General features: G+C 41.2%; 1 protein-coding gene across 7 annotated transcripts; it reads left to right on the plus strand.

Moving 5' to 3' along the window:
* Positions 1 to 29,352: 29,352 nt before the first annotated feature.
* fat1a (FAT atypical cadherin 1a) lies at positions 29,353 to 113,211 on the plus strand. Of its 7 annotated transcripts, XR_012593260.1 has the most exons (31): positions 32,040 to 32,221; positions 33,739 to 37,028; positions 50,610 to 50,924; positions 63,654 to 63,715; positions 70,125 to 70,454; positions 71,590 to 71,806; positions 73,061 to 73,129; positions 73,717 to 73,856; positions 82,762 to 83,037; positions 83,328 to 83,538; positions 84,118 to 88,191; positions 88,792 to 88,988; positions 89,112 to 89,265; positions 91,283 to 91,516; positions 95,386 to 95,772; positions 97,719 to 97,933; positions 99,265 to 99,402; positions 99,600 to 99,743; positions 101,361 to 101,558; positions 102,212 to 102,808; positions 102,997 to 103,219; positions 103,309 to 103,440; positions 103,579 to 103,736; positions 104,556 to 105,024; positions 105,709 to 105,862; positions 106,194 to 106,304; positions 106,405 to 107,039; positions 108,282 to 108,419; positions 108,703 to 108,767; positions 110,135 to 110,170; positions 111,605 to 113,211. XR_012593260.1 is itself a non-coding variant. In XM_074629548.1 (30 exons), the coding sequence occupies exons 2-30, from the start codon at positions 33,764 to 33,766 to the stop codon at positions 112,273 to 112,275; spliced, it is 13,950 nt and encodes a 4,649-aa protein (XP_074485649.1). In that variant the 5' UTR covers positions 29,353 to 29,959; positions 33,739 to 33,763; the 3' UTR covers positions 112,276 to 113,211. The 7 variants fall into 7 exon arrangements, 6 of the variants coding, with proteins under 6 accessions (XP_074485649.1, XP_074485648.1, XP_074485652.1 ...); XM_074629548.1 differs by lacking the exons at positions 32,040 to 32,221; positions 108,703 to 108,767 and adding an exon at positions 29,353 to 29,959; XM_074629547.1 differs by lacking the exon at positions 108,703 to 108,767 and having other exon boundaries at positions 32,041 to 32,221.
* Positions 113,212 to 131,903: the final 18,692 nt, after the last annotated feature.

Below are 131,903 nucleotides of genomic sequence, written 5' to 3' on the forward strand. Positions count from 1 at the left end.
ATGGACTATATGTACAATATGCAACTATGACAAAAGACAACAGAACTAATATTGTTGAGTCCAGTTTTATTTTCATTTTGTATTTTTTATGACATAATGTGTTTAAATTTTTTCTGTGGAGTTTTTGATCTCTTGTAGCATTCATTTATTCAAGCTCAAGGATACACACTGTGCTTTGGAGAGTAACACTGAATGTAAACATGATGTTTTTTTCCTTACAAGAAAATTCCACAGAGCACCTTTAACTTGTGCTTTTCAATTAACTACCTCCCGTGTATAGCTTCCTCGGCTGAATGCTGGTCTAACTCTTCAACTGATGGTCCGTAAAAGCCTGAATGATCTATAAAATGCACGATCCTGTGGCTCCATAAACACACAGTAAACACACTAGAAGAAGGAAAATAAAAACATTAGTATTTTTTAAATCCATAGCCGTATAATCTTCCAATAATATTCAACCACAAACATCTTCCTCACTTAAGACTAACAATGAATTACTATCCAAAACAACTATTACTACTGTATAACTTACATGATACAGCAATTTACACTGAAATAGTGCCGCAATACTTCAGCCGAGCCATGTCAACCAGTCTAACTACCTTACAGACACTTATTTTCAAACAAAGTAATATACGTTTAAAAAAAATAGCTCAATATTCAACACAATATGAAACAAAATAGTGACAAATCTTGTCATGAGAAAGCCTGCATATTTAATGCCCTTGGAATGAGAATGGGCTGGAGACAAGCATGTTTTGCCAGTGTGAGCCTAACGTTCCCTTGGAAGCAGTGTCACAAAATGGATCAGTTTTTGAAACGAAAAAGTGATGCGGGAGACAACCCTGTGCCAGTAAAAGCTCCAAAGTGTGTGGTGAGGAAATATGACCCTGAATACATTTCAATTTGGATTCATAATGACAGGAATGATGGGTGAGGGTAAGCAGAATATTTATTTTGGTCATTAGAGCTGACAGAGGCATAACACATATAACACGGGACCATACTAACACTCGGCATACACAACACACAAACCCACTTGGTCATATAAGGTGAATCTAAATGGATTTGAATAGGCCAGTATTCGCTACGTCAGTTTCACTTCCTAGTTTAGTCTTGTGCAATTTTTTGTATTTCTATATAGAAAAAGTGCCTAGTAAAGCTTTAACCCCTTCCCTCGGTGTGGAAACAGCTGTGGTCACTGCTGTACAAACAAAACACGCCGTTCATTCAGAGTCATTAATCAAGTGAAGCCGGTAGTAGCAGTATCATATATCATTCACCATAAACACACTCCCTGCTTTGTTACTGAGTAACTTAGAGGCCGGGGTTTAGAGCCTGTATGAACATCATTGGACATGCAAATTAGACTGTATGATTCATTATATTTGTGGTGTCAGGACATTTGAGAGACGTGGAGTTTATGGCAGTGTGGATGTTCTGTGAGTAACATATCAAACAGCAAAAGAAACCTTTTGTATGGCAGATAAAAGATTATTGCCTCAGTGAGTAATTGCCTCACCTTCTCCAAACGTCCCTGCCCAAAAGGTGAGGCCAGATTCTTATCAGAGAAGAGAGGAAAAGAGAGGAGCTTTTCTTTCGGGTGACTTGTACTGTTATTTGATCCCTGTGGAAGGAGTAAATGAGCTGTGAAGGTGAGGTAAGAAAAGAGAGGGATTGACACCTTTCTGACCAGGGAAATGTGTTTACACTAAACCCCCCTTACGTAAGTCAGCAGCTGGGTAGTCCACACAACACAACACACACACACACACACACACACCTTTCCAGCAGATGGAGACTTCATTATTGGAGGAAGAAGCAAGCCTTTGTTTGGAGCACAAGCACAGCCAATTCAGACCATAGTGGAGGACTGGCAGTCTATTTCCTTCAGTAAATGAAGTCAGTCTGCGCCATGAGATCTGCTCTCTGTGACAGCCTATTGTAGCTTATAGATGTGATCAGAAGGATACTGAATTATTGCTTCACTGTCTTGTTTTTTTTCTTTTGGAAAAAAACAAATATGTGGGTACTTTATAGAGACATTTCACAACATTCTCTGCTTGCAGTGGTATTGTTTATTTAAAAAGAAATCCATGTTCTGTTTGAATATGTGTGTGCTTTCCTGTTTCCCTGTCTATCTGCAGCTCTGTAGTGTACGGTTGACGAACAGCACGCTGCTCTGGGATTCTGGTCAGATGTTGCTAACCACAAATCTGTCCCTACGAGCAAGAAACAAGCAAGGAAATAGATTCTTCCTTCATCCTGGCTGCAAGCCTGAGACCATAGAGACTATATTTTATTACAACCATACAGATTTCTATTGCAGTACCTCACTGGGGCCCAACATAAATACAAATATGTGATGTAGTCCTTATTCACAGAAGACCTACAGTACCTTGTAAGAATTTTTAAAGAGACATGAGTGTAGCTTAGGAGAGCAATGTTCCAACAGATCTCATCAACTTCTTATGTCACAAGGAAGCATTGGTGTGATAAAATCTGTGATCAATATTCACTCAAATATGCACTGGAGGCATGGTAAAGCAAGGCGAGGCAAGTTTACTTATAAAGAACATTTCATACAGGCAATTCGAAGTGCACTTAACACTTAAAATATAAAATTACTGTAAGCATAAAATGATAAAGAACATTTTAAAAGTAATTAAAAAATTAAATTAAATCAAAGGTAGTTCATGATGTAAGCGCAGGGTGGATAATGATGAATTCTTAAGGTTCAGTCAAAGGCAGTGAAGACCTTGAATATTTTGAATCTAGTTTTACAGGTAGTTAAAGTTGGGGCTCATCAACACAGTCTCACGGCGGTCTGTGACATAGTCACGAAATGTAATCTATTTGATATGTGCACATACTGTAGACATGAATTTCCTTTTCCTTTTTTTTTCTTGACGCTCAGCATGACTTTCAACAACGTATTTTTCATACAAATGTCCAGCAACACGTGACACACGTGTCAATTTCTGCTCCAGTCTTTTCAAAATAAAACTACTTAATTAGGTTTAGGAAAAGATAGCAGTTTGGGTTAAAATAACACCGGAAATGCTGTAACTTAAGTACAGAAGTTATGGGACAAATAAATCAGCTTTGATTTGTGGTTTCACACGGGACACGAACACCGGCCTCCTGGGCAAAAGTCCTGTGTTTTTTGACTGGATGGATGGATGGATGGATGGATGGATGGATGGATGGATGGATGGATGGATGGATGGTAAACCAAGCTTGAGGAAGATGGCAGGCGAGGGTATGAGTGGTTTGGCTCCACTATTATCCTTTTATCCTGCTTCCCCTGCTACTACTCGCTGTTTTAGCCACCGTTCTTAAACAAACACTCACCAGTACAAGCACCAGTCTAACACATAGAGGTAATTTGGACAATGAGCACAGAGATAATGGAAATATTTACTCACTGCTGTTTTGCTGGTGCCACTTGGACAGTGCTTCAGTGAGGACAAACAAACTCCAAAAAAAATAGCCGGCAATTTTGCATCCTTTAATGAAAGGCCAGGATTGAATTTCCTCACACATGGATACCTTGTAATCTATTCGATCACCAGGCTTCCCTCGGCACACCAAGCAAAACAAAACACTCAAAGAAAAGCCAAGTGGCATGCTCCCAGTACTGATCCTGATCTTATTATCCAGAGAAGTATAATTAAACCCCGGCCCATCAACCAACCATTCCTTGGAGCAGGCACTGGCGGACGGGCTGACTGAGGGGCGGCTGGTTGCGGACCTCGCTGGAGCGGCGAGCTAAGTTGGAGTGGCGTACCTCGGAAACACATTCTCACTTCCAACTCGTCAAATACCGCCGCTTGGTCAGTGCCTCTCGGCATCAGAAACCGACGCATGGGGTACCCCTCTTGCGTTACTTTTGGACGGACCAGGGACAGTGTCAATATATGCACGTTACATGCATAGTGTCCTTTCAAAATAAACTTCTATTTTCACAGGAAGTTAGGTTAAGGCAACACAACCACTTAGTTAGTGTAAAGAAACGGTTGTGGGTGATGTTATCTTCACTGACTAGCGACTCACGTGACTCACAGGACTGGCGATACCGACGAGTTACGTGACAAGTCAACGTTATTTTTATTTTCACACTGGACACGGTCTCCTGGTTGAAAGTCTTGTGTTTGTTTGACCCATCCACCCCTCCCGCCCGCCCTGAGCTACTCTCATGCTATTAATACTACTTCACTTGCTCTGACTGTCGAATAACGCCGTGGGTGGGTTTACATTGGAGTTAGTTGAAAGCCCGGCCCGTCACATACTGTCGCTGAAGGCTGCCTCCGTGCGTCGGTTTCCGATGCCGAGGGGCACTGCCCAATTGGCGGTATTTGACAAGCTGGGATTGAGACCAGGTTTGCCTCGGGGACTGCATGTAGATCGACTGGAGTGACGGACTCGCTGCTGGGCCTGTTCGAACTGCTTGCGCTGGACATGTTTCATGAGGAGTCTGACGGAGGAGACCCCGATCCACCTGTCAGCTCGGTTTTCCACCTAGAAGGACATGAACTGTCTGCACAACAATACTCTCAGAGACGACCTCAGCCACCAGAGCGGATAATGGATGTAAATGGATGGAGGGAGAGACCTACAAACAGACGGATGGTTAGATGGATGGCTGGACGGATGAATGAACTGATGAATGACTGACTGAATGGAAGGACTGAGGGATGGTTGAATTATTGGATGCATGATTAATGACAGATGGATGGACGGACAAATGAATGGATGTATTGATGCAATAATCGTCTTTGTCTCAGTGAGAGATGGACATCAGTTACTGTGAGTCGTTGAAAACGAGGGATGGCGTGCTACTTGTGTGTATAGCTGCTGCCCCTTGAGTACCATTGTATCTTAACAAACCTCCTTTCTCTTCTTCAGAGCGAGCAAGTGATTATGCAGCTAACTAAGCTTACAGGCAGGATGAGGACTCTGAGTCTCTGAGGATATGTGTCTCACCACACAGAGCAAAGCTTTGTGGTGTCAACACAAACACACATAAATGTAAGAGGGCTTTCTGTATAATAAAACAACCTACCGGCTCTGAGAAGACGGCCACACACATTTCTCTGATCTCATTATTTTTGAAAAAGGTATGCAGGCATATTGCTGTATAATATTGAGAGGTTCCATATCTGTAGTTGATATAGCTTATCATGGGTAGCTATTCAAAACACTGACTGATAAATCTCAAGCAAATATGTCCACAATGGATTTTTGGAGTCAATTTCTTTTGGTAAAAGCAAGTGTACGTCTGTGTGTTGTTGTGTAATGCTTCACACTAACTAGTGCAGTGTGGATGCTGTGTGTTAAATGGTCCACTGGAGGTGCAGATGCTGAGAGGTCAACTGCGATGCCCTCCGATTGTTTTTCGCACTCTTTTGCTGCATACACGCGCCGACAAGCCCTGCCAGCTGCTATCTGCCACTGCCACGACTGCTCCTGTGTGTGTGCAATGCATTTTGTATGAGGTTATATATTAAAAGGTAAACAACTATAAAACAGATTTAGCTCAATATTAGGACATTTACATACATTACATACATTAAAGCATTTAACTTCCAGAGGAGTACAAGTTATCAGTGTGGGTCTTAAGGCCTTTACGCACCTTTGACGTATATCACTAATACCTTTGGAAGTCCGTGAACGGCCGCAACGAGTGACGCAGTACAACGAGCGATGCACAGAGCAGGTGAAATAATATATCGAGCGGTGTTATTGAATAATGTGTTTAAAACGGCAACAGTAATCATGGGAGAAAATACGTTACCCTCAAAAAGTATTTTGGTTATGCAGTTTTAATTGTATGGGAACATAATTTTGTGAGAGACAGGGTTGAATTAAATTACTAAAATAGTACAAGGTGTGTGTGTGTGTACTTGTACAGCTATCTTTGTGTGGACCAATTTGAGTTTTAGACCTTCAGAGTGAGGACACATTTTGGGAAGTAAGGTCCTCACTTTGAGATAAAATAGTGTGTGTGTGCGTGTGTGTGTGTGTGTGTGTGTTTACGTGCTGGAGAGGGACAAGAAATAAATCTCCTCATCCTATTTGGCCACTCTACAAAAGGAAATTGGATAGTTTTGAGAGTTAGTAGCTGTTTAAACAACTATGTAGTTTTTCAGCTACAAATATGTAATATGTTATTATATTATTAATAAGAACAACTAACTAGAGACTGTTGTGCAATGGGATCACACCAACCACGACGCCAAATCGTGCCAAGGGCATAAAATGTGTATGTGTGGTGTGGGTGGTGTTAGGGGGACCAGTAGGTGTTTCCAGGACCACATTTTCGACACACACACAGACTCACAAGGTGAAAACAGCGAAGCTGTCGAGGCTGGTAATAATTCTGACTATTCCAAGGCAGCTGGCCAGTTCTGTGACTGAATCAGACATCAATTTCCACTTGTGTATCTCCAAACTGCCACCGTCAGCTTACATGTTAGGACTGTACTTTGATGTTGTGCCTTACAGCTGTGACTCTATGATCTTCATGGCTCAACCACCACCACGATTCACTAGATATTTATTACTGAAACATACACTTTTTGCTTTTTGATACCTTGATACTTATTTCTTGTGAACTTCGCCATTGGAAGCACTAAAAATAAATTGTACCTTGGCTGAAATGTTTAACTATTTAGTATCTGTACCTCCTTCTGGACAAGATGAAATGTTTCTGGGGTCCCCTTTCTTAAATAAAATAATCCTACTAAAATTGTAGTGCTGCGAGCCCTCCCCAGCTTTTAATGCCAAGAATCATCTCTTCATCTTTAAATCAAAGCCTGACACAGTTACCTCCACCAAGGAGGTTAAAAGACAAGGCTGGCAATAATTAATATTATTAGCAACAAATGTCATTTGAAGACTAGAGCCAACAATGAAGTGATCCTGCTAACAAGTATTGGCTGTGTAGAGCTTGATATAGCAGCTTAATAGTAGCTTATTCGTCTGTGCCATAGTTCTCCATTAAAAACTTAAAAACACATCAATGAACCGCAGCATTGACTGGATGAAATGTTCCTAAATTAAAATGAAAATAGGTACTACTGTTTGGTTTGTGGTTTGATTCTGACTCAGTGCCGTATACAACCTCCTGATGCTCCTGATTGCTGGTTTGTATTCATCCACAGCTGAAAATAGTTCCCGGCAAACTTATTATATCCTCGTCCTGTTTGAGTAACATTTGCTAAATTGTGCCCAGATGTTTAAGGAAATTACAGATTACATTTTTTTTAACAGTTAAACTACATATTTGTGACCATTGTATATGTCTTCAATGGCAACCAATGGGTTTGGGGCTGATTGCCACAGGATATATGTATAGAAGATGGAAATTGTTGATTTCCGAATATAACATTGTTGGTTTTGGTCTTGGCACCAGCAACTCATTTTTGGCTTGAACTATATTTAGTATGCAAATCTGAACCAGATGCATCGCAATAATGAATTCAGAGCATGGTGCACCCTTGGCAGAGCCATGCAGTGTTCTCTACTTTTGGTCTGTGTTCATGGTCACAATGGTTCAAGTATTAATTTTCCCAAAAAATATTAACAAAGAAAAACTGGCAAAGCTGGATGCTGGTTGTGACCACAAAGTCTCAAAACATCCATTAGTCAGACAGTGAAAATTATCATTCTGACTGCAGATTTGGAATCAGTATTTCTGCCCATACTACCCATGATCCTCTGGCACCACCATTACAAACTTTTACTCTCCAGTACTGGTATCCTGCCTTCAGGCATAAAGCACCAGGGCTGATTTTCTGTGTCTGCACCCCCCTTCGAGTTCAAGTTCAAGCCTATCGGGCTACATTGTAAAATAATAGCCCAAAGCAAAGTCCGGATCTGGGAGCAGGCAAGGCGTTAGGACTTCTGATGATAATAGTATAACTGTGGGATATACAGTGATCACATACACATAGGGGGCCATGAGCAGCACTGCTAAAGCTGTTATCAAGTGCAATGGGGTGTAACGTCACTGCCCTTACCAGACCATAGTGTAATACAGTTTGTGTGTGGGAGTTACCAACAGCTAATGCTTCATTTTCTCTCATATAGCTTCCAGCATTGTGTCATATCAGTGACCAGCCTGTGACTGGTCCACACACACACACACACACACAGAAATACAGACATCACACGTACATACTGAGCAGCTGTCTTACGGTTTCACACTCCTTCCAGGCTTGTAGATGATGGATGTGAGCAGAGCGTAACCTTATTTAGAAAGCAAATAACATTCTATAGATGGGAAAAGCTGACATTTTCGCTATCTTAACACAAATCTTTTAATGTTTTTGAATGTGATGTCAGCATCGCTTTGAGGACACATTACAAACACTGTCTAAACAAAATCTGCGTGATTTTACATATTTTGTGAGAAGCTCAACACTATCTTTAGTTGATCTATCTGTCTGTTTGAGGAGTAATCTACAATCGACCCCCGTCTATCCTTTCATCTCTCAAACCCAATTTCACTATAACTTCTCATTTCCATAACCAAAGAAGATCACATTAAAACCTCATACCACATATAGATGCAAACACATAAATGTGTTAATGAGATGTTTTCTGACTCAGGCACAATGAGGTTGACAGGAAAGACCCCAAATGTTTCTCCAAAAGATGAATGATGCTGGATTTTGTATCTTTATTCTGTCATACAGTTTACAATAATAACAGAGCCAGATTTACCACCCAAAATTCTTAGTAATAGTTGGAACAACGGGACTACTGCGGCAGACAAAAGCAGTCCTCTCATTTCTAAATGGAAACTGTCGATTTTGCTGGCTGAACTGTCGTTAGCTGGTTTTGGCAGCTTATCGTAACTCAGTCAGATGGTTGAAAATGCTGTCTCCCACTGACTTGTTTCAAAACAAGAAGCCCGTAAAAGGGCTTTCTTATTACAGGGCATGCACACAAATCCAAAGTTACAGTTGCTAAGCTATGATTGGACAATTGCTGTTCTTCGTCAAATAATGACAGAATGTAAAGCCCATGTTAATGAAACACTTTAATTTTTTTTTTTACTTTCTGTAATATTAAATACAAAAGGCATATTATAATCACTGGTGTAATGTAATGAAGTTATAATACTTTGTTACAGTACTTAAATATTTTTTGGAGTAGCTGTACTTTACTTGACTTTTTATACTTCTGTCAACTTTCACTTTTACTCCACTACATTTCCTAAATAAAATGTGTACTTTTATTCCGATACATTTCCCCTCAGCATCTTCGTTACATGTCATTATTACAAGCATGCAGGTTTGGCAAATCACTAGCCTGCAAGTTACATCATTCACATGATGGGCAAGTGCAAACAAAGTGCTCTCAAATCCATAGTTAAGTTTCGATTTCTGCTCAAGTCCAGGCAGGCTGCATGTCAGTCAGATCATGCTACAGTACATGCTATTTGCGACTACGAGGGAATTTTTAATGGATTTTGTTTCTTTAAATCCTTTAAGTTGTGAAGAGCTCGTTTTTCTTCAAGTGTAATGTAGCCTCCATTTTTACGGTGGTGTACATGTTAAGAGGAATAAACTTCATAAATATCAAAATTCTGACTTGCTTACTTTTTTATTAACAGCATTTACTTGTACTTTTACTTTCAATACTTAAGTACATTTAACATCAGAAAAGTAATTTTGATACTACAGTCAATATCAGACAATTTAAGACTTTTACTCATATAATAATAAATAAATTATATAATAATATAATAAAGTAATATTCTAATAGGTGACTTTAACTTCTATGAAAGTAATTTTCTGTTTTTTTACTCAAGTGTGGCTTTCAGGTACTTCATCCACCGCTGATTATAATTTATATCGCAATTAATACTATTCTATGAATATTATATATAGTAGTAGAAGTGGTAGTCTGATTGTAACAAACATAGTCTGGTCTTTTTAATAGAGCACACTGTTATACAAGCAGTGCTGATCTTTAGATCTATGGCATTTATTTATGGGTATGTTTGCTAATGGTGTTGATGTTAACTAACAAGCCCAGTGAGTTGATGTCACTTTATTCTCCATAGGATAGATTAAAGCAGCTGATCAAGGGATCCAGAGAGCAGAGATCACATTAGAATGAATTGTTAATTAATTAGGTCTATCTGTCATTGCCGTACAAACGTGCCGCGGGACTGCACAGAAACTGTACTTGTTGATTCTGGTAGCTGCAGCTGTGGGCGTATCAGATTTCCCCGGAGTGTACGTGAGGCTCAGGCGGGCTGAGAAAAGAGCGAGCGTCTGGTGGCTGAGGCGCAGACAGCCACGGCCCGCTGACCTTTGAGCCAGTTGCTGATTCTGCTGGTGGTGGCATGAGGGTAAATAATGGTGACGTGCCTGTCACCTCAGGGTACAACTGCTCGGAAGTTTGGGGGGAGGAAGCTGTCATAAATTCACCAGGGGCCAGATTGGGTGGTCCACTGCCTTAACTGAAGGGCATTTCCATTTAGCTGTATAGTGGAGGCTTAATGAGCTAAATGCAATGACAGGAAATAGGGCAATTTCAACACATCTTTCACCATTAAACATGGCTGCTGAGGCATAAGTAAACAGAGTGGCTGCTTACAGTGCAGTAACCACCAGGGAGGCCAAATGAACAAATTACATGTTCTGTTTTTATTTTGCCCATAATTTAAAACTCAATGAATCAATATATTTTATATTAACATTGAATCAAACGATGTGCAATATGAAAAGGGGTCGCTCATAGTGACGAACCCACCGATAAATATCCAGCTTTATGGAGCTTTTTTTTTGCCACTTCAAGCTCATTGCTTTGCTTTTACTGTATGTTCAGGTCACATTGTTCTCATCAAACCAATTTCCAGCAGCAGCAGACAGCTGTTTTCAACAAACAAGCTCTGATAAACTACCCTTTCTGCCAGCCAAACCAAACGGCAGACAAATAAAAAGACATTTCCTCCACATAAAAGTGATATTTTTTTAAAACATAATTTGGCCAGTTTAAGACCACCATAGCTAATAAAGGTGACAACATCGGAAGACACAAAAAATTGCATCTATTGCACTATGGCCTCAAAAGATAAATGCCTAAATCTAATTTACAAAATCAATTCAGTTCATTCGTCTTCTTCGTTTGCTAGAATGGTCCCAGCACCAACATGCTACCTAGCGACTTCAGTAATCAATAGAAAATAAAAGCCTGACAAAGATTTATGGTGGAAGCGCCATGTTAAGAATAAATGAGTTGGAAGAAAAAAGGAAGTGTGTACCTTTTGTTCACAGAATGTGGTCAATACAGGGGATAAGTTGTTGGTGACAATATAATTGTATTGTGGCTATTTTCTTCTGCAAGCAAACAGCGCCATTTGTTCCTGTCGCAGGGGAAATGGAAAGTTGTAATTTCAGATTCTTATCATTGATATGGTTGAATTGGGGACTCTAATTGTTTGATTTTTTCACTCTGCAGATAAAGCTCAGACGCCATTTGGCTGATTTAATCTTGATAGACATTGACAAGGAAGTCCAGTTTTGGAGATAAATAGCTTGTGTAAAAAGCTGCTACTCGTTTAGTGGCCAGTGGGCAACTGCAGTATATTACTGACAGAACAGCAGATGCTCTCACCTTTATAGGTTGCTATTATTTCACATAATAAGGGCCAGCTGACAGATAAATGGATAAAGGCCAAAAGGAATGTGGTTTCAGGACATTTTCACATTTGTTGCACATAAAGAAAGACATTCTATACCAGGGGTATCGTTGAATGGAGAGGTTGCCTTTAAAATTCGTAGTGTAACTTATTATCCTCAAGATTTGTAATAAATAAAATCCCATTTTTGATGCTATTTGTGGACTGCATTTTTTCAGCATTAGCCATTAAATGTATTTACTTTCTGTAATTACGTCTCTACATAAGAGTTTTAGAGGCGGAGTCCCCCATTCCCGTGCTGGATTCAAATTACCTTTCTACTCACAAGGGATTCACAGGAAACTGCATGCATGCAATCTTACTGTTTGTAGATTCATCCAGATTCGACTGTTGTCAGGCTATTAAATAGGCGTTATCAGTCGCTATACGCCCCATAGATGTGGATCAATAGGGGCTTACTACACCCACTAGTAGGTTTTATCATCAATTCACATGGTAGATCACCCAAAGAAGGAATAAAAGAGCATGACAGCGACCTCTAGCGACCGTAGTAATTATGACAGGAGTAGAAGCAGAAGTCAGTCGCTGTAGTATAGACACTTTGAAACTCCATAGAAAGTGGAGGTTGGTAACGATGGATGGAACACAAAACACAGAGTTTTCACCCAGGAGACCGGAGTTCCCATCCTGTGTGAAACCAACCTGAGGTTGTCTTTTGTTTGTAGTTATTTTAACCCAAAACACGATGTTTTTCACTAAACTTTACCAAGTGTTTTTTGTTGCCTAAACCTAAAGAAGTTGTAGTTTTGTTGCCTAAACCTATAGAAGCCTTTTTGTTTGTGTTAAAAACGTGACATTTCATTCAGATTTAGAAGATGTTAGAACGTGTTGCTTTTAAGTTTTACTTTCAAATGGCCACTTGAGGCTAGCTCCAAAAGCGAGTCAATCCCCATAGACGTCCATGTTAAAATGCTCACCTTTCCAGCAGAAATAAACATGTTTACAGCCCGGTACAAAAAAAACTGTTTTGGTCTCTATAGCTAATTTCCCTGTTCATGACAACTGTACGATGGGGACATTTTTATATAACTCACCAGTTTCAATTATATTAAGGCTTAAAGATCGGCATAATTAAAGGCAAGGCCGCTTTGAGTGACAGGTGGGTGCCGTCTCAGGTTGCCCGCCACTAGCTATCTGCTCTGTCACCGGGGCCCGCCTCAGATCCACCTCTTTGCCCATTTTCGGATTAGTTTCTTCACTGCCAAGACGGCGACTCCCATAGCCACCCACTTTTAGCTTCACAACAGCTCTTCAGAAACCTATGGGTGACATCACAGCGACTACGTCCATATTTTATAGTCTATGGTTGCCACCAGTAACCACGGGTATCACCAAATCAACCAGCACTGAAGTCTTAAAGGGGAAGCCCACTGATTTTAAACATCAAAATCTGTTTACTGGTCTTGGGCAGTGCTACTGCATATGTGAAAAAATACCATAAAGCCTTTTGAGGCTCCAGATGGAGCCTTGCAAAAATAAAATCTGGGGGTGTGGAGTTAGAAAGAAGTGAGCTTACCAGTCCTCTGTCTGCTCCTAAATACATTTTATTAAAGCCATCAAAATAGCCACTAAAGCACATCATGCCTAGCATTTAAATGTGTTATTTTTAGAAAGAACCTAAATAAAGGAACATATGGCCAAGCATAATGCCCAGATGTCACCGCGGACGCGTTGCCCTCCTCTTGACTTGTGGGTCACAACATGAGCATCTGTGAAATGAATAAATGTATAAATGTATATGCAATTTGTTGTGTCTTCTTACCATGAACCCAAAAGCCTCGGTTATGTGCTCGTGACCCTTTAATGACATGCCTTGATACCCGAGCCCCGGACGGTCACACAATGAAAAAAGACTAAGGGCATAAACATGCCAGAAATTTTAAAAGGTTGGAGATTGGACTGCATGTGTCACTAGCCAAGGGCAATTTCAGGGTGGAACTAAATGAATGATGATAATAACATCCCGGGTCACCCCTGCAGTTCTGTGAAATATTTCCGACTTAATGTATTTTTGATTCTCCAGTATCAGTTATATCCAAAGGATCTCCAGTCGCTGGCTCCCAGTTTGCTATATATTGTCGGCCCGGGATGAAATGAAAGAATTAAATATTCACTTCAGTCTCACTAACTTTGCGAAGGCACTGCAATTTTCATGACGTCTTTACTGCTTATGATAAAATAGTCATATTATTCTTTATCAATATTTTAACTTCTATGCTGATGATTTCTTACAAAAAAGATACAGATTCACATGCTGCACGCATTATTATAAGAATATTATTCTCTTTTAGCTGAGCGCTTATTGTGTACTAATGACCGTGCGGATGAAATAAAAGCCATTTGTTAATTCGGACACTTTATAACTGCGATGACTCAGTGCTGCCTGCACTGCATTACATTTGCAGCACATTATCCCAGTACAAAGACGACTTCTTGTCTCCCTCCTTAAGGTCCGGATCTCCTCGGTTTGTCTTCAATCCCAGAGGAGTTGGGAGATAACTCGGCCTGATCAAAGCATTTGAATGAATCATTCTGTAGTCTGTGGGCCTTTAGCTCCAGGGAGAGTCACAGCCTGATTGGATTTTCCACTTTCAGGAGCAATCCTCTGTAATGTCACTGACACCTCACTAAAGCAACACTGTCATAGTCTGTTATCTGGTTCAATATGCTCCTATTGGCACTTTCCTGTCGGCGTAGAGCAGGGGGCACACCAGCAGAATGAGACAAGTGAAGGAATATTCCCCTTGTTATTTCCAACCAGCGAGTAAGGGAGGAAAAAAAAAACTACACTGACAGAAATACGAAACGGCCTTTCTCTGCAGGGAGTCGACTGTAACAGCATTTTGATACAGGTAGCATTACAGAGAACCATATCAAACTGTTAGATCCACAAGTACAACAGCACTTCATCAATTATGCTCAGAGACTAAACATGCAGGCTTATTGACTCTCATGGGAACGCTCAGTCTGCTCAGTCTGCTCAGTCAGCTCGTGTGTTTGTGTATTCAGATCAGCGCATAATAGAATACTGTACGTGTTGTATTTGTTTATGCAAGAACATAAATCATGAAATCTCTAAAGGAAATTTTGACAAGCCCTCTCTATAGGGGAACTCTTTTAGGTGGAAAATTGACAGACTATGCTTTTTGTGACTTGAGCATGCATGGTACATAGATGGTAGAAAAGTAGTACAATTTGCCCCTCTTGTATTTATCCACCTGAAATGTTCTGCAAGTTTAAAATAGTAGATGAAAGCTCTCCAGGAGACACAGTCTGTCCATTGTACTTATGTTGCCTTATCATTTTCCCTCTCAGTTGGTATTCTACCTGATCACGATACATGAATATCTGGATCTCGATGAATTTTGCTATCTCCGAAGGCAACATTTCATTTATGTAGCTCCGAGGCATTTAGTCTGATGAGGAAGTGCAAATGGTTTCACATTTCCCTGTGAACATCACCAAAGTTTTACCAGGAAACTCTACACCAAAACCACTGAGACTGTGCTGCTTGTGTCAAAGTAAAATAATAAAAACTATTGCTAATGCACTGCATGCATGAAACTTTAAGTGTCTGCTTAACTAAACAGGTGCACAATCAATTTGCATGTGTAATATATTAAAGAAACTTAAGATCTTTAATGCTAAACCATTGTGGATTTCATACAGTATTAAGTATATTTAATCTAAAAGTACATTTGTATTTTTTCTGCAGCAGAAGAGAATGGACAAGGGGAAAATAAATAGTTAAAGTGATCTGAACATACGTACATCAAGGGCTTTTTCTCTCTCTTTGTTCCATAATGTATTCCATATTACAACATTCTCACTGTAAGATCACAGCTGGGTAGTACCCTATGTAATAATATAAGATATGTTGCAAGGCTTTTTGAATTAAAAATGAGTTATCAGCCAGTCTGCACCATTCATCTCTTATATGATAGCTGCGATGCAGTTATTCAGGCCTTTCAACTCTAATGTGCCTGATGTGCATCAATTCCAGTGTTGGGCAGCAACACATTATTCAGGAAAGTGTTAAAGTAATGTGATTACTTTTTTTCAATAACTGGTAGTTTGAGGGGTGATCAAGGGTTGATATCAATGTCTTCTCTTTGTATTCAGAGGAGCTGGTTCAGCACGCAGTGCTGTGGCATGTGTCTTCTTAGCTGCCAGCTAGAAACCAGTAGCTTTGCCTACATTCACCTCAGACATACTTGTACTGGTCGCGCATGCGGTTCCATTCATACTACAATTGAGGGTCCGCGCTGGTCTGGTGTTCCACGCCGGCACATTTCCCGATCCACGCTCCATTCCAGTTGGTGGCGGTATAGCACCATAATGTTGTTTGCCAACCGCCATGAAAATCAAGAAGAAGCATGCGCATTAGGAAAGACAATGGCGACTTCACGACAGCAAGTAGAGCTCCCATGTTTGTTGTTTTTATGCTGAACAACAAGGAAAACGCAAAAAGAGAAAATATCGCTTAACGAGAACAAGACCAAGGGATAGTACTACTGATGTGAATGACACAATGATGCGCAAGGCAAAAAGCGTGTAATAAGAACGCGTGTCATTTCCTGCCATGTATTCTGTACTGACTGCAACGTAAATGCATTTGTGTGAATATGCTCAGAGCTAGTGATGTAGCATAAAAATTGAGAAAGACTACTTCCAACCAGGAGACCGCTGTCCGAGACCGATGTTTTGTTTTTTAAGTTACATTAGTAACATTTGTCACATGCTTTGTAGTGACGTTTGTGACGTGTTTTCCATGCTGATCATACGTTGTTTCTGCCTTAACATAAGCACGTAAACTAAGTACTTAGTTTACGTGCTTATTTTAAGGTCAACGACGATGTTTCTCCTAAACCTAACTAAGTTTTGTTGCCTCCTGCTGGTACTGCACAACAACCACAATGTTTAAATATTTATTTCTACATGTGTTACTGTAAAATAAAGATGTGAAATGTGAGTGTGGAGACTTTGGAGCTGTTTAAAGGACCGATCTGTGCTGAGTGATGAAGGTAGAGTAGCGAGTAATGTAACTAATTATCTTTTCTGTTGAGTAAAGTCATGGAATTCCTTAAATAAATTAAAAAAATAAAAATATAAACAACGAGTAAGTGATTATATTTTATAAGTAACATGCCCAACACTAATCAAGGCACACATTTATTCTCATATTCTCAACCAACATGTCTACTTACTATTACACATCTATATGCTAAACAGTTCCTAATATAACGTGTAGTTTCAACTTGCTGACTTCTTTCTGGCATCCGTCTTTGCACATCAGCTTCATGACAACACAAAGACCAGCCGGGCCTCTGGCAATTTCATGAAATGAGCACAATTTCTTAAAATGATAACCTCCCCTGTGCAAGAAAAATGAAAGAATTACAGTATTCATTCCCAACAGGATTGTACCAGCTATGTACCTAGAAAAAGGCAATAGTTTGACATCACAGCTTTACTTTCTACTGCTCTATGTCAGAGGTCAGGGTGATGGATGCTTTATATACGCTGGCATTCTTACCGCCTGGTTCAATTACAAAACCTTACCTTTACATATACAAAGTTGCTTAATACGGTTGAAATATTGCATCTATGCAGGCTGGTTTCATACACTGCTGTAGCAATACCTACGAAAAGTAATGCACTGCAATTTGTATATATCCCATGAAATCCATTTGTGTGTAATTCACGTAATCGTGAACCAGGAAATATAAAAGATTGGTGAACGGAGGAGGTCGGGGTGGATGGGTGGGTCAAACAAATACCAGTCTTTTGCCCAGGAGACCGGCGTTCGTGTCCCGTGTGAAACCAGAGGTCAACGTTGTTGTATTTGTCATGTAACTTACGTATAAGTAACATCACATCCGGTGTTATTTTAAACCAAACCACGATCTTTTCCTAAACCTAACTAAGTAATTTTGTTACCTTATCCTAATCAAGTCGACTTTTTTTCTTTAGCCTAACTAAGACGTTTTATTGCCTAAACCTAAGGAAGTTGTTTCCTGTGAAGATGGAATAAGAAAAGACTTTATGCATGTAACGAGTGGAAATTGACACGTTTTACCAGATATTCGTAGGAAAGCGAATGAAAAAGGAGGAATAACTTTTTCGTTAGATATCAAACGAACTGTTGCATGAGAATACGTTGATCTATGTCATGATTGGTGCATAATGGATTTTGTGGTAAAGGAGCATCTTTACACCCTTGCAACAAGACTTGTTTTACATTTCAGGGCTCATTCCTCTAACTCTTCCTGGCTGTTTTGTTGTACTGACAGTGCTGTCTCTTGGACTCTGGGAAACTGCCACTGCACAGAACAGCCCGTTCCCAGGTGCAGTCATATCAAGGCTTGCACAGGACAGCGATGTTTGAACACCCTAATCCTCAGCCTTCATTCTTCCCAAACTTCAATAGCCGCCGCTGTTGCCGCTTCCCCCACAACAACCGCCCCTGTAATGTTTTGCACACAAACCCGAAGAGCTGCAAGAGACATTCGTTAGACCTTCAAAGGGGAGCCGAACATGCTTGATGATAAAACGCTGTTTTGACCCGTCTCTTTGAAGAGTGTTACAATACATGAACTGTAACTGTTACGGCCGTGGAGCCGTTTGTGTATTGGAGGTGATCCTGCCCTCTGCCTCTCTTCCCCTGTAGATGCCCTTCCCCCCTCTCCTACACCGGTGTTTCAACTTAGCAATCAGGCTGTAGTTTAAAAGGCTGCGGAGAAGGAGCCAGCAGGGCCAGTGTGCCAGTTCGGCAGTTCCGTGTTGTGTGTGTGAACCGACTCGAGCCGTTTCCTCGCGAGAAGGTGTTTTTTTCTTAGTCTTCTAGCTGTCTTAATTTGTCAGTAAGCTTGTCCTTAGTTAAGTACTTTAAGTTGTGGGTATGAGTTTGTAGCTGTCAGTTTTGGTTCCATTAATTCTTTGCTGTTTCATCAACCTCCGTTTCCTCATTTCCACTTTTCCACCCAATTTTACTTTTCATTGTTCATAGCCTTAAGTGGGGTCATAACAGTATCAAAAGCCTGAGCGCACATACTCCGTATGTACACACATGCACACACATGGGCATACATACGAAATGACGCAGGAAAAAGATGGATAGCAGGAGCAAGTACAGTCCATTGTGCAGCAACCTTCAGATCAATCCAGAAGCGAAAGGGCAGGGTTCTCACCCCTATCAGTATAACAGAGTCTGTTGACCTTTTTAAATGAGTGAAAGATACGCTAAGGTAAAGTAAACAGTGGTTTGTTTGCAGCATCATGGCAAGCTGTATTGATCCCTGTTCTCAGAAAAGGTCACGCACTTGAGAGGTGATTGTTATTAGATAAGCAAAAAAGCAGACCGTGAACTTTTCCGTTTTTTCCAGTGTAGACAATGACATTTAATTGCATCAGCTCCATATTATTTCCGCACTGGAAGTATATTTTCATTCATGCACATCGTTGTGTTAGGTACTGTACTTTAGCTGGGCTCTGGCTGGACATCTGTGCTGACTCAGCAGCAGAGTTGTGCGTGGCAGGTCATTAGCTAACGAGGGCCAGTCTAATGTCTGCTAAATAGCTAATAACTGCAGTCTGAGGGAAGACAGCCAGAAAGGGATGAATGTACTCTCAGCAGTCTCCACGTGGTGCATTTAATTTCTATAATGCTGTAGTCCTTTAGGCGATGAGGTCATCAATGAGGCTTGGGTTGAAAATGTAGTCAGGAATGTGATATTTGCACAAAAACAATATGTCATTTATCTGTCTGCCTCTCTCTTTCTTTTTCTCCTTTCTCTTTGGATCTGGAGCTCAAAAACAGAAATGAATCATAACTACAAAATTGTCCAATAGGCATGTAAAGGTATCTTATGGTTGTGTCTAGAAGGTAGCCCCCAAATTGCAAAAACTCATGCGAGACTCGATGCCGGGGACCTATCCTAACCTTAAAGGCCCTGACACCAAGCCGACGGTCGGCCATTGGACAGTTTGGGGTTGTCGGTGAGCCTCTGTCACCCTAGTTTTTGCAGTGTTTCCCACATCCTCGGCTCTTAGCCTGCCCGTGTCAGAGTTTTTTCATTCAACTCAGCATGTTGAATCGGCAGCGGAGCTCGTCGGTGAGAGAATCACTCTAATTGGCTGCTCAGCTTAAACAAAATACAACTTAGATATAAATTAGTTGTGCATTCAAAGATTACTATTCTTACACTTAAAGTATACTTAGAAGTATACTTTTATAAACTAAAAAGTGGGCCAATTTAGCCCCAAGAAGTATTGAAGTAGTACACTTACAATTATACTACTAGTACATTGATATTAGCACACTTACTACAAAAGTATAATAGTTTACTTCATAATAATAACTTGAAGTATACTTCTTTTTCATAAGGGAGCCTCAGAAACCTTCATCTTCAATCCCAAGACTCCTGGTTTAAAGACCTTATGTGATTATGCATTACACCTATATTGCCACAAGGCATTATTCAGTCAATATGCTGCATCATTATGCTGATGATGTGTTGTGTTGATAATAAGTTGACTGACTTGGCTGCTGTGTGCAACTGCCTGAACTTCTACATCTTAATAAGCCTTATATTATGGCAGCATTTCTACTTCCAGGGTTTTTTTAATACCAACAAATCAAAAACTTTACAAATGGATTACTGAGTAAACCCACTCCAAAGGCGACAAGGCTTTTCTGCAACAAGTGTCAAAATGTCAGCAAGTATTGTGTGTGATGTCATTCTCTGAGGGGCAGAGGGTGGAAACTGATGTGTTAAAAATAATCCCGAGCACTGCGAGCAGGCACATTTTACCCCATTATATCTAATTGAATGACAGACAGTGAAGAAAGGGCTTTCACTCATAGAGCGACTGACGAGCTCCCGCGGAGACGAGGAAGTTGATGAAAATGGAAAGGGTTATTCTTTCGAGGTCCTTTCATTCTTTTAAAATGTTTACATATGGAATATTGATTTAGTCAAAATGTGACATGATAATGGCCCTCTGCGCAACGGTTTGGCTGTGTGTGCTTCCTTGCCTCTTGTTCATCTCTTCGTGCTGTTGTGACTTCGCCAGACTGCCGCTAAGAAAGAAAGAAGCCCATCAAACATTGATGAATGCCACTCTCCACCTGCTGCTCCACTGATTTGCATCTCTGTCCTGGCACTGATTTCCAGCTCTGGGTCTTGCAGAGGGACTTTAACACGCAAATGCACGTCAATTATAGTCAGTATCTAGAGCCAGTCATTTATATAAAGTGTTACACATTGCAAAACACACAAGCATGATACAAAGACACACACACACACACACACACACACACACACACACACACAGAGGAACATATTGCCTTATTACGATGACAACGCTGTTAGGCCCACCAGCGCAGCCCTCTGAACATGTCCTGAGGGTAGATTATTTGCCAACGAAGCACTTTGCTATTTTCCTGCTGCGAGTCTGTGAGGAGAAGAGACAAGGCTCACGTCCATCTCACAATGTCAGTTTCATGCACATAATACACCATAAGAATAACATTCCTCATGTCCTATGAATGTTAGTAACTCATGCAAACATGAAATAATATTTCTGGCTGGAAACCTTGCCACCAAAACCTGAAAAGCATACTCGGACAAGCAACACAGAGGTTATGGTGATGAGTTTTTTTGATTGATTGATAGATCATAATATATTATTAAATTAACTTCAACTCACGGTGTTAATGGTACTGAACTGGTTGGTTTAAAAGCTACTTGCTTAACAGGAAACAATATGTAAGTTGTTTCCTGTTTCTTATATACACCAATGATTTGCATTCAATATCAAAATAAGCGCTTTTTATTTTATATGCAGATGATACCAATATTTTTCTTACAGATAAAGATGAACATAGGTTGATGACTCGTATGAACAATGTTCTAGACAGGATGGCTACCTGGTTCAAATGCAATAAATGATCTCTTAATGTTAAAAAGAGTGCTTATATGATCTTAAAACCAAAAATCAGAACCCTATCAGATCATCCTTGCCCCATTCTTATAGCTAATAATTCACTTGAATATGTTTCCCACGTTAAGTTCTTCGGTAAAATCATTGCTAATCAGCTTAACTGGAAAAAAAACACATCAAGAAATCTTGTCAAGAAATTTTTTTTGATTTATATAACAATGATTTATCCATTCATATCTTACGGCAATGTAGCATGGGCAAGCACATATTAAACCAGTCTCTTTCCATCTTTTATTACAACAAAAAAAAGTTTGTTAGAATGGTCACCAACTGTAGCTGGAATACTCATACTGTACCATTATTTCAAAGTCTGGAGTTATTAAACATATTTGACATTAATAAACTTTAGACAGGTACTTTTGTATTTCAATTACTTAACAATTTACTACCCATTTCCTTTCACAGTTTGTTTGTAACTAGGTCTCAGATCCACTGTTATCACACCAGATCTGTTGATCTTCTATATGGTCAGTTCTACAGAACTAGACTTGGCCAGTTTTCAATTCGGTACAGAGGTCCAGCTATATGGAACAGCTTCCCTGCTTCACTCTGCAGTCACTCCTCATTTTTATTATTTTTTTAAATAGTTAAACAACTTGTCTTGACAGAGATCAGTACTATGTAAATGAGATAGATACACTGTATAAAAGCAGTGAAAACATTTGTTATTGTCATCCTGTTTTTATTTTTTTTGTCCACAAAAAAACTGTCTGGGTTGTCTTCTTTCACAGTTTGTGGGCTGGTAGGCACTCCAGATACCCAAATGTATGTACACAAGCACTGGAAAAGTGAGTTGTTCCCATAATATTTCCCCCTTAAGTGGATGTCCTATCCTAATAAGGATTATCATTAACATTATCCTTATCTAATGTATCCTGTTACCCTACCAAATAAAGTAAGCTAATGATATGCTCCTTGATCTTGGAATCAATACTGGATTAGGTGTAGAGCGCTAGTTAGCCAGACGTACTAACATGTACAGCTTAATTTAGATCAGTTTAATACATTCCTTATCCTTTTCGGTTTTGAAAAGGCTTAAAAAAAAAAAAAATACTCCACCTTCCAAACTAACAGGTCTGCTGTGCCTAGTTACGGTTGCTAAACTACGATTGGACAGTCACTATTTGGTAAATTTAGCTTAAAAGTGATCCATAGTTGTGGGTTACACGTGGTAAAGAACTGGTGATTCACAGACTTCAGCAACAAGACACCTACAATTACACTACATTGTAGTGTAATTTGTAGCTGCCGTGAAAAAGGATACCGTCTGAACGTGGCGGCCTGTCTGTTTGCCGCAGATGTGATTACACAAAATATTGTCTGCAGGCAAGGACCAAGCATCCATCCACTGCTGCGACTGTGCCAAGGACGTACACACATCATTCCAGCACTTAGTCACACAAATGTTCTCTGTTTTGTACACAGGGTGGTGAGAAAAAGGGAACAAGGCAAACTTTGGTCCTTTTAGGTCCTTTTATTCACTCCCAGGAGAGATATGACATCCCCCAGATCTGTGGATTAGGAAGCATGCGTGCGGGCCTCAGGGCATTCCCTTAGCTGTCTAAATCTGAGACGCGTTATGGCTCCTATTAGATAAGCAAATGTGTCTGTAAATACATAACACATGACTCCCAGAAGACTATGATTGGCTTGTTTTTGCACAAAGAATGCGATTGAAGAGCGAGGCGGTGTCTTGTGGAGCCCAAATGAATACACTGTGAAGGACTTAATGGTTTCGTTTTATTTGCAATTTTCTGTTTTCTTAGCACCGGATTGTTCAAGGGAAGATGTGGGCTGGGTGAGAGTGTAAGGAAACATCATCCTCAGGGGGCTCAAAGCACTCCCAATCCTCTGTATCACTGTCTTAAAGCCCTAAAAATGCAAATGAACATACAGCATCGGGTGTCTGCTGTTTTGAGCGGCTTGCTGACATGTGAATATGTCCTTGTAAAGCAGGACGTTTCTGACTCGGGCATCTGTTTCTTGCTGATATATACAAATTCACAACTTCTACAGCAATGGGAAATTATCTGTGCTCCCAGGGTGGGAGATGAGTAATGTGTGTTAACATGAAGTGGAGCGCAGCATCATTTTAAATGTGCGACAACAAGAGGATGGAGGTTTCTCTACAAATGCGAGCCTCCATTACAAGGCTTTACTAATCCATCCATGCAAATCCATGTCCAAAATGCGCCTTTTGTGTATAATCCCGACACAATTTCTGTGGGATTAGGATTTAGTAAGGACAAAAATGACTGGTGGAATCAAAAATATCAGTCAGTGTTGTGTTCAATTGGTTGTTCATCCCCCACCGCCTTTATATATTACATCACATCAAAGAGCTGGCCTCTCAGGAGAGAAAGCTGAAGGAGGTGTGCTTCAGAAAAAAATGCAACCAGAGTCGGTATGTTGACGCGCTGCATGTGTGTGACAATAACATACAGTACACAATTTATTCTACGTCAGTCAAGCTTTGGCTTGCACTGACAGTGCGCAGATAGACGGCACTAAGCAGTCATGATATGTTTAGCAGAGATATTATCTCCCCAAGCCACCTACTCTACCGGCCAGTCAATCAGCACTCCAGAGTCCAGAGTCTCTGGAGGAGAGGAGGAGACGGGATTTAACAATGTTTCAATGTATCTGAGCTACGAAGACCAATTCCAATATTTCTCTGATGAGCTTAGCGTAATAGTTTGACATTATTCACGTTCTGGTTGAGAGGCAGGTTTTGTTGCTATGCTAAACTAAGCTACAGTGTCCCCAGATGTTTGATAATTATCGGATTTGTACGGCAATTTTGCCCTCTGTACGATGTACGACCAATAATGCGAAAAGGGCCATAATGTACAATAATTTGACCATTTTGTGACCCTTACAATTAGCAGCTGATTTTAGTCTGAGCTGTCTCATTTTAATTAATTTCCAGACAGCAAAATATGGATCCGATACATCTGTGTTTACTATGGCTGCCCCCTCTTAGTTGATTAGTCAACTAATCAGTCGTTTTGATTTTAGTCAACTAAGATTTCTTTAGTGGATTAGTCATTTTTTATGCTTTTTTCATGCTGAATGACTTATTTCCAAGAAACTTGTGAGCACATCTCTGGTAAACAAAAGATTTAAAGTGGTGCTTTTGTGTGATTCTTTGTGGAGAAACTCAGTTTTACAGATCCGTCGATTAAATCAACTTATCGATTAGTCGACCAAGATTTCTTTGGTCGAGGACAACCCTGGTGTTTATGCATCTCTTCTCACGTGACCTCCTTCCAGTTAATCATGCTTAGTGTAGGGCTATGATGTTGATGAACGTAACTCCCGAGCACGGTTGTCATTCTCTCTCCCGCCACTCAATGCTCATTTGAAGAGAGTTAGATAGCTTTGAATGCAACAGTAAGCCCAGTTATTTATTTAATGAGCTCATTTTATGGCCTTATGGTCTTTTAATAATAAGCTATTACAACAATTGTTAGACTGATTATGGTAACAGACCCTCTTCCTCGCTGCGTCAGCTTGCTTTTCGAAAAAAAAACAATGTGGGTAGATTTGAATGCGTGTCAAAAAGTTATTTAAGTGTTTTGTAAAATTACACATTTACACCTATTTGTTCTCATGGTTATGATTCACGTCTGATAATTTTCCTCAAAATATGATAATAAAGCCTCTGGTACCTTAGTTTAACATTTCCCATCTGGCAACGCTACCCCAGCTACGTATTTATCATACATTTGCACAAGAGTGTTATCAATCTTCTCATCTAACCCACAGTTTGTTTTTGCACATTTCCCAGAATAATTTGTCACGTTGGGAAATACTTTTTTACACTTTGGTTTTTGTTAGGATAAAAGGTCAAACGTGTTTACTTGTAATTGTCAGAGCTCCTAGTAAGCATATTTTGGTAACCTTAGGACATCAATCTTCTTATCTAACGCTCAATAAGAAAGTGAATAAGCATTTTTCCCAAAATGTTGAAGTATTCTGTATAGTAGTATTTATTAATAAGTGGTTAAGTATCTCTTCAATAGATGGCATAATTGTGTCACGCGTTTCTGTATCGATGAAATACAAAAAAAAAGAAAAGAAAAAAGATATAATCGTCATCAGTGCCGTTTCTCTTCTTGGGTGACTAGGCGGACTCAGGGTTAATAAGGCGAACAGTCTGATTACACTACATTTTGAATGCACTACTGTGATCCATCTGGGGACGTCTCCAGGGACGGACATCTTATTTGGCTTATGAACCGTTGAATAACAAAGAGCTTCGAGATGCAACCCAGTCTGAGTCAAACGTAGAGTTTATAAGCAGGCGGGAAAAAGCAGGTTTATTGATTTCCCCGAGGACACGGTATACAGGTTTTCATGATAACCTTGCATGCAGAGAGAAGTGCACTAATCTATTTCACACATTTAGTTTTTCACTCACATGCTCTCTTAAACCAAAACACCACCAGATAAATAATGCAGTAATGTTAACTCTCCAAACAGGTTGCTCCAGATATAGCACCGCTTTTTTTTAGGTAATTACGGAAGCTTCTACAACCAAGGGGCTTTGCTAAGATAATCTCCTGCTTTGCTTGAGGCAGCATGAAGACTTTATTTTCAGAGCACAGCAGTTTGTCTCCAGCTGCAGGGGCAATGTCAATTGTTTATTATTATTCCCCATAAATTTCTCATGTTATTCTCTAAAAGAAAACACTTAAATAGTGTCAGGTACATTGTGTGACCAAATAAAGCTTAATTTGGAAGCCCAAAATATACGTTCTTTGTGTTCATTTTGCAATAACGTGTCCTCTTTTCTTAAGAACAGAGGCACCAGCTCTAGGAGGGGTCAGCCTCTGTACTTGAGGACTCTACAGCAGGGTGGATATTGAATTATTCTAATCTCTCTTACAGTTAAGCTCTGCCTCAGGATTCAGATTCTACACAGATTGGTTGGTGGGAGAAACAGATACCTGGGTGCTCCATTGCTGCAGGCGCACTACAAATCATCTGTATCTTTTCCTGATCTCATTCCAGTTTCAAGTTGCAGGGGAACCAGCATTAGTCACAGGGGGGGAAAGGAGAAGTAACTCACTCAGCACGCTGGGCCGTGCCTGTTCCTAACATCTCTCAACGACACGAGGACAATCTGTAGCGGATTAGTGTGATTTTAAGAGGAAATTGAGCCTGCAGTGTGTTACATGAGAGGAAATGTGCAGCATACTGTAGACTCTGTCATAATGAGGCTTTTAGACTGAAGACTGGAGCGACTTCCACACCAGTATGACACCGGAGACATAACTGAGTCATCAAGCTATCACATTAAACGCAGTCAGAGCGACATAAAAAAAAGAATATTAATCTCCTGGATGTTATTCATCTTTCTATAAAGTTGATTTAAAAAGGACCTATATAGCTGGCCCACTGTTGTAATTGGTCAACCGAACCAAACTCTTCAGACTCCTCTCCAGCTCCGCTCAAACTAGCTTTATTTGAGGTCGTGCCAAACTAACTGCTATAGGCAGCTATTATGTAAATGTGCTACTTGGCGACATCACCACGTTACGGAAGAAAAGGCAGAACTTCAAGCAAGGTGTTTCAGGCAGTTCAGGAGCAGTGTTTCTGTGGGGGAGAGTAACTCCCTTTAACGTGGACTTTGGGCTTTGTAACTTTTTACATGCACAAAAAACTCAGCCCAGTCGCACAGCAGAGTTATTTTGTAACACAAAATCAATTTGTATGTAATACACGTAATTGTGAACTGGCTCCCTAGAGATGGGTGGATGGGTGGGTCAAAAAGCACAGGACTTTTGCCCAGGAGACCAGTGTTTGTGTCCCGTGTGAAGTCCATCCATCCATCCATCTGCAACCGCTTATCCCGTTAGGGGTCGCGGGGGGGCTGGAGCCGATCCCAGCCGACATTGGGCGAAGGCAGGGTACACCCTGGATAGGTCGCCAGTCCATCGCAGGGCTGACACATATAGACAGACAACCATTCACACTCACATTCACACCTACGGGCAATTTTAGAGTCCACAATTAACCTAACCTGCATGTCTTTGGACTGTGGGAGGAAACCGAAGTACCCGGAGAAAACCCACGCTAACACAGGGAGAACATGCAAACTCCACACAGAAGGGTCCCAAGCCGGACTCGAACCTGCAACCCTCTAGCTGTGAGGCGCCAGTGCTAACCACTGCACCACCGTGCAGCCCCCGTGTGAAGTCCAAGTTGATTTATTTGTCACGTAACTTCCGTACTTAAGTTACACACACCCTAAGCCTAACCAAGTCAATCTTTTCCTAAACCTAACTAAATCGTTTTATTTAGACTGGAGCGGAAATTCACACGTGTGTCACGTGTTGCTGGACATTCGTAGGAAAAATCACGAAAAAATATGTTGTTTGAAGTCGTGCTAGGCGTGTCTATGTACACAAATCAAAATAGATTCAATGTTGTGGTCATTTTACGAACTGCCGTGAGACTGTGTTGAAAAACTATATAACACACTAAAGGAAAGGGAAAAGGCACAAAAGCATACTAGTTCCCCTGTAACTTATAATTAAGGGAGTGGAGGTGCTCCCCAATGCAAACACTATACATCCTCCCCATATACCTATAGGATCTATAAGGCGCTAGGACCTGACCCCCAGCAGCCAGGACTGCAAACACTTGGTGAGATCAAAGCAGCGGAGCCAGCCCTGGGCATCACCTGACCTGAATTCAATTAAAGCTTTACAGGCAGATCAGAGGGGAGGCTAAGAGAGGGAGAGAAGAAGAAGAAGAAGAAGAAGAAGAAGAAGAAGAAAAAAGGCTGTTTAAGATACCAAACGTTGTCTAGGACAAAAGTGGGAGCGAGGTAGAGGGGAGACCAGGAGAGATGAAACATTACACACTTGCTCTCTGACACACAAGCTCAATCTTCCTCTCCCTCCTTCATTCCTTCCTTCTCTCTTTCTCTTTCTAACGCAGAGGCACACATGCACACACACCAAACCCACAGGTCTCGTTCGTTTACTCAGCCTGTGGGCAAATGTGACTTTAATGAGCCAGTTCTGAATGGACATTAGGCAGAGATTCTCACGCTGGACCGCCAGCTCCAGCGGCCCCCTCTCTCCACTCCAGCATTCTCTGGCAAGCCGCCTCACAGCACGGTGTCGAGTTTAGTTGTTAACCACATGTTCGGAGGAGCTGAATGAAGACATTTGCTTCTCTGACGCTCAAGTGATCACTATTAAACAAAACTACACGGTGGTTTTCCTTAAAGGGCACAAGAACACAACCCATGACCAGAATGAATTAAGAAAGCCATGAAAAAAAGAATTTAAAAAAAATGCAGTGAGGTTGGTTTGCTTTGATTTTGGGAGAGGATAAACATGGCTAAACTGCAGGCAACCCGCTGAGCTGCTGCATGCAGGGAATGAGAGAGGCATGTGACGTCAGAGCTGAAGGTGTAAGATCCTTGGATGCCTTCAGGGAGATCAGATAATGCTCCTACTTTCAAACTTTGTGGGTTTCTCAAATGACTTTCATGTGATTTTTTGGTACGGAGGATAATTTAAAAAATGCACCCTGTGACAAAATGTGTTTTAGTTGCTGCTGTTTATTTAAGAAATGCATCAAACTGAAGGATAAAAATATGCATCAAGCATACAATTCATTTTTTAATTAATTCAAGTGAGATTTATCTGCATAAAAATAATCAGATAAGCAGAGAGCCACAACATAAAGGCTAATAATCAAAGGCATCACTTTCTCCATCAGTTGTTGACTTCCTTTCTCTCCGCCCCCCTCAGTATAGCTATGTGACTTTTCCCGAATAGGAGTATACAGACGAGCAACAAAAATCACGACTTTGCCATTTCTTTACTGTTTTTTTTTTTGTCTTCTTGCGCGCTCCTATCAAGGGTTACCATATTTCCGATACCACCTGAAGGCAGCAACAGTATGCAACTCCACCTGAGCCGTAGTGGAGGAGAGGAGCGAGGCAAACCGTGATAGATAGCCTACAGCTCTCTACAGTATATCAAGCCACCAAGAAGAAGTGGGATGACTCTGAGCGGATCGGGGATAGATAGACGGATCTGAGAACTACAGAGGAGGAATAAGGTGCCGGATACTCGCAGAATAACAGAAGCCATCCCTTTCCATCTGAGAGATGCTCGCGAAAAAAAATATTTACCAAAACCTGCCAGGATTTAATGTGAAGTGAAGTTTTGGAGAGCAGCAGCCGGCGATCACTCAGCTGGTCTGGTGAGTAGAGCTTCTGAGTGGAATTAGAATTAGAATTAGAATTAGAACACGGGTTTTGTTTCTAAAAAATAAAAATGACTCTTGAAACTTTTGTGCCTCAACTCGGAGAATATTTGAGATTGAGTTGAAGGAGAGTGGGAGCGTTTCTGTCTGACTTGTGCCAAACAAATTACGCACAATTTACGCACTCAAAACGCACCCTGCGCGCACACGCCAACACACACACACGCACACACACTGGAGCAGCAGTACAAGTTGACAAGTTGTTATAGCTGCATGCAGCACTGTATGTAGGCTTTCTGTTGGGCGCACCAGCTGGATCGCTGCAGTCAGTCCGGGCAAGAGCAGTGAGACAGCGCCATCAATCGCATAGCAGCCACACTCCGGAGCGCATGTGGAGGGATGTGGTGCAGCTTCTGGTCTGAGAGAAGCAGTCAGGATGGCTGTGTGTGTGTGTGTGAGAGAGAGAGGAGAGGGGGGGTCGATTGTACCTCCACCATCAGTCACCCTGCTCTAATGCCAAAACACAGACCCTGGGACGCACTGCTGGACACTACATTCTCAGCCTTAGTTAAGCCAGGCTATTAAAAGACAATTTAACATTAGTGAGAATAATGAGAAGAAGACATTCTCCAGAATTGATGCTTAAACACCGAAATTGGAAGAGGAACTTTTGTATTTGCAAGTATTATTAACCTATTTGTCATCGTTAGGGATACCCTGAAATTTGAGTTTATCCACCTTCTTTTATGCTGAAAACAAAAAATGATGATGTGAATTCTCAAAGGGTCATTTTTTTCAGCACAGCCAGCATACATTCCTGTCTAATTGACACTGTTGTATTAATAGGGATTGTTTGCTTGCCACCAGCTTTGAGGTCAAACTGAACTCACCTCTTTTTTTTCATTTATTTGTCTCTAAAAAGCCTCGTCACTGCACATATACTGTAAGTGGTTTGGGCTGCAGCTGAATAACTGATATTGGATTAGTCCAAATTTGGGCAGGATGAGGTTTTGCCCTTTGTGATGGGGATGTCTCACGTGCCATAGTGTCCTGACGTCAAGAGGACTTTGTTGTAGGTTATTTGAATTTTCCCTTATAGCAAAAGATGAAGAAAAAAAAACATGAAATTCACCTATATTGAGAACAAAAAGTCACACCAGTTAGTCACATATTCCTAAATTACACCTGGTTATAATGAGCAATTTGAGCAAATAAGGTAGGTAGGTAGGTAGGTAGGTAGGTAGGTAAGTACTTTATTAATCCCATATAGGGGACATTTCTGTTGTGTGCTTGTTCTATCTTTTACAACAGCAAAAGATAGAACAAGCACACAACAAGATTGAGAATAGAATAATAATAAATAATAAATAAGATAGAAAATAAGCATTAGCAATAAGTACTTTTAAAAGCTGGTTAGCAAATGCCAGTACTAATGTCCAATTGTGATGCATGTCTGACTGCACTGCTGGATGGATGAGTGACAGTGTGTGTGAGTGTGTGTGAGTGACTGTGTGTGTTTGTGTGAGAGAGAGAATCAGAATCCTGTTTATTGCCAGGTGTAAGAGGTATACACTAGGAATTTACTTTGGTTTTGTTGGTGCAGTAAACAGTATAATAACAAAAGAATAGATAAAACGTTAGAATAAGATAAGAATGAAAAAATTGAATTTCTACCAATATACAATATACAAAATAAGCTATAAACAAAAATAAACATGATATAAACAGATAGTGCAAATATGGTCGAGAGAGGGGGTTTGTTATTTATTTTGTCAAGAGAAATAATAATGTAATGACAGCTATATAACTAATTTATGCCATCACAATGTAATTCCAGTAAAAGGACGCTCCTATAATAAAGAAAAGGCTACCTTTGGGGCCATGGGTGAAGTGGTGATTAAGATTAAGATTAATCTGATTTATTTATTTATTTTTAGTTAAATATAGACTAAAAGCAGTCAGAGTAAATGAAAGTAGGGTCCTGGGTTCAGAGCAGAAAGGTTTTATCTTGCTGCCAGCATGGTAAAGTAGATCCGGACGTGCGCAGCGCGGAGAGATACATACCGAGCAGCAGCTCCAGAGTGGGAGAGAAAGGGAAGCAGAGAGAGCTGCTGGCTGATCTGAGCTGCTGCTGCTGCTGGTGGTGGTAGATGGAGTAACGGAGAGAGAGGAGGCAAGTCCACGTACTACCATGCCGAGATTTGGACTACATGAACTACACGCAAAACCTCCAAATATGCGCACTTAATAACAGAAGAGGTAGGTGAATCGTTGCTTATGCACTAGGTGGTCCTTTGAGCTCTTTTAGCGCTCGAAGTGAGCGAGTGAAAAAGTTAGTTCGTTGCTATTGTGAGCTGAGAAAGAAACCAACCGTCGCTCTGCTTTCTCTGCCAGTCTTTGGGGGAAGTTTAGCCTCAGCAAAACTACTGGTTTAGTGTCGTTTTTGATAGCATGGTATGTTTTGTTGTGTATTATTCAGAAGTTTATGTGTTATTTTATATGTGTTTGAAAAGTGTAGTGTGTCTTTTCTAGCAAATCTGTGCTATGAGACCATCGTCTCATGGAGTGAATGGCTGTAGTTGGGGGATGGGGGGGTTTGACATGAAATAGTCTTTAACTTACTTTCTTGAAAGATTTTTTTTTTTTTTAATGAAAAAATAGGTTAGAGTAGCAGAGAAACAGAATTTAGCAAATTGTATTTGTTATATGTGTGTAAGAATAAGTTTTAGTTGCTGGAATTTTTTTTTTTTTTACAATGGTCGCCCTGCAAGCAGATGGTTCTTTTGTATACCTGCAGGCGATATAGTTTCAGATTTAAGGTATTTGCTAGTTAGACTCTGTCACTTATTAACCACTACATAAAAGCAGTAATAACTAAACCCTTGCTCGGGTCATTTTGACACGCCAAAAGTAAATAACGTAGGTTTTTATACCCAGCAGACAGCAGCGTCTTGCTTTTTATTTGTCTTTGTACGGACTACCTACCACGCAGCCCCGAGACGTTGTTAAAAAAAGCGGCTGTAAACGGATGAATCTGCAATTTTAAAGCACTTTGGTTCATCTCCTCTGTGGTTTTTATCACTGATTGATGCTCGGTGAGATAGAAAGGAGCTATCTTTGAATTTGATTTACCACCAGCAGGATTTCTAATTACTGGTTTTACTGGCAGACAAAAGTCCAGTTTAAATTGCAAGTTATTCTATTACATAGTTGTTGCTGCTTTTTTAAAATCCTTACAGGGTGACCAGAAATGTCATTTTGATTGCATTTCTATACATGAGAAAAAGAAGGGAAGTTTTAAATGTGCAGTCTTGCATTAGCATTTTTTTTTTTTTGCATCAACAAGGAAATTAAAAATTTACATCATGTGTGTTTTTTATTGCCAGTTCATTCTCTGAGCTCATTAAGCTGATGTTTGGATGTTGTGTCTGTTCTGAAGTGCACATATTTGGCATCTGGCATTGTGCAGACTTGGGGGCAGTTCGGGCTTAGATCTTGTCACCTGACTGCTCTGCTCTATCTTATTTCCACATGGAACCTATTTAGCCATTTATCAGTCCAGCCATCACTTGTCATGACATTTAAAGGAGTCTGGGGAAAGCGCATGGTGAAGAAAGGAATACGGTTTTCAGTGTCTTTCCACGAGGGATGATAGTAGAAAATGCTGATTTGATGTGGTTATTTTAATGTTATTAATTGTAATTACTGTTATGTACTAAATGCACTTGCGTGATAACGTGTTGTGATACTAACAGTCATATTGTGTTTGTTTCCAGGTGGTTCTGTGAAGATCACGGTACGATGATGGGGAAGCGCTGGGTTTCACTGCTTGTGCTGCTCCTGCAGCTCCTCTGTGGCTGCGCAGGGAACCAGAGGACGGCGAGGGACGCCTCCATGCAGTTCACCCACTCTGTTTACAACGCCACCATATACGAGAACTCTGCTGCTAAGACTTACTTAGAGAGTCACACCAAGATGGGGATGTATATCACGGACCCAGCCTGGGAGATACGGTACAAAATCATCTCTGGGGACAATGAGAACTTATTCAAAGCGGAGGACTACCTGCTGGGAGATTTCAGTTTTTTGCGAATAAGGACCAAAGGAGGCAGCACTGCCATTCTGAACCGGGAGGTTAAAGACCACTACATGCTGACTGTTAAAGCTACAGACAGGAACACTAATGTTGAGTGTCGCACTAGAGTTAAGGTGCAGGTACTGGACACCAACGATCTGAGGCCTCTCTTCTCGCCAACATCCTATAGCATCTCTCTGCTGGAGAACACGGCCATACGCTCGAGCGTGGCCAAGGTCACGGCGACGGATGCAGACATCGGTACGAACGGAGAGTACTACTATAGTTTCAGGGAGTGGACGGACATGTTTGCAGTTCATCCAACCAGCGGTGTGGTGACACTGACTGGCAAACTGGACTACTCTGAGACAAAACTGTTCGAGTTGGAGATCCTCGCGGTGGACAGGGGGATGAAGCTGTACGGCAGCAGCGGCTTCAGTAGCATGGCCAAACTCATGGTGAGGGTGGAGCAGGCCAATGAGCATGCACCTGTAATCACTGCCGTCACTCTGGCCCCCTCAGATGCAGACCACGACCCCACCTATGCTATGGTAACGGTGGAGGACGGCGACCAGGGACCAAATGGAGAGATAGCATCATTGAGCATCGTGGCCGGTGACCCTCTTCAGCAGTTCAAGGCTGTGAGAAGCAGCCCCGGGAGCAAGGAGTATAAAATCAAAGCAGTCAAAGATGTAGACTGGGACAGCCAGCCGTTTGGATACAACCTCACTTTACAGGCCAAGGACAAAGGCAGCCCCCCTCAATTTTCATCTGCTAAATTGGTACATGTCACTTCTGCACAGTTCAAAGTGGGCCCTCCTATATTTGAACAGGCCGTTTACAGAGTCAACCTGAGTGAATTTGCCCCTCTTCTTACACCTGTCACTATGGTAACAGCCGTGCCAAAGTATCCACAGCTAAAGTACGCCTTTAAACACAAATCTGACAGGAACAAGTTTACCATCAATCCAGATACCGGCTTAATCAGCACGGCAGGACCAATCAACGCTGATTCTGCTCCCCGGTTTGAGCTGGACGTGATCACCAGTGACAAAAAAGCGGCAACAAAAGTGATCGTTGATGTGATTGATGTGAATAACAATGCACCTGAGTTCCAGCAGACGTCTTACAAGGCCAGTGTTGATGAGAATGCAGCCGAAGGGACCAGTGTGGTAACGGTTAAAGCCACTGATTTAGACAGAGGCGAGAATGGCTACGTGACCTACAGCATCACCAATATGAGCCCTCAGCCGTTTGTCATCGACTACTTCTCCGGTGTCATCATTACCTCAGAGGTCCTGGATTACGAGCTCATGCCGAGGATTTATAATCTCAAAGTCAGGGCGTCAGATTGGGGGTCCCCTTACCGGAGAGAGGTGGAGTCATCAGTCACCATAACATTAAATAACCTGAATGACAATAAGCCCTTGTTTGAAAATGTAGACTGTGAAGTGACCGTGCCCAGAGATCACGGCGAGGGAGAGCAGATAACAACCGTGTCTGCTATAGACGCCGATGAGCTGCAGCTAGTGCGGTACCACATTAAAGCTGGGAACGATCTGGATCTGTTTGAACTGAACCCAAGCTCTGGCGTGCTCTCACTGAAGCAGACGCTGAGCGAGGGAGAGGCAGCTAAAGTTTCCCTTCATAGTTTACAAGTCATCGCGACGGACGGCGAACATGAAACCCAGCCGATGTTCATGAACATAACTGTCATCACAGCGCGCAAGCCCGTCCAGTTAAAATGTGTCGAGACCGGCGTTGCGACCATGTTGGCTGAAAAGCTACTGCAGGGCAGCAGAATCCACACGCAAACTGAGCCAGAAGACAACTTTAATGACTTTCACTCAGTCAACCGGTACGCTCCTCAGTTTGCAGAGTCTTTCCCCAGCGTTATTGAAGTTAAAGAGGACCTGCCCGTCGGGGCTCGGATTGTCCATTTAAGCGCCACGGACTCCGATAGCGGCTTCAATGGGAAGCTAGTGTACGTTATTTCAGGAGGAGACGTAGAAAGCCGCTTCGTACTCGATATGGAAACCGGTTGGCTTTTGGTTTATTCTCCTCTAGACAGGGAAACAACAGACCAGTACACCCTCAACATCACGGTTTATGACCTTGGCATACCACAGAAATCCTCATCACGCCTCTTGGGCGTTAAGATCCTAGACGCCAATGATAATAGCCCGAAATTTTTGCAAGATTCGTATTCAGTTGAAATAAGTGAGAGCACACCTGTTGGGATGGAAATCATCCAGGTGGATTCGACAGACCGGGATCAGGGAGATAACGGAGTCATCAAGTATTCGATTCTGGGAGGCACAGATCATTTCGCGATCCACGAGGAGTCCGGCGTGGTGACTGTGACGAAGCCGCTGGATCGCGAGCTCCACCCGGTTTACGTCTTGAAGATCGCGGCGCATGACCAGGCGTCGAACGAGCCTCAGTTAGTGTCCACGGTGCCGCTTAAAATCACCTTGGAAGACGTGAATGATAACCCACCTAAATTTGTCCCTCCTAACTATCGCGTAAAGGCGAGGGAAGACCTTCCTATCGGTACTGTAATCATGTGGCTGGAGGCTCACGATCCCGATATCGGACCTTCCAGTCAGGTACGATACAGCCTCATTGATAACGGAGACGGGAATTTCGAAGTAGACAAACTCAGCGGTGCCGTGCGGATCGTGCAGAATCTAGATTACGAGACCAAACAGGTGTACAACCTGACGGCGAAAGCTAAAGACAAAGGGAAGCCAATGTCTTTGTCGTCAACCTGTTTCATTGAGGTGGACGTGGTGGATGTGAACGAGAATCTCTACAGGCCTTTGTTCCGATCGTTTGTGGAAAAGGGATATATAAAAGAGGACGCACTTGTCGGGACTTTAGTGATGACTCTATCAGCTGAGGATGAAGACAGAGACGGAGATGGAGAGATCCGATACTCCATACGAGATGGATCCGGCCTGGGGATATTTACCATCGACGAGGAAACCGGTGAGTCTCTTATCTCTGAGTTTCTATAGAGCTGTGTGACGCTTGTTGTTTATTTCTGAAATAGAGATGCATCAGCTTGAAATGATTTGCATAAGGGAAGTTTGATGCAGCTACAGTTTATTCAGTTCATGTCGCTGTGTGGAACAATGAGGTAAGGCAGTCTTCCAGGAGACGGGTAAGGTTCCTGATTCCAGTCATTTTTCCTGTTTGGGAGAATTGAGCAGCAGGAGCAGATGGACCAGCTGTCTCTCAGACCTGTGTGGACATTCCTGAGAAGTTGCTGTGGTATTAAGAAGAGTCTAAGTGGTTTCACCTCCTCTCACTGTATAAATACATGCTCCCTTTTAAAATAGTATTAATTTGGAAAATGGTCACACCTGTTGGACCTAAAAACATTCTAATAGCCTTTTAGAAATAAATGCATATTTTCAGTATTGTTCTGAAGGCTTGCGGGTTTCTTATTATGTCGCAGAAAATATGTTAATACTTGCTCAGCTGCCCGGAATGATTTTAACAGCTGACTCAAATTAGTTCAAAATAAGCAGTCTGGAATTCCAGGAGTTCCTTCCCAAAACCCAGCAATCACCTGATTTTGCTGTTTTGGACTTGGCTTGCTGCCCCCCTGTTTAAAACTTGCTAACCACATTCTCGGGCGGCTAAATGTGACTTTTTTCCCCCCCTATTTGAAATTAAATTTCTCTCTGCATTCTGCATATTTAATGTCTAAATGAGGCAGCGGAACTTAATGCATAATGCATTGATTTCTCTTGGTACATGTAGGCTAACCTACAGGTTCATATCTAACACAAGAAAGCTGGAAATGCAATTTATTGGTGCTCTGCAGACTTTTACTGCTGTAAAAGCGGTTTATATTTGTAGTTTATTAAGAACCAGATGTATGTGAATTATTCAATCAGTTGACAGGAAGTCTCCTCAGTGAACATGTAGGGAAATACTTTCTTCTGCCTGGTAAATTTAGCACGAAGAGACGAGCCTTTATGAAGGATCGGTCCTCCAGGGCTGTGTGTGTCGGCTGTGGTGTGTGTGTGATTGTTTCTGTGGTGGTGGTCGGACTTTGACTTGTAATAAGGTTTTTTGTTTATGAACATACATGCTGCGAGCTTCAGCTATATGCCTTCGTGCAAGAATTTCAAGTGCTGCTCTATGTTGTTTTAGCTAAGTTTCTTTCTATTTATGTTCTAAATTAACTAATGAAAGTTTTGCAAGGAATAGTGCAGATTTAAGGATGGTCTGCAGTACTACAGTATTCTTGATAGGACCACATGCAGGCAAACAGCTAGTCCGTGTCTAACTCTAAATCCTGTGTAGGGTACAGAGTCAGGGAGCCTGCTGGTCTGATCTTCTACTAAATCCCAGAGGCCTATATTAAGTGATTATCAGGAGGTGCAATGATAGGATTGTCCTGGGTTGGGTCCTGTTATTATGGATTACATCTGAGGTCAGTAGACAACTAAATACAGCCAAGGTGGTAATGCCCCTCCTATGATTTCACTAGATGAAGGCTGTGGTTTATAAGGCTACCATATGCATTTAGAATATTTTGCTTCCAAAAGGAAAATATAAGCACTGGTGCACACATGGCCCGCCGCTATATATTCAGCGCTGCAGCTGCACGCTGTGAATCTTAACCAGAATGTTTTAAGACAGTTCAAAATTAGAAAACAAATGAAAAAGCGATGCGAGGAAAAATGCCAGGAGCCGCACACCTTCAGTCATTTTGGGAAATTGTTTTTCAGGGTGGGACGGAGTGACTGAAAACCGTTCAAGTCTTTTCCTGTTTTACTTGACACTTGTAATTCTAAACCCACGCAGTTGTGTTTGTTAAGAGCACACCAGTTTGCTGCATGGTTTTATCCATGTTGTAGTGTTTTGTTTGTTTGTTTATCACCGCAGTATAAATCACTATTCGTTCAGCTATTCCTCTTACAGTGGCATCCACAATAGCACAGTAACTACTTTGTGGGTAACAAAGTGTTGCTGTGGAAAGCAGCGTCTGTGGTGGTTGATGCAAATAAAAACAGCGAGTTATTCTCCTAGAGTAGGTGCATCTAACAAATCTGAACAAAGCTTGTATTTTAGAACAAGCAAACAGACTGACATTCCCAAACCACACGAGCAACAAACAAGTTATTGGTTTGTGAAATATAGTGATTAAATTTAAAAGTGGTGTCGATTATTGCTGTTTATTGAATGCCATAGTGTTCTCATTTACAATTTCAAGTAAAAGAATACCATGCGAGCTTCTTCTCCAGATATGGTTCCTATTGTGTCAGACTGCTCAGGGAGTCCATGGCAACTGTTTGCCCAGACATTCTCTGTGTTATTAAAAGGTCTGTGGTCACTGGCTCGCTGCCATCTTAATTTAAACTTATCAAGACTCTTTTTCTGGGCCCCTTCCCATGCCGTAGACCAAATTTACCATTCCTCGCTTTAATGGGAAAAAATTTGCTCACAGTTAAGTGATTTTTGACTGACAGGGACCTAAAAGACTCAGAGCAACAAAACTGAACTTTGAAACTTTCCAAGTGCGTGTATTTAACATATTAACCAACTATGAGATTCACCAGAAATAAAACAAGATTTTGCTGCTGAATATAAGTTCAGCAGTAGCTTTTAGCCCTCAACCAAATGCATCTCATAGTTTTGCGAGACGTATGAGTTCCTTCACCACCTACCAGTGTACTTTTTTTCTCCACCATTTTGTGCCGGAGAGGAAGCATACACTTTACTTGTGAGGGCTTGTAGGCCAAGAGGCTGGTTATAGTTTTACATGTTTGGGCCCTAGAGGTCAACTGATATGGATTTTCAAGGGCTCATGCCAATTTTTGAAGAGGCAAGTGTGGCGAATGGTCGATGTAATTTCCTCTTCAGAAAGGCCTTGAAGCTAGTGCTATAAAACCATGGAAAACTATTTGAAAAGGTGCTAGCACTCCCGGGCGGCTGAACACACACCCTCAGCTGACAGTATGGCTGCAGAGTAATCCAAAAGAGCACTGGTGCATACTATATGTGGGTCAGTAGTGAAGATGTGAGGGTTGTAACTCTTTGTGCAGGACCCCACCATTGCACACATACTGTAAAAGGTAAGAGGAGTAGAAAACATTCAAAGAAACAACAAACACTACGAACAGTTGCAGTAGTGTTGAGGTGAATCAATACCTCGAGCTTCCGGTGGTAGTTGAAACAGACTAGTAATAAAACAATTCTTATCATGTTGAACCTAGGCAAGTCTCCACTCCTTTAAGCACACCTGACTCACATTCACCCAGACACACCTGCAGACATTCGGCACCACATACAAAAGCTGTATTTTTTTATTGCCAATGAGTAACCGTCTCTTAATTTCTTTATACTGGGATGACTAATGGAGATTGTGCAAATCAAGATGCTGAGCCCTACTTGATCAAAAGCTCAGGTAGCCACTTGCAGGAATATGGGAAAGTCAAAGCCAACCTCACAGGAGGCCTTTTCATTTCGTTTGGATAAACCATTGCACGACTTCATCCCAGGCGGCAGGATGGTGTAATGTAAGATGGAAAATGTCCTAAAGGTTTGAATTGAAGGATGCTGGACAGTAATGTCCTTGGCTTTGCTTTTGGGCAAAGGGAGCCACACTACTCAGGAATCTGCAGTTCAGAATGTCTGTAGACAAACACTGTTATTAAATTAGCCCTAGAAAAGTAATTGGCAATTTGTTGCATATTTGGAGGGGTAGGGAGGAATGATGGGGTTTGCGTGATTGAAAATAAAGGAAGAGTAAAGGTACACTGCTGTCAAGCAAAGATTTATACCTATATTTATTACTTATATTATATAAAATGCCTTACCATCTGTAGATATTGAATTTCGTTACGTATACAGTATGTATTACCTATACTATAATTAGGGCTGTCAATCGATAAAAATATTGAATCGCGATTAATCGCATGATTATCCATAGTTAATCATGATTAATTGCAAAATAATCACACATTTGTCTGTTCAAAATATACCTTAAAGGGGAGTGGTCAAATACTCTTGCTTTATGCAAAATGTATGTATATATTTATTATTTGAAATCAATTAACAACACAGAACAATGACAAATATTGTCCAGTAACCCTCACAGGTACTGCATTTAGCATAAAAATATATGCTCAAATCATAACATGGCAAACTCAAGCCGAAACAGGGCTAACAGCTGTCAGTGTGTCAGTGTGCTGACTTGACTATGACTTGCCCAAAACTGCATGTGTTTATTATAAAGTGGGCATGTCTGTAAAGGGGAGACTCGTGGGTACCCATAGAACCCCTTTTCATTCACATATCTTGAGGTCAGAGGTCAAGGGACCCTTTTGAAAATGGCCATACCAGTTCTTCCTCGCCAAAATGTAGCGTAACTTTGCAGCGTTATTTATCCTCCTTTGCAACAAGCTAGTATGACATGGTTGATACCAATGGATTCTTTAGGTTTTTTAGTTTCATATGATGCCAGTATCTTCACTCTAGCTTTACTGAGCCAGCTACAACCTAAAAATCGCAAGTTACGCATTATTGTTCACTTTGACAGCCCCGATTATAGTACCTTACTATCTTTCTTCTTGTAGATTTTGAATTATGTTACGTATATTTACTACCTATATTATAATACCTTACTCTCTTTCTTCTGTAGATTGAATTTTGTTACGTACCTACATGAACATTAGGTATGTAGATGCCTAGATGGATCAGTCTGTCTTAGATCTATTTAGATAGATAAATGTAAATAGACATTTTATGCCAAATTACCCAATCCCTCAGTGAATATCAACTGAAGTAGGCCGCAGCACAAATAATTTGTGCGTCTCCACTGGAAATTAAAGAGTAACTCAAGGCTATGTTGCCGTAGAGGTGATGGTATGGAGCCTGACACAACTTACTTTGAAAAATGTGTTCAAAGCAAGTTGTGTCTCAGTTGGAAGCAAAATTATCCAGTTTACAAGGTGACCAGAGCAGAGAGTGTTCAGCCTAGATGAGACGCAGAATGCTGATTGTATAATGTATGCATTGCCCTTTCTTGTTGGATAATATATGCAATGCCCTTTCACTTGAAGCTGTTTGCAGCCTGTGCTGTAAATGCGTTCTTTGTGAAAGCAAATGAAACTGTTTGATGCGTAATGACAACGTCCTGTTAGCGTGTTTTCCAGTTCCACCATTTCCTTCACTTATTTTTCCACTGTTAAATTAAACAGATTATTGACAATATTGAAAAGACATATTTGTTTATGGTCTGTCTTCTGGCATCAAGTATAGTTTGCTAAAAGTGAGAGCTGTTGCCCTCTGTCCCTAATTTTCTATTCAGTGCCGATGTGTGTGAGATAAAAGTGGGACTGCGAAGTGGCACATGATTCCAAATAGTCTTTGCTTGAGTGCTGTTACTGTGGAGACGGGACCAGGAATGTGCAGCAGGACGAAGTTGATTGTAGGTTGCTAAATGAAAAACACACTTTCCCTAGTTAAAAGTATGTTGGTCTCTCAGTCCATTAAATCTTTTTAAAGAAACTCAAGGCTGCCTTGTGCAGAGGATGTGCTTCATTGTGTGTTAATTCTTGTCATGCTAACACTCTCATGAATTAGATCTATACTCTATTCCCGTTGATGTATTGCAGACTTTACACTTTTAGCAGTCTCTTTCACGTTGGGCCCCGAGGAACATTCAAAAACCAGTTTCATTAAACTGTTTTAGTTTGTTGTTATTTAATACTGCAAGCCGCTGGTGCTAAACACAACCACTGCCATAAACAGCAGTGTATAGCATTACTTAGTACAAACAGCAGTGATATTTTGAATAGATTAGCATCTTTCCCCACAGACACATCTGAGAATCTTCACCAGGGTCTCTCATCGCTAAATTATGGCAGAGATATAAGAGATACTGACATGCTTTTATCCTTTTATTCAAATTTCAGCGACTATTTCAAGTATTTGGAGGCAATTTCATGCTGTCTGGTACTTGACAAGTGACAGCCCTGACCACAAATACACTCAGGTACAGGGAAGTGGGTGTACTGAAATACATTGGCCTGTCTGTCGACCAATGATTTACAATATATGGCCATGTTGACTGATACTAAAATTGGAGGATTAGGGGTCGAACTGGGGACTTTGTAATCACATTATATGGTACGTGTCTTAACCAGTAGGCCACCACAATGCTCCCATGAGACAAGTGTTGTTAGACATAGGCTACATTTATTTTTGCCAAATCTTTTAAAGCTGAGATGAAATGAAAAATGACTTTTTTTAACCCTTTCAGATTACATCCCCGTCATATTGTGCACCTACAGTATTTAACAATATACTGTATGCATTTCTTTTAACACAAAATAAATTTCTTCATAATTGTGATTATATCACAGCTAAGGGCCGTTGTTCGGCCTGACGCAAAGCGAGCCCGTGACTTTGCCTTGCATTTAAGAAATAGTTCAAACTCCTGGAAATTTGCTTATCCACTTTCTTGCTGAGAGTTAGATGAGAAGATCAATACCACCCTCATGTCTGAATGTTTGAATTTAATCAATACATTATATCTTATTTGTTTGTGCAAAAACGACAGGTTGTGGTTTTACATGGAGTTATGTGGTGATTGTTTTTTTGGCTGGGTGTAGTCTTGGTGTCCTGTTGTAACCGTGAGGTTGGCAGATTTGTTAATTATTAAGCTTCAGAGGTCCTGGTAGGTGGATTTTGTTACCTTACTAAGGTTGGCTGGGTTTCCCTCATTTCCGTGTTTAAGCTTATAGTGTTCTGTTGTGTTTTGTTGTAATTAAAACCTTTGTTGCAGCTGTTCAAGAGGTGTTGATCTGTAGTCTAGGGCTGGAACTAACAAATATTTTCATTGTCGATTTTTTTCTAGATTAATAGATTAGTTGTTTGGTCTATAATGTGTCAGTAAATGGTGAAATATGTTTCTGAAAGCCCAAGTCGTCGTCCTCAAATGTCTTGTTTTGTCCACAACTCAAAGACAGTTTACTGTCATAGAGGAGTAAAGAAACCAGAAAATATTCACATTTAAGACGCTGGAATCAGAGAATTTTTTTTTTTTTCGTACTCAAACCAATTAATCAATCATCAAAATAGTTGCCGATTAATTTAATAGTTGACAACTAATCGATTAATCGTTGCAGCTCTACTGTAGCTGTGTTCCACGATGATTGGCTTAGTTTCATGGATGGGAAGCCAGCAGGAGATCATTTTCTGAACAGTGCAGTCGTACCCGGGGAGATAGCATGAATCTTCATTCATATGAAGGGGAAATTATTTGCTGTCAGCTCAAAGTCTACATCCTCCTTAGGCCAGCTGGGGTTACCATGTACAATGGGAATATAGAGACAGCTATAGTGTAGGAAGATAGAAAAATCTTCAGGGGGGTGGGGATATAGAAGGGAATGAAGACGGACCCTGTGTTTCCCTCATTGTTACCAGAGGCTCAGGCGGAGAGCTCTTCGGGGCTAGGAGGTAAAGTAACTGCTCCTAAATAACACTGTGATATTGAATCAAGGAGTATTGCTCTGAGATCTGTTCAAAGGCCTTTGAAATAACGCTGTTCCCTGTAACAATGGGGGCTTTGTATCGTCAGCTAAGTCCCAAAAAGCTATCTCAACTGGAATTAATAGGCAATTTTTTTTTTTAAATGAGGAAAGAAAAACCCATTCAGACATGCACCACAGACATGTAACAAGTGTATCAAAAGATGTTTTCAGTCTCTTTCCAACGTCATTCAGTGCACAGAGAAATTATTTTCATGTTTTCTTTAGTCACTCTTTTACATTATGGCTAAAAAAATTCTGAACTCATCAGTAGTGGCTGTCAAAAACAAACAAACAAAAAAACACTATCGGATTACGTTGATATACAGAGAACCAGTGTTCTCCATTGTTAGGCTGGTGAAATGATGGAGCTCGTCTTAAGCAGCATGTTCCCTTAAGCCAGCTGTTGACAGCCATTTCTCTGCCTTTACTGACAGTATACAGCGTGCACAGTGATGCATGAAGTGGAAATGGCTCACTGGCTTAATAGGCCGGGATATTGAAGGAGATAAAATAGACATGGTTTTTGTGTGACACTGTATCACCATTATGATTATCTCCGAGACCTGTCCCGATGCATTATGACCCCTGTGTGCCCTTCAAACTAAACAAAGACGTGAGTCAGAGAGCCATGACACCTACTGTTCATAGCAACACATGCAGTATTTTATGCATGCAATTGTAACACGAAATGTATGGAAAATTCAGCGTAACGTAGAAATCCAGGATCACATCAGATTATTTAAAATCTAATTCCAATATCAATTTCTAGGAAAAAGAAAATTATTGCTAAAACAATCAGCTCAGTTTAAGTTCAAACTTAGCTTAGTTATAATGTGTTTACTACACATTGCTAAATTAAAATGGGTTGCACTACACAAAGTAGTTCTAACAATGAGATTAGCTGTTGCTAAATTTTGACAGCCATCAACTGTGAGGTGTAACTGCTACATAGCTAACTGAATTAACTGACAAAGCTAACGTTAACTCGCTAATATGGAATCAAAATGCTGCCAAATAATGATGTAAACTGGGATGATTTTAAATTCAAAAAATGAAACTTACATTTCACTAAAACAACACAAGATACCTCAAATAATAAAACTACATGCTACTAGAGCTGCAACGATTAATCGATTAGTTGTCAACTATTAATCGCCAAATATTTTGATAATTGATTAATCGGTTTGAGTAATTTTTAAAGAAAATTCTTTGGTTCCCGCTTGTTAAATTTTAATATTTTATGGTTTCTTTACTTCTTTACTTAGATTAGCTATCAATCAAATATTTCCATCTCATGCTAAACTGCATGAATACTACAAACTACAAAACGGAACCAATTATTTCTCCATCTTCAGTTTGAAAATAGCTAGTAGTTACTAAGAACTTTGGAAGGACACAAACTCACCAAAACCATTACACATGCACACAAATAGCCTACGCAACCCAGTCCACATGCATTTTTGTTTTCATTTACAGTAACTAAAGGTTTTAAGTCTTTTTTGCCTTTGACCAATAACCCCCTAACCATATTGCACTGAAATTATGAAATCAATGCTTCAGGCAATGCTTTGAATATACAACACCATTTTTGCCTTTTCGGGCATTAATTCCAAAAGGCTTGATGTCTCTGAAACTTGGATCTTGGCTACAGATGTCTGGGAACTTTGGGATGCTGTGATATATTAAGTTGCCGGGTAACAGAAAGCTTACTTTTAGGATTCTTTCTATTACACTAGGATCTACAACGTGGTGGTGGAATTTGAAGCATTTTGCCGGCGCTGTGGAAAGAGAAGGGGGGGAAAAGCACTGAGAAAGTTTATGTAAGCATGTGAGCGAGAGGCCTGAGAAGGCTGAGGAATGTGGGGTAGGGGTGAGCGGAATTACCGGAGGTAGTTCAAAGCAAGCCCCGATTTTCAACTGCGGAATGAACAAGGAAGTCCTGCAGCTGAACTGGCAGCACGCAATCACAACATTTTGGGTTGAATGCATGTTTCCAAAGTCAGGGCAGAAATTAGAAAATCAGCACGACCAACAATCTGGATTTTGTGAGTCTTAATCTTGTATTGACAGCACATACTATATTTAGTGTTTCACTAGGCAACTTGTGACATGCAGTGAACGGTTTGAGGCAGCTTTTCAAAAGCAAATTTCACCCTCTTCAAACTGTGGCTTCACTGTGACTGGAAGTTGTTAAAGAATAAACTCATTGTGTGTCTGTACAGCACAAAGATTTAAGCACACTCGTACGTGAAAAAATACCTGCTGGTCTTGATAATTTGAAATCCTTCGGCTCCAGCACACTGCCACTGTGCTCAAGTAACTTTTGAAGAACAAAGCCAGAGGGAAAAGAAAAAAGAGCAAGGGGGAAAAAAAGCGGAAAGCAAATCTGGCAGAGGCTGTTGCACGGTCTGTTTTTTTCTTTCGTGTGGCCTTAGGGCAGGTTTTGCTCCTGCCTTAGTGTGTAGCCTAGGTATATGGGACGGGTGTGGCAACTAAATTCTTCAGATTTGTCTTTCATGTGCTTTTATTTGTAACTAGTCAGCCAAAGGCCGTGGCAGATAAATATGAGCAAAAAAAACCCCCGGTGACATTGACATTTAGTTTGAAAAGGCAAAAATGTGGACAGTACATTCCTGTTAAAACCTCCATTGTTGTGTTCATGTTGGGAGTTTTTTAACTGCAACATATGAAGTAATCTCGTGTATGCTGATAGGAACAGGGCGAAGAACTGCGAGCAAAAAGCATGACCCTGGAGAAAGTGGAATTGTTCTGCTATGCTGGTGTCTGCCAGTCAAACACAGGTTCATTCAAGCATAGGCATCTCCTTGGCACTGGCACAAAAAAATGACTCATACTTTCCCGGTTGTCTTTTCTTTTCTCTTCTACTTTGTCTTATAAATGCACCTTCATTCTCACCTTAAACTTTCTATGTTTAATATCCCCTTTTCCACTAATTCCCTCTCTACGGGTGTCTGAAACATAGATCTTCCTATCCTGTTGTGTTTCTGCCTCACATAAGCATCTGCATTGCTTATTTATGTCCAACATTTGCAATTTCCTGCACATCTTTTCTTCCAGCAGGGATCCATTCTGAGTTGTCAGCTTCAATAAGATCATAAATTAGTCAATAATGTGTTATTTTATTTTGAAATGATTGCGATCAAATTATCATGTTATATCTGTTAATCTTATTTTATGTCTCCTCCAAATGTTTGGTTGCGTTTCTCTCTCTGTGTATTGTAGGCTTTAAGCCATTAGTTTGATTATACACAGTCATCTCATTTGCATTCTCGATATACCGGTCGATGTTGTTTTCGCCATGGGGCTCTTGGCTTTAGGAAACATTGGGGAGCTACCTATTTTCTCTTTGCCTGACTACCCCTCTTATTACATGCCTCAAGCTAAGTTGAGAGAGCTATAATGATGAGTGGAACCCGGGTCGAAAATGCAGGGACGCTAAAGCAAAGCAGGGCGAGAGAATAAATGAGCTGTACAACCGAACTCCCCTCCCGTGTTAAATTTGAGAATTTCGTGAGAAATCATTTGGAGTGTTGTCTCTTTCCTGAGAAATCTGTTTTTACCCAAGGCAAGAGGTTTGGTTGCTCTCAGTTACACTCCTTCATCGCACTTTATCAAGTTACAGTGCGTGAACAAAGGCAGCAGCAGCAGCAGCAGCAAAGAGATGGCCTTCTATGTAAACTATTTAGAAATTTGTCCTTATGTGTATGGCTTTATGGCGGCTCCCCTTATCTGGGCCACCAGTAAGTGTGTTATAGATTCAGTCTAGAAAATGGACAACACCCTTACCCGGTAATGATACGGGCGTGCCTATACCATGATTCACTTTTATTAGTTTCAGATACTAATAAAAGCAAATATACCTGTAAAGTTCCATTGCACTTATCAAGGTTACAGAGGTATCGCAAATAACACAAACATGGAAATGGCTGTTATTATAAAGGTTGTCAGGGTTTCCATTGTCTGGAAGATATTTGTGTGTTTATGTTGCCCTTCACTTTGTGCTTGTTGAAATAATGGGACATCACATCTGCAAGTTATCCAAATAATATGGTGTTGATTCATTATCAGCTGCTCATTTGTTTTTCGGTTTATTGCCCTCTGAAGATTTTTGTTTTTGTTTTTGTCCCCACTCTATTCTAGTGACAGGAAAGCATATCAAAATGTTTAGCATCAATCAGTTTGGTTATTCACTGCAATCATTGGTAGCTGCTATATTATGGCGTCCACATACCTCACAGTTAATTGATTTCCCCACTTTTTCTTTTTGTTTGATCGTCACATTGCTCTGCATCAGGTTCACGTTGTGACTTTGTTTCGTGCTTGTATTGAATAAAAACAGAAACCTTAGTCTGGTTATATTTGCATTATTAGTGCATTAAGTAGCACTTTTCACAAGCAAACTAACATATAGGCACGTGCACACACCATCTCCCTCAAACTAAAACAACCGTACACATATTTTACCCATTTGTGCCCCAAGAGTATATTTAGTATGATATATGTGCATATATTAGGGCTGGGCGATATGGAGAAAATCAAATATCACAATATTTCTGACCCATTATATTGTAGGGTTGACTATTGGTGCTTTCACAAAATATTTACATAATGATATGTTTGATAAAAAATCATCAGTAATGTGGATATAATGACTAAGTGGGTAAAGGCAAATAATAGAACAGCTGGAACAGTCTGGTACGTTCAGACAATGTCATCACCTTACTGTAATGCAGCTTTTAAAACCAGGAAAAGACAACACTTATGCCATATTACGATATCCAAAATCTAAGACGATATCCAGTCTCATCTCACGATAGCCCTGGCATATATTTGATATTCAACTTGTTATGAGTTCATAGAGACCAAATACTTGATTGTGCTCCTTGTAGTTTCTGAGATACAGCCATTTTCTTATCATACTATATGTAGTCTCTGGGCACATGGGACTATGTTTATTTTCCTAAAATAGAATGAGTCTATTGTAAAAACAGCAATCCCATGTGCCCAAATACTAGATATAGGTTAGTATGATAAGAAAAACTTTTCCTGACCGAAATTTCTTCACATTTGTGCTTAGACAAGCTCAGAGAACACCAAAGGAAAAAAAAAAAGCAGTTGCGGGCACAAATGGGTTAAACACACACATGGAAACTTACACACTCACACACATACACACTTCCTAGAGTTCAAATGTACCTACTGAGCACCTGGTGAGTGCTTGTAAGTGGACTCAGGTGGGGATGAAAAGCACTAAAGCAAATTCACTCCTGTGAACTTTGCCGTTAGCTTTTCCTCAGAAAGATCAGAAAGAACATTCACACTGCTTGCCACTTTCAGCCATTCAAACATCTGAAATAGTGTCAGATGTTACATTTACAGGTCAAGTATGTATATCTTTGTCCAACAGAACTGCATTGTTTTTACAGACCAAACCAATTGCATAGCCTTTTTATGACAATAAAATATACCCTGTGATACAAAAGTTGCGCCTCTGGTCTTTTGCCCTAGTGCATTGGGACATATTTACACAAAACATCTTTGTGCTATTTAACCAACTTTTTTTATACTCTCAGTCAGTCCCATAATTTCTTATATCCCTCTTAGTTCTTTCAGATTGCCAAACCTACCCATCCTCCACTCTTCCATTTAACCATTGTCAACTCACAGACCTCTGAAAGCTCTTTTGTTTGCTCAGCTGAAGGCTACAGCCCCCACATGGCAGTAATAAAAACTTCCCTGCCAGTGAATGTAAACAGGAGAGCACCGACTGGCTGTTGCTAATATACCACCATGACATATTCCAGTCAACCAACCCTTATATCCGCCTTTTCAGTGGCAGCTTATGTTCAAACTTCTGTTATCTTCTCAATGCTAGAAGTCAGTGTCAGAGATCACTAGCAGTGATGTGAGACTCATGGCATGTGTTGCTCATAAAAACTTTCCCTGACAGAATGCAGGCTAAAAATTTATTTATGTCTCTCTCATCTCATAGGTATTATCCGAACACAAGAACTGCTGGATCACGAGACAACATCTCACTACTGGCTCACAGTCTATGCGATGGATCGTGGCGTGGTGCCGCTTTCTACCTTTGTCGAGGTCTACATTGAAGTGCAGGACGTCAACGACAACGCACCGCAGACCTCAGAGCCTGTCTACTACCCATCTGTCATAGAGAACTCCCCTAAAGATGTGTCAATCATCCAGATAAATGCGGTTGATCCAGATGCCAAGGCCAGTGATAAACTCACGTACAGGATCACCAGCGGCAATCCCCAGGGTTTCTTCGCCGTCAACGCCAAGACAGGTAAGATTGCTGTTACTGTGATGGAAATTGATGTCACTATAAATTGCTTCCTGCCAGAGCAGGGAGTTCCTGCTCTGGCTCATGAGCTTACATTGAATTCCAGTTAAAATGGTAAACTTGAATTGGGCTGCTAGCTTGAGAAAGAAACCTTTAACAACTACTGAAGCCTAGGGATGTCACAGTGAGGAAATTTGCCCACCATTTGATAATATTATGACAACACCGGTGTTACCAATTACACTGGACATTTTACAGGAAATGGCGACGCTCAATAAATGTAGAGCGCTTACTTTGATCTTTACTGTTGGATGGTTGTGTGTCTGGACTCTCCGGTCAAGCTTTCGCTACGAGGCCGCAGGTTTCCACCTAGTGTCATTGCGCCGCGAACACCGGCTGTGACCGCAGCAAGCCTATTAAAGCCCTGTTTCCACCGCAGGAATTTTCCCCCAGAACTAAGAACCTTTTCAGGAACTCATTGCGGTTCCACTGCAAGGACCAGGGTCTAAATTAACCTCTGGGGACATTTTACAAGGCCTTTTTACCTCTGAAAAAAGCCCTGGTCGTGGGGTAGTACTTTCTGAAAGTAAAGGAACTTTTTGGGTGGAGTTTGCAGGGATGATCAGTGTGTGTTTACCCCTGCGACCACCAGCAGCCCTCGTCCCATGTCATGTTTTCAAACATCAGCGGACTAATTTGCCTAATCTTCGTGGGTCTTTAGACCGTGGTGGAAACGCAGACAACAGTGGGCTGAAGGAACCTTTTAGTTCCTTGAAAAGGGTACTAAAAGTCCCCGGAACTACTTACGTACTTAAACTACGGCTTAAGAATTCAGCTCATGGGATAAAGCTTTGAAAGGTTGCCCTATTTCCAATGTACAGTTTATCCAACCAATGATTAAATATGAAAAACAATAGCTTGTTGTACAGTCTCACATCACCATGGTCACATTTTATTCTGAAATGCCAGGAGAATTTGCCTCATCTAAAGCCATCGGCTACTTTAAAGGTCACGAATGTGGCAAATGTACTGTACATAAAGAACTGTGCTGCATATTAAATTATCCTTTGAGACTCGAGGCCAGGTTTTGAGATATACCGTAGTGCATTGCTGCTGTGAGCTTCCTGTTCCCGTTCCTGTGAAAAGGAAGAGCTGTGTGAACACCATATTTTAACCCAGGACAGGAGTGGGTTGAGCCTACAGGGGTTTTTTCCACTCTAACACTCTAAAGTGTGTTCTCATACGGCGCTCTGCAAATGGTGTGATGATTAATATTTCATTGGGCTCTTTTAAAGTTGCAGGAGCCGGCTATGTTTAGTTGAATAGCAGAGAGAATACTTTGTAATAGGTACAAAGTGAAGCTCCATGTACGTTCAGAGGCTCTCTGTAAATTTACAGATGTATTCTTGTTATGCTGGACTTAATATTCAAGTGTGATTCCACTGAAGAATGTGTTCCACACACGTATATAAACCCACTCAGAGCCATTAAGTTTATCTCTGTCGTTATATAAATATAAAATAAGTCAAGGGCATCAGGAAGAGTACATTTAAATGACTTCCATTTTAACTAACGATAGCAAAATGAAAAGGTTAAACTATGTATGTCTCTGAAAGTGCCAATTACTGATGTATTCTTCCTTACCTAGCTTACACAAAGGTGTCTTATTGCTTTGAATGCAAGTGCTCATTAAAGTGAAACGAGGAACGGTCAGTGAAGCAGTTGCTCCGGTCTGTCTTCACTGACGTGTGTGGTCCTGTTTCCCAAGGTTGTCACATCAACAAACTGGAGTTATTTTTGTTGGAAGTGGCAATGTGAATTTTCTGACCAAATAAGGATTTGTCGTGTAGCATGCCTCCCGAACAAGCCTCACAGTAATGCTGGGGGCACTCAGGAAATGAAAGAAAAAATAAATGATAAAGAAAGTGGAAATCTTAGGTATGCGGACACATAAGGTTGGTGTTTCGGCTGCATGCATGACAAGATCAGCTTACATGCGCTGATAAGAACTCAGGGAGGCTGGAAAAGTAAAGCGCCGGGAAATCGAATATTTATCTTCCGACAAAGCAGTCATACATAACGCTGTTTTAACAACGTAGGCAGACCTTGAGCTGTGAAGAAAATATCTTTGCAATGATGTGTCTTCCAGATATATACAGGTTTTTTTTCGCCCTTCTATGGACGAGTAGTGACAATATAGGACCATAACTGGAAAGGAATGTTTACACTGAAGCAGCTGATCTTTAACTGAATGGCATTGCTTTTTGTTATTTCTTCTTGCCGAACAATTTGCATTTTTATCTCTTTTCCCACTGGAAAATATTCTTTGATTCTATTGTATGTATAGTTTTCTTCATCCAGGCCTACTGTGCATATGCCCACAGTAAACTTACAGTGAATCACTTTAAGGAGTTGAAAGTCTTCTTAGCCCATATATCTGTAATTATTTCCCAGTCGTAGGATTACCGAGTTTTTATGAAGCTTATGGTCAAGTCCACTGTGGGCAGAACCTCTTTACAGTAGAATTGGCTGTATCTTTGCATGTTTTTTTAAGTAAGTGTCAGAAGAGCGCTCTGTAAAAAAAAAAAAAAAGGTTTTACGGAGGACACTGAAGCATAAGGATAAGAGCCATTCATGCATATCAAAGCATGTTAAAACTTTTATCAGTGAGACACAAGAGCCCCTTGCGTCAGGTTCAACAAAGAGTGGTTTGGACAAAGAAAACTTAATTAAATCACTGCTCTGTTGCTGTGATTTTTCTTTCTCTCTTTGTTTTTGAAGATTGCAGCAGAGAGTGGAGGTAGACAGGTGGGTGTGGAGAGAAAAAGCAGAGAAAACAGGGAGCCAAGTGGAGCTGCCTGCTAGAGAAGACAGTGATTTATGCAGAGCGCCAGCTGAAACGACAGCAACATGTTTAACAAGCCAGTGTTTCTAGTTCAGAATCGGACTGAATGTCTTGAGGAACGATTACAAATTATATTTTATTTTCAATATCTGTGGTATTAAATGAGATGAAAATAGGCCTGATATCTCTCCACATTATCAACTCAATATGGCGCTCTCACCGCATATTACAGGTTTTTGAAAATGTTTAAATTTACGACATGTAAGTCTCTGTAATTACACGTTCTAAAATTGCATTGGAAGCATAGGCCCTTGGCATATCTACAAAGCTCCGCAAAGGGGTGGGAAAAAAGGAAAAGACGTTAAGGCCTATGTTTTGTGTGTGGGTTTTGGAAACGTGCATGTGTTCCAAGCTAACTAGCTAGCTAGCTTTCCCAAGCAGCCTGTCAAGCTTCAAACACATATGAAGGCTTCGCTTGACGCCTTGGGTGGCGTTGGTTGCCCTTTTTTTCCACACAGACCCACATTGGCTCAGTAAAGCTCATGATGAAAGGCTCAGGCCTGCTTTATTTCTGCCAAGTAAACAAAGTCCTGCTGTTTGGGCTGTTCTCTGACTTTAGTTTGTCATTAAAGTGCAAGGCCAGCTCTTCTCTCTAGCAGACACTATTGCAATCCCAACGTCTGAGAGCTTAGAACGTACCGGTTTGATATAGCCTTGCTTTTGAGAGGATTGAAGCAGAGAGAGAAACAAGGCTGAGCTGTGTGGGGTGAAAATCGTGCCAGTCAGCTGGATAGGAATTATGTGCTCTAAATCGGTATGAGATCAGTGAATTTAAATAATGATGTTTGGGTATGCAACTTTAAAAGATGAACCAGTGCTCAGATGCCTGATGGCACAGATCTCATCCCACCCACAGACATGACCGCGCTCCTTCCAGCCTCCTTCGTCTTGATTTGGTGGCTGAGGAGAATTGTGTTCCTTGGATAAAGACAATGTGTAACTGTAATCAAATGATATTTATTACTTGGGTGCAAATGAGAGCGAGGATGGTTTGTCCACACATGCAGCACTCGAGACAGCCAGCCCACTAGCCGTCTAGTTGTATTTCCTATATAAAGGCGTTGTTGTCATAGCTCTGAGCTGGTTCATCTGAGGTTGTTGACACGACTTGCCCACCTTTTCTGTGGGAGAGCGAGCAGTGTTCATTACCTGGTGAATCACTCTCTCTCTCTCTCTCTCTCTCTCTCTCTTCTCTGAAATGCTGTTACTGTGCCATGACTTACTGGACTTTGAGCAGAGCTCTTACGCCAGAACATGCATGTGTTACGAAAGGGCAACCGAGCAGAACATACACACACTGCACACACAGGAAGTTATTCATACCTAAGCCAAGGCGAGAGATCGGGAGCAAAGATCACTACGATAGCTATCTTATCTTACTAAATGATCATTACTCTACTTCCTATTGTACCTATTCTTCCTTTCTGTGTGTGGTATTAGTGCTTTCTAAAGCTTTTCTAATTATCCTATTTTTGTCCATTGACTTTTTAGAACATAGTATCATTAGTTTGTGGTGACCTGACATATAAGATTTGTGCTTAGGTCACCTAAAGCCTGTTGAAATCTCCACTCTATAATGATGGCGCCTATCTGTATCCGTCACCAGACAATGGTTTAGTTAGAGCGGACATGAGCGTGCCTTTAATAGGATATGGCTGTCTATACCTGGTTGTGTTTGCCCTTTAATGGTAGCTTTCATTCCAGTGGTGAAACCCAAATGATGAAAGATACACCCAGGTGAATTCTTACAGTCGTATTGAACAATTTTGGCCCATCCCTTTTTCCTTGCCTGCAGCCAGCAGCTCATTGTCATCAATTGAAAAGGAGTGCCGTGGGTAATGCTTTGGCAAGCTTGGATACCTCCGACAGGTTTTATGTGCATTTGTCATCCCCAGGGTTGAATGAAAAGGTAAGGGAAAACAGCCACTGGGACTGCAGCTGCGAATCATCCACTTTTTTGCGGTGCTCATATCAACTTTCAGTAACGCCTTCTCTGTTTTGAGGGAGAAAACACACACACTGGTGTTATCAGTGGTTAACCAAAGCCCCAACCACTATCAGGGGAAGTGAGATAGGAAATGGATACTTCCAACAACTTCCTGGTGTTTCCGGTGATTCGGGGGGGCCAAACAATTGTTACGGCTCTCAAGAGAGATTGTGAGAGGAAAATGTGGAAATGAAAAATTGCTGATTGTCCTCTTGAAACTTCAAAGGGCAGTCATGGTGGCTTAGTTGGCTAAGCTTCAGTTCAACCACAGTATCTTTGAAACACATCCAATGATGCGGCATGATATCTTTTTTAAAAATGCCTTTTCAAAAAGTAAAGAATGCCACATCTTGGCATTCTGGGTGTCCAAAGTTTTCATTGAATCTTGACAGATTTCAGTGAACATGGAGCTTGAAAGTTCAATTGAAGGAAATTCTGTCAAAAAAGGATAAGTAAACATTTACTCACCTCTCAACTTTATAAAAGCTCCACAGGAGAACTGGGATTTATTCAGTGCAAAGTGAAGTCAAACCATTATGTGCAGGGTGACCAACCTCATGACCTAAAAGCAAGAAAAACAAGACCTGACCCAGTAGGCTTGTTCTTTCTGAGTAAAATGAAGCCGAGTAACTATGACAACCATTTGTGTCATCAATACGGATCGAGTGGCACCTTTTAATTTGACTTTTGATTGGTTGAATTGCTTGTATTTTGAAAGACATTATTTGACAATGGCAAACCCATGTGGGTTTACAGAGGCTACGGTCAATACAGTGTATTGACGAATCTGTGCTGTGTTTTAGTTTGAATGTTTTATCTCTTAAATGTTCCTGCTCAAAGCTTAATGTGGAAGCGCACTGAGAAAACTCCCTTTCAAAATGCCTCACATACTCAAGTGAACCATATAAAAGCACTTTAAATGTGAAAGGTGTAAAAGTGCCTTGAAAAAATGAACAGTACAAAGCTACAACGTGTAGACCACTGTGTGTGCAAATTTGTATTTTGTATTCTTAATATACTGTTGCCTTCAGGCCCCATTCATATGGGGTATATGTGATACCTTGTAGAGACCCGGTCACACCATAAGTTGGCACAATGAATGTCATTCATGCATTTAGGGATGTCACGATAACACAAATTTACAAGTCAATACCAATACCAGTGGAATTCTACGATTGTCGATACCCATTCCAATACCACGGTACAAAAGAAAAGTAAAACAATAAATCCCATGTACTTCAACATACACTCCTTTATTACTGTTTGCATACTGTTTTTTGTTGGGAAGTTAAATAGGTCATAATTCCCTCTCTATTATCTACTTTACATTGTTGTGAAAACATCTTCCAACAACTGGATTTATTCAAGTTTCTCGCAAAAAAATAAATTTGACCAGATTACACTGGAACACATCATGATAACGTTACAATTTACTTTTGCCCAATACTCATTTATACTGTATAGAGCCTTAACGACTCATAAACTCAACGTAAAAAATTGACTTTGCCTTAGCGAGTGTATCCACCTGTCATGGCAATTGGAATAACATTTGCTAAAGGACTTCATCACCCAATGGAAATTGTGCATATGTGGTCTCTGTCCATGTGAGTTTATGCTAAGGATTACATTTTTTATCAATTACCTGCCCTTCCGGAACTCTCTAGTTCAACTTTTAACATCATTATGCTCAACAGCCAGCATTTGATTGACATGTGGTCAACAGTCTGATTGGCTTTGCAGATTTATTCTCAAGACATGACCACAACTATACTACTTTGGTGGTTTTATATGTAAATTTGACAGATGAAAATGGATGGAGAAGGGAAAATCACCCAACAAGATATAGTATGTAAATGTTCTGGCTGCGATCTCAATATGCATACATTTCTCCCACACAGTCTCTTACTGTTACTATCTGTGAAGCCTTGTCTTTAATACCACCTAGATTCCATGTATACTTATTAAAACTGACATAGGTCAAAACTACCAGTAAGCTCTATGGTACCTCAGCTGCTCCACTGCCTCCAAGCATCCCATCCATTTACACAACTCCCCATAACATTCACTTTCACCAACACTTGGGAACCTGAATCCCCCATAGCCCTAAGTCTTCCATGACGTGCTTATCTTTTCAGATTACAAATAAGCCTTGCAGCTGTGAGGTGCTGAGATATCTCAATCCTAATGCAAACAATGCTTCTCCTCTAAATGCCTTTTACTCATTTTCACAAAGACCACATGTATGTATTAATGTGTGTTGTATTAGCTTTTAAGGCCCATTTCTGTTGCATTTGTCAAATTCTGTGTGTTTCTGGACAACAGAACAGGACGTTAGTTGGACCACACTGCCTTTTAAATGGCATACCAAGCATTGCTTTCCTCCCCAATAAAAGAGAACAGTCAGTAGCTCTTGTTCAGAAGCATTTTGGAGACTCGGTTATAAAGAAAGCGACAAACAGCTCCTACTTTAATGTACCAATCCATTCTCAAACTCCCACAGTCCCTTGGATGTTGGTCTCCCACGGTTTTCATTTGAGAGTTTAGATGGCATCATGATCAGTGGAAACTGATACTTTTCACAGTGTTGTTTTAGGCTCGAGTGGCAGACACTTAACTCATAATGAAGCTGCGAATATTGATATAGCTGTCTGGGGTTGAATGTTGGGTTTCAGGATAAGAAATGTTGCAGCCTGTGTTTCATTATTTTCCTCACATGGGAGAAATAGCAAGCACTTTAAAAATGGATTTTCATAGCATAGTGTTAGTTCATCAACAACTATACTAGTAAATACCTCAAGGACTTTAAATTTGCACAATAAAGTCCAGCCACTGCAGACACCCAGCACATTCCCGATTGTCTGGTGTTACGGCTAAATGTGTGTCACATAAATATGTGTGTCACTCTAAAGACTGCTAATCACAGCAGCAATGCCCGAGTATGAGCCGGCCCAACAATGTCCTGGACTCCTTAACTCCCTCCAGGCCTCCATTTTGGAGCCGTGGTTGTAGCACTCAAGGACATGGTTGAGAGTGCCACCGCTGCTTTGCTGTTGTTTTTCTCCCCCTCTCAAAACAGCATGGCTATAATTACTGTCGGCCCAGCTCGGCCCACGCCTGAGGATGGCTTTTGTGTGTGTGTGTGTGTGTGTGTGTGTGTGTTGTGACAAAGGCTGCGGGTTGGAAGTGCAGACTCCTCTGGTGAGCTCTGACTTACCAAGCAATCATTTTACAGTTCCTTAACATTTAGGTAGAGACAGAGAGGTATGCACCTTTATTGGCTGGAAAACTAGCGCCAGCACAGTCCTACATAAAAGGACCATTCCTGGGGAGCATGTAGCTTTTTTTATGAGTGGTCGATAAGGGCGGGATGACTTTAAATAGATTTGGATTTTCTAAAGTTTTGATTTTTGGTAAACAAGTTGTTTCCAAAAGTGAGATCAGTGCTCGGATATTAGAGTGGGCGACAAGTCCCATGGTCGGAGATCTGGCAGCGAGCTGGCAGCGTGTCAGACAAAAATGGAACAGAAGCAAACAAAAGCAGTTTAAGCCGCAACACAACAGGCATCAAAATAGCTTTACTCGTCCACACTGGATGCACCATATTTTTTTGCATTGCAGATGTTTGATTCTACTCCCTGACATCTCTATTCTCTACATCTTGAAGTGGATGCTGGTTTTATGCTCCATCAAAATTCTAAAATACTTTAATTTAAGAAAAATATGAGAGAGCTGTAAAATTGAGCTTGTGGTTCAAACAATTTTCACCAAGAGGCCATGCCCCGAAACCGCTACGGTGACTATTGTAGAGCTGAAGCAGTTAGTGAATTAATCAGTTTATCGAATGTGCTATTGATAACATTGATAACATTCAGCGATTAGATGTTGCATTCTCCCTCCCCCGTTTAATTGCATTTACTTCACAACAAGTCATTGCCAGGTACTTACCGTCAATCTCAGCAATTCAGCCGTTTTTCCACTCTAACTGATGACCCAGAGATACCACGTGATACCAACATTGTTTTATTATTGGTTCACAAGCCTTGTTAGAAGTGGTAACCAGACGTCAGATATCTTCATCAGAGATAAACAAAACATTCATTTTGGACCTGCCATAATTATTAAAATGATTAATTCACAATCATGGTAATTTTTTTAAAGGAAAAGCCATACTTTTATTCGCCACTTTGAAGATGATGCTTTTCTTTGTCTAACATGACAGTAAACTGAATAGATATCTCAATGAGTTTTAGAATATTTTTTTACATTTTCTGGAATTTGACAGACCAAACAATTAATCTGTGAAGTGAGAAAATAATTGCAGGATTAATCACTAATGACAATAATCATTTGTCGCAGCCCTGGACTACTCAGTACACCTGTGGAACACACTTTACGCGATTGAAAAGAAGAACCTGGGACCATATGATTAAAGGCAGATGCTCACTACATGACGGATTGTCTGTTGAATGTGAGAAGTGTATGAAGAATACACAGTTTGGCAGAAAATGTTGCCACCCTGCTGCGAGAAGTTCGGCGCCCCGCTGTTGCCAAAGGCACGAATGTATCTGGACAGAGTCCCACATTTGTCAAACGCGCTTGATATTTATGACACGTTGCCAATTGTATTGGCTCTTTGGACACTGGAATTTCAGCGGGGTGTAGTAAATGAAATCCGAGCATGCTCACTACCTGGAGGTTTACTGTTGCTATTTTTACTTCAGCAAGTAACCACAGTGAACTAACGACCAAAAAACTTCACTTCCTCTTAAGCTTTACTTTCTTGCTTGCCCGTGCACTCTCTCCCAATTTCCTGTCCCCATTTTCTGCTGGAGGTTGCAGTGCTAATTAGTGTCAGGTGGAGAAAAAGAAACCGAGAGATTACACCTCAACCAAAATATAGACGATTTTTGAACAAGCACGTATACCCATAAACAAAAGGCATCCAGTGATGTACCACCTGTGTCATTAACTCATCTTCTGGTGTGCCTGCTGTTGCTGCATCAAGGTGTAAATAGTGTTTGTGAAATGGGACTTCTTTGCAGGCTTTTGCAAGGCAGAACTAAAAACAAATTTCTATTCTACAGAGTGGGTTTGGGATTAAGGCCAGTCATTTTGTGATCGGTTTGTTACAATGCTGTGCTTCTGTACTGAGAGTATACTGTTTACATTGCAAGCACTGTATCTGTTATGATACCTCGCCGAGCTTCGATTAGGCAGCCGGTTTGCAGGGGAATTATAAATCAGAGACGTAGACTCGGTGTGGTTAATGCTGTCATCTGTATTCTGCTCCATAATACATGTACAAAGAGAGGAGTTACCTAACGCAGCACACAGGGGAGCTTAAAAACATTCTCATCCATCAGCTCCAGCCTTGCTAAAGCACATGAATAATTAGTCAGCGTGGTCTGTTTTGATGTGGCACAGCAGAACTATTAGCTCTGATGGTAATAATCTACAGCTCGCTAACTCATGTAACCCATGCTGATCCTCTGCAAACTTTCTTGCAGACATCATGCAACACTGCAAAGGGTAATTCCCGCATGTCATATGAATTTACTAAACTTAATTTGTGTTGTCAGTGTTGACACACCATTTTCCACCTCTCTCTGCTCTAGCACACCTGCCCCAATCTAACAGTAAGGGTTGCTGAGTTGCATCAGGTGCTTCCGGTGTTCAAAACATAACACGATGAGTATGTTACCAACTACTATTGGAATCACAGTGTATAGAAAGTTAATATTTATAACATAGACATACTTTAGCGGCAGTCTTATTCGCCAACTACGTAGCTATTTAGCACTACAAGATGTTTCTGAAAACATTTGAGGCAAGAAATAGGCATTACAGTAACAGAATATTGATTCATATTTGATCAGCGCTGCCTAGTTTGACCGTTTGATCGGAGTTCGCGAGGGATTGACTCGTGGCTTTCATAGACGGAAGCTGGATGGCAGACTCCAGATCAGCTCTGACTGGTTGTTTTTTTCCGGTCTTTGAAATCTTGCAGATGTCATTAGGAACACCGGAGGACACAGAGGCACATGATTTTTTTTCAGATTACCTGTCTCATGCACTTCTGTCAGAATATAGTGACCGTTTTATAAAAATAACTTTTTTTAATCATATTTGCACCATTTCTACCCACTGCAGCTTTAAAGCTTCGAAACTTCGAAACTATTCGGTACAGCTCTATTTGTTGCTCATCAATATGTAGCAGAGCAAAACAATGAGTTGCACCTACGGGAAGTGTTTGGTGTTCTCTATTTTTTTCCAACCAAATATCAGTAGACACATATCCTTGCAGCTCACTGTGAAGATTAAATAAAGCCTAAGAAGGAGAGGATAAAAAAAGGGGGAGCAAAAGCGCCTCGCTCAAATGCCTCAATTGCAGTGCTGAGGGAGGGCTATTTCAGGACCTGTAAGTTGTGGCCTGCTATTCTCGTTGCAGGCATATGTGCCATTGATGGGTTTGGGTTTCGGAAATCCTTTGCCTTATGCTAATCAGGCGCAGTGTGGCAAGCAGACATCTCTGGTGCGGTTAAAGTTGGCATGTCTACTCTACACTCAGCGTCTCTGCAAAGTTGCAATTACATCGGTAGTGAGAACAGAACGCTGCTTATAACGTAGCCATGTAGCAATAGCCTTCCCCCCTTTCTTCTCTTTTCTTCCCTTGTTTGTGAATTTGATTCAAAATTGGATTAGCCAGGAACTCAAGCTTGTTTTATTTTTACTTTTGTCAAACCCTGGCTTAACAAAAGTCCCTTCTGTGTGATTGACTGGTCACACAACATCAATCCTCCACTTAATGTGAACAGTAGATCTAAAAAAGACCCTTGGAACATGTCAACTAGCAGCAGGATCTTTTCTGAAGTTTCCTCCTCTCTGTTTCAAAGAGTGCTCCGGACTGGGGGCGATGTCTGACTGGCTCTCTGTTTATTCAGCTTGTGGAAGAATTAAAAGCAGGGTGTCGAGGCTACGCTGCTGTTTGGACACTATTTGCAGACCTCTGTGATATTTCACATATGTGAGGCGGTGTGGTGGGCTGTCTGGAAACTGGTTTGAGCTAAAACAGGGTAAACCTACAGGGAGAGCACTCCTCCATATGCAAACTCTTAACTCATGAGTGACTGATGAGATAACCAGCAGGGTTCAGATAATGTCACCCAACAGTGAGTGGGAGGAGTTGTATTAATTGAATTTTGTTTTCACTGCGCCAGTGTTTTCTAAAAGCGCCTCTTTGGCTCTCAACCTGATAACATGAGCTACACAGTTAGTTAGTCCACCATGTAACCTACTGATACTGGATATCAGTATTCAATATTAATATATGAGGGTTTAAAAAATCCAATATATCAACAAACAATATATTGGCCAATATATACTGTATATTTATTTCCATTAACACATTTCTAACGAGGATCTCTAAAATTTGGTTATTAAAGAATTGAGACCAAGATTTGTGCTGAGCGACAATTTCTTGTTTTTTATCGGCCGACACTGATATCGATATATCTGCAATAAGCTAATATCAGTCGAAATAACAGCCTGGTCCATTGATCTGTCAGCTTGTGGTCCAGCATTTCAGAGACTACTGTATGTATGTAAATGGGAATATTAGTGGAATATTCATTTTCATTAGCTATGTAAACTGCTTCGTAGGAATATTCTCTTTTCCAGAATAAGGTAAAAAAACTGAATATTTTGTACATGTTAACGTAGTTAGTGATATTTAGCCTGTGATTTTATGATTGCTTTATCATGTAAAATATGAGTGGTTATTGTTTTGTGTAATTGATTCTATATCCGTATAATTCATATTATTATTGATTGTCTCCAACAGGTCTGGTTACAACTACTTCTAGAAAACTGGACAGGGAGCAACAAGATGAGCACATTCTTGAGGTAAGCACTTGATTTAGTTAGATTTTCAACTCTAAAGAAAAGCTGTGGACGGATCAGCGCCAGCCAGCCTCTCTTATTTATGTCAAAATGAATTATTAACACGATAATCAAAAGCCTTAAAAAAAATAGATTTTCTGTCTCTGTGGTTTGGCATTTCCAGCTGACTTTGGCCGAGTGCCACGTGTTGCCAACAACAGCATGTCCTCTTGTATATGCAAGAAAGGTCATTTTGGAATAATTTCACCTTGTACTGATTTCCGGATGGGGTTGGACGGAGAGGTGGGAGGCGTGTGGGAGATCCCGGTGACTGTTCCTTTGTTCTTTCCCACTGTTCCGTCTCATGGATGGAACAAGCTAGGACAGGAAACTGTTGTCAAACCAACAGGCCAATGTCTAAACTTGTGGGTTTTAATTGAGCTGGGCTCTGTTCTCTCCTGACGCTTCGCTCCCTCTTTGTCGCCACAGAACCGAGGTTGATAATAGCCGTTTTAATTGTGTTTCCGGTGCTGACAGGGAGCAGATTGGACGCCTTTTAATTATTGTTAGAAGTTACACAATCCAGTGATCACTGGGTGACGGTTAATGCCGGTGCATCTGGTGCCAGAGCAGTGTTGTATTTCATACTCTGATTGTACATGCACTGCGCTAATTGCATTACGGGGCTGAGAGTAAATGATAGGGATGAAAGTGGGGGATAAAGGAAGACTGTGTCGCTTTATAGACATATTTTGCTGATGAAATTAAATTGAATAACAAGGATGTTAGAGAAAAACAACAAAATTAAATCTTTTGTACTACACCTGTTGAATTTTTGAAGTTTTTCAAGGTCAGAAAAAGGTTCCCATACAAACCCAAAGCTCCTCCATCTAGCGGTTTACTCTAGACGTAGAATTGCTACTTTTGAATAACAAGGTTGGAACTGGTGTCTGATTCAGTTGTCTGTAAAAAAAAAAAAAAAAAAATTCCCACCTAAACTCAGCTAAGCTGAGTTCATGAATTTTGTTCTTTTTTTCAAAATGCCTCCAGACAGACATCTAATAACCACATTAAACACTCAGCTCAAACTCAGCTCGACTTTAATGACACGCCAAATTCAACACGCCTATTCTCTTCATGCTAATAGTCTGCCTTTTCTTTGTAATGTTTACTACTAAAGCTTACAGATACTGTTATTCCAGTGCACAAAGAACCAACATTTTCTCTGGAAAATAACGGATAAAAGATCTCTCTTGAACATTCCTGTTTAATCTGAATATGAGTTGTAGGGATAATTTGAAGCAAGTAACTTTTGACCTAAATGGGTAGAAAGTGGCTGAGTGAACACAGGCTGGAAAGAACCGTGTAGCCATGGCAACTTAAGAAGTTTGTGTGTGTTGGTCACTTGGTTATTGGGAATCCAGCAGGAAGTTCTATATTGGGCCAAACAATCAGGGAGCAGCACAGACCCCTAAAACCGTGCAATTTGCCTTCTCCACACACACTCACACACACACACACACCTTAGTGTATCCTCAGGGCAGCTAATCAAGGTATAATCATGACTCAGAAGAATATATGTGTGTGCGCACATTCCTTTGTGTGTGAACTGTGTGCTGGCAGAACAAATCAAATGTGAAGTCCATACCAGTGTTGAAGTTTTTGTACGAGCTTGTTGTAGGGGAAGAAGCGAAACATGTGGGGCCATGTGGAACATGTGGAGCAATTAGGGTGGGGGCTGTGTCAGCATTGTTTGCACCAAATGCCGAGAGGAGGTGGAGGGAGCACAGGGGGCCTTCAGCTTTTATGATGAGAGGGATGGGGGTTGGTAGTCGTCGTGTGCCTGTGTGTGAAAGAGAGAGAGAGAGCTAAAGGCAGAAAGGCAGCGGGGGAATTTGAGAAAAGGCAAAGCCGCTCCTGATGGTCTGAGTGTGGGCTCTAGCGGCAGGATGAGAGGCCGCCGTCCCCGGAAGGAGGGGGGTGGGTAAATAGCAAAAAGTAGGACATGCCAGGACATGCTTAGGATCCAGGCCTTTGACTGAGAACATTATAATGGAAAACCAGAGGTGAATGGGCTGTTAACATCTGTTGTCTGGAGCCTATCCCAGCAAGCAGTTGGCAAGACGCAGTGTACCTGGACAGGTTGCTAGTCTGGCCTGTTTGACTAAGATAATAGAACCTACTCAGTCTATTTTTTTCTGATTAATCGTTTAATCTATAAAATATAAAAACAACATTGTGCATCATAAGTTGAACAATGTGGCGACTAGATTGGTTGTTTTCTCTGACCAGCTCTCCAAAACCCAAACAGTTTACAATGATACAAAACCAGAAATCCTCTATGTGAGGAATTAGAGAATATTTAGTATTTTTTTCTTTAGAAATGACTTAAATGATGAGTCCATTATTGATGGTTGCTTATCAAAATTGTTCAATATTCTGTTCATCAATTAATCACCTGACACATTTGACCACATTATATTAAAGGGGACATCTCATGCTCATTACCAGGTTCATACTTGTATTTTGGGTTTCCACCAGAACATGTTTACTTGCTTTAATATTCGAAAAAATACATTATTTTTCTCATACTGTCTGTGTGAATATACCTGTATTCATGCTCTGTCTGAAACGCTCCGTTTAGCGCTGGTCTCTTTAAGCCCCCCTCCCGAAAAAGCCCAGTCTGCTCTGATTGGCTTGTGAGAAAAATATGGTACACCTTTGCAAAGGTAGTTCTCAAGCTGTTGCCGATATATTCTAATGAGTCTTTGTGACATAGGAAGGGGAGCCAAATCTTTCTCATTTCACAGTTTGTGGGTTGGTAGGCACTCCAGATACCCAAATGCATGAACACAAGCACTGCAAAAAGTGAGTTTTTCATGATATGTTCCCTTTAAGTGACAGCTATGATACCAAAACAGTGTAGATGTAATTGTATTTTTGAGGCAAAATGTATAGCCCATGTTGACCAGTAGCTCCAGGAACTGTGAAATAACTTATAGTGTGAACTAAAATCCACCTTTGAGCATTCCTGTTTGGGTTTCCACTGCATCTGAACAACTGTGAGGATTAAACTCTTCACCAACATGAGTTCCTCTGAAGGTTGCTGGTCCCCTGGGAAAGTTTCTGCAGTGGAAAAATCCTAGGAGTAGGAATATTGTGGCAGCGATATATAGTTTTCTTCTCTATATAATTTAGCAGTTATTACAGCCGGCAGTAGTATCTCCTCTGAAATGCTCTATGGAAACAGGGCGCTATGCAAACAAATGCTGTGGAACTTCAGCTTCTGTTAATTCTCCCCAACATTATAGTCAAGCACAATAGACGTTTGTATAGAAACTAACTACACAGATTCCCAGGTGATTTTAATCAACATTGAATGCATTAAAACAACATTACGAACATATGGTCGGTCAGAAGAAGTTAAAAGTTTTGCAATAGATAATCAGAACATAATGGATTGGCTCGGTTCACAGCAGCGCTATACTGATGCAACGAGACACACTCCCTCTGGTGTAGCTTCTCTGTCTTTTGTGTGGTTTGCCTAATTATCAAACAAAGGCTTTTGATGAACATTTCCCAAAGACAGATGCACGGGGATGAATAGTGTCCATGCACACAGATACACACATAGCAGTGTTGTTGAGGTACTGTGCAGCTGAGACATTTAATAGGCCTCCTTCCACAAACAGCTTGCCGTTTCAAGGCATTTTATATAATCAGGAATATCAGGCACTACACCGTCATATGTAAAGCTCATGTGGTCATAATGGAAATGTTCATTACACAGTGCAGGATGAGCACCAACATATCCTCCCTGAGAGAGACATTCACACTAAGGTTTCTTGTCATTCTGTTTAATTAATTCTGCTCATGTGAACAGCACGGACAGCTGCAGACACTGCGAGAAAAACAAAAAACACATTACTTTAGTAATTGAAACTATAGCACCAAATAGTGTGTGCCTGGCCCCGGACTCCTGACGGTTTTTAGTGAAGCACTTAGCAGATGGTTTTAAATGACTGTGACATTTGTTCTGCCCTTCTACAGTATATAGCAGCTTGAAGCGAGAAAAATCGCTCACATCTCTGGCTGCGCTCAGACGCGCAACCCGTGAGCCCATTTTTCTGGGACTACATGAAAATTGTTTGTTTAGGTCAGCCCGTAGCTCTTAAGTCTTGATTAAACTCCGCAAACTGTGCACTCAAATGTCCGAACGCACATCGAAGTGTTAAATCATGGCACAAATTACAAAGCGTAAGCACGCCACCAGTAACGCTTGATGTCATGACTTAAATTAAGGCCCCATTAATGATTCAGTTGTGCGACGCCGTCTTTTATACTGAGCACTTGTGGGGTTTAAAAAAGCCTCCCGGCCTTTATATTAGTGGAGCGCAGTAAGTCTTAATGTTTATTAGCAGTGCGAAATCTTTGTTTGCAAGTTTGACACACAGCAGCAGAGTCGGTGCAGCTGGTGCTATCGGCGTGAAGAGGTGCAGCTAATTAAAAATAATTAGCTCTGGTGGGTTGTTCGTGTAGCGACCATTCAAGCTACCGTCATCATGATCACAGGCGAGCACACGAAACGTTACTTCAGATTAGTAATGTTTTTAGTTCACCATAACAGCCTCCAGATTAAACAAACCATGTTTACCTGAATACACCAACCCGAGCTAGTGACTCCCCAGGGGCAACAGTGGATACAGTATTATTTTACAAAATAAGAAAATGTCTCTCCTGCTAATTTACATTATTTCATTTCTAAAGTGGTCTTTTAATTACATCCCAGTTTGCATGAGAGCTGATACTGAAAGGTAAACTCAGCATTTGGTATTGTGCCCCAAAATACCCCCAAATTGATTTGGGTGCTTGTACCTCAATGCATAAAATTAAATCTACACTCCGAAAGTCAATTTTTACTTGTCTTATGTATTAGCCTTTATCAAATAACAACAAAGACTAAAGTTAATTGTCAATTTCAATTTGTATTTAAAGGAACAGTATGTCACATTTCAGATGATTTATTAGCAGAAATGGAATATAGTATTCATAACTATGTTTTCATTAGTGTTTAATCACCTGAAACTAAGAGTCGTTGTGTTTTCGTTATCTTAGAATGAGCACTTCATATCTACATAGGGATCGGGTCCTCTTCACAGTTGCCATGTTGCTCTATCATGTTTCTACAGTAGCCCAGAACAGACAAACCAAACACCGGCTCTAGAGAGAGCCTTTCGCGTCTTTACGTTACCTGAAGGCCATCGTAGTTCTCCGACACGCTTGTAAAACTGCAGTAGGTCTTAGAGTGCAAAAAACGTGGTATTGCCAGCTACCGTCTGACTTCCGTTGCTCCTAAAGTAGTGTTAATATGTAAGGATGGCCTCTAAGCGAGGTGAATGGCGTTACCATGGGTTTGAGCTCGGTGGCTCACGTTACCGCAGTCTTAGAAAGGGAGGGGTGAGCGGAGGGGTACTAGGTTGGTTACAATCTGCAACCCCACCACTAGATGTCACCAAATCCTACACACTGTACCTTTTAAGGAAATGAATCAGAACAAGGACATACTGTAGTGTGTCATGGGTGCAAAGCAACAAATATTCATGCATATAATCTTTATTGTTGATCCCTGCAGTAGTGTCAGGCTGCTCTTTACATTCAACCAGACAAAGTGGTTTGAACCAAATAATCACACAACCAAGGGACCAAAGTTGCTGATATTAAAGTCCCGTAGCAGGGATGAAAATACATAAAATCCAATTCAGTCTTGTATATTCCTGCTGGAGAATTTTGCCTTACAAGACTCAGAGATTTGTACTTGTAGTTCTGAAAAAGTCTCCCTTTTTACAACATCATTAGACAGGGAAGGAGCATGCTCTATGGATTACTTTATGACTAAGCATTTGACTGGATTCATTCATTACACTGCGGAGACTAGATTATTAGATAGCAGCTTGTTACTGATTTGAGTTGTGTTTTTAAGTAAAGTGTGTGTTAGAAAAGACCCCCTGCCAGCAAAGCTCAGAAGGAGTTGCCTTTAAGTTTGGCTGCTAGTTAAGTTGCTGAGAAAGAAGTGGAATGAAAGCATGATGAAGGGAAAAAGCACACTTCCCCATTTCATCTCTTCTTTGATTATTTTAGGCTTTGGAAATGATGAGTTTCTAACACAGCTCTCTTGATCTTGATAGTTTAACATAGTTTGCAATGATTTTGCTGGAATTATCAACCCTTTCTAACTTATTTACTGCATCTTTCCCAAAACTTTTAACATTTGAAGGGATTCAGGTCTTTACTGTAGCTAAAGAAAACAAAAGGGGCATGAGAGAAATTGAATGTGATTTGAAGTTCACTGCATCAAATGGTATTTGCTTCCTTTGTTGTCAGCCCCGAGCCTTTGAGTCTACGTAGTTCTGAAGCTTTTATTCCTCCTCCTCAGATCACAGTCACCGACCACGGCGTTCCGGCTAAATCCACCACTGTCCGCGTCATCGTCCGAGTCCTCGACGAGAACGACAACAGGCCGTTGTTCCTGGAGAAGATCTACAAGATCAAGCTCCCGGAGCGGGAGAGGCCGGAGAGAGAGAGAGCCATGAAGAGAGACCCGGTGTATCGGGTCATCGCATCAGACCGCGATGAAGGACCTAATGCCGAGATCTCTTACAGCATCGAGGAGGGAGATGAAAACGGAAAGTTCTTTATCGAGCCCAAGACCGGCATGGTGTCTTCCAAGAAGTTCTCTTCTGCTGGAGAATACGACATTCTCACAGTGAGTATCCAATCACAGGGCTTCACCCTCAGCCTCATAGTCTCTCAGTGAGCAGTAATTGTTTACAACAGATGCTTGTTTATTGTTTTACTGTCGTATTCTCCTCTTTGTCTCAAGTTTTTTTACTCCCTTTGTTTCTCTAACTTCCTTTTTCTCAGTTTTTGTGTTAAATATGTAGTAAAAAGTCTCTGTAGAAAGGGACCAAAAGATAATTGGTCCACACACATCATGTTGGTCCACAAGTGTAGAAGGCAATTACTTGCAAAAAGCATCCATTTTAAGTTTAAGGGCACACGTTCCAAACACACAGCCCACACTGTCCAATTAGGATCTCATTGTTACAAGGATGTACAGTTTTCTGCTTTATTACCATGGTCTTATTACTGTGGTGCCTTCGTCATCGAGAGCCAAGTTTGTCAATCATTGACTTCTTTTTGGCCGTTTGTTACGGCGTGCGGCACTTTCTACTCATCATGGCAGCTGTTTTTTTAAGAATATCTTAGAATGACTGAGGAATATATGTGTTATGTGTGTGAAAAATTAATGCTATCTGTCAGTCTTCCACCTGGGAGACAAAAAAGCAAGAATTAACCCCTTGTGTAGTCATCGCAGATGGCTGTGAAAACTGCCGAGGTGATACTTGACGCTCGCCTTTTTTGGTGTAGACTGATTTTTACCCAGATTTTACGTCCCCACACATCCAAAGTTGTGTCTCCTGCTGCAAGAAGACACTGCTCACTACAGTTTACAGTCATTGAAGTCCACACAAAAGGTTGAATCACAAAAGAGTAGCACACAAAAGGTGTTTTGTTATTCAAAATGCACGGTTCTCTTTGCCATGTTGACAGCTCAGAGTACGGAAAAGCTTTTACAATTGAAACACAACCCATTCTATGGATTTGTGCCATAAATCCGTAGTTCTACTTATATTATGTATGCACTGTGCATAAAATGTAATATTGGCATATTTTATCTGTAAGCATTAACTAGCAAGCTACATAACCAAACTTTTCTGTATATTTACTTCTGAAGAGTTTCAGGCAGAGGATCCGCCAGAGAGCTGTACAGAAACTCATTTCCAACAAATTGTTGCGTAACACTGTGTAACGTCTTTCATTCTCTGCCTCTCTCTCAGATTAAAGCCGTCGACAATGGACGCCCTCAGAAATCCTCCACTTGTCGTCTGCACATCGAGTGGATTTCCAAACCAGAATTGCCGGCCGATGCAGCTCCCCTGCTCTTCGAGGAGTCCCCCTTCACCTTCTCTGTAATGGAAAGCGACCCTGTAGCACACATGGTGGGGGTCGTCGCCACAGAATCCTCTGATGTTCCCGTGTGGTTTGAAATCACAGGTATTGCCTTCTTCAAATGCTTCTCTGTCGTTGTGTGTGCATGCATACTGTAGAGATGTTCCATGTCATAGAAATGCATTGTAGGTATAAAATTAGGACTAACAGTGTTTGTGTGTGATATGTTTGAGAAATATGGAAAATTACTTAAAAACTTTTCATTATTGGTAGATAATTTATCGGGCCTGATATATATTGTGCATCCCTAATAGAAATTTATTATTTTTGTGAAAACAGCATATAGTATTGTCACAGAGCGACAGACAATTAGACCGCTAAGAGATATATCAAGTGTAGCAGGGAAACAAGACATGGCTAGCCTTCGCTAAAGCTAAAACCAAATTTACTTTTATGATGTTTTCCTGGTTGTATTCTGTAATTGAAAATATCCATTCCAGTCATGATGCAGAAACAAACTAAACTCCTGCATAACTAGCTTTGCATCAACTTTTGATTCCAGTAGATTTCATGTGAATTATTGCGATTAAGCTGCCTTTAAATCACATATTAAATATAGTAAATTGTAGATTAATTTATAATTGATTTAAATGAAGTGTAGATATTAATAGTATAGCATTTAAACCCTAAAAAAAGTGAATAAGAAAGGTTAAAGAACACATTCTGTTTGTAGATGCTGTGTTTTCCCTGAAGATTGTCCAAAGGCAAAGTGCAGTAATCACATTTTTTAGTGCGTATGTTGGTATTTATGGCATTTACTGTATGTAAGTTCTTAATCAACCTAAACATGAAGAAAAGACCAGTTGTCATTGTGGAACAGTTTGTCAGCTAGCTTCAAAACTTTTAAAAAAAAACAATTTCCCTCAATTTCATTGTTTTTCTGTATTACTGTGTGTTGCCTTTGAAGAGCAGATTAGATAAGAATCAAAAAATAATAACTCACAAACAACAACTATTGATACTTTTCCTAGCTTCCCTGTGTGAGCCGACTGAGATGCAGTATATTTCCTTACACTTTTAATTGGCAGCTCTGTTTTGAAGTGTTAAAACTTAATTCATTCTCTCTTGTTTTTGTTTCTAACTTGTGATAGGCACTGTATGCATGAGAAGATTTAAATTGACTGCTTTCAAAAGTGCTTGCCTCTTCTTCTTCCTTCCTCCCAGCCTGTCCTCCCTCTAATCAATGTCTGACTGACGCGTCTCTTTTTCTTTTCTTCTCTTCTCTTCTCTCTCTGTGCTCGGCTTACCGCTTTCCTCTATTCCTCTGGAATGTTCTGTTTGGTTGGATTTTTTTGCAAGACGGCATAGAGGATGCTGAGATGTTTTACATCCTTCAGATGGCTTGTGACCACAACTGTACGGCAGAAGGTAGCTGCTGGGATCTCCTAATAGGCTGTGCTGTATTACCAGATCATCCTCCATTGTGTGTTGGTGCTGCCTGTTGGCTGTGGTTGAATTGTGTTGTGCTGCTGGATTGATGTTGTGCCACATTTCCCCCCCTAAACCTGTGACCTGATTAAGTGTCTCAAGAGAAAAAGCAAAGGCTCCTCTCCTTACCTTGTGTGAATTAGAGCTCCATTTCCACTGTTGTTGTGTGGTTGAAACATGAGAGTTAAACTCATTTCAATCGCTATATAAAAGGATGTGTTGTGTTGTTGTACATTCATCATGTTTATGTACCCATCCTGTGCGTGTTAGGGTGAATTGCATGACCTAGCTATCATGTGAATCATTTTTAGATAAACAACAAATCTGTACCGATAGTTAATGATATCAACGTCATCTTTTCATTATTATCTTCGACATCAGCACAGCAGGAAATTGATGTTTGTATGCTCATCTCAGCGCCCCCCATTTCCGTGTTTGTGTAACCTTGCTACATGCGCACAACTAAGCGATGATCTGTCACTAATCTTTTGTCCTTGTTGTTTGCACAAAAAAACATAATTCCACAGGTGGTAATTATGACAGCCGCTTTGACGTGGGCAAAGCCAGCGGAACCTTGATTGTTGCGCGGCCCATGGACGCCGAGCAGAAATCAAATTACAACCTGACGGTGGAAGCCACAGATGGGACACGAACTGTCAGCACCCAGGTAATTGAAACACTAATGAAACGGTTGGAAGCTGATGAGGCAGTTGTCATGGTTCTGCTTTTCTCTTGTGAGGAATAGCAGCGAGGAAAAGGGGACGGGTAATGAGTGAAGCATTGGCCAAACTGTCCTGTTTGTTGTGATATGTTTATGTTGTGATGCTATCATTGCTCCCAACTGACAGTTAATAGGTTTGAGTCTCATTACGTCCCTACATGACCTGACTTCTAACTGTAAAATTGGACAGATAACACAAAGAAATATGGGCTATGGTATGGTGAGGCTGTGCTGTTTTAAGAGATCTTCTGATATTGTCTGGTGCAGCCTGTGGGGTGTGGGTCTCGATGTGTTTTACTGCCAGATTTACTGCTGTATTATCATTATCAGCTCATCAGTTAGGGAGAAAGAAAATATTCCAAAGCAGACTTAAAGGTACAGTGTGTATGATTTGGTGGCATCTAGTGGTGTGGTTGCAGATTGCAACCAACTGAGTAACCCTGCGCTCCTTCCTCATTCCCTTTACAAGACTGCAGTAGCGTGAGCCGCCGAGTGCAAAACCATGGTAACTAGGGCTGTTTATTGGCAAGAATCTGGCGATACCATACGTATCCTGATACAGGGGTTACGATACAATATATTGTGATATACTGTATTGCGATACTGCAAGCAAGGCGAAATATTGTGATTTTTTAAACCTAATTTTAGGAAAACTGTCCTAGATTTTATGCATATGGTGGTATGTTGTTTATACTGAGTAAAAAAATACTTTTTTTATGCAATCAGAACCTATGGGACCTGCATTTGCATTTATCACAGTCCCTTTGAGAATCAATACAGTATCTCAAAACATAGTATTGCGTTACTCAATATTTTCAATATTTTCTTACACCCATAGTAGTAATGCAGTTCGCCTCGCTCAGAGGCCATCCTTATCACAATAACCTAAAGTAGTTTAGGAGCAACACAAGTCAGACGGCGGCTGGCCGCAGCACGGTTTTGCACTCTGCGGCTCAAGTTACTGCAGTTTCATAAGTGTGTCGGAGAACTACGGTGGCCTTTAGGTAACGTAAAAATGTGAAAGCCTGTCTCTAGAGTCAGTGTTTGGTTTATCTGTTCTGTGCTACTGTAGAAACATGGTGGAGCAACATGGCTCTGTGAAGAGGACCCGCTCGCTATGTAGATAAGCTAACAAAAACACAACGATTTTTAGTTTCAGGTGATTATACACTAAAGAAAACATAGTTATAAATATTATATTCCATTTCTGTTATTAGATCCACTGAAATGTTAAACACTGGACCTTTAATCAAGACTCTTTTCTTGAGCAAGTTTTCATGATATGGGCGGACAGTGTTCCTCCTCCTCGTTCTCTACCATCTCAGTTGAGCGTTGAACTCCAGGAATCTTCCATTGTCTCATTCCTGACGCAGAGCTGCTGTGATGATGGTGCCGTCTAGCCAGAGGTTGTTTTTTTTAAGTATACATTCTTGAGCCCCCTCCACTCCTCCATTCCTCCCTCTCTGCCGCGTTTGTCTCTGAACCTGTGAACCTTCTCTTACTCTTTTCTGAGAGGAACAGATTGCCATTGTGTTTTCTGAAAGGACTCTAAATAGATAAATATATTAAACTCATACATATACGAGTGTGCTCATGGTACAGTCTGGAAACTGCAAAAGATGCTTTTATGCAGAAGAAGAAAAGCACAAGGTACTGCACCATAAGACCCTATGTGAACCATTTTGATGAAAGAGGAAACTAAAAGTTGCTTCCACAAAACTTTCGAAGCAGTTGCATACTTGCATTTTCATATATTAATATGCTAATTTAATCCTTCTTGCATATATCTTGCTCCCCAGCTGATGCCGAAGCTGAACCGCCATGATAAAAGCTTTTAAGCATGCAAGTTGTTTTTTGGTTTTTGTTCGGACGGTCATGGCCTGTCCATGAGATTTTGAGGGTTTTTACAGGGTAGTTTGGGTCATATGGGATGGTGGCATTCAAAATGTTTTGTCCTTTGTCCTCAAAGGGGGGGCTTCAGAGAACTGTAGCTGGAAAAGAATCTATTTGTTGTCACTCGGTATGAATAAAGCCTTTCATCATCTGGCTGCTGTGCTCCACTGAGCCTCAGATGAAGCGCCGCCTTCGCTGGCATTTTGCAGCTCATCCGAGGAAGCGGCGCGTCCTTTAGTTTAGTGCAGAAACCTTAAAAACAGCCAGTACCTATTTTCTCAGCCGTGATTTTTCTCTCCACATAAAGCACTTTCTTAAAAGCCCTGGCAACAGACACTTGTTTAAAAGCCTCTCAGCAATAATACTGCATGCAGTGACATTTTAAGTCTAATTAATCACATTCAAAGGTTAACCTATTCAAAAGGTCTAATTCTCAGTGGAGCTTGATTCTCAGTGGTGCCGACTGCACTAGCAACCCTTTCACAATACAGGGAATGTTTTAATTCAGTGTTCATATAAAAGTACAGGGTGGCTTATTGGACTTCAAAACTGACTCTTATTATATTTTGTTTTAGCTCACATATAAAAGCAATGAAATGGAGTCAAATTAGGGCTGTGTATTGGCAAGAATCTGCAATACGAAACGTATCATGATACAGGGGTAACAATTCAGTATATTGTAATATATTGCGATATTGTAAGCAAGGTGATGATATATTGCGATTTTTTAAAATCTAATTTTAGGAAAACTGTCATAGTATAAAGACACACCACCATATGTATAAAATCTGAGTGAAAAAAAGTCACTATATAAAATGGCTTCTATGGGGACTAACATCATCATACATGAATACAATTGGAGTCATTGAATCCACAAGAGTCTCAGCTTTCCAGTGATACCAAATTTATGCAAATCCAAGACCCCATGAAGAAATATTCAAATACACCGTTTTAGAATAGGCAAAAATAACACTTTTGTACTGCATGCAAAAAACAGCATTGTTTTGCCCCAAACTGCATGTGATTATCATAAAGTGGGCATGTCTGTAAAGGGGAGACTCGTGGGTACCCATAGAACTCATTTTCATTCACATATCTTGAGGTCAGAGGTCAAGGGACCCCTTTGAAAATGGCCATGTCAGTTTCTCCTCGGCAAAATTTAGCTTAACTTATTTAGCCTCCTTCTCGACGTGCTAGTATGACATGGGTTTCCTTAGGTTTTCTAGTTTCATATAATACCAGTATCTTCACTCTAGCTCTAAAACTGAGCCTGCTACAACATCTGAAAGACAGAATAGCGGCTGTTGGATTTTTAAGAGGTTAATTAAAAATGTATAGTGTTTTTGAGAATTGACACAATATCACAAAACATAATATTGCAATACTTAATGTGTATCGATATTTTCTCACACCCCTTAATCAAATGCAATGTTGATGTTATAACAATTAATTTATACCAAAACATCAAGACTGGCTGACATATTCACATATGTCTTTTCAATGCTTGAGCGCAGTTTAGAGTGTGGAGTTAAAACATTTTAGAAAATCTGGTGACTTTGGCATTAAATGTCAACATCTTGATACTAATCTACCTTCAAAACTTAACAAGCATGTCATACTTTACACAGTACCGCAAATGTTCCAAGTGTGATGGCAAGTTTTGCTGTAAGCACTGCTTGATGATCAGCTCTATCAGTTATATCTCTACAAGCCATCACAGCTCATTTGAACCTTCAGTTTAACACAAGAAATGGGTCAAAGTATAATCACTCTTTCAGCATATCAGATGAAGCTTATCAGATGAAGCGTATCGCCTGTTTCACACTGTCTGCATATTTTAAACATGCATATTTTTGAATTTATTATTAGAGCTGTGTTTGTAAGATATAGACAGTCCTGCAGACCCAGCTGACCACTGTAGGTCAGCTGTTTTCCATAGAGGGAACGGATTTACTGAATTTGTATGCTCCATAAACCACACTTGTGATGTGATTTAGGCCAGTTGCCTGGGATATGCTGAGAGCCAAATGGGTGACTGGAAAAGGCATACGGTAATATCAGAGACTGTAGCAATCCCCAAAATATGGTACGCTTGTAAAAAATTAATCCCTGATAGTGGAAATTTGTTATTTATTGTTTTTTCCACAAAGAAAGTTGTGAAAACCCCTTACTGTGTTGGCCTCTGTGCTTCCATTGTTTTGAAAACCAGAATTTAGGTGTGACAGACCAACATGTCTTTAGTGTAGTATCTATCTATCCTTCATATTTGATGTATCACATAGAGTACCAGTTCGTTGACTTGCACATATTTGTGGGAGAGCCTTAAATGTCCTGAGGATTCAGCATACGGAGTGCTTCATGTTTCAGGAAAGCCATCTGAGTGTTTTGGCTACTAACTTGTTTATCCGATAACATTGTTCAGCATTGACAGTATTTGCTCTGTCAGCAGGGGTGTTTGAACAGAAACTGTAAATGTACCTCTTGCTGGGGAGAACAGGTTTTTGTAACAGTGGGTAACCAATAGGGCTATTGTCTTGAAAAGGCTGTAGGGGTGGAACGGTTCACAAAATTCACGGTTCAGTTCATATATGTAAATGTAATGTTCCATCTTAAAGTTGTTGGTAAATCCTCAACTGCTGCTTCTGCTAGTTTATACAGGGCAGGCACAACAGACTAAAATTCACACGTGAAGGCTCACGCACTTTGACTATATGCTTTAATTCTGTATTGTTTATGATTGATTGTGGTCGTATATGCAACGATAAACACTCTTATAACATTAGATATTACTTTGGCACGGTGTGAATCTACAGTGGGAGGCTGTCTGAACGCTGTGGGGGAACGGACTCTCCGTTAGTGATGGGCCGGTCGCAAACGAGCCGGCTCAAAGAACCAAATATTTTTGGTTTTAGGTTAAGTTTTTAACTTTTGGAGTACCATTTGAAGTGCAATTGTCAAGTCTTTAACACGGTTCTTGTGTACCACCAGACCGGAGATTGCATACCGCCAGTTAGATAATCCACCTTCTGAGCAATCAATTTCTCTGTCTCTGTGCTTGCAACATAAAATGAATCCAAGAAAAGATCATTTCAGTAGGAAATCATATGCAAAAGAGTCGTTTGTTATTGAATATTAATAAAACTCTTTGGGGACCGCATGTTGTTCACCCTTAAAACAAGTCATACAGAATTTCACTGCAGATTAAATCTACCCGATCACACACATGCAGCGTACCTCGTGAAACTCAAAGTTGCACTTATCTATTCCTCAAATCAAAGTCATGTGGAAGCTGTGCTGCCAGACAGGCTGGCCTATTTTCTCTCTCCTTGGAATGATTTTTTTTGTTCTCTTTCTCCTTGTAGCCCTCTTAGTCTGTCTTCCTGATTTTCTCCCTTTCCGTTTTCTCCCAAAAAAAGCTCCACATTTATTGGCCAGGCATGCAGGGATGATGATTATTCTGTTTGGGTAGAATAAAAAACGCAAACAAGAGCGCTGGACCTCTGTGGGTAGTGGGCTGTGTTAATCCTGTTTTGGGAACATGTTGGAGCGCTCGGTGCCAGTGCCCTGCCTTTGCCCAGAACCTGCCACCTGGCAGGGGGGCTTCCTCTCCTACGCAAGGCACAGGAGGACAATGAGCACAGTGAAAGCCCCCATGTGTCCTTTTCTGGATACACAAAACACAAAAGGTGTTTCGTTATTCAGGAGGCTCTGTTTTCATTGTGATCTCTTAAGCACACTTTTGTTTTCGGATATCTATTTTATTTTTACATAAATGAGCAGAAAATTGAAAATAAAGTTCAATCCAACCTGCACTGGGACTCCAGTGGTGATATCAGTGTGAAGCTCATGGTCTGTGGGAGGTCTGTGGGAAACAGTCGCCCTCTCTGTTATGCACTTTCCATTTGACCATTGTAGTTCTCTGAAGGCGTCTCTGACGGATCAGCTGATGTAGACGAGGGGTGCCGCATTCTAGCTCGGGCACCTCATAGCTAGGAGCTGAGCCAACAAGGCAGGCTCGGCATGCAGCCCAGCCTCCCTTCCCCCCATCTCCAGCTATACGACATCCTCCCTCGGCCATGCAGAAGCACCTCAAGCTGTTCTGCTCACAATCTGTTCCTGGCCTCCTGTTTCTCATGTTATCTCAGTCCACATTACAAAGACTCTTTATGTCTCACTGGAAGGTTCACCTTATTCACTTTTTCTTGCCTTCAGTATCAAAGCGGGCTATTGTATCCAGGACTGTTTTTTCCTGTAGTTTTTTATCTCAGTTACGTCTTTTGTTTGCATATTTTTTTCATTCCCACCCACAACTTGTGTTTTCTAAATTTGACCATTTCCCTCAGCTTTCTTTGCTTTTTTTATTCACCGTCACATCTCTTTCATACTCACATCTCACCCTCACAGCACTTTTTTTCCTTTAGTATCTCCATCTGTCACGTCTGTGTCTCAGTCTCAATCTTGTTCCTCTCCAGCGTTCCCAGCGGAAGTCATACACAAAGACTACAGAGTTTTTCTTCTCCACCAGTATTTCTGCTGCAGTCAGGGTGTATCATGCTGCTTTGTGATGTTTGGGGGCAAAGTTCCTTTGAAGTGCTGTAGAGCCGGGCCCAGTTTGTGTGCATACGGCTGCTGAATAGGCTTTTGTGTGCTTGCTAAACCATCTGAAATAGTACATCGATGCTACTGACCAGGTTCCATTCCTTTCTGCGTCTTGACAGCACTATCAGCTCTCGCCACCTTCCTCACTATTCACAAGACGTGTTATCTGACGCCGGCCAGATTGAGACACATTGGATGGCCTCTTTGTGTGGATGCATGTGTGAAAGTGCACATTTTCTATGTGTGTGGGTGCATGCGTGTGCATCTGTGTGTGTAAAAGGTGGATTGTGAGGGATCTGGTGCTATATGATGTCTGGCATGACATGAGAAGCTTGGAATGAGATCGCTTGTCAGGCTGCTGAGCGTGCAACATACACCAGAGGCCCAATTTCATACGCTTTTTTTCAGGGTTAATTCCTCATTAGAGAGTTGTATTTATTTTACATTACGCATCCTGATTAGCAGTGTGACATGGCTCGCTCATGACACATGACTCGTGGCAAACGGCCAGTTAACAACCCTGACGGAAAGCATGCAGCCCAACGCTCCCCCTGCAAGATGACATCTGTGAGTTTCAGCAGCATTGCCAGCATCCCAGCACAGAGCAGATTGTAAATGTTATCAGCGCTGTCAGGTTGAGTCTATATTTGTCTCTGATATAGGCTCACACGACGCTCAACAAACAGTATTATGACGAAAAACAACAGTGGGCAGTTGTGTTGAGCAGAGATCTGACAAAACCCGGTCAGCTAGTGAGCTGTCAACTGGTCGGAGCTTTTGTGACTATCGTCCCCCTTCACTGTTCCTGCACCAAGCAGCTCGGCTCTGCCTGTTTCCTTACGGGACATCACCCCCTGGTGTTTGGTATGCAGGTGTCTAATCTGGGCTGATCCCTTTGTTCCCCATGTTTGGCAACGGTAGAAGCCCCTTGCTGGTCTGGGAAGCAGAGATGGCATTCCAGCAGCTCTCCATAATCCTCTGTCGGAAGTCCAGTAGACGAGTGGCTGGTGTTGATAAAACATGCTCCCAGTGGAATTTTACAGTTTGGGGATGTTAGATTCTTTGTTGTGCGTGTGGCAAAAAAAACACAGCGACTGCACTTTTTGCTGTCTAAAGCAGGAAGCACGTGTAGAGATTTGTCTCACGGATTTGAGTCTGAGCTGTGTAACCATCCTAGAACTTATATTACTTTTAGACATGTTATATATTGTTAATATCCCCGGATAGGCCCACTAACTTTCCACCGCTGACAGCTCACTGTCAAACGGTTTATCACCCGTGTACTCTCAATTTATTCACCCGCTCTGTGCGTAGCTCACAGTTCATTTAGATGCATTGTGGTTTTTCCGCATTGATTTCTTGTTTTCACTGTTAGCAGCATCAAGTGGCCATTCAGTTAAAATATTGCTTTTGCCATCATACGTATCGATCTGGTCTGTATCTACACAACGCTGCTTATTAATGACAAGCGTGGGAGAAGGATTTGGAAAGTTAAATGTATGGGTGTGTGTGTGTGTGTGTAGACGCAGGGAGGAGAGACTGAAGGTAAAAATAAAGAGGATCATTGTAGTGTGTGTTTTGTTTGTTGATCACTATGATGTTTAAAACCAATAAAGCTGAAGTTGACCAAATATGATAAAAGTTATTTTAATAAAACGGTCACTATATCTCGACAGTAGTGAGAAAGTTTGTTCCGGCCGGTGTGCGGGGCTCGGTTTTGACTTGACTGTTTTCAACATGGCTGTGGGGTCACAAACTTTGTCATTTTACAGCTAAACAGTTCACTACAAGATGTTTCTGAAAGTATTTGAGGAGAGAAATAGGCATTACAGTAACAGAATATTGATTCATATTTGATCAACACTGCCTAGTTTGACTGTTTGATTAGAGTTTGCGAGTTTCGCAAGCAGTGATTGAAAGCTGCCCAGAGACTGCTTGGCTCTGATTGGTTGTTTTTGTCGGGTGTGGGAGAATCTTGCATATGCCATCAGGGGCACTAAAATGAGGCAGAAGAGCATGATTTTTTTCACAGATTATCTGTCTCATGGACTACTGTCAGAGTACACTCACACTAGTATTCTGATTATTATTGGGTTTTTGGAGTATATCATTTATGTGTTTGCACATGTAACCCTAACTCTCATAGAAACTCAAATACATTTTCAACAGTAACTTGTAACACTGTATTTCTTTTGACTGAGTCAACCCTCCAGTTATCCTCTGAAACATGACAGTCCCAAGTACATGATGACAAAATTAGAAAAGTGGCAGATAATAGCCTCAAAATTATTTTCACATGCATGATTTGGAAAATGGTGTTAAAATTGTATTTTCTCTCCAATTTATTTTTCTCCCATAGGTGCTTATCCGTGTCATTGACACCAACAACCACCGGCCACAGTTCTCACAGCAGGTGTACGAGGTGAACGTTCCTGAAGACAAACCAGCCGGGACGGAGGTCCTGCAGATCAGCGCCTCGGACAGAGACGAGAAGAACAAACTGACCTTTACCCTCCTGAGCAGCACCGATCCCTTCAGCCTGAGGAAGTTCCGGCTGGACCCGGGAACAGGCACTCTGTACACCGCTGAACGACTGGATCACGAGACTATGCATCGTCACATCCTCACCGTCATGGTAGGAATCACCCAACACTGATAATTTAACAATAGCTTGATGAATTATGAGATATCCCTACATGTGATTTAATGGAGTTTATTTTAGAATAGTTTGCCTCATTAGAAAATGAAACATCCATGAAATTAAGATAAGCTTGTTTGTTGCTATGCTTTTCAAATATGAATAATTTGCTCTTTTATTATGTTACTGTTCAGGAATGAATTATCCCTTGAGGGCTCTGACACTCTTGTCTGTCACTGTTTTTCTTCCTTTTCGTCCTCCTTCCTATGTCTGTCTGTCTCTTCCAGGTTCGAGACCAGGACATCCCAGTAAAGAGGAACCTTGTGCGTGTTATTGTCAATGTGGATGACACCAATGACAATGCACCCTGGTTCATAGGCACACCTTACTCTGGCCGCGTGTTTGAATCTGCAGCCGTAGGCTCCGCCGTGCTCCAGGTCACAGCTCTTGACAAAGACAAGGGCCATAACGCAGAGATTGTCTACAGCATTGAATCAGGTAAATGCACACAAAGTTGCTGTTGAGCCACAATTTCCCTAGTTTTTGTTCTCATAGCAGAAAGCTTTCATTGTAAATGAATGCAAATGAAATCAGCTCGTAAAAAATGTATGAGTCATCTTGAGTCCTGCTGCCCACTGGATCTTGATCATGAATGGAATACTTTACAAAGGGTAGGAGAATATTGAAGACTTTGTCTAGAGGATCTCCAAACACATGAGGAATGGGTATATCCCGCCTCAGAATTTCCCACGATGTTTTTTTCCTACAATGCGCTGTTGTATGAGAACAAGAAACATGTGGCTATTAGCTTTTTGTTTGAATCCATGCATATTTGACATAGCTAAAATGACATAATGTAATTGAATTGTAGCTTGCTTTGTTTTGAGTCAAACTGACTTTAGGATGACTGGCTTGGAAAGGACATTAGCATTTCTGACATAACAAATGATAATTCTTTAGTTTTTTAACCCCATATGTTTTGCATTAATTACCAGGCACATATCACAGGTCAGAATGAAAAACATTTCTAGTAAAGCCACGTAAATATATTCTTCTTTTGTTGTCTCTTTCTTGCAGGAAATGTTGCAAACTCATTTGCCATCGACCTTGTTCTGGGGACAATTACAGTCGCCAAAGAGCTTGATCGCAACAGCAAGACCCTGTTTGAACTCACCGTTAAGGCATCTGATAGTGGAATACCTCCACTCTCCACTACAGCCACTGTGCAAATTTTGGTTACAGTTTCCGACAATGCAGCCCCCAGATTCAGCGAAAAAGAGTACTCTGCAGAAGTCAGCGAATCCGTCCATCCAGGAAGCTTTGTGAGCTTGGTCACAGCCGACAGCCAGTCGTCTGTTTTCTATCAAATAAAGGGTGGCAACATCAACAACGCATTTGATGTAAACCCTAACTCAGGTGTGGTTGTCACTCAGAAAGCTTTAGATTATGAGACCACTTCTCAATACAAGCTCATCATACAGGGCACCAACATGGCGGGACTTGGCAGCAACGTAACTGTTCTGATTCACCTAAAGGATGAAAATGACAATGCTCCAATTTTTCTCCAGAGGGAATTCAAAGGAGTAATCAGCGAGTCGGCCCCCATCAACAGTGTTGTTCTGACCCGTGAAAACACTCCTTTTGTCATCCGTGCCTCTGATGCTGATTGCGACCAGAATGCCATGCTCATCTACCAAATTGTCGAACCTTTTGCACATAACTATTTCGCCATTGACTCGAGCACCGGAGCCATCAGAATCACAACAGCTTTGGATTATGAACAGAGGAGTGTTTACCGCTTCACAGTCCAGGTCCATGATCTAGGAATGCCGCGCCTGTTTGCAGAGACACCGGCCAACGTGACCATTGAAGTCATCGATGTTAATGACTGTCCACCAGTTTTTGAACAAGAACTGTATGAGACAACCGTCATAGTGCCAACATACAAAGGCGTGGAAGTCGTTAAAGTCAACGCTACAGACTCAGACTCTGGGCCAAACTCCAAACTTCTCTTCTCCATCTCTGAGGGAAATATCGGTGATAAATTTAAAATCGATCCAATCACAGGCATCATTTCTATTCAGAACGTCACACAGCTCAGGAGCAGATATGAATTAAAGGTTAGGGTTTCTGATGGTAGATTTGCTGCTGTTGCAGCAGTCAAGATAAACGTGAAAGAAAACAAGGAGAGTAAGCTGAAGTTCACCAGGGAGTCCTACAAAGCCTACGTCCAAGAAAACCTCTCTGAGAAGAAAACACTAGCAGTCATTGCTGCTGTTGGGAACCAGGTGAACGAGCCCTTGTTTTACAGAATTTTGAACCCTGACAGCAGATTTGAAATCAGCCGCACATCTGGAGTAGTCTCAACCACTGGGAATCCATTTGACCGTGAGGCACGGGACACATTTGATATAGTTGTTGAGGTCACCAGAGAGGACAAAGCTGAAGATGGGGCTCACGTTCTAGTAACTGTGACAGTGGAGGATGTGAATGACAACAAACCTATGTTTGTGAACCTTCCTTATCACGCCCTGGTCCAGATGGACGCAGAGGAAGGCCAGGTCATCCGACAAGTCACAGCAGTGGACAAAGACATGGGCCCGAATGCAGATATCCATTATTACCTGACGGAACACCAGGAGCACTTTCAAATTAGCCCCTCTGGTGAAATCTCCCTCAAAAAGAAATTTGAGAAGGATTCGCTCAACACCGACTTTGTCATCGTTGTTATGGCAAAGGACAATGGAGAGCCAGCACTCTCAGCAGAAGTAGAAGTGCCAGTAACAGTGGTGAACAAAGCAATGCCTGTGTTTGAGAAGCCTTTTTACAGCATTGAAATCCCTGAAAACATTCAGTTACACACACCTGTGCTTCACGTCCAGGCCAATGATTCTGAAGGCCCTCGTATTGTGTACACCATCTCTGAAGGCGATCCTTTCAAACAGTTCTCCATCGATTTCAACACAGGTGTAATTCATGTGATTCAGCCTCTGGATTTTGAGACACATCCTGCCTATAAATTAAATGTAAGAGCCACAGATTCCCTGACTGGAGCACACTCTGAAGTGTTTGTTGACATCATACTGGAAGATATAAATGACAATGCCCCCGTGTTCCTGTCAAAGGTCTACTATGCCAATATTTCAGAGGCCTCTGTCATTGGTACGTCCATTTTGCAAGTTGATGCCAAAGATTCTGATACTGGTAATAACCAAGAAGTATTCTTTCAGCTGATTGAAGAAAAGGGCAAGAGTTCAGATTATTTCACCATTGACCGTGACACAGGAGTAATCTCTACAGCTCAAGTTCTTGATCATGAGGAGATCCAGCAGCACAAGTTGAGAGTCCGCGTTGTGGACGGAGGAGTTCCAGCCCTATCTAATGACGTCATTGTGACGATAGACGTCACCGACCTGAATGACAACGCTCCAGTATTTACAGAGCACATTTATAACACTACTATTAGCGAATTGGCCCCACGTGGACACTTCATCACCCAAGTCCAGGCATCTGATGCTGATAGCTCGGACTCTAATAAATTGGAGTTCTCCATTATATCCGGCAATGAGGATCAGAACTTTTCCATCGACAAACGCACAGGCGCCATTGCCATTTCCAACCACCGTAGGCCACATATGCAGCCTCTTTACAACCTCAATGTATCAGTATCAGACAGCGTATTCAGAAGCTCAGCCCTCGTCATGGTAACAGTAACTGGCGCCAACTTCCACAACCCCACTTTCTCTCAGGTGGACTATGTGGTAGAGCTTGTTGAAAACTCACCCATTGGTACCTTGGTAGCAGAAGCAAAGGCGACAGATGACGATGAAGGCATTTATGGGCAAATAACATACCAGATTGTCAATGACTTTGCAAAAGACAAGTTCTCCATCAATGAAAATGGAAAGATTGTCGCTCTTGAGAGCCTTGATCGTGAGAATAGCGTTGAAAAGGTTATTCCTATTTCTCTCATAGCTAAAGACGGCGGTGGAAAAGTAGGCTTTTCTGTAGTCAATGTCATTCTCACAGACGTCAATGACAACGCCCCACAATTCAGGGCAGCTGACTACAAAGCCACTATTGCATCAGACGTCCCAAGGGGAACCTCCGTGGTTAAAATTGCTGCTTCAGACATGGATGAGGGAAGCAATGCTGACATTGAGTACTCAATCGAAGCAGACGTTGAAAACGTGGGAGAGAACTTCGAAATCCACCCAACCTCTGGGGTCATTACAACCAAAGAGAGTCTCATTGGACTTGAAAATGAGCTCTATGCATTCTTTGTGAGGGCGAAGGATACCGGGAATCCACCCAAACATTCTGTTGTACAGGTTTACATCCGGATTGTTGCACCAGAGACACCAATCCCAAAATTCGCCGAACCACAGTACCGCTACACAATTGCAGAGGACCTTCCCATTGGCACGGAGATCGATGTAATTCAGGCTGAGAGCGAGCAACCAGTCGTTTACAGCCTTGTGAAGGGTGACACGCCCGAGAGCAATGAAGATGAGGTTTTTGTTGTAGACAGAGACAGCGGAGCTTTGAAGCTTCAGAAAAACCTCGACCATGAGACGACCAAATGGTACCAACTCACTTTGCTTTCCCAAACCAAACATGAGAACTATGAGATAGTGGCGTCTGTGAATGTTAACATCCAAGTGAAAGACCTTAATGACAACAAGCCCGTCTTTGAGTCAGACCCTTATGAGGCTGTCATTGTGGAAAACCTTCCGAGTGGGACTCAAGTGATCCAAGTCAAAGCCACCGACCAAGACTCTGGAACCAACGGCCATATTGTTTACAGCCTCGACTCCAAGCAGAACTCGCAGGAGATCTCAGAGCTGTTCGCTGTTAATAGTGAAACCGGATGGCTGACCACCTTAAAAGAGCTGGACCGCGAAAAGATGAGCAAATACACCGTCGCCATCCTAGCCACAGACCAAGGCGACAAAGTCCAACACAGTAATGGCACCAGAGTGGAGGTAACAGTCGCCGATGTGAACGACAACCCGCCCCGCTTCACCGCAGAGATCTACAAGGGCACAGTCAGTGAAGATGACCCTCCTCCCAGCGGGGTGATCGCCATCCTCAGCACCACAGATGATGATTCCGAGGACATCAATAAACATGTGAACTACTTCATCACAGGTGGGCGTTTATTTTTTTGCAAAACAGATAATTAGTAAGCCAAGGGAGTTTACTCCCTACCTCTTTGTGTAACAGTTTTTCATAAACAGAGCTTAGGGGGGATTATCCGTTTATGCCACTTAATATGATGATAATATCTCATCTTTGAAACATTACACAGTCCTATTATCTGTTAGGAGTCTGAGTTATCGCCTAATCTGCCGAAGCTCAAGGCAAATATTAAGGTCATCATAATACAGAAATGTATAATTATCTGAATAATGCTTTGAAATAGACTGGGGGAAAATACTTCCTCCGGTGCTAATTAGCAAGTGTGAATAACTATGCCAAGTCTGGGAATACTAAGGAATCAGAATCCAGCATTAGTTATTGTACTTTTTCTTGGTCTGCTTGTGTACCAAACATATTTGATTTAGAAATAAGGGTTTGCTTTGTGAAGTAGTGATGATTTCAGTAATTATTGATAGATATTTTGTGGAATGTGGTTTAGGATTCAGGACAGAGTCTCTTCCTTGTGTCTTTTTAATGACTCCGGCTGCTTACCTGCCTCTGAGGTGTTGATCATTCTGAAGTGGTATATTTCTTTTTAAAACCAAACAGGAGGGGACCCACTTGGCCAATTTGCCATCGAACACATTCAGAATGAATGGAAGGTCTCTGTCAGGAAGCCCTTGGACCGTGAAGAGAAGGACAATTATCTCCTTAACATCACTGCCAGTGACGGCATCTTTACTGCCAAAGCTGTCGTAGAGGTCAAGGTGCTGGATGCCAATGACAACAGCCCCGTATGCCAAAAGGTAAAGTCCATTTTTGTTCTCGGCTGTGTTGTAATTTCAGCACTTCAATTTGCATTTGTTGTGCCCTTTTCTTCCTGGTATTCACTTTCATCTCTTCCATTTTCCTTTTATCCCTCCCCCCAGTCCCTGTACAGCGAGAGCGTCCCAGAGGACTCCCCTGCCGGCAGGCTCATCCTGCAGGTCTCTGCCACAGATGCTGACATCCGCTCAAACGCCCAAATCTCTTATGAGCTCCAGGGAGTTGGATCTGAATTGTTCATCATTGACTCTGATACAGGTGTGTATCTGTGTGTTACCAAGACTGGATGCAAATGCTTATGTGTATGAAGAACAGTAATGATTGTAATACATTCCATATCATTAATGCATTTGCCCTTTCTTTCATTCTTAAAACATTTTTTGACCACAGTCATTGAGTTAGATTGTGTTCCAGCTGTGTTGCAGGTTATTCTGAATATTGAGAAGCAGTATGTGGGACACTCATGTTAAAGGGATAGTTTGAGTGTTTTGAAGTGGGGTTGTATGAGGTACTTATCCATAGTCAGTGTATTACCTACAGTAGATGACGGTCGGCACGGCCCCAGTTTGGAGAAGCAGACAGGAGTACCGACACCAGAGCAAAGCAATAAAGTGCTGTGGATGGGGCCGGCAAACTAAAACGTATTTTAGCCACCTAAAAGAAAGGCCCTCCTAAAAAAAAATATATCTGTTTTATTGTACGCTATATTTAGAATATTTTCACCGCTTCATCTTGCCGTCAGGCAGCCCTTTCCTTCTCCTTTCCGACAGGGAACTGAACTGAAAGTGAAATTTATCTATACTCTCTTCAAAGCCAGCAGGCCCAGATGACAAAACAGATAAGTTTCACTCTCAGTTCAGTTCCCCATCGTAAAATATTCTAAATATAGCATACACTTAAACGGAAAACAATTTTATTTAGGAGGACCTTTCTTTTAGGTGGCTAAAATAAGTTTTGCTGCCGGCCCTATCCACAGCACTGTATTGCTTTGCTTGCGTGCTGGTACTCTTGTCTGTTTCTCCGTGCCAACTGTCATCTAATGTGCACCCCCACTTCAAAACACCCAAACTATCCCTTTAAAGTCTCTCATGTACCACTCTTGGTCCTCTGCTTCGATCCTCAAAATCAAAAAGGCAGCTAAGCACGACAGCAGTCTTACATTCTACACTCTTAAGATTTGAGAGTTGTGATCCGTCTGGAAAATGTTAGTGTTTTGTTTTTTTTATTTGTGTTTCTGTATGCGCGTGAATCATTATCAGCAATAGAGGAGGCAAGCGTGTTTTCTTGTGCCCAGTTGTTATTTACTTATTCATTTTTAAAAGAGCCAAGAACATTTCCCCGCGGGGCAACTGATAGACCCACAGTGGCACTAAAACACAGAGTTGCACACTTAAATTGAATTTATGACCGCTATACTTCTTGCCCGCAAATAATTTCTTCTGGGAGACCCTCTAAATCAGCGATTCCATCTGGCTGCTCGGATGAAAAAAGAGAGAAGGGAAAAAAAGAAAAAAAAGAAAAACAATGCCAGTTAATCACCACCAACCTGGTTTTAAAATAAATGCCAAGTTAAAACACGGAAGGACAAAACAAACTAAGCCAGTAGATTTAAACAGCTATACAACATGTCTGCTGCTGCACAGAATCCCTAAGTAGCGACAAAACTCAGCTTTAATATGCTGAGAGACTGACACCAAGGCAACAATACCATCCAGCTTGGCAACCCTCAATATTGAGTTTCCAGCAGCAGTGCAACTGTGGAGAGGGGATGTTATTATTTTTTTTTTCAATGCATACAAGTAGGATTATTGCAGATGAGGACCGCCAAGAGGCTCTGGAGTTTTCCAAAGAGGTTGTGGTAACGTTGGCTGCCTCACATCCCAGGACACTTCCAAGCTGCTCTTAGCTGCCAACTCTGATGGTTTCCTTCATCCCCCCCACTCTCTTTGCCATTCTCCTCCTCCTCTCGCGCTTCAATTATTTATTTATTCCCCTCTTCTCACTCTTGAAGGCCATCCGTTTTTTGGATGTTTTTTGCTTGGTTAGTAGACAGCAGACAAGGGGGTTCCAGTGCTTTAGAGTATACATGATTTGTCCTCTTAGACATGAACTCAATCGCTTGATTAATTGCTTACACCGATTTTATATCTGTCTGCAAGTCAAATGTTTTTGAATCTTGTTCTTTAAATAGCAAATTATATCCTTCTACTACCTAAAGAGTAATATGTCTTTATGTGTGCGTATTTTGCTCAAAAGTCTTCTGTCTCACCTTCAGGGGAGTTGAAGACGTTACAGCCGCTGGACCGAGAGGACCAGGATGAGCACAGGTTCAGAGTGCGGGCGGTTGACGGAGGAGGACGGTACTGCGAGGCTGACATCCACATCGCGGTGGAAGACGTCAACGACAACCCGCCTCAGTTCTCATCCGATCCCTACACAATCACGGTCTTCGAGAACACAGAGACGGGCACATATGTGGCAAAACTGCTGGCAAACGATGTTGATACTGGTGAGTTTATTCTCAGGCACAATGTTTCCATGAAACGGTCAGTCTTATTACCTCAAAAAATGTAATGTACAGCAAGGAAATGAATCCATTACCTATTATAGCATTTCCAAAGCCCGCCCCCTTATTTACTGTAGCTACGCCTGTCAAGCTGTCCGTTCTCACACAGCATTGTGCAGCTTACAGTTATAACAGTGGCTGATTCAACACTCAAAATATTTTGCAATTTTTGAAATCTTGGGTCCTTGATTACAGACAGTGGTAAACATAAGCAGGCTTTTTCTAGCCAGCAGCCGTCCACTTTCCTGTTAGAAATGACAACTCATCAGCTGTAGTTCGCTAGCTAGTTAAGTTAATGTTAGATAGAAGTTAATGTTAACGTTGTCTTCATGTGTTGCTTGTTACTTGAGTAGTTGACTTCTTAACCCTGTAAACCTGTCCGTGGGCAAAAAGTAGGGATGCACGAGCCGACTCTCTTCAGTCCCAATACGATAGCGATACCTGAGCTTTGGATATCAGCTGATACCGGTACCGGTACCAGTGTTGAATTGATTTGCTTTCCGTGAAACAAAAAGTAACAAATACATAAATAAATAGATATACATTGTTATTTATTATTGAAATAATAAATGCTAAACCAGCAACTTGGTAAAAAAACTTCAAAATTAACAGGAATTACAAATCAGGTGTAAACCTTTTTAATGCAGCAACAAATTGATCAAAACTTAAACAGGAATTAAAATTCCACTACATCATGTATATAGTATATAAACATTGAATTGAATAGATCGACCCCATTATCATAACCGATAACAGATCCAGCTATTTGAGTCAGTATCTGCCAGATATTGGATATCGGTTCATCTCTAAAAAAAAAGTCAGCAACCTCATCAGTACCTCAGGCCAAGAAAAAGAAAAAAGAAAAAAACACGACACCACCCTCCAAAGTCCTTAATTGCTGAGTCTCACTTTTACTGCAGTGCCATGCACACTGCCTCAACATGTGGAACAACCCAAAATTTGACAGGCCTGCTCTGCCTAGTTACGGTTGCTAAGCCATGATTGAACACTTTTTTAATATTTAACTATGTTTTAGATTAAGTTTTGAGAGCTCTTGCTCTTCCCAAATGCCTGTACATCATGCTTAAAATGCACATCGAAAGGCAAACAAAGGCATTACTCTAGGACACCATTAAAAAAAGCACCTATGATTCATTTACCTTTCAAATGTATTTTTAGCGTCATGGTATACAGTATGCATATGCATCTTGACTAAATGCTGACTCGCAATGCACAGGTTATTATCTTCCCTTTATGCAACTGCATTACACTAAATGGCAAGAGGGAGGGATAACAAATGTGGAATTTCATGAATGATCAACCCCTCAAATTAAAAGCTCCATTACACTCTAATGAAATTCCTCTCTCTTCAAGCTGAATTCTCAAAAGGGCTGATTGCAATTTTCCATTTGCCTGCTGCAAAGCCACAGGGCCACATATTTATCTCCGGCGTCTTCACCTTTCAGCAAGCATTGGCAACCGCTGAGAGGCTCACATGTGGATAAGACTGAGAACTCACACCACGCAGTTAAACAGTCATTTAAGCTCCTTGAGACTTTACCCTGGAAACTATTGGACCTGCCTTTCCAGATTAAAGCTCTAGTTTAGTGGAGCACAAACCGTTCGACGCCCTCTCTTTCTATTTCCCTTTTTCAGTCCCTCGTTTTGGGGTGGACTGACAGCTTGACAGAATGAAACGGATGCTAGAATTGGGTCCCTCAGAGAGAAACCTTAAATGGTGAATGGAAAGTGTCGGTATTAAGACATTTCTTCCCTCGGGCTTTGCTGGCACAAAAGTTGCTTCACATTTTGAATATCAAGGATGAGGATACTTGAAGGAGGGGTGGAGAAAAAAGGTGCTTCCTGCAGTTTAGCCAGGGGCAATAATTATTTAGAGTTACACTGAGTGAAAGCAGAGGGGGATTTGATTAGTATTTCTCTCACGTGTGGGTATCGTACACATCAAGAGCTCTTTTTTTGTGTGTCTGTCTAGTATTTTTTGATTTAGGTGCAAGCTTGAAGCCCAAGCGGCAAGTCTCAAGCTACATGTAGCGTGTACAAGAAGAATTAGACCTTGTAGCTTTGACCCAGTTCACTCAGGCTTCAGTCAACTGTCTTAGCAAGCAAACATCAAAATGTGAAGCCTCCTCCGAAGAGAAAAGACTTGCTTTATCTTCCATCGATATTTGACTGTGCATATCTTTGCAAGGACTCCTTCTTGGCACTGGCTGCTGTGTGCCACTGCCTCAATGATCCACCTGCCCATTTGGCTGGAAGATGTTTGATTCTTACCCACATTGCTGCTCCTCAGTTCAGCCTGCTGTTACGATCTCTGAAAGGCAGCACTTATCAGTGCAGAATGGTTATGAACCAGACAGACAAACAGATCCAGACTGGTGGCTTTGATCTGATAAACTAAAGCTATGCGAGGACACATTCCTTCTCTGATTCCGCTTCATCCTTTATCACTCTTTGCCTGGATCTTGTTCTTGGAAAATCTTGCCTCCAATACTGTAGATATGGATGTCTTAAATTGCCAGCTGTCCTCAAAATGAAATCTGTCGTTGTTGCTTTGAAGATCAGTGTGCAGTTATCATGTTTGCTTTTAGCAATATTACAGAGATTTACATGAATAAAGGTGCCGTACAACGTTCTCTTTAAAGGGGAACTACGCCCATTTTCAAAATTCATACATGTTATTTCAAGGGTTTAAGACAGTCCAAAAATATTATAACTCTATATATAATAATATAATAACTCTCCTCCAAATCCAACAACTAGAGAGCTAAGCCTCAAACTTGTGATGTCATAGGGTATAAAGTGTGGAACTGCTCCATAGACAAAAACTGTGTCTCAATTCGGACACTTCCGTTAGTACTCTTCAATGTAGTAAACTGTGCACACTATGTACTTACTTGCGTAGAGTGTGAATTTCGACAGGGTAGCACACGGCTGTTGTGTACTCACTGGAAGCTCGGTAGATCAGCTGGTGATTGCCAGCCATGGACATCACGCCGTATTGGCAGGAATTCAATTCAGATGGATAAATTAACCCAATAATGGCTTTTATCATGACAAAGAAGTTGCCGGTTAACGTTCTATCAATCGACTCATTCCAGCTCAACTTTGATATTAAACAATCCAGCCACGGGAATGAGATGAGCATACGATCATAAACATATCTGTATGAGGCAATACAGCCAATCGAGATTCAGAACAATTCACTCAACCACCATTAAGCAATTGTCTCAAGGATGATCAGACCAGACAAAAGTGATGGAAAACAGTATAAGCATGGCTCCCCGTGGTCATCTCCCCAGCACGATAATGAGATCCACGGAGGACGGGGGCACTTACTTGATAAATGGGAATATAATGGCGTATTCCAAATGGGGGCCACCTGCAGAAAGGCATTATGATTATTATTGTGATCCGTCTCTGTCTTGTTGCTGGGAGCGTCTTGCTGGTGGGAGGACATGAGTTATGAGGATGGCATGGATTAGACGTTTACAGCTCCTGTTTATCAGGGACTGTGTGAAAGATGGATGTGTCGTAAAGAGAGTAGAGGGTGATGATTTTAATCATTCAAGAATCAATACATCAGTATAAAAATCAATATGCTTGTCACGCCCTGTACTTACAGGAGTATTTCTGTTGATGTGGCTGTTCATCTTAAAGGTGAAGATAACATTTTACTCAGCAGTTTAATTGCTGAGATCTGGTTACAGGGACGGGAATTAGTTGTCAAAACTACAAAAATAAGATTCACATTGTAAAACAAATATCCAATTGTCCTTTTTCTGTCATCCCAGGTCTTAACAGCGACATCCTCTACTCATTGGTCGATTCTGTTGATGGATTTTTCTCAATTGACGACCACACCGGTGTAATAAGCCTGGAGCGTCCCCTAGACCGCGAGGCGCAGGCGACATATGAGCTGAAGGCCCGCGCCAGTGACCAGGGCTCGCCACGCCTCTCCTCGCTGTGCCAGGTGGTGATCTCCGTCCTGGACATCAACGACAATCCACCGGTGTTTGAGCACCGTGAATACACGGCTACCGTGTCTGAGGATGTGGCGGCGGGCACGCAGCTGCTCAGAGTGCAGGCAGCCAGCCGGGACACGGAGGCTAACGGAGAGATCTCTTACGGCATCATCAGTGGGAATGAGCACGGCATGTTCAGCGTGGATCCACGCACTGGTATGTGGTAGCATGAAATAGATGACTTTTCTTTTATATATTCTTTTAGCTCAGCTCTTAGCTTTCTCCCTGTTGGTGATGTAACAAATAAATTAGTACTTAGTACTTTCAATCCAATTATATTGGATATTGACTTCTAAAAAAAACATCAGATAGGTTAACCAAATTAAATGACATTTTACGACAAGCACCGCAGGGGTTAAAGGTACCCTGTGCAGTTTTTGACCTGCCGAGGTTTCACACTATTGCACTGATCAACAGTTGGTGTCTGAAGCGCGCGAAGAAGCATAATGCTGTGTTCACACCAAACAAAAGCCAATTATCGCCTTGCGTTACTCACGCACGTTTGACCGTGGGATCATTTGTGTTTATTTGCATCAGTGGAAGTCCCAGATACGTCGGAAAACTAAACACTGTCGTATCTGGTTTCATAACATCACCCTGAGGCGCTCGTTGAATTTCACCGAGCTGTATTCACTGTATCTAGCAAGCCACACGTCGGCTGGTTTTCTACAGCATTATAAACCCAAAATAAACAGATGTTGATGTGATTTAATTGCAATAAACGGATGAAAAGGATGCCGTCATAAATACATCATGACATCGATTTGTAAAAAGTCTGAATTCATGCTTTGTCAGGTCTGTCCGCATGGCGGCAAGCAAGCAGCTTTTAAAATGCTTGTTTTCTGAATGGAGTTTGGTGGATCAGTGCCAGGATATGCTAACTTTGTAGCTGCTCCATCAACACTCCAAATAACGTCATAAATACAGCACCGACGTTATAGTTTATACAATAAACCGTCTGTGGTTTTATACACATACAGTACATTTACACACATAGAGTTTTGTCCGGTCTCTGTACAAATATGAGGTACCATCTTAGAGCTCTGGGCAAAGATTGTATATTGCCAAGAAGTGAAAGTCAGTTGTTTGTTCCATTGCAACATCAGCGCCCAGCAGCAAAGCTATGCTTCCGGCATTTTGGACTGAAAAGGAGTAAAACGTCCGCCTAAAAAGTGCCATAGAAAAGAAAAACAAAATTATTTTTATTATATTGTCATATTCTACCGAAATGGTCTGTGTTGAACAATTAAATATCATAATAATGTAATAAGCATTTTCAGTCCAAAATGGCAGCAGCGGCTGTTGTAAAAAAACACAGGAGTTTCGTCTCTTTGCTTCTATGCTCTTTGCTCTGGGTGCCCACTGACAGCTCCAATATTTGTTTCCTCCATTTCTGATTCAACGACATCAGGACGTCAGTGACGACAGGAGAAGAATCTCAACGCTGAAAGTTTTTCTTGACACAACGTCACGCAAATTTCCCGCTTGAGTTTAAATATTTAAACTTGCGTCATTTGCGTCGGCTGGTGTGAATTTACGTCTACTCGCGTCTTTGCATTGACTTTGTATGTAATCGCGGCGCGCAAAGTTCCCTTTGCATTTGGTGTGAGCACACCATTAAAATACGGCAACAAAAGCAATGAAGAGGAAGACCGCTACTAATTTGTTAAAAAAAAAACGCTTTTTACAAGAGGAAGGAAATATGTTAATCAGGCATTTTGTAAGGCTTCAAGGATACACACAATACAGATTCTTTTGTTTACAAAAAAACTCCTTGGGCTACAGGGAGTCAAACATCAAGAGCTTCATCGCCCATGCTCTGTAATTGTTGTTGAGTCTACACAGTCTGCATTCCTGTCTTAACATTACCACGGCATCATGCTAAATTGCCATGGGGAAGGAATGACTCACAGTAGGTTATCCCTCTGCAGAAAATGCTGCAAATACAATACATCAAAATAAAGAACAGTGTGTGTCATCAAATTGATTTATGTTTTTTGGTATATTTTGGGATCATATGTGGGTTTTTTAACATTTAGAGAACACAATGTGATTTCAGCTCTCCTGACCTTATTGACTCTCTGCTGTCTCTTTGTCCTCAGGTGACATCTTTGTGATTGAGCCGTTGGACTACGAGGTGTCCCATGAATACTACATCACCATCGAGGCTACCGATGGTGGATCCCCACCGCTCAGCGACATGGCCACCGTGAACATCAACCTGACTGATGTCAATGACAACAGACCTGTCTTCAGCCAAGACGTCTACACAGCCGTCGTCAGCGAGGACACTGAGCTGGGGAGGACTGTGATGGCGGTAAGAATATACATACTATACAATAGATGCTTGTTTTAAGTATTAAGTATTATTACTATAAAGCTGTATGCAGGGTGAAAGACGGTTTATTCTCTCTCTCTCTCAACTTTCCTCCAGCTAGATCCGTCAGTTTGTTCACCTTCTCGCCCAGTCGTTCATTTACTCCCTCGCAGCCTCTCTCCTCTCTGCCCATTACTCACAGCATACAAAATCACATATCTGCACATGTGGCAAATCACCATCTGGTGGCACAGCTATATTAGGACCGATGCTCTTCATGCTCACTGCACCCCTGTTCTCGTGCATTATCTGACACACATGCTCAAACAGTTTAATTGAAAAGCATTTGACTCATTAAGCCCCCATCCTAGATAAGGCATTCTCTACGTTTTGCATGTTAAATTCTCTCGCTGTCCACCTCTCCTCCTTCCCCTCATAAAAGACCTCTGCTTATGGCCATTTATCTGTGTGTCTAATGTACCTGAATATAAATTATCCATCACAAAATTAGATTTTAATGCCTGCCATTGTCTCATACTTAAATCTTCACTGTCGGCTGATTTCCCTGGGGATTCCTTTCAATATGTGACGGTCGGTGGGTTTTAAGACTGTGAATGTTTTGGAGGAGGGTGCGTAATAGAAAGTAAAGGTTGTATGCATCTATATGATGTTGTGATAGTAGGGCTGCAACCCCCATCTGATAAGATTTTTACTTTGAGATGTTTTATTACAGAAAGTGTATGCAACCCATGGCCAAAATAGTCATACATTCAGTCATTGTATTACTTATGGATGGAATTATAGTGAAAATAATGATTCCCCTGTTTATTGGGGATCCCTGGATCTCCCCCAAGGGATCCCTGGGGGTCCCCAGACCCCACTTTGGGAACCACTGGGTTTAAGCACTATAGTAGTGTTTTGAAGCTCCTACAAACTTGGTATTCTGTCTAAAAGTATTTCTGTCTCTAACAATAAATATGTCAAAAATAAACAATAGTGGTAGAAACTGTGTGGGTGTGGTTTTCCACAATCCACCCACAGTCATCAGATTTTAATTCAAATATTACTAAATTCTGATTGGTGCATGAAATTATATGACATCATGTTTTTTCCTACTAAGTCCCATCCACTTTAAACTGGTGAAGAGCACACACAACTCAAATATAGAAATCACTCCTGTGAAATAACCAGATTTCTTCGTGCAGTAAGAAGCTGATTGAGAAAATAGTTTTTTATGGCCTTTAACACATATGTTAACACAACATATACAAGCAAATGTATTATATTATACCATGATTGATCGTTGTTTTGATTGTTTGATTGATCCAAAGGTGGTGGCTGAGGATCTCGACGGGCCTTCTTACGATCACGTGCGGTACTCCATCGTGGACGGCAACCAAGGCAGCCCATTCACCATCGATCCGGTCAGAGGAGAGCTCAAAGTTGCTCGCCAGCTGGACAGAGAGAGAGTAAGAGAAACAGCCGATACAATGCTGACTGTACACGCAGAGTTTAATCCACCGAGGAACTAATTGCACTCTATGCAGAATCCAATCAGAGTCATGTCAGGCCTAATAGGGAAGCTTGTTTACTGATCTCAGCTGCTTTATTGCTTACAAAAGCAGCTCTGCCTATGTCTGCTAATACTCCCCCCTCTCTTTCTCAGACTTCAGGGTACACTCTGATGGTGGTAGCCTCGGACAACGGGTCGCCCCCTCTTTCCAGCAGCGCCATGATCAACATAGACATCTCGGACATCAATGACAACCCGCCGCTCTTCTCCCAGGCCAACTACAGCCTCATCATCCAGGTGAGAGGGGTGGAAAGGGGTCAGAGTAGATGGCTGATTAGAGGAGGAGGAGAGGATGAGAATGAGGTAGATGGAAAGAGAGAAAGAGAGGGGGAGGTGCAGAGGAGATTGCAGTGGACACAGAGAGAGGGATTAACAGGGAGGAATAATGGGAGAGTGTGCGACTAGAATGTCAAGAAGCAGGTAGGAGGTTGGAGGAAGAACAGAGGTAAGGACAGGGGAGAAAGAAGAGGGGCGGGGAATTAAAAAGACAGGCTGCATCTTAAGTATAAGAATTCAGATAAGAGATGGAAGGGAAAGGCTGTAAGGCAGGAGTGATGAAGAGCAATGTGCAAGATACCGACCTGATAATGGATGGTTGACTGGAGTAAATGTGTGAGAATAAAAATGAAAGAAGATGCATCTGTAGTACAGTTTGGGAGATCAAAAAAATAATGATTCGAAAGGCAGGATGGGAGATGATTCATTTCCAATTTATCCTGTCTGTTTAGAAAACTGAAAAAAGCAATTTAAAAGATGCTGCGAGGTGGCACCACACACATCGTACACAGCTCAAGCACTTAAGGATGAAACATTGTTTTGCCTCTGAAAACAGTCTTGACTGGCTTTTTTTTTTGACTTACTATGGATCCTTGTGATCAAAGTGAAGCACAAAATCACACTAAAACAGAACAAGTAGGGTACAGAGGGGACACACTGTACAGTACACACCACCAGGAACAACTGGAGTTGAGAATGAACGCGAGTTTTGAGTCAGGTCTTGAAAGAGTCAACAGAAGTGACAGATCTGAAGCCCATTCAGGGACACTAAACACTAAAGACAGCCTTAATTTTGAAACTGTCCCTTTTACTGGGACAGTAAAAGTCATGTGCCTCTGTGTCCTCCGGTGCCCTCCGGTGCTCCTAATGGCATCTGCAAGATTTCACAGACTGGAGGAAAACAATCAATCAGAGCTGATCTGGATCCTGTTGTCTCTGAGCAGCTGTCAATCACTCGCAAACTCCGATCAAGCGGTCAAACTAGGCAGCGCTGATCAAATATGAATCAATATTCTGTTACTGTAATGCCTATTTCTTGCCTCAAATGTTTTCAGAAACATCTTGTAGTGTACTATTTAGCTGTAAAATGAAAAAGTTTGTGACCCGGCAGCCACGTGGAGATCTGTTGAAGAAATACCAAGCACCGCCCACCAGCTGGAGCACAGCCAATAGGAACACTCTCTCTCTGAACTGACCTGTGATTGGCCAAAGTCTCCCGTCATGGGCTAGGTGTTTAAAAGCCTGAAAACAGAGCCATGAGGAGGTGCAGAAGTCTCATTTTCTCTCAGAGCACTTCAATAACAATAGGCTGAAAGGTTACTATGGAATTTAAAAAAAATAATATTCTGCCTATATCTGGTGGTTAAAAAGTGGAAAAAAGCTAAATTCTTTCCATTTCCCAAAAAATTCAGTTATTTAATGTTTAAAAGTCACCGATACATTTTCTCTCACATCAGCAATCTTCCGTAGGTGCACATCTTAACGTTTGAAAAACATTACATTATAGAGTTGAAGAGCATCAGGTGAACCACCTCCTCTCGTCAGGAACATTAAACACACTTCTCTTGTGTCCCGCAGGAGAATCGACCGAAAGGCACGAGTGTTCTCCAGCTCACCGTAACCGATCGGGACGCTTCCCACAACGGCCCACCTTTCACCTTCGCCATTGTGGACGGGAACGAGGGCGATGCTTTCCACATCAATCAGGAGGGAGCTCTAGTGGCCGTGGGGGCGCTGAATAGGAAAAGTAAAGAACACTACCTACTTCAAGCACAGGTGAGTCACAGCGCCGAGGAGGAGTTGAGAGGTTGTATTGATTTAACCGTCAAGCCACAGCAACCTGATCTATTTGTCTTCCCTCTCTGTACCTTTTCTCTGTCATGCTCACTCTTACTCTTTCCCCCCCCAGTAGCCATGTTAGTCTCTCCATCTTTTAAAGCTTTAAAATATATTCTAAATAAAGCTTTTCACTGTGCAAACAGCTGTTTCTAAGACGCTGAATTGAAAGCTGCTGCATCAGAGTGCATCTCACAGGGGAATCATAAATCAAAGACTTTTGCTTTGCGTGTGGATCACGTGTGTTGCCGGGTGTTGATGTGTCACCTAAGAGGAAAGAACAGGGAAGAAAAATAAACGAGTGGGCAGATGGGATATGAAATGTGAGCGTGATGTCTTGTTACACGAAATGCACACTCATGGTTGTTTTTTTTTCTTGCAGAACTGACGACTATCTGTGTGAAAGTGTGACTGTTAAAATGCATGATCTGGAGATGTTTTGTTGGCTTTAATATCCAGTGCACCTACTGTGTGTAGATGAACTTAGGGATATCAGTGAAAGAGCTTGATTGCCCTCTGCTGTTGGGAAAATAAAGCTTGCAGATAAAAACTTACAGAGCACAATATTTCCTCGTGTCTTTTCTCATGTTCAGGTGTCAGACAGCGGCAAACCTCAGCTCTTTTCCACCGCCTTCATCAGCGCACGCATCATCGAGGAGAGCGTCTACCCTCCTGCCATTCTCCCACTCGACATCTTCGTGACCACCGCCGGCGACGAGTACCCCGGAGGCGTCCTGGGCAAGATCCACGCCACCGACCAGGACATCTACGACACCCTCACCTACAGCCTCGCCCCCTCTTCCTCCTCATCCTCAGAGGAGAGCAGCGCCTTGTTTTCAGTCTCCGCCTCTGACGGTAAAGTCATCGCCCTGCGGCCGCTCGACGTGGGCCACTACCCTCTCAATGTGACGGTGACTGATGGGCGTTTCACCGCGGCGGCGGATGTCAACGTGCACGTCAGACAAGCAACTCGTCAGGCCCTGGACAACTCTATCGCGGTGCGCTTTGCAAATATCAACCCCGAGGAGTTTATCGGGGACTACTGGCGCAACTTCCAGCGGGCGCTGAGGAACATCGCCGGAGTCAGGAGGAGTGAAGTCCAGCTAGTGAGTCTGCAGCCTTCAGAGCAAGGAGATCTGGATGTGCTGCTGGCTCTAGAGAGATCTGGCAGCCCCTATCAATCTCAGGAGGTAAAGAGATCATGTTACCAAACTGTTATTTTGTTATTGGGCTGCAACGAGTGTCAGAAAGTGTCAGAAATTTGTGTAAAATGCCAAAGGTGATGTCTTAAAATCACTTATTTCGTCCAACAAACATATCCAAAACCCAAACATATTCAGTCTGCGATGACATAAAATCATGTTTCACTTGTCTTCAGGTGGTCTTCCGTAAGCTGAACTCCTCTGCGGCAGTGATCGAAGAGATGACGGGGGTTCGAATCGTACGAGTGGTGCAGAAGCTGTGTGCAGGTCTGGACTGCCCGTTGAGCTTCTGCGACGAGGTCATCTCCCTGGACAAGACCGCCATGTCCACTTACAGCACGGCTCGCCTCAGCTTCGTCACCCCGCGACACCTGAGGACTGCGACCTGCCAGTGTGAAGGTAGACTAATTACACCTCATATACACACAGATGCACATTTAATAACCGTTAGAAACTCCCATTCTGAGTGGAAATATGTTGGCGTTCAGGTGGCAGATGTCCCGTGTTGAACAACCTGTGTGAGAACCACCCCTGTCCTGATGGAATGGAGTGTGTGGCAGATCCGAGAGATACCGTGTACGGCTGTGTGTGTCCAGAGGGCAAAAAGGGCAAATGCTCCGGTAAGAATGATTTGCACTTTTCACCTTCACCCGTCTTCACCCAACTTCTTCTACTTGTAGTGATGATGAAAATGATGTAAAGATGATGCTGATGTCACTCCCACCTCCTCTTGACGCATGTCTGTTGCTTCATTGCAGACGGCCACTCGCTGACGTTCAGCGGCAGCGGCTACGTGAAGTACCTTCTGATGGAGAACGAGAACAAGGAGCTGATGAAACTGTCTCTGAGGCTCAGGACCTTCTCCACCCACGCTACTGTCATGTACGCTAAAGGGACCGACTACAGCATCCTCGAGGTGTGTGTGTGTGTGTGTAAATGTATTTGTCCAGCCTTATTACTCAGCCACAACAGTGCATTTATTCCTTCAGTGTTTCGAAATGATAACCTCGCTTATCATAATTAAGTCTAGACTGACTGGCCGTCTGCATTTCTGAGCTTGTCTCTGTATTACCGCTCGGCATTTCCATATCAGAAGGGCTTAATAAACACATAACTGCCCTCCCCCCCCCTCCCCATGAGACCATCCAGCCATGTCTGCCAATCAACTGTGCTGAAGGGTTCAAAAAGGCATTTTAAAACCCCTTTCTCATGAGGGACGATGGGAATGTGGTGGTGGGCTGAAAAAAAGCTCACACACAAGAGCTATTTTAGTACTGGGAGGGGAACAGAAAGCAGTTTTCCACACATTCCTTTCAGAGTCTGGTACAGTATAGCAGTCTGCATGCCAGGCTTTAGTCTAAAACCTGGCTGGCTAAGAGGCAGTTATTGTTTATCATGTATGGCTTTTAATATCTCCAAACCGAGAACAGAAGTTATACTGTTGTATAAATCTATTTTCCTGTAAAGCGAGTAGACATTTGTTTGCTCTTTATCAAGATAAGATTCAAAATTATTTTAAGGCATGGTAATATATTGTATTTTCTGATAGGGAGTGATTTATGACAGTGTCAGACAGTGATTTATAACAGCGACTTGATTATTTGATTACGATGTCTCCGCCCAAGTCTTAATCTTGCGGAGTGTTAATCAAACGGGGAGACAAAGAGCAGAACTGGTGAGATGAATAACCTCCTTGTTTGTCATGTTCTAACAACGTATTTTCTGACTCTGACAGATTGTGAACGGCCGCCTGCAGTACAAGTTCGACTGCGGCAGTGGCCCCGGCCTCGTGTCGGTCCACAGCGCTCAGGTCAACGACGGGGAGTGGCACACTCTCGTGCTGGAGGTGGAAGGCAACTACGCCAGGCTCGTGCTGGACCGGGTGCACGCCGCCTCAGGCGCCGCGCCTGGCACCCTGCGGACCCTTAACCTCGACAACAGCATTTACTTCGGCGGTCACGTACGCCAGCTCGCCTCTGCTCGCCACGGGCGCAGCCTGCCCGTCACCAACGGGCTCCGCGGCTGCATGGAGGCCATCACCCTGAACGGCCAGGAGCTGCCTCTCAACACAAAAGCTCGCCCGGCCCACGCCGTGCTGGAGGACATCGTGGACGTGACCCCCGGCTGTGCGCTCGCGCCTGCAGAGAGTTGTTCCAGCAACCCGTGCACCAACGGAGGGAGCTGCACCTCGCTGCCTAATGGAGGTACATAATGTCCTGCTCAGCTCATTGCACTCAGATCTTCATTCAAGTTACATTTCCAGTCCTTTTGTGTACCTGTTCCGGGGGAGATTACGAGGCGTTTTAATTTCCTTACCTGATCATGTGTTTAACAGCAAATTAAACAACTTCCTTTCTGCTACTTGCAAACAGGTACAACCAAAGTGTGAACCTGTTCTATTAGAGACTGGCGTCTTTTAACATGGTTTTGCAAGACCTCTCGCTGTTTCCTGATGTGTTCCTGTTGCTGTGTTAATTTGCAGTTAGTGCTGTTAGCCATTAATGCAAACTCAACACTTGTGCATCTGTTTCACATTAAAAACCTGCCAGCGGTTCAGGGGGCATAATCCCTCACTGTCCCTATTAGGCTGTTTTGTAAAACATCTGCAGGATGTGTTGAATTTCAGTAACATCAGCTCAAAAAAAACTCCAAACAGTGTGGTAAGCATATCATTGTACTAATGTAAATTATGCAGAATTTAACAAGTGAACCATTAAAGTGAAAGTACCAGACCAGTACATTTAGTTTCTTTCCCCCTTGGCCTTTATGCATGGCTGACATTTTAAGAGACAACTCACCCCCGGTGATTCTTTCCAGACTGGCTCGGATGTGAGAATGTACAGTAGTTTAAAATGTCACCGTCTTCATAAGTCTTTCTTTTTTCTCAGGCTACTTCTGTAAGTGTCCTGCCTCTTTCATGGGCTCCCACTGTGAGATTGGCATCAGCCCCTGTGCCTCCAACCCCTGCCTGTACGGAGGCACCTGTGTACCTCGCGCAGACGACTTCTACTGCCAGTGCAGAGGCCAGTACTCAGGACAAAGGTACTACAACCCGTTTACTGTTTGGTCTCAGTTAGAAATAGAGGAAGTGAACATTTTCCACAAGCATGCATCATTGCTGCCATGCAGGAAGTAGGATTTTGCATGCGTGTCAGTGTGATGATGATGACGTAACAAAGCTAAATAAGTGTTGGTTCTCGTGACATTCCTCGACTGGTTATCTGCATTAATGAATTATTTCTTATCCAACCATTACTTTACTCCGTAGTATATCCTGCAGCAACATAAAACATGTGTTTGCAAAAACATATCAGAAATGGAATGATCTTGATATAGTTTTTAGGTTTCTGAAGTGAATTTGTTTTGAATTCAGGTGCCAGTTGGGGCCGTACTGCAGAGACAACCCCTGTCAAAACAGCGGGAAGTGTATTGACAGTCTGGACGGTCCGGTGTGTGAGTGTGAAGCCGGCTTCCAGGGAGACAGGTATGTACATGTTGTGTTCAAATATCTCCAACTAGATAAGTCCGATCTCTAGCATCAGCAGTTTGTAACACAACTCACTGTATTCCACTGTATTATCCAGGTGCATGAGCGATGTTGATGAGTGCATGAAGAACCCCTGTTCCAACGGAGGCCAGTGCCAGAACACGTACGGCGCCTACAAGTGTAACTGCTCGCTGGGTTTCAGCGGGCAGGTGTGTGAACTCCGCGCCGAGGTGCGCAATGAATTTGTCTCCACCTCCTGGAACATCGGCCTGGAGGAGGTGATCGGCATCGTGGTCTTCGTGTCCAGCATCTTCATCCTGGTCCTCCTCTTCATCATCATCCGCAAGAAGGCTTGTCGCAGAAAGTCAAAAAACGACAACGACGACAAACATCTGAGCGTGCCTCACTCCTTTCTCCAGAGACCGTACTTCGACGTCAAACTCAACAAGAACATCTACTCCGACATCCCACCTCAGGTCCCCGTACGGCCCATCTCCTACACTCCCAGCATTCCAAGCGACTCGAGAAACAACCTGGACAGGAACTCGTTCGAGGGCTCAGCCATCCCGGAGCATCCGGAGTTCAGCACCTTCAACCCGGACTCTGTGCACGGACACCGCAAGACCGTGGCCGTGTGCAGCGTGGCGCCCAACCTTCCCCCTCCCCCTCCCTCCAACTCCGTCTCAGACAGTGACTCCATCCAGAAGCCAAACTGGGACTACGATTATGATAGTAAGTTCTCTATAGATTTACTTGCCTGTGCTTTGGCAGGAGTCACATTAAGTTCTAAATGACTACTATTATGACATTTATTGCATTTAAGGCATTCAACAATTATTACAATTATTTCTTTCGTGATTATATTTAGTGGAATTCTGGGAAACACAATGGGTCCATAATTACCGAATAATTTTCTTGGAAGTTTCCTGTAAAGGATGTTGTGATTTGGCACCAGTTATAGGAAAAAATAGAGGCAATGTTGAATTGGTACACTTATAATAATTTCAGTTAATTACTAGTTTAACTTTGTCTCCATTTTCTCTAAACTTGCTACCAAATTCTGTTGTCCAAGTGGATTATATGATTTTGCATATATTTGTCGTATTGCTATATATATTTACACCAGAAAAATATACTGTATGTTTGATGTTGATTTTCATCAATTTAAAGTTAGGGTTGATAATGTTGAGAAACTAGCAATAGAACAGTCGATTTTAAAAATGATCCATCCAAAAAAAACAGCCAGTGTTGCCAACTCTTTTCTAATGAACGTAGCTAGCAGCACTAGCTCCAAAAGTCCCTAAATCTAGCGAGAAAGTCACCAAGTCGGCAACAATGACAGTCTGTCCCGTCAGACTTCCCCTCCAAAGCCAATCCCCCCCAAAATATAATTAACGTAAACAATGAAAATGTGCGTGCAGGCAGGGAGATAGGCCGTCCAATCATTTCATTCAGGATTGGACGGGTTTATTACAGTCCTCCAACAGCCACAAATACCAGATTTATTTATTATTTTTGTCAGAGCATTTGATTTATTGATTGCTGTCGAATTGTAATGACAATTTCAACAAAAAAAATTAAAAAAAATTCACCAACCCTATCTTTAAATGTAGAAAAATACCATTAAAATAGAAAATTAGATTAGATTAGATAGATTTATTTCAAACAAGAAAACAAAACAAGAATAACCAATAAAATGAACAGTAAACATATACAGCAAATTTGAAATAAACTAAATAATTATATATTTGAAAAGGAATAGGGAGAAGTAAACACTAATAAGGTCCTACCACTTTAACGTCAATAAAGCAGCAACATCCCACAAAACAGTATTTTTGTTTATTCAAAAGTTAATTTGTTCCATGTCCCTAGACGAATGGATTTCAGCTACATTGCTGTGTCCTACACAGGACACTTTTATATCTCATCCATGTATGTTGGTTTCCACTAAAACCAAACTTCTTTCTCTTGCAGCTAAAGTGGTGGACTTGGACCCGTGTCTGACCAAGAAGCCTGTGGAGGACAGCGCCTGTCACCCCTACAACACCAGGGGCAGCATGTCTGAGGTCCAGTCCCTCAGCTCCTTCCAGTCAGAGTCCTGCGATGATAACGGTACGCTGCCACTCAGCATGTTCAATCGAATCATCTGAGAACAACTAACAAAAGACAGCATAGTTTGAAAAACTGTTTTATAACATGTATGAGATGACATTTTGCACTTGTGATGAATTTTCCTTTCGTTTGATCAGCCTGCAGGGTTCTGTTACCTTTGTCTCATAGAGCCTTGATGATTTGTATGCTAACTCTGTTTCTCTGCATGCTCTCAATGGATGACCCAAATGGTGACTCTGGGGTCACGTGTTCTTTTCTCTTTCTTTTTGCTGCGGGGCTTCAGCTCCCATATGGATCAAATCAGTCCACAGATCCAGAACAAGGTTTTAAATAGGGGGGGTCCAGCCTGTAAGTCCTCAAAACACTACCGGTACAGACGGAAGCAGTCACAACAAACTTGTCCTGTGTAATTCTCCCGGGATTTATATATATATTTTCTAACCTGCAGCCTCTCAGTTTACCTGTGTTCAAAAGGAGTTTGATGACTTACTCAGAGAGCACTTACGTTCTGTTTGAAAAATCATTCACAAGGTCATTTTCATTTGCATGCCTTTTTCTTCTTTTTTTTGTCTCTTCTTTTTGTTTAAAATGTAGCTACACGCGGATGTTTAAAGCAAACACCAAGGAACAGTTCACAAGGGTATATACACGCATATGTTATTTCCTCTTCATATCTCACTTATTACCCTATGTCATCACTGGGATATCATGGTGGGGATTGTGCTGCTCATAAGTCATCAAAACCTTCATCTCTTACACCGACAATTACTCCTAAATTGAAATTGAATATCTCCCTAAACAAGTCATTTCTGCTTACCTCATTTCCTCAGTTTGTTTTCTAAACACACACAGGCTTTTCGGTTGGAAAATGTGTTTATATCTCCGGGGGAATTTAACTGATTCTTCCATCTGTACTGTCAATGGCACCCCGTAGCATCTCAGTATGTTGTTGTTGTGTGTTATGTTGCACAAACAAAACCAGACCCTCCCCACTGTGTCGCCTTCCACCATTGTCTTGTGCCCAGCCATGAAACCCCCCTCCGACATTCAGCATCGACACCAAAAAACAAAAAACAAAAAAACGTGTGTCCTACAACAAGGACATTTTGTGGGAAGTGTCATTTGTGTTGGCATCGCTCCCATCACCATGCACTTGTTTGTTTTTTCTTTTCAAATTATGAAAGCATTTGTACTAATGCTAGATCCCTTCCACCCACTCTCCCCTCTCCTGCCTCTCACAAGCCTCCATAGTGACTGTAATCCACCTTGTCAACTCTGCTGTTGACACGGTGGAAGGAGAAGGTACCCCTTTTATTGCTTCCATCTGCCAGTAGTTTTGTCCTTGGTGTTGGGATGTGAAGTGCAGGTTATAGAGCTGCCATTCTCTTACGCTAAACCTCACCCAACCCTGACGTTGTTCCCTTTTTTACACACAGCTGCTAATTAAAAAGATATGCAAATACTAAATTAAACAGGCACAGAAGTGTTGCCTTTTAAGTCTCAGTATTGATCTTTGCCAACTTTTGATTACACACCTCAAGAAGTCTAAGAAAATGGCAAACCTGTTGTCCCTTGATTGCCCCATCACTCTCCTTTATCATCATTATGCCTTTCAGTGTTTCATTGCCCCTCATTTCATTCGCCGATTGTTCTTTCTTCTCAGGTTTTTAATGTGTTCTTTCTCTCTTTCTCCTCCTTTCTTGCCTCATGTAAAGAGTCTTTTTTGGCTCATGATCTCAAGAACCCGAGAGGTGACTTTTTAAATCATTGTTTGTTCATTGGTGTTTCCCCCCCTGATCCAGCCCCCTCTAACTCTTAACCACTAATCCGAGAGCTCAATGAGGAGAGGGTTAAACCTGCCCTGTAAGGCCGAGCTGGTGTGACGCTGAGCGCTTTCTGCAGTGGCCTCTGAAGGTGTTATGTCTGCCTCCGTAGGATTATTTATTACCCTAAAAACACTCCCATGCATGGCTTTGATGCTGTGACAACATTAAAGAAAAATCTGAGCGTTACATGATCAAAGGTTTTGCTCAGTAACTAACTGGAAATTGAACTGACTGGATGGAAGTTGTATGTGTTTGTATGTCTGTTAGTACTTTTGTCACAGCATTTAAGTATTTTCAACACTTGAAACCCTGAAATTTACTGTATGTTAAAGTGGTTTAGTTATTCTGAAAGCCCCGTTATAGATGTTAAATATGATTTGTCTGCTGAAGTGGTGGAGGGAACACTAACGGAAGTTAGTGCGTCTTTATCTTTAATAATTTGACGTTGACGACGAGAATGTGGCGGCGAGGTATAATTACTAGAGCTATTTAAATCATCCTATACATTTGATTGGATAGCTAAGAAGTGGGCGTGGCTTAGCAAATAAGCTGGTATACAATGTTAATATATATTAAAGGTGCACTCCACTGATAGATGATTAATCAAAATGCTTAAACATTTTACAGGAAGGAAAAAAAAGAGGGATTTTGCTACAAAAATACTCAAAACAAATGTTTTGTTTGCATATTTTTGGGCATATAACAAGAGATAATGCTATAAATAACACAAGGAGACAGAAATAAATATGATAAATTATTGTTTTATTTCACTTTGTCTTTAAGTCTGTGAATGTGTCTGCAGTGTGTTAAAAAGTTGCTCTCACAAAGTGGTGTGAAGTTAAAGGTGCTATTGATAACATGGATAACATTCAGCCGCTAGATGTCGCATTCTCCCTCCGTGCTCCATTGCATTTACTTCACAACAAGTGGTTGCCAGGCACCTACCGTCAAACTCACGATTTTTTTCCACACTAATTGGCAACTTGATCGCTGACGACACAGACATATCACGTGATACCAACGCCGTTTTACTATTGGCTCAAAAGCCTTGTTAAAAGTGGGAACCGAATGTCAGATATCTTCCACAGAGATAAACAAAACATTAATTTCGGACCCGTCAAAACATTTTAAATGATTAATTCACAGTTTTTAATATCCGTCTGCATAAAAATGTTATCAATAAGACCTTTACGTGTGTATTAATGAACAACTCATTGTGTTGGTGTGACGTATTGTGTTACCGTTGCATGGTGTGTTTTTTTTATTTAACATTAACATGATGTCATTTGGTGAGTGTCAATAACTGTACCGTATGTGAGCTTTGGTGCAGAATACTAATGAGTGTGTCTTATCAAACAGGATATCACTGGGACACATCTGATTGGATGCCAAGTGTTCAACTTCCTGGAATCCAGGAGTTTCCACAGTATGAGGTTGTGGAGTCGCCCGCCCCTCTGTACAGCGACCCGAGTGCCATCGACACCGACTACTATCCCGGCGGCTTCGACATTGAGAGCGACTTCCCTCCGCCGCCGGAGGACTTCCATGCAAACGACGACCTGCCGCCACCACCTCTGCCAGAGTACGGCGACACCCTGCGGCCCACGGGCAGAGATTTTGACCCGACTGCGACCGGTCCGGGCAGCCCGGGCGGGGTCCGCCAGCGCCCGGCCCTGCCCCAGCTGTACAGCCTCAACCAGTACCTGCCGCAGCACTCCTACCCGAGCGACGGGGGCGACACCGAGGGCCAAGGCGCCACTTCCACCTCGGGCAACACCACCCCGGCTTCCACCATGGGCGCCGGTGGCTACAGAGGGGGCTACCCTTTAGGTTGTAGTCGGGACTTTGACTCCTCAGCTCTGGACAACATGTCCCTGTCTCTGTACACGTCCACAGCCTCCTGCTCGGACATGTCGGCGTGCTGCGAGGAGTCCGAGGTGATGATAAGCGACTACGAGAGCGGCGACGAGGGCCACTTCGAGCGGCTGGTCATCCCGGCGCTCGACTCCCAACAGCACACTGAAGTCTGACACTGGATCCAAACAAAAGTGCCTGAACCCACAGCTACACCTTATGTTAACCCCTCACACACCACCCACACTAAACATGCACAGTATGTGTACACAGAAAACAAACACGCACACATACATACATTCACACACACACACACACACACAGGATGAATTGAGTCTAAACACAGGGGTTGTTGAGACTGGTTGTGAAGGCCAATCGGCTGAGAAGATCTCATGAAGCTATCGGAGAGACTCTGTAGCATCTTAACATCTGCTCAGTCCAACTCCTGTCCCCTTGAGTTGGCAGTGCCATCGCTTTAAGTAACTGTCATCATGGATTGTCTGAAGGGTCAACATTTCAATGTACAACATGAAAAAGCATCATGAAATAAAAAAAACAAAAAACACAACAATATCTTTGTTTCTATAAATACAACGAAGCAAAATGTTTTTATACAAATCCTCATTTTCAATGTAAATTTAAATGTACAGTTTTGATTTCAAAGTTTACTAGGTTTTGTAGATATTCTATGCTTTTATTTTCAACAAAAAAGAGTTAAATGGTGTGACATTATCAGCCTTACTGTGCTTACATTCACGAAAAAAAGGAAATGTTAAAAAAAGAGAAGAAAAGAGCGTGGCTTTTCCGAAACACAGTGTACTCGTAAAGTTTATTGTCTCCTGCTCATTTCAAAAAGGGTCTTCAATGAACGACTGCATATTCTTGTTGTGTTTTTTATTTGTTTGTTTGTAAATTTTGACTTTGGAACCTCTTTATTTTTCCACCAAGAAAACGGGACCCAATATATTTATAGTGCAGAGTTATCCATGGACACGCGACTTTTTCAGGTGTCTATGTGTGTGTGAGCAATGCTATGGTCTTGTTAAGGTTTTTATTGAATACTGCCACGAGCTCACGCTTTCCTACTGGCAATAAATTATTCCTAAAAAATATCTATGCTGTCTGCGTGCAATTATTTCCAAACTGTGTTTATGAATCGAAACAAGTTGAAGAAGTAAGCAGTACTCGTCTCTGTAGCTAGTATTGTTTGTGAAAAAAGTAAATAAAGGCTGGAATTCAACTTTTTAACAGGTCACTTTATTGTAGTTATTGAAAATGATGTATTATAGACGAAACGGTTAATCGACTATATAAGATTATTGGCTAATCAGTAATGAAAATAACCTTTAGTTTTCGCCAGGCGGCAACCTCCGGGTCTGAAAAGTGAAGTCAATGCTGAAGTGCCTTAAACTTGCATTCTTTCTAATAGCCAGCAGGGGGCGACTCCTCTGGTTGCAAAAAGAAGTGATTGTATAGAAGTCTATGAGAAAATGAGCCTACTTCTCACTTGATTTATTACCTCAGTAAACATGAGTTTATGGTCTCAATCACTAGTTTCAAGTCTTCTTCAATACAGCATGATGTTCATTTAGTAAATTATTTTCCCATTTAGAGTCAAATAGACCATAAAGCAGGGGATGCTTTAGGGCGTGGCTACCTTGTGATTGACAGGTTACTACCACGACGTTGTCCGTGCTTTTGTCTTACGACTAGAACTCTTTCACAGTGTGTTTTCAGTTCATGAAAGTTAATTGTAACCGTTTAGGTCGCCTAGAAATGTCTTATTCAACGTTCAGTTGTACTTAGCTCCACCCTGTCGTGTCAGTGCCAAACTGGAGGCTTCATAATTGCAGTCCAAAAACCAATGGGTGACGTCATGGTGGCCACGTCCACTTCTTATAGACAGTTTATGGTTGCAGCCCAACAATCTAATGCAATATATGTGATAAATGACATTTTTTAAATCTTAAAAGTAGCCTAATGCAATTGTTTTTAATCAGAGTAACACAACTGTGTTTACCTTCTTAACAAGCAGGGTCGGTCATTAAAAACTCACGGCATGCAGCCAAACAAAACTTTTTATTTAATCTTGTGGAGATCCCAAAGTTTTTGCAGATACAAAATATGTCAGGCTGAATTTTAAGCGCAATATGTATAAAATAGTAATATCTAGAATAATTCGATTTGATGGAAAGCTGCAGCAATAAAATACACAGAGTCCTGGTTCTGAATATTTCACTCAGTGTTAAGATTGTGAAGCTTCAATGAAGCTTTGTAACAAGCTGATCCAGAGTATATACAATGCATTCACAAACTATTCAGACCCTTCTTTTTTTCAAATTTTTTTGCAGGGTTATGCTAAAATAGTTTTAATCAATTCAGTCTACACCGAATGCCCCATAATGACAAAGCAAAAACAGGATTTTAGACATTTTTGCAAGTGTATTTTAAAAGAGAAACCTGAAATATCACATTGACCCTTTGCTAAAACACTTGAAGTTTAGCCCAGGTGCCTCCCATTTCTCTTGATCATCTTTGAGATGCTTCTACACCTCTATTGGAGTCCATCTGTGGTCGATTCAACTGATTGGACATGATTTGGAAAGGCACACACCTGTCTATATGAGGTCTCCAAAGACCAAACCATGAGGTAAAAGGAACTGCCTGCAGAGCTGCAGAGACTGGATTGTGTTGAGGCATAGATCTGTAAGAAACCAGATTGTCTGGTCTGATGAAACCTAGATTGAACTGTCTCTCAGCAGACATGTTGACTTGTCATAGTAGGAGAAGCACAGGTGTTACTATAACACTAACAATGACTCTGTGCTATACAAGTGTCCCAGTGAGAGTGACAGTGAGTCAGCATGCACAATACCAGGACCCTGAAATAAAGCAGCTAAATGAAATTCAGCCTCTCATAATTTTCATTAGTTTACACCTGTGCTTTTCCTACTGTGACAAGTCCAAATGTCTTCTGTGAAAAAGGCCCATACCGGTCCAACTGTGAAGCATGGTGGTGGCAGCCTCATGCTGTCGGAGTGTTTTTCATTGGCAGGGTTGAGGGAAAGCTGAAGGGAGCAAAGTACAGAGATAGTGATCAGGATGTCAGACTGGGCCGAAGGTTCACCTTCCAACAGGACAATGATCCTACGCACAAAGCAGGAGTGGCTTAGGGACAACTCTGTGAATGTATTTGAGTGGCCCAGTTTTTGCTTTGTCATTATGAGGAAACAAATTATTTAAAGGGGACATATCATGCTCATTTCCAGGTTCATATTTGTATTTTGGGCTACTGCCATAACATGTATAGTGTAAAAAAAAAACAACATTATTTTTCTCATACTGTTTGTCTGAATATACCTGGGACCTTTCTCAAAGCAGACACTTCCCACTCCCACTCTGTGACGGAGTGAACTCCGTTTGTAATCACACACTCAGCTGAATGAAGCAGCCTTCTTTAAGGTGTAGGGTGTAAATACAGCTGCAAACTTTGGGACGAACTTCCCTCTCTCCGACGGAAACATAACTTTTCGTAACCATGGTTTCGTATCAAACAGCAACTGCTATACACGTCGCTAATAATAAGCTACATAAGTAAGAGTGTGGGCAGTGAGGTAGCTCCACATAAAATAGGCCTTAAGCCGAGAAAAATCTGATCTGGTTTATTGCCAAGTAGGTTTTCACATACAAGGAATTTGCTTTGGTGTTTTGGTGCATAAACCAGAAACGTACGTAAAAAAATACTTAATATAAATATTAATGGCCAACTATTTAAAAAAATATGCACAATATATCTGTTTAAAAGGAAAACTTGGCGAAAATGTGCAAAGATATATTCTAGGGGATCTGCAAAGGTTCACCGTATTAAGAATGAAAATAATATGCAATATACAGAGAAATTAAAAATAAAAATAAAACTTACTCCCATACTTTTTTGGTGCCATTTCTTTTCTTTTTTTAAATAAACATCTTCTCGTTTTTAACTCTGATGTTGATGAGGTGCTTGGTTTTTGCAACAGTCCCTATAAATAAACACAACACTTTACAATCAAATGAACACGTCTACTGTTTTCTAGACTAGACATTTGATCCTAAATACAATGTAACTTTTAAGTTGTTAACATCTGCACGACAATATTGAATGTCTCTTAGTTTGAGCAGTTAATGTTGGGTAGTACAAAACGGCGTTGCATATGGCGAGCAAGTCAGCATTGATGCAGGCTCGCTGTTGGAGGTTTATATAAGTCTTATTGTCTTATTTCATAGTTTGTGGGTTGGTAGGCACTCCAGATATCCAAATTTATGAGCACAAGCACTGACAAAGTGAGTTTGCCTTGATATGTCCCCTTTAAATGATTTTAGCATAAGGTTGCAACATAACAAAAAGTGAGGGGGACTGAATACTTACTGTGTAATACTGTCAGTGTGGAATAAGATGATTTAAACAATGTCAAAGCTTCAGAAGGGGAATCTCTCCAGGCCATCTTCTAGTCTGGCAGCTCCGTGTCACCTCCCTCCTCTGACTCCCAGCGGCTGCTTGTATCAATAAACCCTGGTTGTCTCACACAAGGGTGATAAACTAACATGACCCTGCTACCTCAGGGCCTGATGCACCACCACACAGTCTGAGCTCTGTGTTTTCTCCCTGTTTGGCCTCTCTGCACTGCGACTGGCTGTTCTTCCTCCTGGGCTTGGCAGTGGAAGGTGATCTTTTGACCTTCAGTCAGGACCGCGGAGTCACTCCTGAACCGCTGTTTTTGGCTGACTATTGTCCAAATCATATTACCAACATGACTAAAATACTGAATACAATCTAAGTACCACTTTATAAAGAGATATACTTGATATAATGAGACACACTTGATAAGGTGTTTCTAAGTAACTAGTGGCTTTTATAATGGTTTTGACTAATTTATCAATGCTTAAATGGCATTCAACAACTTTTGGGTTGCCAGGTTGTGACAAATGCATGTATGCATTTCCTTGTCCAGCAGAACTTGCTGTGTCTTTTCATCAGGACGATCTCACTAATGAACGGAGTACTCTCTCATGTGATTATATTAAAACTCACATAATTAAAATAAGAGTTCTGCTGTCATTTGTGATAGTGCCACTGGAGGACATTGAAGTTGGACTTTTTCAAATTGCACACAAACAGTGGTGGCTTGATGGATTACTGACTTACTTACTTTATAACAAGCCTTTAATGTGCAGGTATAAATCTTAATAAGTCATTAATAAAGTGTCAACAAACAAGTCTTCAACATTTTGGGAAATATCCTGAGGAGGCTTTCACATCAGGGACCCTGAGTACATTTGACCTCAAAGACCAGTTCGTTTGATTAGTGTGAATGCTGTGTACCGTACTCGTGCACAGTCCGTTGATCCGTGCCTGGGACCACTTGAAAAGCTTTTTTTTTTCTCAGAATGGTTTTATTTCATTCATGATTATTATATCTGACAGATTATAGCCAACTCAGTCCTTTTACCTGCTTACATTTCTTTAAAGGACCATTACAACCCATAAAATACAGTTTCCACCTGCCAAAAACTGATTGCAGGTCCTACCTTGTGACTGGAAAGTTTTTTTTCTGATTCAGAATGGTTTGATTTCATTCATGAGGATTATATCTGACAGATTATATCCCACTCAGTACATTACCTGCTGAAATTCCTTTCTAGGGTTCTGCCCCTTCAGGGCTTGAACCCTAATAACATGTTAATTAGTGCTCTTTAGAGGTGCTGGTAGGCATATTTTCTACCTTTGGACAGATCCAGGCTAGCTGTTTCCCCTTTTATCAGTCTGCATCATAAGCTAAATTAACAAGACTGGTATCAATCTTCTCATTTAATGCTTCCTAATACATTTGGGTATTCTTAATTAAATTAAGAGCTAGTTGAAAATACAAAGCAATTCATGCAGCAGGAGGATAAACAGGAGGCAAATTAAGTTGTCCCAACGTGGTAACCCTAAAGTTGTCTTTGCTCACGCTTACTGATCTATAAAGCTTTAATAAATGACTTATTAACCAAAAAAACAAAGCCATAAGTTATGTAAATGCTTTTATAAAGCCCGCCTCATTAGAAAGTGGTACCAAGTTGAAAGGTCATGCTGTTTTAATCCCTCTGGTTTCCTCATTTCTCACCAAACCAACCCAGTCCCCATTGCACATTGGTCAGGTATGTTCACTTTGACCAAACCAAGATCTTGTTACGTTTTGTTAAGTTCTAAAAGCAGAACACTTGCAACCTTTGTGTTTCCCCCGACATTTAAAAGTAAATCTTAACACATCTTGGCTTCACATTTATTTACCCTCCAGTATATTTAATTAGGTGAAGTCTAATTGAGAATAAGTCATAAGAAAAGCATCTCACCACTTAGGTTCACGCAGAAAATGTGCTCAGTAATTCTCAGTAAGTGGTGTCATCACACTGCTTCTTTAAGCATCAGATGACATTCCTTGGTTTAGAAACGATTAGCTCTTGGGTCTAAGAGGCTGTTGCTAAGACAGACAGCTAGTGGGAATGGACTATTCTTTCTCAGTTGGGTGGCAGAATGAAAAAAAAACATGGTTTCACATGTGGACTGAAACAGCTCCACAGTCTGAGAGGTATAATGTGGAGAAGAATCCAGACTTCAGCAGTGGTTGGTATTCGAATCACTTTGCAACCACTCATGTGCTGCTTAATCTCATGCTTGGTGGATCCAATTAACTCTGGAAATGGCACCAGATGTTCTTCCATTAAATAAATTAGGATTTTCATACCTATTAATGCATTATTCATACTATGGAATCAGGACTGTGGGAAAGGAGGTGTTCTGCTTCAGGAGTCGTGGTTATTAGCTTTCACTTGGGAGACTGCGAGTCTGTAATGCTGGATTAAAACCACAAGATGGCTGCATATGACAACTCATAAAAGCTGGAGGCGGATGGGATGGTTCTGAAAGCCCAAAATCAGCCGAGCAACCCGATGAGAGACATGTACTCTAGAGTCTCATCAAATGATTTCACTCAGTGGATCCTTCTGGATGAATGAAGGAACACAAATCAGCCAAATAAGCCGATTCATGGATCAGTTGGTATGAAAACCTGCACAGTGATCACATGATGTAAACTCAAACTTCCCCCACACTGCTCTGTCTACCAGTGACAATACTCTGTCTTCTCCCCTCACACTTTAATAGGCTACTCTATCAAAAAGTAAGCGTAACTACAGGCTTATAAGGCAAGAATACTTAAAGATTAAGTACAAGTAGGCCTATAACCCAAGTATAGCCTACTAGACTTTCTGTATACTTGTCAGTATAAGCCAAGTATACTTAGACTTTACTGTATACTTGTCAGTATAAGCCAAGTATACTTAGACTTTACTACTTGACAGTATGAGCCAAGTATACTTAGACTTTACTGTGTACTTGTCAGTATAAGCCAAGTATACTTAGACTTTACTACTTGACAGTATGAGCCAAGTATACTTAGACTTTACTGTGTACTTGTCAGTATAAGCCAAGTATACTTAGACTTTACTACTTGACAGCATGAGCCAAGTATACTTAGACTTTTCTGTATACTTGTCAGTATAAGCCAAGTATACTTAGACTTTACTACTTGACAGTATGAGCCAAGTATACTTAGACTTTACTGTGTACTTGTCAGTATGATCCAAGTATACTTAGACTTTACTACTTGACAGTATGAGCCAAGTATACTTAGACTTTACTGTGTACTTGTCAGTATGATCCAAGTATACTTAGATTTTACTGTGTACTTGTCAGTATGATCCAAGTATACTTAGACTTTACTACTTGACAGTATGAGCCAAGTATACTTAGACTTTACTACTTGACAGTATGAGCCAAGTATACTTAGACTTTACTGTGTACTTGTCAGTATGATCCAAGTATACTTAGATTTTACTGTGTACTTGTTGGTATGAGCCAAGTGTACTTAGACTTTACTGTATACTTGTCAGTATGAGCCAAGTATACTTAGACATTGCTGTATACCTGTCAGTATGAGCCAAGTATACTTAGACTTTACTGTATACCTGTCAGTATGAGCCAAGTATACTTAGACTTTACTGTATACCTGTCAGTATGAGCCAAGTATACTTAGACTTTACTGTATACTTGTCAGTATAAGCCAAGTATACTTAGACTTTCTGTATACTTGTCAGTATAAGCCAAGTACACTTAGACTTTACTACTTGTGAGTATGAGCCAAGTATACTTACACTTTTCTGTATACTTGTCAGTATGAGCCAAACATACGTATATATCGTTTTGTTAAGTATATCTCTGATAAGTACATAAAAAGTGAATTGAAAGTATACTCTCTTATTTTAAGTTTAAAAGAAGTGTACTAATAGCACACTGGAATAAACTTAGTTTTGGTAAGGGAAAGCCACATTTGTAGAATAAAAAAAAGTGCATATACCTTTTTGTATGTAGGCCATTCACGTACTTCACAAAACTTCAGTCAGTGTAATCCAGAGTTTTTGACAGCAAGATTAGTTTTTCACCGATCACACCTCAAACTATGAGTTGCTGTTTGCACAGAATGTGTGAACAAGACTGTTTATGAATGCAAGTTGAGATTCCTCAGACAAAGAGCAAATATTAAATACCTCAAATATCAAGTCAAATCAAACAGAAGTGTCTGAGAGAAACGCAGATGGCGATTAACAAGAAGCTAACGTGTTGTTTAAACATGTCTGTCTGAAGAGAAACATCTGCCCAGTCATTCATGAGAATTATGCCGAGAGCCCCCTTATCTATAGACCTTACAACATAACTAGTCTAAATGGGTAATTTTGTGTTTCCTCTTGCAATGTTTGTTATGGTGCCTTCAAATTAAACTTGTGAGCTCGTGTTTACAACATGGGAAGTCATGAGAACACCGCTGCTAAGCAACGGCAATATTAACGTATTAACTGTCTAGAAGCCACAGAGGCTAACAATTTAGCACGCTAGCAAGTGGATAACATAATGCAGTAAATGCAAAGGCATAATGACAGAGGAAAAAGATGAGGCCGTTGGGAATATCAACATTTTCCTCAGACATATTATAAAATTACAAAGAAAAACAATATACAACTAAAATTACAATATATTAATTTAAATTAACTTCCAAGGCCTCCGCCATTTCTCACAACGTCAACAAACACGTCATAAGGCGTGAACTCGGAGCAGAGTCGTGGTAAACACGACCCATTTGAAGGCACCATTAATACAGTAGCTGACAGGAAGTCAACTTGGACCAAAGCTGTTGCCCTATAACAGAATGGCAATGAAAAGGTCTATACAAAGAGACTCTGAGCTGATATTAACATCGACCCACCACAGCTGTCTGCCCCATTATTCTCCTCACACAATGCAGGCAGGGAGGAACCCTGGGCTGCTGCAGGAAAACACACGTCTGGTCACAACAGAAGCAGCAGGTGGAAAAACTCCTGTCATGTCAATTTGAGCGGCATCAAATATCATGATGACATGTTTCATTGTGGAGGGACCATTTTAGCACAGCTGTATTCTAGCCGTGTCGCTAGAATAATGACTATATTCCATCTGAGATGTAACAATAATGGTTTTACCAGGAAGACTGTGGGCACACGTTTAAAAGAATGAACAACGGTGCAAAAAAGGCATAAAATGGAGAAGAAGTGGAATTTATCTTCACATGCAGATCAGTTTACTCATCATGATGAGTACGGTCTTCTGTGGTTTTAGAGGAGTTTTGTCAAGTCTGAGAAAATAACTCAGATGATGCCATAGTGAAATCCTGAGGGGAGTCATCGGCTTGGGCTTGGAGACTATTTTGCCAACTTTGTCATTTCATATTTGACAACTTTTAAGACCCTTTAGCAATGTTTTTACAAGTTCTAGTTCTTCATATTTCTTAGTGAATTGAAATGTTCAGTGAGCTGGAGAGACCAGCAGCAAGACAACCAATGAGCTGTGAATGTGTCTACCAGTGCTCCGAATGACCGAACACGAATCTCCTTGTTAACCTGTTCTAGTTGAAATAGCTTAATTATTTAACTTGTTTTCCTTTTTAACCTTGATTTACTTATTTTCCTATTCTCGACTTACAATAGTTATTCAGTGTTCTATAGCCTGGCTGACTTAAAAGTAATAATAATAATAATAATAATAATAATAATAATAATAATAATAATAATAATAATAATAGCTAATCTTAAAGCTAGTTGAGTCAATTAAGCTTTTTGACTTTTCAAACTTTTAAGCATTTTATTGATATGCAAATCTCTGGGTAATGATGTCATGCATAGTTGCCGTCCAATCAAAACCATGTATGTCCAACTTTTTTCAGAATTTTTAAATGAGGATGGAGTGTTTGTATGGTTTGAGAACAAATCCTCTACCTCTTAAAGGTGCAGTGTGTAGGATCTGGCGGCTTCTAATGGTGAGGTTGCAGATTGCAACCAACTCAAACTTCTCCCATGTACCAAGCCTGAAGGAGAGCTACGGTGGCTGATGCAAAAATGTGAAAACGGGAATGGCCTTATCTAGAGCCAGTGTTTGGTTTGTCTGTTCTGGGCTACTGTAGAAACATGGTGGTCGCCTAAAAATGTGTTTAGCGTTCGGTTGTACTAAGCTCCACCCTCTCGTGTCACTTCTGATTGCCAAAAACCAAGATGGCGACAGCCAAAATGCCAAACACAAACAACAAACACAAATGCTTCAAAACAGCAGTCCACAAACCAATGGGTGACGTCACGGTGACTACGTCCACTTCTTATATACTGTCTATGTATATTATTGGGAAAAGAGTTTTGGTCAATAATAGGGAACTAAAAGTCTGAATATCTTAGCCTCTTCTCCTTCTACTTTGACCCTCCATTGTTTATAAGCGGTCTCTTGCAAATCCCTTAACTTTACGAAAGTTCAAGAGTAAATCAGTGGAGTAGCCCTTTAAAGGAGCTGAGAAACCCTATCATTGGTTTTAAATAATAACAATCCCAAACACAACATAAATATGAACCCGTAACCGTCAATCAGCGGGAAATTTATTCTTCAATTCAACTCCCTAGGGGGGGAGGGAATCCATTAAATTAACAACTACAACAAAAACAAAAAACTAATTGTCTGGCTCCATTCATGTTAAAGTAAACCAGTTACTGTATTAGCGTGTGCTTGTGCATAATCATGTGCCGTGAGAAAATGTGTGTATGTGCGTGAGAGAGAGAGAGAGAGAGAGAGAGAGAGAGAGAGAGAGAGAGAGAGAGAGACGCATACACGCAGAGACCACTGACCCCAATAATCCTCTTTCTACCAGCATACACATCTCTTTCCTGGGTGGAGCTCCGCTGTTGTCATGGCAACGGGCCGAGTGGCGGAGGAGGAGGACGGAGAGACGGCAGATAAAAGCAAACACTCTTGTTTCTCTGTGGGATGTAGTGATGACCAGTGAAGCAGCAGAGACATGCCGGGGCTGTGTCGAGACCGCACTCATTACATTACTTCTGTCTCCTCTCCTTCATTTTGCTGACAGCTCTCTCAAATGAGAGACGCGGGCCGGAGTGTGTGTGTGTGTGTGTGTGTGTGTGTGTGTGTGTGTGTGTGTGTGCGTGCGTGTGTGTGTGTGTGTGTGTGCGTGCATGTGTGTGTGTGTGTGTGTGTAAGGGGGGGTTTCCTCTCGGCACCCTCCTGTCCTCATCACGGGTGCATCTGCCCTTTTCCTCCCCCACACACATCACTTCTCTCCCACTCTCCTTTTCCCACTTTCACCCTTCCCCACGAAACTCATAACGGCTCTCTTGAACCTGTTTCTCTGTTTGGCCTGATGGAACCATACAGAATAGGCTCCTCGAAATCTCTTCCCTCCATCTCTCGCTGTCTTTTTAACTCTTTAATTCACCCAATGAAGTGAAGACTCTTCTTTGGAGGTATTTTTAAGAAGATAGCACCATTTATTTTTTTTCTCCTCAGTCAGTTCAATTAAATTCAAAGGCGCTCAACTGGCATTAAATACAAAAAGTACTTCTGTCTCATCTTTTACCTCTCATTATGTTATTCTAAAGCAACCCGGTCTCACGGGAAGGCGTATAAATAGCACGACATTACACAGACATTCCGCGTGTCATGAGGACGCATTTTAGGCTTTTCGTGTGTCATTTGTACGCCACGCAACAAAACTACGGCAATGTTTGCAAATAAATTTAGGCAACAAAACCACTTAGTTAGGTTTAGGAAAAACGTCATGGTTGGGTTTTAAATAAGTAAATAAATAACGGAAACAACGTAACAAGTACAAAAAAAATCATCACAAACGTCACTAATGTAACTATCAAAATAAACCACTGGTTTGAACACCAGTCTTCTGGCCAACTCCTGGGTAGTTTCTGGGACTTTAAGTCCGAAGAACTACTTTTCAAGGAACTAAAAGGTTCCTTCAGCCCATTGTTGTCTGCGTTTCCACTGTCTAGAGAGCTGCAAAAATATGGCAAATTAGTTTGCTCAAAGCAACATGACGTTTGTGCTTTAGATTGTTGCCGCTTTCAAACGATCAGAAAAATAACTTTTCTGTCTCTCATTCACTGCAGCGCCGCACGTCTGTCTCTTCTAACGTTACCGCTCACCCTCGCAATCTCTTTTTTTTTCTCTCTCTCTTTTTTTTATGAGTCGAGGGCCGACAGCAGAACCTAACTTTACTTTCAATGTTACTGTTAGTTACCAAACAAAGAAACATGCTCTCCCCTTGTCGTAAAATTATCCTAAATCGATACTAGACTTCCTTGTTTTATAAATGAAGCAGTACGCACATCAGTGACAGTCATCCCTGCAAACTCCACTCCAAAAGTTCCGGTACTTTCAGAAAGTACTCCTCCCCGACCAGGGCCTTTTTTGGGAGGTAAAAAGGCCCCATAAAATGTCCCCGGAACTTAATTTAGACCCTGGTCTCTGCGGTCAAAAAGAGATGAGTTCCTCAAAAGGTTCTCAGTTATGGCGGAAAGTTCCTGCGATGGAAACAGGGCTTTTGTTGAACCATGACCATGAACGGCCTTTCTCGCTTCTTATTCTACGTCATTAGCTCTGAGCAAGCGTTAACATTGCAGTCAGTACATGGCGTACAAATGACATGCCAAACGCAAGAAAGGCATTCTTCTTAAACGCAAGAAAGGCATTCTTCTTGCATGCTAAATGCCTTGCGCACTATCGTGGCATTCATACGCCTTTTCGTGTGAACGGGCTATCTAAAGACTAAAGAAGAAAATGATAATGTGGCATAAAACAAGAGTTCATAGGTGCGTCCTGTGCGAGAGCATTATCCTGTTGACTCTTTAAGATCATTTTAGTAAAAGTGAACCCTTGTAGCAGCAGTAGTATGCTTTCCTAAAAGCATGAGACTCAAAACAAAACAAAGTATCCCCCGCAGATATGTCTCTCTCCCTCTCAGAAGCCTGTTCATTACTTGTCTCAGGATGGGTTACATGCTCTTCGCTTGCTTCTCTACCGTGGAAATGACTGATTTATAAACCGCTTCAATTATCCATTAGATAAAAGTCTCATTGCTCTGGATGCTTATAAAGGCGCAGCAGGGAAGCAGGGTTGATACAGGAACTCTCAGCTAGCAGCTACTGATTTACAGGAAGAAATATTTTGGCGTGTATGATTAAAATCAAAACATTTTTGCTCGGATATCAGTATACTATATCAGTATATACCCCCTCAACCCATGCTTCACCCTCCAGATACGGACAACCAATCTGCAAATACAACACGCTTTAGGGAGAGTTTTGTGCCATCAGCCATAACTGCTTTTAATAGCCTGAGCACACTGTAATAGACTTTTGTTGTTGTTATGTTCTTGTTTTGTTTATTCCTTGTTTTGAATGTTATTTCTGTGTACAGACTGTGAAAACAAATGTCCTCAATAGAGGACAATAAAGAATGAATCTGAATCTGTTTTTGGTTTGACTTGTGCACTTTCTTATTCGGTCAAAATTTACCAATTAACCAAAGGAAATTGTATTTATTTTTTACTGTGATAAAGCCCCTACATTAGTGTTTTCCAGGGGATGTGAGATATTGGTCCTGTAGTGACTCATAAGGTCGGTAGGCTACTGCAATTTGATTGTTGAAATATCTGTGTGGGCGGGCACTAGGAATAGCTTGTAATGAAAAAGAGACAGCTAACGCTAGCTAGACCTTCTCCTTTCAATAATGTGGTACAAACACTGAGGGACAGATTTACGAAGAAAATGACGGTACACAAATGTGCACTGCGGATTCAGTTTACGGCAAAAATTATAACGCAGTGATCTCTAGCTAGCGCACACTTCAATGGCTTAACAAAACAAAGACAATTTTAGTTACAGCCTTTAGTGATTTTACAGTTCATCGATGGTCAAGTTCAAATTCAATTTCCCCTCTAAAACTGACAGTGACAAATCACGTGACCTCAGTAAATCCAGCGGAATACACAATCAACCACTGATAGGAGTCAATTTCGGGGACGGGAATCATAATAACAATAGGTCAGTTTTTATATATAAATGTGCAGTTCTAATATCAATAAACAGGAACGGGATGGGACAGAAGCGAAAATCCAATGTAACCCTCTAATGTGGGCTTAGAGAGGGAAAAAAAGCTTCTTGCATCAACGTTCAAAGGCTACAGGGCTATGATGTGCTCCAGTCTCTGGTCATCATATCCTCATACAGTTCGTATGATATCTTATGAAAAGTTATTTCTTGTTTTTGTGTGTTCTCCTACGAGCGATCAGTGCTTGCGCAAACAAGAACTTGTTGTTTAGGCAACAAAACTACTTGGTTAGGTTTAGGAAAAGATCGTGGTTTGTGTTAAAATAAGTAACTTTGTTACGTTAAATAACTATGTAATAATAATAATAATAAATAACTTGTTAAATAACTTACGTAGGTGAAGTTAGTTTAGTGCGTAAGTTACGTAACAAAAGGTAAAATAAGGTGAACTTTGGTTTCACACGGGACACAAGCAACGGTCTCCTTGATGAAAGTCTTGTGATTGTTGCAACCAACGATCCACTCCAACCTCTTCCCTACATGGAATTTCTTGCTCTTTATACTTCGTCACTTGACTTCCTAAGCGGCAGCCCTGCCCTGAAGCTTAGATGCTGTTTCCACATTTCCAAATAAGGTTTCATCCTCTATTGAAAAATGTAAAAAAGAAAATAATGTATGAAGCAGTAATTGTAAGATGTTTGTTTGATGAGATTGTGACATGATAAGGAGTCTCTCTCCACAGTATTCATGACTCAAGGGTGGCTGAAGACTCCCATACTTACAGTGGATGAGACTGGGGTTAATTGCAGCAATTTAACATTTCCCTGCTAATTATGTAAAACATAAAATACTCATATCCTGTTAATTTCCAGTAAACCATGTAAAGATGTTGAATAACAGTCAATTTATTTCAGTATTTGCAGCTCTGATGAAGTGAATCTGAAAATGTTCCACTTGTTCTGCTGATGCTGCTAAAGCCTCTTTTATCTTCAAGCCAAATGGAAATGATTGAACATCAGCAAATGAGACACAGAGATTCAGTCTCTCCTTTCCTCCTGTCCTCTCTCTCTGAGTCTGGTTTTACTGTCTGCTGTACTGTCTCACTAACTGCTGTAATTATTCAAAATCTGTCCTTGATGTTGTTTTTTCCCTCCCTCTAACTTTCTGTAATGTGTTTTTTGAATGCACTAAAGATTACAGCGTGTGCCAAACAATGTCTGCTTCCAGAGTAGTTCAGTGAGAAGAATGGGCTGACCCCAGACACAGAGATGAACGGAGAATGTGAATGGATATAATGATCATATTTTACATCAATGCAATTCACAAATATTTTATAATTATGAGTTCTTCGTATTTTAAAATGATATGACACAAGGCAATAAGAAGGAGGATAAAGGAAGTTAAAAAGGCAGCTCAGGATTATTATGGCTAATTGTAGTAACAATGTTGTGAGGGTCGTAAAAAAGGCATAAAAGATGAGAATAAAAGGCAAAGTCAGGGCTGATCACTGTATTATGCTGCCACTAAAACAAGCACAAATGATGAGAGAGAGCTGAATGACTTCAAAAGAAAGATTCCAAAGTTGCAATAATGACAATTACATCTAGAAGTGTCCTCATGGTTTCTGAGAAAATGAGCTGTCAATGTTGTGATGATAGCAACATTCATATACGAGCATCCACTAAAAAATTAATCGCAACTTATCGCAAATTAATCACACATTTTTTATCTGTTCAAAATGTATGAGATTTTTCAAGTATTTTTTACTCTTATCAACATGGGCATGGGAAAATATGCTTGTTTTATACAAATGAATGTATATATTTATTATTAGAAATCAATTAACATAAAACAATGACCAATATTGTCCGGAAACTCTCACAAGTACTGCATTTAGCATAAAAAATTTGCTCAAATCATAATGCATCATGTCTGTAAAGGGGAGCCTTGTCGGTACCCATAGAACTCATTTTCATTTACATATCTTGAGGTCAGAGGTCAAGGGACCCCTTTGAAAATGTCCATTTCCTCGCCAAAATTTAGCATCAGTTTGGAGCGTTATTTATCCTCCTTCACGACAAGCTAGTATAACATCGTGTCTGTATCAGTATCTTCACTCTAGCTTTAAAACTGAGCCAACTACAACCTAAAAATTGCAAGTTGCGTTAATGCGTTAAAGAAATTAGGGGCGTTAAAACGAATTTACGTTAACACGTTATTATTGCGTTAACTTTGACATCCCTACTTTATTGAAAGATTTGATTTTGTGAAGACAAACAAGTCAGAGTTTTTCACAAACAACAAGTCCCGCTTAGCTTTAACAGCTGTTGACGTCTTGGTGAAGAATGTAACAAGGCTGATTTCAGTGACAGTCGAGGACACAGACAACGGATATAACTACAACCCTTATTGGAATGAACATCTTGAATAACAAGACTTTACAATTGTTTACTTTCATGTCATAACTATAGAGTGAATGATTCATTGATTTGGTATTGATAAAAGCTAAACATATTGACAACCTGATTGGCTATAGGGCAGGTTAATGTAATGATTGTTGTAAATGGGCTTAAAGGAGAGAGTCATCTACAAATTATCGGTGTCTGTCAGTGACTAGTTGGTCTATTGTCAGGCTATTAAATAGGCGTTATCAGGGTCTATAGGGACCTACTACACACACTAGTAGGTTTTATCATCTATTCACATGGTAGATCACCGAAAGAAGGTATAAAAGAACACAACAGCGATTACACAGATTGTGAAACTCCATATTGGATGACGGATGGGACACAAAAAACAGGGTTTTCACCCAGGAGACCGTAGTTTGCATCCAATGTGTAGTTGTCTTTGTGTTCATAGTTATTTTAACCCAAAACACAATGTTTTTCCCTAAACTTAACTGTCTCTTTTTTGCCTAAAGAAGCCTTTTTTTTGTGATCAAAAAGTGACTTTCCATTCAGTTTTACATGTTAGAACATGTTGCTTTTAAGTTTCACTTTGATAGCAAAGTAGGCATAGTAGGCCCCTATTGACCCACATCTATGGTGATTATAGCGACTGATTACACCTATTTAATGGCCTGATAACAGTCAAATCGGGTGCCCTGTCGGTATCATGAACTGAGACAAACTGGAACAAGGTTTGCATCATGTTTTCACAAAACCCACACAAATGTAGGCTGAGTAAATTAGAGCAAAAATCGATCAGGGACGAGTGAAGAGAAATAGCAGGATTAGAGAAACGTCTGAAAAAATAAATGTTGTGTAGCAATTATTTTTCTGCTTTCCTATCCTTCCTTTTTTTCTTGTGAATTTCAAGAAGTAGGCCTACTTTATTAATCCCTCCTGGGGAATTTAATTTTTTTCACTCTGTTGTTATTTTCTTGAATCCTGGCATTAGTTCAGCCAGGACCACTTTAGTCAAAGACACTTATTCCATTTGCAGTGATATACTATATACATTATATTTGGCGGTATGGCTCTGCTCTGGGACCTCCCTGCCCATCCACGCGCATGCGTGGATCCACGAGCCTATGTGGTAGCATGAGGCAAGGAGAGCACACCTCCTTAAGATCAGCTGTTATCAGCTGATAGCCGTTGTATGAGCAGAGCTTGACATCATGGCATGCCTGAACTAACGCTACGCTCGATTTGTGGAGAGATGCCACAGTGTCTGGCTCTCCAAGCATTCTTGCTCAAGGGCACCTCGGCACCGTCCACCCTCCAGTTCCCGTGAGCCAAGTCCCTGCTTCTGAGCTACTGTACCCTCTTCTCAATAATACTTCATTTTTAAACCTCTAAAAAATTACTCAAATAATCGTTTTTTGGCAGACTTGCAACTATAACCCATAAGACTTTGCAGTCGATTATTTCCAAATATACATTGCTTCATTTTTAAGGAGTGACGAGCCAAAAAAGGTCAGAACCACTGCAGTATACCATAATACTGTAATAACAGGGGGACTAATTTGGAGGACTTGATGACGGTGGTGGCGGGCTGGTGCTGTGCCACATAGGCTAGTAGACACACACTGTCTATAGTCTCGATCAAACATGATATATAGATAGATAGTAACTTTATTAATCCCGAGGGAAATTCAAGTTTCCAGCATCACAGTTCCATAGCGCAAAACATGTTCAGTAGAAAAGGCAGTAGAAAAGTTAGTAGTGCAAATTACAAAGTACAAAAAAAATATACCAGATATATAAAAATACAATGAGATGAAGAAAACTGTTGAAACTGAATATAGTGCAGGGTAACAGCTGTGATACACGACTATTAAAAAAGTGAATATAGTGCAGAAGGGACTGTTAGAAATGAGTTGAGTGCATTATCTGTCCTGCAGACCGACCTACTTATTTGCAGTACCCTCAAATTTGCAGGCTAAAATAAACCCATTTTATTATGACAAACTGTCATTTTAGAAGACAGCTCATGAATGGGCTGCAGATGTGTTTATGTGGGTGCGTGTGTGTGTGAGGGTGGGGGATGGTGACCCATTTATTGTGAACATCATTAACTAACAATAGCATAATGGCCATTCTTTGTATAGCAACTCCATCTATTGTCAGGGATGATGCTCAAACCAAACAGTGTTATTATTAGTGTTTCAGTAATTAGAAGTGTGCATCGGTGGGAGGGTCAGTGACGCCAGTAATATAAATTCAGTGTTAAATTATATCTATTTGTCAATAATGCCATAATGTGTGGGCAAAAGGCAAAGATTCTTCACCAATCTGTGAATTAAATCTGGATGATTTAAAAGACAGAATCACCTTCAATCAACAAGCATGCATTCATTCAAATAAGCATTGTTGTCTTATATATAATAGAATTCTTTTTATCTGAAGGAGATAAAACATGAATGATTCCTCCCTCCTCATTAACTAACAAAAGCATAACGGCCATTCTTTGTATAGAAACTCCATCCATTGTCAGGGATGATGCTCAAACCAAACAGTGTTATTAGTATTTCAGTAATTAGAAGTGTGCATCGTGGGAGGGTCAGTGATGCCAGTAATATAAATTCAGTGTTAAAGTATATCTATTTGGCAATAATGCCAATGTGTGGGCAAAAGGCAAAGTTTCTTCACCAATCTGTGAATTAAATCCGGATGATTTAAAAGACAGAATCACCTTCAATCAACCAGCATGCATTCATTAAAGGTCCCATATCGTTCTCATTTTCAGGTTCATACTTGTATTTTGGGTTTCTACTAGAACATGTTCACATGCTTTAATGTTTAAATTAACCTTTATTTTCCTCATACTGTCTGCTTGAACATACCTGTATTTA

Source organism: Sebastes fasciatus, chromosome 3, assembly GCF_043250625.1.
Source record: "Sebastes fasciatus isolate fSebFas1 chromosome 3, fSebFas1.pri, whole genome shotgun sequence".
NCBI classification, from domain to species: domain Eukaryota; kingdom Metazoa; phylum Chordata; class Actinopteri; order Perciformes; family Sebastidae; genus Sebastes; species Sebastes fasciatus.

Excerpts from the sequence above, each read along its gene's own strand:
- fat1a (XM_074629548.1), top strand. The coding sequence starts at position 33,764 with ATGATGGGGAAGCGCTGGGTTTCACTGCTTGTGCTGCTCCTGCAGCTC. Across the intron at positions 73,130-73,716 it reads CCACAACTGTACGGCAGAAG|GTGGTAATTATGACAGCCGC; the intron begins GTAGCTGCTGGG and ends ATAATTCCACAG. Across the intron at positions 95,773-97,718 it reads CAGCGTGGATCCACGCACTG|GTGACATCTTTGTGATTGAG; the intron begins GTATGTGGTAGC and ends CTTTGTCCTCAG.